We start from the raw sequence: 144,179 nt of genomic DNA, 5'->3' as shown, positions 1-144,179 counted from the left end.
CGACCTCGATGACGATGACGTCCAACTGGTGGCCCGGAAAGTGGCCGGTGATTCCGAGGTGCAGAACGTGGCTTGGGCGGTGGCGTGGCAGCCGCAGGACCAGGCGAGGCCGACGCAGAAGCAGAGGCTGGACCAGGCGAGGCCGACGCAGAAGCTGGACCAGCTGAAGCTGGACCAGGCAATGGTGTAGGCGCTGCAGGCCACAGCGTGGCAGCCCCAGGTGGTGGCTGGACAGGCTCCTCGGGCCCCCCAGCCGACGTGGCATGAGGCTGGACGGGCTCCTCGGGCCCTCCAGCTGGTGTGGCATGACCAGTAGGGGCAGAGACCACTGGCTGAACAGAAGGCTGAGCAGGTGGTGGAACAAATGACTGAGCTGAACACTGGGGAGATGGCTGAGCTGCACAGTGGGCTAAGGGCTGAGCTAACGGTAACACAGGAAATTGAACTATGGACTGCTGCTAACAGAGCTAATGACTGAGCTATAGACTGAAGCAGAGGATGTAGTGGTGGTTGTTGTAATGAAGTTTGTGGTGGTGGTGGATAAGCATTAAGCTGTACTAGTTCTCCTAAGCCTCCAAAACATGAGGCACCTGCTGGACACTAGCCGCTCCCACCTGAGGAGTAGGTATGGGTGCGGAGATGGGCTGTATCCTGGCTGACCTCACCCTGGAAACCGGCGTGGGTGCAGGGGTGGACTGGTTCACGGCCCCCCTCACCCTGGAAGCCGGGACAGGCACCGGCAATGGCTGGGCAGCTGCTGTTCCCACCCGAGGAGCTGGTACGGGTGTAGAAACGGACAGAGCCTCAGCCGGCCTGGAAACCAGAGCAGGGACCAACTGGACCTCAGCCTCCCTCACCTGAGGAACTGGTACGGGTGCAGGGTTACGCTGGGCCCAAGCTGCCCTGGCAGCAGAAACACGAGCAGGCAAAGGAGCAGGCTCAGAAAAAACAGTCTTAGAATGGGCAGGCTCAGGGTTAATATGTACCGGGTCAACAAAAACAGACCTATCAAAAATAAATTTTGCATCTTTCCCACCACATTTTACAGTCTTTGTTTTAGTAGAGTTTGAAAGTTTTGAAGTGTGTGACTTGTCCTTAATTAAACCCCCATCCCAGGGAGCTGAATGAAAGTAATTTTCCCAGTCAATGTCATCATCCAAAAGGGAGATTCCAACAGTGTCTGGGGTGAGTTTGTTCTTTTCAGTTATGGCTTCAGGTGAAATGGGTAAAAGGCAGTCATTATAACTCACCACTGGGAGTTGCTCAGCAGGTGAAAAGTGACGGCGGCATGAGCGTCGCTTCCTCTGAGGTGAGGAATATGACGGGGTGTACAGCTGAGCCTCTGATGTGCGGGACGGCAATGCAGAGGCTGGAGCGTGAGCATCAGAAGAAAAACGGAGCACTCCCACCGGAAGCGGCCCAGGCTTGGATGCGAGCGGGGCAACAGGCGGAGGCTTTTGGCAACTTCGGGGACCTCCAAAAGCCAGCCGAGTTCCACGGAATATGTGCTCAAAATCCGGAGCGTGTCACGGCTTCCAGCGGAGCTCCTCCTCCAGCTGGGCGATGGCTGCCTCCTGGCGCTCATACAGCTCACTGTCTGCTGGGTCCATGTAATGGTCGCATCATTCTGTCATGGTTGGCTGTGTGGCAGGCAGGCAAGCAGGAGTGGTGGACCCAAAATGCAGGACTCAGACTTGAGGGATGAACTCAAAATACTCAGCTTTATTTGCTGGCACGGGAAAACAAGCATACAAAGCAAGCTAAACTAAACTGGGAAACAACATAAACTCACGGGAAACACAGAGAAATCCACACAGCATGAGGGTGGACTGACGTTAACGACGCAACAACAAGAACTAACTGACAGGGACTAAAATACACTGGCAGGCACATGAGGAAACGAGGAACAGGTGGGCACACAGCTGGGACTCATTAGGCTAGTAAGGACAAGGAAGTAAAACAGAATACGCTAACATGAGACAAGACCTTCAAAGTAAAACAGGAACTCCACAGGCAGGATTCAGAGACAATACTAACACAGTACAGAGGAAACAAGAGGAACATGAGGGTAGAACTAAATCTAAGAGCTAGAAATCACAACTCAGAAGGACAAGAAATCTAGAAAAGCAAAAGAGAACCCAATAAACAATAGAATCAAAACACTGGGCCACAGGCCCAGGACCGTGACAGTGTTAAACTTTACTGTACTGTACTTTACATTAAACTTTACTGTAACACCTGGGAGAACAGCTACACTGACCATTTTATTGGAATGTAGACTGTTTTTAACTGTTTTTAACTCTTAGGAACTTTCAGTTTTAATGACTGGACAATTGAGCAATGCTAATAACCAACCAAAAGTTGTTTATTGAAACATCTGACTTTCACAAAGTTTATGTCAGCAGTGGAACACTTGAAAGGTTTTTGATATCAGCTCCAAACTTTTGGTTGAAACTGGTGAGTCTGGATTCAAAACAATGCTCGTAACAAATTCTTAGGTGATCTAAGAAACTTTTACCAAATCTTGCAAAGATCAAGAAGATTCCTGTTCTGAAGCCTCACATTCAGGCTTCTGCAGTTTCCCATACAGCCTCAGAGTCGACTTGCGCTCGGATGCCGGCTGTTTCCAGCACACACTCCTCTCCAGCGCTGTGTACACAGACAGGCTATTCATCTTTCCCTTCACCAACATCAATAAATGATGGCTGCTCTCTCTCTCTCTCTCTCTGTTTAAATATTCATCGGCAGCGCTGCTCGTCTCGCTCGCTAAACAGCCTCGCATGCTTGCCAGCCAGACGAACCACACACACATACACACAGAGATATACACACGCACACAATCCCTGAGGCGCATTAGCAATTCAATCCGTCGTCTTCAGCATCGTGTTAGGCAGCCACACACACACACAGACACACACACACGGATACGTTTAGAGACACACAATCACGGTTACACACTCATTATACACACACATACACACACAGAAAACCACACACAAAAAGCCGGAGAGTAAGCGGCAGCTTTGACAGAGCTGCATGAAAGTGTGTGCCTCTGATGGGGGAGGTGAGGGTGATGAAACCCAAAGCCGCTGGACGCCTCGTTTATCATCACTTAAAGGAACAGTCCGTCACGCTAGGAAGTTTCCCAGAATTATTAATTTTAAAAAATCTATTCATGTTTTAACTCTAAACTGAATTAGTGACACAACTGAAACTGCTGCTGGAGTCATTGTGTCCTTTGAGAGGAAAAGGTGTTTAAGGCTTTAATAAAAACACTATGATGTGTTTGAGCAGCACTTTGAAGCAACGAAAAAAATGAAGCTGAAGCTGGAGTGCTGAAGGCATACAACATATTTCCACCAACATTAACGCCCAAACACACACACACACACAGCTGGTTCATATTCACATCACTCTGTATTCATCCCCACCTCTTTTACTTGTTCGGTCTTTAAGACTTTTTTTCCCCCTCGCTAATTAAGCTCAGTTTGTTGCCATGGAGTTTCACAATAATGGAATATGTCTGTGTTCATTGTTGGCGGGTCAGTGAAAACCACATTTTAAAAAGCAGGAACGCACATGAAGGTTCCTTCACAAACCAGCTAGATCACTGATTAAATGCAAGAACTAATCAATATAAAATTAAACCAATACGAAATCATAGTAAGAAAGGACATAGCCATCATTACATCACTTGCTGGTTTGTGGACTTGGCTTAATGGCTATCACCATGTTAGTTGGAAGCCAGAAGTGACCTTATTTGGAAGAGAAAATGGAGTGCTAAGTTAACAGCTGTTGCTAGCAAACTTAGTTAGTACGCTGCATCCATAAACTAATAACATTTTATTTTCACTCACAAAAACTAGAGTACAGACTTCTTAGACAGTCTGTTAGTAAATTAACCTCACAGCATCCATATTTCTTGTAGAAATGGAGCCTTTTGGATATTCCAAAAGGCTCCTATTAGGACAAAATCAGTCCAGATGTTGAGTTCAGGGACTCTGGTTAGCTGAGGTGAAGCCTAGAAGATGGCTGGGGTTCAGGTGTAACCATTTTAATTACATTATTGTTTATATATTTAAATAAAAACTTGTCAGGTGCTGTAAGCTTCCCCTCCGCGAATCGCTACCTCATTGTGGTGGAGGGGTTTGTGTGTCCCAGGGATCCCAGGGGCTATGTTGTCTAAGGGTTTTGTCCCCTGGTAGGGTCTCTCATGGTAAATTGGTCCTGGGTGAGGGACCAGACAAAGAGCGATTCAGAAGACCCCTATGAAAAGACCATCGAGGAAACAGTTCACCCTGCCCGGGATAGGGGCCTTAGTCCATGGGGCCCAGCCGGGCACAGCCCAAAAAAGGGACATGGGCCCACCTCCTGCAGGCCCCCCACCCGCAGGAGGCACTGTAGGGGTCAGGCGCAATGTGAGCCGGGCGGCGGCCAGGAGCGGAGGTCCTGGCGGACCAATCCCCAGCTACCAAGACTGGCAATTGGGACATAGAATGTCACCTTTCTGGTGGGGAAGGCGCCTGAGCTAGTATGTGGTAGGTTGAGAGGTACCGGCTAGATATAGTCGGGCTCACCTTATGGCCTGGGTTCTGGAACCAGCCTCCTGGAGAGCGGCTGGACTCTGTCTCAGTCTGGAGTTGCCCTTGGTGAGAGGCAGCAGGCTGGGGTGGGTATCTTGGTATCCACTTGGCTTGCTGCTGGTATGTTGGGGTTTCTCCCAGTGGACAAGAGGGTTTGTTCCCTTCACCTTAGTGTCGGGGAACGGGTCCTGACCGTCGTCTGCGCTTATGCGCCGAGCGGCAGTTCAGAGTCCCCAGCCTTCTTGGAGTCCCTGGGTGGGGCACTGGAGGGTGCTCCTCCTGGGGACTCTATTGTCCTACTGGGAGACTTCAATGCTCACGTGGGCAATGACAGCGAGGCCTGGAAGGGCGTGATTGGGAGGAACGGCCTCCCGGATCTGAAACTGAGTGGTGTTTTGTTATTGGACTTCTGTGCAAACCACAGTTTAGCCATAACGAACACCATGTTCCAACATAAGTGCACTTGGCGATGATCGATTTTGTAATCGTATCACCAGACCTGAGGCCATATGTTTTTGGACACTGGGGTAAAGAGAGGGGATGAGCTGTCAACTGATCACCACCTGGTGGTGAGTTGGATCAGGTGGCAAGGGAGGACGCTGGACAGACCTAGCGCACCTAAACGTACAGTGAGGGTGTGCTGGGAACGTCTAGCAGAGGCCCCGGTCCACGAGATCTTCAACTCACACCTCCGGCAGAGCTTCAAGAGCATTCTGAAGGAGACTGAGGACATTGAGTCCGAATGGACCATGGTGAGGGGAGCCACCAAGTTGAAGAAGGAATCCTACTGGGCTTGGTTAGCCTGTGGGACTCCGGAGGCAGCTGATAGGTACCGACAGGCCAATCAGAATGCGGCACGGTCGGTGGCTGAAGCAAAAACTCGGGTGTGGGAGGAGTTCAGAGAGGCCATGGAAAAAGACTTTCGGACTGCCTCGAAGAGATTCTGGCAAACCGTCAGGCGACTCAGGAGGGGAAAGCAGTGTTCTACCTGCACGTTTTGCGTAATTATTTTTAAATCTCTGTATAACTGAAACCACGTAAGGTAGCGCAATCATTTTTTTTGCATATGAAACCAGAGGAGTTATACTTACATCTTATGCCATCAGCTTGCCCTAGGTCACGGTTTCCTTCCACATATAGCTTTGCAAAAATTGCATAAAAAGCACTTGCAGCAACAGAAACATAATATTCCAGAAACACACTTTGCCGATCTGATCAGCTGTTCGTAACACTTCCTACGTTGGAATAGACATCAGCGTGAACTATCGCATGTCCACCATTACCATTACCATAAAAGTTTGGTTATACTTTACGAGAACGGATGACAACAGGGCAACTTGCAATACTTGCAAAGTAGATATTTCATTTAAGGGAGGAAACACTACGAATATGCAAAAGCATTTGCTCACAAAACACGTGATAACCTTAAATGAATGTTGTGTTTTTAATTCTGCTCTGGACTCGTGAATCTCAACGCAGCAGCAGTGGTAGCGTTTGCACATCCTCTCCTGTTAATACGGCAGGTAAATAATCAACTAACAGTGCATACTATGTTAGCACGATCTGCCTTATTACAAAACCTGCCATTACTGTGCATTTAGGTGACCATGATGAGAGAGACAGACAGAGACAGTCTGGCTCAGATGCTGGCAGTTCTCGCTGCAGTCTACCGGTAGCGTCTCCTTTCAGGCCAGGATAGACTAATGTCACCGAGCAGTGACTAAGTTTGTGGTCAAAGGCTTGCACCCATTTGCCACAGCAGATGCCCCCGATTTTTGGTAAGTGAATGTGTTTAATTGTAGGCAGGGACATTACTGGATATTCTTGTGTAATTGCTACAGAATAATTTATGTTATACTTTGTTATTGCTACAGAAGAATATTTGTTTTATTATTTTACATTTACAATTTTTTTTTTTCCTGGGGACCCTGTGACACCCCATTGAAGAGCTGTAGGCTGTGGATCTCTTAACTCACTGTTGGGTTTGTAAGGCCACGTTACTCCTAAATTTCTATCTTGTTCAAAGAGAAGATATAAAACAAAGTTCTAAGCTAATCGATCTTAGTGTTCTCCTTTTTTAAAAAAAAGAATCGATAAGAGAATCAATAAAGAATCGAATTGTTAAACAGAATCGAAAACGGAATCGGAATCGTGAAAATCTTATCAATACCCATCCCTAAAGGGAAGCATGTATAATGTAAACAGAATTGGTGCTAGCACTGAACCCTGTGGAACACCATAGTTGACCTTAGTGTGTGAAGAGGACTCTCCATTTACATGCACTAATTGGAGTCTATTAGATAGATATGATACAAACCACTGCAGCACAGTACCTGTAATACCTACAGCATGTTCTAATCGCTCTAATAGAATATTATGGTCAACAGTATCAAACGCTGCACTGAGGTCTAGCAGGACAAGCACAGAAATGAGTCCACTGTCAGAGGACATAAGAAGATCATTTGTAACCTTCACTAAAGCTGTTTCTGTGCTGTGATGAGCTCTGAAACCTGACTGAAACTCTTCAAATAAGCCAGTGGTTCCCAAACTTTTTTTGCTAGGCCCCCCTTTGTTTTACAAGAAAAAACAAAATTTTATTTGTGCGCGCACGCGCGCACGCACGCACGCACAAACACATCCTCCAACCACACACCCATACAGGGAGTGCAGAATTATTAGGCAAATGAGTATTTTGTCCACATCATCCTCTTCATGCATGTTGTCTTACTCCAAGCTGTATAGGCTCGAAAGCCTACTACCAATTAAGCATATTAGGTGATGTGCATCTCTGTAATGAGAAGGGGTGTGGTCTAATGACATCAACACCCTATATCAGGTGTGCATAATTATTAGGCAACGTCCTTTCCTTTGGCAAAATGGGTCAAAAGAAGGACTTGACAGGCTCAGAAAAGTCAAAAATAGTGAGATATCTTGCAGAGGGATGCAGCAGTCTCAAAATTGCAAAGCTTCTGAAGCGTGATCATCGAACAATCAAGCGTTTCATTCAAAATAGTCAACAGGGTCGCAAGAAGCGTGTGGAAAAACCAAGGCGCAAAATAACTGCCCATGAACTGAGAAAAGTCAAACGTGCAGCTGCCAAGATGCCACTTGCCACCAGTTTGGCCATATTTCAGAGCTGCAACATCACTGGAGTGCCCAAAAGCACAAGGTGTGCAATACTCAGAGACATGGCCAAGGTAAGAAAGGCTGAAAGACGACCACCACTGAACAAGACACACAAGCTGAAACGTCAAGACTGGGCCAAGAAATATCTCAAGACTGGTTTTTCTAAGGTTTTATGGACTGATGAAATGAGAGTGAGTCTTGATGGGCCAGATGGATGGGCCCGTGGCTGGATTGGTAAAGGGCAGAGAGCTCCAGTCCGACTCAGACGCCAGCAAGGTGGAGGTGGAGTACTGGTTTGGGCTGGTATCATCAAAGATGAGCTTGTGGGGCCTTTTCGGGTTGAGGATGGAGTCAAACTCAACTCCCAGTCCTACTGCCAGTTTCTGGAAGACACCTTCTTCAAGCAGTGGTACAGGAAGAAGTCTGCATCCTTCAAGAAAAACATGATTTTCATGCAGGACAATGCTCCATCACACGCGTCCAAGTACTCCACCGCGTGGCTGGCAAGAAAGGGTATAAAAGAAGAAAAACTAATGACATGGCCTCCTTGTTCACCTGATCTGAACCCCATTGAGAACCTGTGGTCCATCATCAAATGTGAGATTTACAAGGAGGGAAAACAGTACACCTCTCTGAACAGTGTCTGGGAGGCTGTGGTTGCTGCTGCACGCAATGTTGATGGTGAACAGATCAAAACACTGACAGAATCCATGGATGGCAGGCTTTTGAGTGTCCTTGCAAAGAAAGGTGGCTATATTGGTCGCTGATTTGTTTTTGTTTTGTTTTTGCATGTCAGAAATGTATATTTGTGAATGTGGAGATGTTATATTGGTTTCACTGGTAAGAATAAATAATTGAAATGGGTATATATTTGTTTTTTGTTAAGTTGCCTAATAATTATGCACAGTAATAGTCACCTGCACACACAGATATCCCCCTAAAATAGCTAAAACTAAAAACAAACTAAAAACTACTTCCAAAAACATTCAGCTTTGATATTAATGAGTTTTTTGGGTTCATTGAGAACATGGTTGTTGTTCAATAATAAAATTATTCTTCAAAAATACAACTTGCCTAATAATTCTGCACTCCCTGTATTTTGCTCCATTGCGGTTTATTTCACACCTCAAGCTTTTAGTAAACAATTAAGCAAATACAAGTAAACTGCAATAAATTGCAGGTAGTAATATAATAAACTACTAACTCTTTTACGCTACGTCCACACCTACATGGGTATTTTTATAAAACGCAGCTGTTTTGTCCACACGTAAACGGCGTTTAGAATCACCGAAAACTGAGATTTTTTTAAAACTCCTTTTTTGCGTTTACATGTGGACGAGGAATACAGAGTTCGTCACGCAGCGTCAAAGGTATGTGCCTTTTTTCACGTCACACTGTGCGCACGTTATTCTTTACATGAGATGAATTGCAGAATGGCAGAGACAAAATACTGTGAATCTGACTATCTGCAGGTTTTACACGCTTACATACACACGCAGTTACTGTCCCTCCATTTAGAAAGGCAGAGGCGTCACGATGTAATTATTTTACGTGTAGTTGTTTTTTTTCTGTGTAATAATATTCAACATTGCTATCAATACATTTTTCAAAAATGCCTCTCTGTGCAAAATGGGTTTAAAATCATAAAAAGCTGTGGGATACTGTTTGTCCGTGAGTTGGACAGGGGGAACAAATCGTGGCAGGATCAGCCTGATGTTATTTGTATCCCACTGTAACTTTACTGTATAAAGAGCTAACATCTCCAAAATTTCAGGAGTAGTTAGTCAATACAACAAGTGTTTGTGAACTTAAAATCAAGAATGTGGGCTACTGTTTGTCCGTGATTTGGAGAGCCCAGCGCTGCTCCCGGCAAAGGGAAAACCAGTTATGCAGGGGAGACCTACCTTGGCGCTTGTGCAGGTGAAACCAAAGGGCAGATATGCTTCACCATATTTTCTAGTCTTTGGCTTAGAATGAAGTTGGTTTGGAAACATATTCAGCCATGCTTCATTTCCTGCTTTGCGTTTGTGTGGGAGCCCCATGCTAACAATGTCCAACCGTTTTTGTTTCATTTTTTTCTCTTTTCATACCGTGCGAAGTGAAAAAAAAAAAGTGAGTGCGAGAGCCCTCGGTGCGCCGCTTGCTGCTGAAGTCAAAGTAAACTTTATTGTCATCTCCACTACATACAGTCCAGTATATAGAGAGACGAGACGACGAGGCTCCAGTTACAGCAGTGCAAGTAAACAAACAATATATATAAGAAGAGTAAGAAAATAAATATACGCTTTAGGACCAGGGGTAAAGGGATCAATAACAATTTAAAATTTATAATTTACAGTTTGATGATTTAAAGTCTCACACACAACCCGTCGAAAGGGGAGGGGGGGGGGGGGGGCTGCTTCCAAATAGAGCACATTTCATTCATAATGTTGTAAATTATGTATTCATGATTTGAATCCTGGGTTGTGTGAAATCCCAGAAATACACCTTAGACAAAGTGAATCTGTGAACTAAGGTGTAGGTCTATTAGGTTATGTTGTGGTGATCCTCGGGTTGGGGAATGGGTGTTCATACTGGAGTGCAAAATTAAAACCAATGGAAGATGGACAAGAAAAGTTCAAAGCCATCAGGTGGGGGCACCAGAGGGAGTGTTAGCCCGGGGCACCAAACAGGCTAGGACCGCCACTGGGTCTCTTAGCTGTTTGACAACTACTCTTTCAAGGATTTTTGATATGAAAGGAAGGTTGGAGACTGGCCTAAAATTAGCTAAGACAGCTGCATCTAGAGATGGCTTTTTAAGTAAAGGTTAACAGGATAAGTGACCTCTGTAGAAGTAGTGTTAAATTAGCTGATCTGCTTTTTGTTGGTACAAGGCATAAAAGATAATAACAGTAGATGAATTACATCCTTAAACTTAGTTACAGCACTTTCAAAAAGACATCTTCTCTATGGCGTTATTTTTGTGCCACTATTCTGAGCGCACGTAAAAAAAATTGAGCGCACGTAAAAAACAAATTGCAGGTGCAAGTGTTGCATTTTGAGGAGAAATTTATTTTGAGCAAAGAAAAGCTAAATTTGAGTGAACAAAATTCATTGCTGCGTGCAAAAAATTTTCATGCGAGAATGGTACTGTGTGAACTTCAAATATCTGCTCGATTTATCAAGACATCACATATTTGCACAAGTGCTCTAAACTTTTTCGGAGATGCCTGTTACCCACCAGCTGACCGCATAGCTGGACTGGCCATTGGGCATACTGGACATTTGCCTGGTGGGCCTATGGTGATTTTTCATTTTTATGTTTGTTTGTTTGTCTTTGTAACGGTATAAACAATGAATGGTGGTGGATTAGCCAGTTGGTCATGATCAACTCTGTGTCAGGGTTCCTGGGTCGGTGACCCAGTGTTTTCAGTTGTGTTCATGTTCAGTTTATTTTGCCACTTCCATGTTCTCACTTCCTGCTTTTCCTGTGTCAGCTCGTCTCATGTCATTAGCCAGATTATGTTCAGCTGTGTACTCACCGGTCTCTCATTATCATCCTCATCAGTCTGTGCATTTTAGCCCTCTGTTCCTGCTCGTTCACTGTCGTGTCATTGATGTTATGTTGTCGTTTCCGCCTGCGTTCAGCCAGCCAGCCAGCCAGCCAGCCAGCCATTCAGTCTTTCAGTCAGTCAGTCGTCCAGCCAGCTAGCCAGCCATTTTCTACCTCTGTTCTGTTCATCCACTCCTTATAATAAACCTTCTTGCAGGTAGGTGAAGACTGGTGTCCTGCGTTTGGGTTCCTTCTTCCTCGCCTCCACACGACACTCCTGACACTCTGGGCTGGACCAATTACAATAAATCCGTATTGAGGGGAAAAGGAACGTGATTCGTCCCGTACTTCAGCTACAATGAAAAAGACACAAAGCTGGAGTTATTCTGTCTTTGGTGCACAGCTGCCTCTTCTTCTCTCATTCTCTCCCCACCCTCTACTGTTGCTACTTCAATCATGAAACTGATCAGTGATCAGCTGATCATCTCTCTTGTTTGTTTGTCGCCCACTTTGCGCCAGAAAGAGGAAATCAGTGGATGTTGCGCTAAACAACAGCAGCACGTTCAAGCTTGATAAGCTGTTGTTAGAATTTATTTAATATTACTTTCTAGTATCAGCTGATGTTTGTTGGAGCCACAGCTGTAAAAGCTGCTGCTCATGATATCGGTTTGGATATGTGGTGAGAGGGAAACATGAAGGTGATACAAATCATACATATATACCAACAAAACAGTGTACATCACTGTCACAACGGCGTTTGTTTTAGTTCAAAAGCTTTATGGTTTTTCCTGTAATACCTGGTGGTGTAGTCGGTGATTTTTTGTCAGTTCAGCTTTATATATTATGTTTAACCCGAGTGACCACCTGGTCAGCTGGTGGGTAACAGGCATCTCCGAAAACGTTAGAGCACTTATGCAAATATGTGATGTCTTGTTAAATCAAGCAGATATTTGAAGTTTACACAGCACCATTCTCGCATGAAACTATCTTAAAAGTTTATTTTGTTACCCAGAAAGAGTAATATTTCAAACTCCGCCACTCTGTGTTCTTCCGCCACTGCCTCGTTTAGTTTTGGACAAAATGGATTCTGGGATATTGCATTTCGTCATTTCGAGCTGATTGGAGACCAGAACAGCCAATCAGATTTCTTTTGCATCCAAGTCTGTGATTGGCTGGTTTTGTGGCACAAATATAACGGTGTAGAGAAAGAGTTGAGCGCGCACAGGCAGAAATGTTGAGAGCGCGAGCAACACATTGCGAGCGAGCGCAAGTGCAAAAACTCAGAGACAGGGGCTGCTATTGTGTGTGTGTGTGTGTGTGTGTGTGTGCATAATAGCAAACACTGAAATACATTTTTTGCACGCAACAATGAATTTTGTTCACTCAAATTTAGCTTTTCTTTGCTCAAAATAAATCTCTCCTCAAAATGCAACACTTGCACCTGCAATTTTTTTTTTTTTGCGTGCGCTCAGAATAGTGGCACAAAAATAACGCCATAATCTTCTGTGATGAAATGTACTCCCCACTGTTGTGTAATCCATTATTGTAAATTTAAATGTTTTTAGGAAATAACAGGACAAAAGAGGGTTTTCAGGAAACACTGTTAAATATTCAGGTTCTATGACATATGTTAGAACAAGATCTAGAGTGTGATTAAAGTGGTGGGTGGGTTCTTTTATATGTTGAGAGAAGCCAATTGAGTCTAATAATAGATTAAATACCGTGATGAAGCTGTCATTTTTAGTATCTACATGGATGTGAAAGTCACCCACAATAATTATTTTACCTGAGCTGAGCACTAAATCACATAAAAAGTCTGCAAAATCAGACAGAAATGCTGAGTAAGGTCCAGCTGGACAATAGATAACAACAAATCCAGGCATGCCTGGTCCAATCATGTGGCTAAAGGTCATATTAGGAAAAAGCTTTAGTTTTAGTATAGCCCTTGCTCTTGTTTAATCTGAGCCTCCCCTCACCCCTCTCCGAAAACCCCCCAAAACATCTGCTGCAGTAATACTAATCAATATAATACTAACGGTTATGTTTTTCAGCAGAATAAGCAGCTTTACTTTTGATAATATGTGTACAATTTGCTAACAGTACAGTTTTTATATGTAGTTCTTCACCCAGGAAGGAAGGAGTGAAGAAGAACTGCATCTGTCAGCAGTGTGGTCATCGTCTCTGTTAGTCTTTGTGTAAAAGTCATGGCTCACCATAAATGTGCAGATCTCTGTTGATCTAGACTAAAGTATCACCAACAAATTAATCTAATTAACGAGACTGACAACTTCCCAATTTATTGATCCACCAAATTAATATTTATCACAAGCAAGCCCACTAATTCATCACCCAATGCTCAACTACCATTCAACATCCAACAAAATGACATCAGTTTAATATACCAAGAGATTCACTGTCAACTGACCAACAAAATGAAGTAGTTAATTTATCACACAAAATATTTGACTCAGGAACTTTTATCTTGTAGTTTGTATGCGTTTAAAAGACTGGATATCTGTAGTTTTTGTTTTATTCTGACAAGTCTATTAGTATTCTCAGGGAGAAAACCACAGATGTGTGTGAGTGTTTGCTTTCTCCTTCCCACACCTTTGTATTGTGTTTTGTGAGTACACCTGTGAGGACATTGTTTTGTGAGGACATTGTGTCTGTTCCTTACTCTCACAGTGGTTTCAGACTGATCGATGGGCCTCACAAGGAGAGAAGACCAAATGCGTGTGTCTTTGAGAGAAAAGTGAATAATGTGTGAATGACTCATCTCTCTCTCTCTCTCTCTTTCTATCAGGATAAATAGGGTGTGGGCGATCGAAAGTGAAGACAGCTGAGTGAGGGAGGGCGTGCGAGGCCAGCAGACATAGAGGAGAGAAAACATTCAGGATGCATGAATGGCCTCGCTCTCTTTCATATAAGAGAAAGTAGTTTGTCCCAGTTTCTGAGAATCCAGTGAGTCACCTCGTTTGCACTTTCCGTGTCTTTGTGAGGAACATCGTTCTCTGACTATCACAGCTAAACGTTGAAGGCTGTTAATGTAAAGAATGCAGCTTTAAACTTCGCGGTCAACAACTATGCGGTAAAAACTTCACACGTGTTTACATTCTTTTCCGTCAGCAACACCACGAGGAGGTGTCTGATCATTCCAGATTTCCTGTCCAAGACAGGGCCTGACATCGAAAAACACGACAGCCACTGTTTGAAAGCCAGATTTTAAACCAGTTCAAATGCCAAAAAACACTCCAATATAGTGTAAAACCTAGTTTGAGCCAAAGTCAAAATAGTCTGAAACAAACAAATGAACAAAAAAAGTGCATAATGAGTCTCAAACCAAGTCTAACGCTAAGTCTGACAAAAAGTCTCAAAAATGAGTGTAAAACCATCCCAGAGCCATATTCCAAACGAATCTAATCCACAACTGAAGCCAAGGAAATGGTCAGAAAAGAAACTGGACATAAGGTCCCAAAGCTTCAGTATTAAACAGCCTAAAACCAAGAGGCCTGCACTACAAACCAAGTCTGGCACACCCGGGATATACAGTAGTTTCCCTCCGGTGATGGACTGGCATTTATACAGCGCTTTCCTAGACTTACTTATTGACATAGATTTAGCCATACAGTCATACAGCGCTTTATTCTAACATTTCAAGCAGTTATCTGTCTTACATCCATGGCCAGTTATGAATTACCATTTAGCCTAACCTTTAGACTGTTAGAAAAAGCCAGAGTACCCAGAGGGGGACCATGGAAACATACGTACACATACATAAGTCTTTCCACTGCAGGAACTCAGGCATTAAGTTGCATAAACTGTCACAGAACCATAATGTGTCCTTTCCTCTATTGTTTTCTATGATCCACTGGAATCATGCCCATATGGAAAAGATATATATATAAATCTTATAAAGTTTGTATCTGTCTTGTGTGAAACTTGTATGAAAAGCATACAAGAGTGAAAACAGATAAAAGATCCCTTGAAAAATTATATAAATGAAACTTGTGTGTTTTGGATACTTACTAAAACAATATATGAAAGTGGCCACTTTCATGAGTAAATCATATAAGCCTTATATGATTCACTACATGAAGTAGGTAAGTTTTTTCTATATCTTTTCCATATGGGTGGTCAAAAGTAATAATTTGCTAATGGCTTGAAAATTGACATCAATTCCTAAACAGTAAGTTGGTTGCTGTTTGTTGCAGCCCCCAGTATAGACAAGAACATTATTGACGGCCATGATAAGCTACTCGGCTTCTATTCTTACATCGTACTGACTGCTGGTTTTAAAAATAAAGTGTTCCAACATTCAGCATCCAGCCACATGTGACATTTTTTGAAGGTCATTTAGAGGTACAAACCCTGCAGGTGTTTGTTTTTTGCTGTACCAAAAATAGCACTGAAAGAGGTCCTATGGGACGGATTCTGCCACAACTAGACAATTGACTAATAATAGTCAATTAGTTCTGCGCTAACAGAAATGATAAATCACCTATAATGTTTAAGAGACTGCTAGCAATTTTAACCAGTAAGCAGTAACCATTAAAAAAAATAGCTAGACTCCTGGTCCTGCTAACCAAACAGTTACAGTCATGTGAAAAATAAATGTTTTGCAGGACCCTATGCAGTCCTATGAAAAAGTACAACTTCACTACTTCCATAGGAATGAGCAGCTAGAGCTGTGAATCAAATACTCTTAACTGATCATTAGCAAGTGTGAAAACTAGAGATGGAAATTGATAAGAATTTAGAGATTCCATTATCAATATCACTTATTAATTAGATTCCTTATTGATTCTCTTGTCAATTGTCATTGTGTTCTCATTAGCTACGCTTTGAGAGGCACCAAAATCACTAAGCAGCATATCAAAGACATTACATTTGTGCAAATTAATTACATGCTTTGTGGTCAAATGGTTGTGCATGTTGGAGTTACTTCGTTCTTTGTTATGATCCGCGTTGGGATCATTAGGGTGTTGTTTTTTGTGTGACCATTTCCCTATTTGTAGAGGGTTTCAAAAATTGTGCTTCTGATTTTCATGAAGAGATGCTTCCATGACTCATTGAGTCACACTACTGACTAGCCAATTGGTGGCCTGCAGTCAGCTGACATCACATTTTTGGATCACCTCAGATTGATCCAGGACAGACGAGCTCTACAGAGGGTTGTGCGATCAGCTGAGCGCACCATCCGCTCCGAGCTCCCTGACCTGCACTCAATCTACAGCAGGCGGTGCTGGACCAAGGCCAGGAAGATCGTGAAGGACCTCAGCGATCCCAACAACGGACTGTTCTCTCTGTTGAGGTCAGGAAAGCGATTCCGCTCCCTGAAGACCAACACAGAGAGACTGAGGAGGAGCTTCTTCCCGCAGGCGATACGGTCTCTCAATCACACCACCACACAGTACTGACCCACACATACAGTTCTTACACACACACTGGACATTCTGGACATTGTTTTCACTTCATCACTTAAATCACTTTAAGCATATTTGCACTGCACAAGACATAATGTGGATTGCACAACACTGGACACTATATTCTTCATTTCCGGTTAATACTTGTACAGCTGCTGTTATTGTGTATATATTTATTTATATTTCTTCATACATTCTTATATAGTTCTATATTGTGTATTTTGTTGTACAGTTATTTTATTTTCAACTTTAATTTATATATTTTATCTTATTCTTTCCCAGTTAAATTTACCCTTCATTCTAATTTGTGTTGTACAGTTATTTCCTTTTTAACCTTAATTTATATTTTATTCCTTCCTAGTAAAATTTACCCTTTTTAATTTTTCATATTTATTTCCCTTTTTAATTTTTCATATTTATTTCCTATCTTATTCATAGCCTTTTCCTTTTTTGTTTCTTTAGGTCACGAGCAGTTGTCCAAGCATTTCACTGCATATCGTACTGTGTATGACTGTGTACGTGACAAATAAAATTTGAATTTGAATTTGAATTTGATCCAAAAATGGCCAAGTAAGTACTAAAAAATATCTGGTACCAGGTACTATCACCTAATGGAAAAAAAATGGACGCCAGGTGAGCCGTGCCAAGCTAACCTGAGTCGGTAGTAGTGGAACAGGGCTATAAGAATTTAGGAATGAACACAAAGCCGACAGCACAAAGCAAAGTTTAAAATAAGCACAAAGAGACTTCAAAGCAATTGTCACAGAGATTCTGCTGTAAAAACATGAACAGATAGAAACAAAAGCTGCGGCTTGACTGCTCATCAATTTGTTACTAGTGATGTGTTGGTCGCGAACGGAACAAAACGCCCCAAACGCCCCTAATTTGACGCGTGCACATTCGCGTCTCAACGCGTGTCCACGAAAAATCCATAGTGCGTCAGCGTGAACCGGAAATGTGGGAGGAACGTGGGAGGAAGTGGGATGGGAAGCACGTCCAGACGAAGGCACCCCCCAACTCAGGATCCATGTTCCACAACTACAAGGGAACTTTTTCCATTGTTCTCCTTGCGGTTGTGGATGCAGAGCATCGCTTCCGCGTCATTGATGTTGGGGGGTACGGGAGGACCAGCGACGGTGGTATTCTGGCCAACTCCACCTTTGGTCAGGCTCTTCGGGCTGGGACTCTCCATCTGCCTCCTGACCAGCCTCTACCTGGTGGAGAACACCGTGGAGCCCAGCCCCATGTCTTTGTGGCTGATGAAGCGTTCCCGCTGCGGCGTGAGCTCATGAGACCTTTCCCTGGATGCCTCCTCCCTTTAGAGAAGAGGATCTTTAACTATCGCCTTTCCAGGGCCAGGATGATAGTGGAGGGTGCCTTCGGTATCCTCTCCTCACAGTGGAGGTTGTATCGGCGCGCTATGGAGCTCCGTCCTGAAATTGTGGAGAAGTGTGTGAAGGCAACTTGTGTTCTCCACAATTTTCTGCGCTGTGTGGACGAGAGAGGGGCACCTGCTGTGAGGGGTGAGGCATCTGCTGTGAGGGGTGTGGCACCTGCTGTGGTGGAGCCGTTGCAAGGCCTGGGTCGTATGGCAGAAAACAACTCCTCCAGAGAGGCTGTCCTGGTGAGGGAGAAATTCATGGCTCACTTCTCGGCAGAGGGAGCTGTGTCTCGGCAACCAAAGGAGTAGCCTGTTTGAAGTCCGAGTGACTTCCCCACAACGGCTCTTTTAAGAGCCACCCACAAACCTCTAAAGAGTGCTCCTGTCTTTTTAGATTTTTCATAATAAATGGAGCTCTACTCCAAAATAAACTAACCTCTTTTTACTCTCTTAAGTAACTTGTCTTCACTATGTTCCTATATACAGTGTGGTGCAAAAGTTTGGGCAACCTTATTAATAGTCATTAGTTTCCTGTATGAATCGCTGTTACAGTAAAAAATGTCACTTACATATATCATATAGGAGACACACACATTGATATAAACTAAATATTTATGTTATTTCTCTTTTTTTGTGTTGCCAATTTATGTACCTGCTTGATTTAGTTTAAACAGTTATTGCACACTTTCTGTAAATCCAGTGAACTTCATTTCACTTCTCAAATATCACTGTGTGTCTCCTATATGATGTATTTAACTGACAATTTTTATTGTGACAACCAACGATTTGTACAGGAAAATAATTACTCTTCACAATGTTGCCCAAACTTTTGCATCCCACTGTATTAGTATGTTTTGTTATTAGTGTAATATGAAATAAATTCTACTTGTGTCAAGTCGGGTGCCAATATTTGCTGTGTAGTAGAACAGAGACATTTGTCATTATAAATGTTTATTTGATAAAATATATAAATTCAGTAACAAAAACATTAAACATAAATATATGAAATTTAACTATTTACAGAGAGACAGGAATAAAAAGGACCCAGCTTGGAGTGGAAGAGCCTCAGGGAGAAGGAGGAGAAGAATAAGCACATTGTTTCTGCCCTGGAGAGCTTGCTGCCTCATCAGAAAACTACTGATCATTAGGGTCCAATGTTTCCAAATTTAACACAGCTGTGCTGTTTTCAAAAACTAATTTATAAATTTGAAATTTCACGAATTCTCGTGTCTGAGGCGGCATGCTCTCCAGAGCAGGAACAAGGCTGAGGAGGAAATGTTCTGTTGGAGACGGGCGTGGCCTCTTTAGGGACTCCAGGATAGTCAGCTCCACCGCTGATGGACCGTCCTGGGACCCGTCCCTCGCCCGCCTTCGAGCTGTCCTCCTCTGTGGGCCTGTAAAACACAGCACAAAACACCACAAAGTAATGAGAAGGCTGCTACTAGATTTTCATTTTCAAAATTGAAAAAAACCAGGATATGAACAGATTGGTTGTAGATATTTAGTAAAGGTGATCACAAGGGGATTCAAGCAAGTAAAAAGCTATCAGTGCTTGATGTTCATGCCTGTGGGTGCAGCAGCAGGAGCTGAGGGACCAGGGACTGGGGAGCCAGGAGAAGCAACAGGGGAGGACTCTGCTGCATGATTACTTGACTCTATCAAGACAATATTAAATGTTAACAGGTTGAAGACAATAGTCATAGAGAATATTATATTATTGTATACTTATTATTATATACAGTGGTCTCTCATTTATTGCAGCACATGAACAGTAGTCACAGTTCTCACAAGTTGATTCTCAAAGTGCAAACCTTTGTCGATTTTAAAACGTAAAAGTATTATGCCGCGCTTTTTCTCCATCTGCGGCGCCACTTTTGTGCGCCTTTTTCCCTCCCGGTGCAGGTGTCTATTTCCGAATGAGGGTCATAGTTAAGAGTGTTTTTGTGCTGTTTTTTTCTATTGGACGTGATGGTTATCAAAACCAAACATGGTAAGTTTGGCAAGCGCAGGAGACATGACACGGAGGAGATTTGTCATTTGGGCTGCAGAATGCAATGCGCATTGTTGAAAGCTGTACGGTGCAATAAAAAAAAATCAGCGAAAAGGCGAGGCAGTGATGGATGAACAGCGGGACTACTGTATACTGTTTATTAATAAACAAAATATATTCCTGTATGACAACACGCATAAATTAACTGCCTACATTAATTCATTGTAAACATACCTTCTGACTGACACACCCCTGCTGCCTCTTCGGGCTGTCCCTGGTCCTCGGGGGAGAAGTTCTCCACGGTCCACACCATATTGCCGCTAGTCTCCCGCAGGGTGAGGAAGGGGTCCAGAAACCCCATGACCACGAAGAACTTCCATCTCCTCCCCGATCCTGCTGCAGACCCACTCCTCTTCTCCTTCTCTGTCCTCTTCTCCTTATTATATGTGTCCCTGAGGCTCTTCCACTTTCTCCTGCAGATGTCCTCTGAATAAACGCATTATCTGGTTAGCGTACCACACTGTATATAGGAACATAGTGAAGACAAGTTACTTAAGAGAGTAAAAAGAGGTTAGTTTATTTTGGAGTAGAGCTCCATTTATTATGAAAAATCTAAAAAGACAGGAGCACTCTTTAGAGGTTTGTGGGTGGCTCTTAAAAGAGCCGTTGTGGGGAAGTCACTCGGACTTCAAACAGGCTACTCCTTTGGTTGCCGAGACACAGCTCCCTCTGCCGAGAAGTGAGCCATGAATTTCTCCCTCACCAGGACAGCCTCTCTGGAGGAGTTGTTTGCTGCCATACGACCCAGGCCTTGCAACGGCTCCACCACAGCAGGTGCCACACCCCTCACAGCAGATGCCTCACCCCTCACAGCAGGTGCCCCTCTCTCGTCCACACAGCGCAGAAAATTGTGGAGAACACAAGTTGCCTTCACACACTTCTCCACAATTTCAGGACGGAGCTCCATAGCGCGCCGATACAACCTCCACTGTGAGGAGAGGATACCGAAGGCACCCTCCACTATCATCCTGGCCCTGGAAAGGCGATAGTTAAAGATCCTCTTCTCTAAAGGGAGGAGGCATCCAGGGAAAGGTCTCATGAGCTCACGCCGCAGCGGGAACGCTTCATCAGCCACAAAGACATGGGGCTGGGCTCCACGGTGTTCTCCACCAGGTAGAGGCTGGTCAGGAGGCAGATGGAGAGTCCCAGCCCGAAGAGCCTGACCAAAGGTGGAGTTGGCCAGAATACCACCGTCGCTGGTCCTCCCGTACCCCCCAACATCAATGAAGCGGAAGCGATGTTCTGCACTGTACAACAGTGGGAAAATCGCGGGACAGTAGGCGGGCTTTCTAGCTTTTGCGCGGCTTCATCGGGTCAGTCTGAAAATTAAAAAGAAGAAGGAATGAACTTACCAGGTTGCCCGATCTCCTCACTTATGTGTCTCCAAGCTAGGTCCTTTTTATTCCTGTCTCGGTAGAAATAGTATCTAGCATCATAGAGCTCGGGATGATTTGCCACGGCACTGATTAGCTTTTCCTCCATACTGAATGAAGAATGAAGGGCTTTGGCTGGATCTGCCCCTTTGACCTAGGTCAGAGCCACGTCACCAGGCTCCTGATTGGTTGTCGCGGCGCGATTTGACGCTGGAGTTCAGATTTTTCCAACTCGAGCGGTAGACGCGTAACGCGCGTATGCACAAAATGCAACACAAAACCTCACGCGCGTGTTTTTCTTCGCGAGTCAAATGCTCCAAACGTGCTACACTGACGCGCGTTTCAGGCGTTTTGGCGACGCAAATCTGCTTCCGAATTTTCGCGGGAGCCGCAAACGCGGGTCATCGCGCCTTTCCATTGACTTTACATGTGAACCTGACGCTCTATTCGCGTCCATTGCGTTCGGTGTGAACACACCGTTAGAGTCGACTCTTTGAAGTGAACAACGTGAGCGTGTTTTTTCTCTCTCTTTCTCTCACTCTCTCTCTCTCTCTCGCACTTTTTTTCGCTTCACTCCGCACACGAGCCTTGTGCTTGCGCTGGGGAGAGGGGGGAAGGGCGGTAGTTACACTGGCCGTAGCACAGGAACAGAGCCGGAAGGACACAACAGATAACAGGCAACAATACATTTATTACATTTTAATGAAATTTGCAGACTGTTTCGGTGGAGTTTAATAAACTCAGCCGTCTGCTCCTTGCTATCTAAAATGTAACAGGACACCGTAGTATGTTCTCGAGCATCTCACATTTCTGATAATCATTTGACTGCTTGACGTTTATTCAGCTGTGTAAAAACTAGAAGTTTAATCTCAGCCAAACCGATTTACTCAGGAACAAATAAATACAAAAAAAAAAAAAAAAAAACGAACATTTTTAAGTTATCTAAGTGACTTCTATATCATGTTTAACCTGAGTAGCGAAAGACGGCGGCGGGTTTGAAAACGATTTGCCGGGAGTCCGGTGTTCTCACCGGCTCTAGTGAGCCTTGAACCCCGGCTAACTATCGAACTGGTGGGTAACAGACGTCTCCAAAAACATCTGAACGCTTTTGAAAATATGTGGTGTCTTGATAAACTGAGCAGATATTTGAAGTTTACACAGCTACATTCTCGCCTGAAAATATGTTAAACATTTATTTTGTGACTGAGAAAGAATAATAAGAATAATATTAAAACTAACTAGCAGCCGCCATTGTTGGAAACTGAGCAGGGCCGTGCTATGAATTCTGGGATAGGTTGGGCCACAAAGTATACACCCGACCCATCCTTCAAATCTGGGGAAATGAAGGGCACATTTGTCGGCCGCATTTGTCAGAGTCTTCGAATTTGGACAGTCTTCGTCATGTCGCTGTAACATAATCGGCCTACAAATGTGGGCACAGGAGGATGCAGTTCCTGAATTTGGACACAGCTACAATACCGGACACTGCTTCTTCTTCTTTGGGGTTTAACGGCAGCTGGCATCCTTGTACATGCAGTGCTGCCATCTTCTGTTTCAGTCCGTTATTACACTCTTAAATCCTACTACTTATTCCTGCGTCTTTTGGGATCTTGCAAAGCTTCAAACGATGAGTCAACTATTAAATTAGCCGTCGACGATTTTGATAGTCGACATAATCGTGACTAGTCGACTAATTGTGGCAGCCCTAATCTAGGGGCCACCGTATATATTTATAGATATTGGGTTGGCATTCTCTCAGCTTTAAAATCAATCTGGGTCCTTGGCTAGCTTTGCATTAGCATGCCCCTTTGCAGTTGTTTGCAAAGAGCGGAAGTTCAGTTAGCAGCATAATGCAGTTTTTCTATCATGGCCCCCGTTGCAATTTACAATCACACCATACCTCAACATCACTGAAATGCTGAAATTGGGACCTTAATAGAGCTGTTAATAAATGAATGCCAACAAACCTCAGTGAATGTAAGTAATGCTGTAAAGAAAAGTGAGCCAGTAGTGCTCAACAAAGATACAAGGGAATAATAAAGTTATACATAAAAAAGACTGCATCAAGTTATTGCTACTGACGGTGGTTCTACGAGCTACTGGATCATGAGGTGTACCTAATTTGCACCGGATTACAAAATCCGGTGCAAATTTTATTTTTTACATGACTGTAAAAATGAGTATATAAACTCAAGTCTTTGTAGTTTGCGCAGGATAATTCAGACAGTTAACTCATTTGTTTTCTTTCCTCATATTTATTGGACAGTAATAGATTGGTGACAAAAGCCAACAGGATGCTGAATACAAAATTACACACAAAGGTAACAAACAGCTTCCCAGACGTGAACCAACAATCTTAGCATGTCAACAGGAATGCCATTGTATTTACACCAGACTGCATTTACAAAGAAAAAAAATGATCTGTCAATTCTGTGCTCATAAATTAAAAAACAAACAAAACCCCCAAACAAACAAAGACTATTTACAGTTTACATATAACACACATTTAATACTGGTACAGTCTTGCCACAGAGTTAACTGTCTTTTCAATGTCCAGATATTAATTTACAATGTTTTTACATGTATGTTGGAATGCTTCTCAGTTTATTTCTGTCAGGATATGTCTCTTCAAATTTCCTGGTGTTTTGTCATTTCATGACTTCCCTTTGATCCTGGCACCCTTCCCAACCACTTTACCTGGCTCTTTCTTTAAGTCTCTTGGAACAGTGCCAACTTTCATTCCCAAGTCCCTGATATGAACTCTAACATTCGTCAAGTTCCTCTGCCAAGCAGGGTCCATCTTTATGTTCTTAGTGCATTCACCTTGGGTGACACAGGGATTAGCCTCTCTTTTTGGTGCTCCACTGTTGCTGCCCATTCTCTTTATTCCTTGACATTCCCATGTGGTGGCATCCACCCTGCCATCCGACTTTGCAGGGCCAGAGATCCCAGCATTCTTACTTCGCAGTCGCTGGGGTTCCCAAGCACTACAGTCAACTGCAGCAGCTGGGTTTGTAGAGTCCAAAACCCTGTTGCTTATGTTTCCTTGATTTTCCCGTTTCCACACATTAGCATCCACTGCACCATTTGAATGAGTGGGAGTGGAATTCCCAATGTTCTTATTCCGAAGTCGTGGTGTTTCTATTACTGCTGTGTCCAATTTGGCATCAGAATTCCCAGGATTTCGACTTCGTAGTCGCTGTGGTTCCCACATGCTAGTCCCAGCCATCACATCAGATTTGACCGAAGTGATTTGGACCATTTTATTGCCTTGCTGCGGTTGTTCCCACAGGTTTGAGTCCATCTTAGAGTCCGGATTAGCAGAACCCATGACCTGAGGATTCTTAGAACGCTGTCTTTGTGGTTCCCACAGGCCAGCATTCAATGTCATGTTTGGCTTAGTGGTTGAAGGACCCACAGCAATTCTAATTCCTTGCTTTTGTGGTTCCCATATGCTGGGATTTAGTTTAGTTTCTGCCTTTTCTGCGGGAGTAGAATATCCCAGGTTTTTAAATCCCTGACCTCTGGACTCAGTCTGGCTCAGCACCACATTTCCCACCTTAGGACCAGCATCTGGTCCATGTTGCTCTGGGGATAATGGTGGTGGAACACGCTGCAGCGGTCTTGGTGAATGTGGTGGAGATGGAGTTGGTGGTGGTGAAGCTTCCAGCGAGTCCCAGCGACTATCCACAAACTCCACTGAAGAGCCTAGCATGCCAGCCAGCTCGGGTGTGGCCTCCACCAGCTCCAGAGGGTCTTTGACATCTGGCCTGAAGGAGGCCAACTCCTGTTCATCAGGACCTGTCAGGAGCTGTGACAGGGATGCCTGCCGGTAAAACTCGTCCTCAGGGATGGACTGGACGTTGAGCTGTGGGAAGAGGCGGCGAAAGGACCGAGAAGTCATCCGAAGGCGACCCAAGACATCTGCAAGAAGGAGCCAGTTCCTGGGACTGGAGGAAACAAGAAGGGGAAATGTACAGATCAATTTCAAATGGTGTTTTAAAAGGCTCATACAGTGATAAGTTCGATGTCAACATATATATATATATATTTTAATTTTTTTAACACATTGAACAGGTTCCTATGATTTGAACAACTTGAGTGAGATTAGTGCTTGTAGCCCTAATTTTGTCCCTGTGCTTTTGGCCTCTTGGAGCAAAATAATAAGAATTCAGGGGTGCCAAAAGGTTGATCCTGTTCATCTGGACATAGTGTTTTCAGTGGGAGAAACTTTTTGTCACTCATCCATGTGACTTCTTCAGTCTCAGCTGACTGCAGGTTTCCCCAACCTTATAAACAATAAGCCGTTAAACATTTCATTCCCCACTCCCACTGAAAACGCTACGCCCCGATGAACAGAATCAACCTATTGGGATTTTCTTACCCGGAATGATTGAGCATGCATCAAGACAATTCAGGGGTATCTCGATACTTTTCCATGGTATGCTATCATGTCAAAACTTGAGGAAAAATTCTTGTTTTATTGGTAAAAATCTGGTCAAGTGCCTTGAATATGCCACTACAAAAAGTTGTCAAACTTGCAGCTCCCGCATTAGGCTTCCACTACATGTAACAGTTTTTAAGAACACATGTATCGTGTTTAACAAGTAAGCAAGTTGATTTTACTGTGTCGCTATTGTGCAATTTTTTACACTGACACAATGCAACCCAATGCATCCTGATTGGCCAGTAATCACTACAACTGAAACCACTAAAAGTGAAATGAATTCTACTGCAGTTCCACAGGGCCCTATCTTGAGTGTACCGCGCGTGAAACCAACAATCCAGTCGTGACATATTACTGAGTATTCTCTACTGCCGCATAGTGTACATTGAAAAAATAAGACTTCAGGTTTGAAGAGGTCTACATTGCCCATAATAAAACCCCTCACCCACTCATTGCTGCTCGAGCCCATAATTTAATATTGAACACTTTGGGCTGCTGTATAATGACTGCAGTGGTGCTTGACAGATTATATATTATATATTCAGCTGAGGCAAAATTTTAAATTTGGCTTCCACGGATGCCAAAGAGGGAAGAGGAAGGTGGGAGGAAAAAAGAAGGAGACAGCTCCTCTTTTATATATTCTGCTGTAGCAGCTGAAAACATCAATGGAGCTGTTATTGATTCACAATGTCTGTCAATGTGTGCGCGTGTCAAGGGCAGATTAACACACACACACACACACACACACACACACACACACACACACACACACACACACACACACACACACAGTGCCATGGACAAGGCCACATGTTGCTTTAAAGCCAGTTGCTGCCTGAATTTTAAACAGCTCGGTGAAATGTGTGTCGCTGCCCGGTGGCCTTGTATCCAGGAAGAGCCATTAATACAACATCAGACGGCAGAGAGGAAAAAGGAGAGTGAGCGAAGAAGAGAAAGAGAGAGGCGGAGAAAAGTGACAGGGGAGGAAGACGGAGTGGAAGCCAATTAGCTGCGTCGCCACAGCGATGCAATCCTCGTTAACGACCTCTCCGTCTGTCCTCCCTCTCCTCCGCCGAGGATCTTTTTTCTCTCCTTCTCACACCACCCTTCATCCATTCTCCCTCCTCCGCTGCTCCCTTCTTTCCTTTCCGAGCTGCTTTCCGCCGCCTTAATTGGTGTCTGAGTGTGTGCGAGTGTGAAAAGACGTGTTAGAACAACACTGAGGAGGAATGTGTGAGTGTGAAGAAGATAAAATGAGTGTGAATAAGAAACACAAAGTGTGTACACACGTGGGGTATTTGCTAGTCCCTCTTTCTTTAGTCACATCCATTTAGCACTATTTCCTGTAGCCCTTGGTCTTTTAGAATTAGTGCCTGTAGCCCTAATTTAGTCCCAGTGTGTTTGTCCTAGTTCTGTAGCCCCAATATTATTAATAAATTAGTCTTTGGTCTTTTTTTTTTTAATCTCAGGTTAGACTTACTTAACCCTGCTGCTTTAGTTTGAGTTTGTTAAGCCCAGTTCTCCTGTACTATGTAGTCCTTAAACCTAATATTTGGTGTTTCTTTTAGTCTTAGTCCTTTTGGTTATACACGGGTTAGTCCCCGTTCCTTTAACCTACATTTTTTTGTCCCTAGTCCTCTTAGCTTTCTACCTAATATACTTAGTTACGTTTCTGTTTTCTTTACCTCCTGTAGTCATTTTTTTGTCCTTTGGCCTTTAACTCTAACATTCAGTCCTGAATTTAGTTCTAGTTCAGTTTCTTATGGTACATGTTGTTTAAGCCCGTTCGATCCTTGTTTGTTTAACGCATACATTTTAAGTTCTCGTTCACCTCGCTTTGGCTTTTGTCTTAGATCCTTTGGTCCTTTTGGATTTAGCCCTGGTTCTTCTCATCCCAGCCTTCTTAGTCTTGGCCTGGATCTTTTAATCATAACCCTAACACACTTATGGCCCTTTTGTTTATCCTATTTCCTTTCCTTTAGATTTTATCTGTTTTGATTTTATATACTGTTTTGTTTGTTTGTTTGTTTGTTAAGTGGGTTTAGAGCTCTGGGTAGCTCCCCAGCTGGGTCTAGACTGGGTCTAGAGAGTATTTTAAATTCAGGGAATTTAAAATAGAAAGTAGCTCGTCCACAGAAGGACTGGTAGCTCCCCTTACGATAAGGGTTCAGATCGCGCGAACAGGTGTGAAATGTGTGTATTTAGTTAGTTTGTTTGTTTGCTTGTTTTAATCAATTTTAAATCATGCTTTTTATTTGTTTTTGTTTCTAATGTCTCTGTAAAGCACTTTGAATCACCTTGTTGTTGAATTGTGCTATACAAATAAATTTGCCTTGCCTTGCCTTGCCTTGCCTTTAGTTCTAATTCCTTGACCCAGGGGTCCTGTAGTACTTCTAGGCATTTCATTCTCTGTCAGTGCGCCCCAGGGCAGCTGTGGCTACAATGTAGCTTGCCATCACCAGTGTGTGAAAGTGTGTGTGAATGGGTGGATGACTAAATGTAGTGTAAAGCGCTTTGGGGTCCTTAGGGACAAAGTAAAGCGCTATACAAATACAGACCATTTACCATTCTAGTTCATTTACTTACTAATATTACTAATATTTAGTCTTTGTTGTGGTCACAGTACCAGTTCCATTGGGGCTATAACTTAATATTGTTGTTTTAGTTCAAAAGACTTTTGTAGAGCTAAATACAAGCCCTTTAGGATTCTTAGCCCCTTTTGTCACACAGTTTTTTTGACCTAGGTTTGCACTAATAAGTTTAGGCTTTTGAAAGCCCTTGTTCCTTATATTTGAGTTCCTCTGCTTATCCCTATACATGTTGTTTTAGTTAGAAAAGACTAGGCTATTTTATATAGACATCCTCCATGGTTACACATGCATATATATTTAGCATATATATATATATATATATTAGGGGTGCAACGATACACAAAATTCACGGTTCGGTTCGGTTCGATACTTTGGTGTCACGGTTCGATATTTTTTCGATACAAAAAAATGTTCATGCATTTTTTATTTGTCATTTATTAAAATTATAAATATATATTTTAACTCAAAAGTACAGTTTTTAAATTTAACCCTAACCCTTGTGCGTGTTTTTTATTTTGACAGCGAATGCGCACCTGCGGACCACTTATGTGCAGCCCTGGTTATTTAGCTCATCATATTGCAGCCACAGAAATTCTTTTGTCCATGAAACCATAAAGCTGCACTTTCCTTTTGCCTTATAGTCTGATTTGTCATAACTTCTCCGTTTTGTGGTAAGCTTTTCTTTGGCTGTCACTTCTTCACCCTGACCGGTCTTATTTGGCTCAGCAGAACTGAAATGCTTTTACACGCTCACTCACATAAGCTCAGCGATTCTCTGCGCGATCAACCTCTCACATGTTTAAGCTTGCTGCGGGAGATTTCACTTGTCATGTTTGCATAGTAAGCTAACGATTAATAAGACGATGTCAGAGGAATTGGTGCACAAATTATCATCACTCACAGATCAGTGCTGTCGCTCTCTATACACAGTTCGCACGATTGCAAAGTGAAAGCAAAAAAACAAGCGCAAATTCAAACGCGACTTCAATATGTCACATATTGACAGTGGCTCACCGATGCCAATGACATAATTACCCAGCTACATTTCTGAAAGAATGCAAAAGCACTGACATATATTTTTCCTACAATAGCCCGACAGGCAGGGAAGAGATAGATTTTGGTAGCCCGACTGAAAAAATCGCTAGCCCCAGGACGTCGGGCTAGCGATATTGCAAGCCCTGTATCTGATTGAGGAATCACTCATCTTTGGAAAAGAGAGTTTATTACAGAGAAATGTCTCTTTCCAAAATAAAAGCTATACTATCCGCTTCTTCTGGGCTATATTCTCAGCAGCATAAGGAGAATCATGTGCTAACAGCTGTCTAAATGACTCGGCTAAAGTTAGTAGCATGCTTGCTTTTTTTTGTCTGCTTCCACTTGTCTTTGCACTAGGATGATGTCGGCGTAAATGTGCAGTCATATTCGTTGTGTTCCCACTAGTGCTTTCAGGTTAATCTCGTTGAAATGACTTTAACGCCACAACACGGCAAATCTCCGTTAACGAGCTACCGCCGATCGCTCCGTGCATGGGGCTAGACGGCAAACACTTTAACGAGCTAACTGCGCTAACACACTAGTTCACACCAATGTAATTGAGCATTGCATGGCACATCCAACATACTGTTTTACTTTAGTCCATGACTCGCTTACCTTCAGGGTCATACGTCACATGAAAACCAAAATAATTCCAAACGCCAGATCTGAATGAGGGTGGGGGAGGTGCCCTGCGCTCTTCCTTCTGACTATGCTGTCTGTGTTGAGCGCTCAGTGGATCTGCGCTCGACAGTGCAGCCTAGGCGGAGTAGTCGAACACAGATTCACTGAGCGCTCAACACAGACAGCATCGTCAGAAGGAAAATTGATAAAATAAATTACAAATGTTGTATTGTTCGATACATATGCGTACCGAACCGAAAGCACTGTATCGAACGGTTCAATATCGATACGAATATCGTTGCACCCCTAATATATATATATATATTTTTTACATTTTTACATCTTTTGTCCCAGACACTAGTTTATTGAGGTCCAATTTATTTTATCCACCTAGTACCTACAGTAATAGTTAATCAGGAGCACCACTAATCCTAATCCCATTCTAATGCCTGTTAATTCTAATACAGTCGATCCAAGTTTCTGTTTCCGCTGTTCCGATGTGTTTAATCTACATCCTTGAGTCCAAGATCTTTTACGACAACAAAATCTGACATTTGTCCCTTTTCTCCATCTTTTAGGCCCATCAGGTTTTATCCTCTATATCCACCTCGCATTGTTCTAACAAGCTTTAGTCTTTCATGTCATTTACCTCTTTTCCAACAATGAGCTGCAGGTGCCCAATAAGGAAACATTTATTTCATTTCCACCAACAAGATCTGATGCCAGCACCAAAAAGCTGGCATGAGCATGACACCACAAAAGGCACACAGCTGCAACCCGCAGTTCCTTGTTCACATGGATATTTTCCCACCTTTATAAATTCAAATTCAAATTCAAATTTTATTTGTCACGTACACAGTCATACACAGTACGATATGCAGTGAAATGCTTGGACAACTGCTCGTGACCCAAAGAAAACAAAAAAAGGAAAGGCTATGAATAAGATAGGAAATAAATATGAAAAATTAAAAAGAAAAATTAAAAAGAAAAATTAAAAAGGGTAAATTTAACTAGGAAGGAATAAAATATAAATTAAGGTTAAAAATGAAATAACTGTACAACACAAATTAGAATGAAGGGTAGATTTAACTGGGAAGAATAAGATAAAATATATAAATTAAAGTTGAAAAATAAAATAACTGTACAACAAAATACACAATACACAATATAGAACTATATAAGAATGTATGAAGAAATCTAAATATAAATAAATATATACACAATAACAGCAGCTGTACAAGTATTAACCGGAAATGAAGAATATAGTGACCAGTGTTGTGCAAAAACAAAGTCCAGAAAGTCCAGTGTGTGTGTAGGAACCATATGTGTGGGTCAGTACTGTGTGGTGGTGTGATTGAGAGACCGTATCGCCTGCGGGAAGAAGCTCCTCCTCAGTCTCTCTGTGTTGGTCTTCAGGGAGCGGAATCGCTTTCCTGACCTCAACAGAGAGAACAGTCTGTTGTTGGGATGGCTGAGGTCCTTCACGATCTTCCTGGCCTTGGTCCAGCACCGCCTGCTGTAGATTGAGTGCAGGTCAGGGAGCTCGGAACGGATGGTGCGCTCAGCTGACCGCACAACCCTCTGTAGAGCTCGTCTGTCCTGCATGGTGCTGTTCCCGAACCAGGTTAAGATGTTTCCCGCCAGGATGCTCTCTATGGTGCACGAGTAAAAGTTCCTGAGCACCTTGGAGGGCAGTTGGAAGTCTCTCAAGCGTCTGAGGTGGTAGAGACGCTGTCGGGCCTTTTTCACCACGGTGTTGATGTGACAGGACCATGACAGGTCCTGCGTGATGTGAACTCCGAGGTATTTGAAGCTGTCCACTCTCTCCACTGGGCACTCGTTGATGACGGGGGTCTGGTAGTTCCTCTCCTGCTTAGTGCTGAAGTCCACTATCAGCTCCTTTGTCTTACTGACGTTTAGAAGGAGGTTGTTCCTCTGGCACCAGTTCTCCAGATTCCTAATCTCCTTCAGGTAGGCCGTCTCGTTGTTATCAGAGATCAGGCCCACCACGACGGTGTCGTCAGCAAACTTGATGATGGTGGTGGAGCTGGTAGTGGCCACACAGTCATATGTGTACAAAGAGTACAGCAGGGGGCTCAGAACACACCCCTGGGGTGCTCCAGTGCTGAGAGTGGTGGAGGCTGAGGCTTATATGTAATGTTTGTTTCTCAGAGCTGTCAAAATGCAGGTTGATGTCAAAGGCATCAAGCCAGAGCTGGCTCTGCATGGACAAGTATACTGTGCTGGTGGAAAAAGCTACCTAAACTCTTGCTCTATTAAATCTGTCCTCATTATTAGATTCTTAAGTTGATATTCTGAGCATACTTGCTCCTGTTTTTGACCTTTACGTTCTGGTTATGTAAGCTTCTAAGAGGGACATAAGGACGGTGGGTATTTTGGACTTACCCTTGGGAAAGTGACACCTGGATGTTGTAGCAGGGAAGCAACGGTCGGTCGGAGAGTTCAAACTCAAACACTTCCCTCCTAGCACGTTGCTCCTCCTCCTCCTCCTCTTCTTCATCTTCTTCCTCCTCCTCTGGTCCCGGTGGATCAGCAAGGATATTATATACACCTTCTTCACTGGATGGCTCTGCACAAACAAGAGTCCACAACAACACATAAAAATCATCATCGAAGGTCCTTTTCTGCACTAGTCCCAGTTTTAGTCTGGGTTTCTTTCCCTATTGTGAGTTGCTTTAACACCAATGGCCTCCTTGTAAATACTCTGGGAGCTAGCAGTTTGCCTTGGTCACCTGTGATTTCCATGGTTGATGCTGACTTGTCGGCAAACAGCTGTCTACTGCTCACTACCATGTGGTCTTAATTCTTTAATTGTAACTTTCCAAAGACCATTAATTCTCGAGCCCCAAACCTTCAGTTTAAGTTTCTTAGTACTATCCTAAACTTCAGTTCAATTGTTACTGGACAACGAGCTCCTTTCTTTAGTTGTAGTTAAACAACGAGCTGCTCTTGTATTTACACTTAATTCTCATTTAACTGTTAACTGAAATATCGATAAATGCAAATGTTTTCAGTACCAGTGTCTTAGAGTTGGAATCATTACACACAGGTTTAGTAGTTATGAGTGGTGTAATGGTAGTTTTTGTCATTGCAGTTGGGTTAGTGGTAATTATATATTCCTAATTAAATTCATGGCAGTGCCTTTACTCTTAACTGGTTAGAGGTTAGCTCTAACCGGTTTTGTTGTAGTTCCATCAGCTGTAATTGAGTTTGCTGTGGTTCTTTTAGTCCTGGCTGGTTTATCAAAGCTTCCTTTTGTCCTGATTTTTTCTGAGTCCCTGGATTTTTTTTTTTTTTTTAACAAAAGTTCAACTGCATTTCTTTTCATCTAACTTTTGTCTTCAGCTGCAGGCCATGCAATTCCTTTAATCCTAAATTATTTATCTTTCCCAGCCTTCCTGCCTTTCTCCTCTGACGATGTCATTGGTGTGTATGTGTGTGCACGTGTGTGTGTTTGTGTGTAAACTAACCGCAGACTGAGCTGCCGTAAAATTCCCAGTAGATTCCCGGATCGCCCTCCGACCTTCCCTGGAGGTCAGAGAGATAGTCTGCAGGGAGAGAACGGCAGAGTCAGTGGCTTTTGTGGCTGATCAAAGAGCCGACCAATCAGAGAGGATGAAGGCAGCGAGATGAAAACAATAGAGCCACACACAGACGCACACGCATAGACACGCACACACAGACTCGCACACACAGACCCACAGTGAAAGACGGGAAGAAGAAGATGAGTGTTTGTGTTCAGACGGTGCCGGCTCGTCGCCGCGGCGCTTGGCGCTGAGTAGACGGATGCTGGCAGGAGTGTGTGTGTGTGTGTGTCTGTGTGTGTAGCAGTAAGCTGTTCTGGGATTCAGCAGCCAAGCCTCATTAAACCCCTCTGGAGAGAGAGAGAGGGAAAAAAGGGAGATGGAGAGAGAGAACAAATAGAGGCAGGGAATGGTAATCAGACAGGCTGGCGAGCGCACACACTAACACACAGAAACACACACACTCAGGCTGCATCGCTTTCCTTTCTGTTTCCTCCTTGTTTACTCCACTGTTTTTCTCGCTCTCACGATATGTTTAATTCTTTGTTTTTCCCACTTTCTTTTGTTCATTTTTCTTCGGAGGACAAAGGACTTTTTATGTGTAAATTTTAATGACTTTTGTAAACACAGCGAAGCGCATCAGGACAGAAAATGGGAGCAAGTGGGACAGTCGGTGGTTTTATCCTGTTTTGTGGATCTGAGTGTTGACAGCTGGCAGCCTGAATGCTTCACGAGGTCCCTTCAAAAAGGCAAGCCTTTCAGAAATGTAGATTCTTGACTGTGACCAGAAAAAAGCAAGGAAATACAACATATATGGTGTTCTGAGTGCACCTTATCGATTCATCTACAGTAGTTCCTGTTTCAGGACACCACTCTGTGGCTCTGTTATGTCTCTCAGCAAAGAAATTCTGACTTGATAATCGTTTATAGGGAACCTTACAGGAAAAGCACTGGTGGAGCAAGATGAAGCTATTTCTTACTAATAACTACATCCCCACAGTGAAGCATGGTGGTGGTAGCATCATGCTGAAGGAATGGTTTTTGGTGACCGGGGCTGAGAAAAGATGAATTTAGAAATATACAGAGAGATCCTGAAAACCTTTTCAGGAGGGCAAACGATCTCAGGGTTTAGGTGTACATTTTAAGACAAAAACAAACTGAAGAATACTGCCTGGCTTTACGAAAAATTCATCACAATCTTGGACACGAACTCAGCCAGAGTCCAGACCTGAGCATGTGAAAACGTCTGTGTAGTGATGCTCCATATTCATAACTGGCACAGTATGCAAGACCTGAAACTGTCACTGCCACCTAAAACTTTTAGTCAACTAATGGCTCTGAAAACTTAAGTCCATCTGACCAGATAAGAAAGTGACAGATGTCAAAACATTATCATCAGCAGCACTTGATTTATGTGTAAAAAACAGCAACAGTTAACAGACAGCACACACAAATGTTCTTCCTTCTCCTTATTGTCCTACCCTCCAGAAAGGTTTCCATGGCAGCGCTGTGGGTCATGTTGATTGGTGCTCGTCCTGAGTAGGAGGTCAGAGTAGGGTCAGCGCCACAGGCCAACAGGAAGCGCACCACCTCCACGTGGTCGTTTTCCACAGCGTCATGAAGTGGCCTGATGAGAAAAGAAGAAAGAGAGACTGAATCTGTCCTCATCACTTGAAGGACTTTTTTTAATCTGTTTCAGCAGCAGCTGTTGCTACCTGACTTTAAATTACTTTATTTTATGCTTAACAGTTTCTAATATTAATGTGCTCACTGGAAGAAGACACATAATCCATTATATTCACATAACCTTATTTCATTTAGATAAGGTAGATAATAAGATGTGAATCTGGACTGGATTTGAGTTCTTGGACTAGCTCAAACATAATAAGGCATCTAAAACACTTCTGACTCTGTATTCACATGGACAAACAATAAAAGCAATTTCTAAATTTATAAAGGTTATTCATTTCTCAAATTTGGTTCAAATGTGATTAAGCCTGCAAAACTTTTACGTTTGCTGCAAGTCCATCTGATTTTTCATGACCTCAGTTTCAGCTTTGTCCCCATTTACACATCTTTCATGAATTACCAATAGTGGATAGGATTCAAATATCCAGGAAACCTGTGCAAGAACTCATACTTACACTTTAATTTTATATTTTAATCGAACAAATGCAGAAATCTCCTTTGATGCACGGTACCTGGTTCCATCTTGAGCACTGCAGTTGACATTGGCTCCATGCTCCACCAAGTGGCGTACAATGCCCAGCCAGCCACGGGCACAGGCCTCATGTAGGGCACAGTACCCAGCATTGTCTCTATGGTTGACATCACAGATTCGCCGCTCGAGACAATACAAGACCACCTCCTGCAAATGTGGAAACAAATTGAGACCACAGTAAATTTTCCCTCCTGTCACAAACCCATCACAGAATATGAACAACTTTTCATCTTGCATTCATTCTAATGTTGTAATCCTTCTGCAATAGTCCAGTGTGCACAATTTTGGCTATACACGCAAGATGTTGTGTCAGGCTGCAGTCACACAAGCCTTGAGACCTCTGTGAATACATCCCCTATGATACCCTGGAAACCACAGGTCACAAGGGGGAAAAAAGTGTATTTTCTTGCCAGTTGTTGTGTGGTTGCTCAGGGCCGATGGTAGTCACCACATGAAATTTGTTTTAAAAAGGATGCTGCATCAAAAACTTTCTAGTAGACTGCCATAGTCCTCTGCAGTTTGCATGGAAAATGGTGATTTGTCTACAAAGACACAAAGTTTAATACAAACCATAAATGGGGACTAGTCACCTTCAAAGTAAAGGTTGTACTTTTTAAATTGTGCTGGTTGCAGTTGTAAGGCTCAACCTTACCTTGAAGGTGAATGTTTGCCATTTCTGTTTTGCTTTGCACTTTATCAGGTCTCACTATTATTTGGCAAGTAGCTGGTAAGTATTTGCAGACTGCAGCAATCTGCCAGTGAACAAAGCAATTTCAAAGAGGTTTTTAGTTCAGCATCAAATACCACCTTATGACTAATTTTACCTAGTTACTGCCAGTAAGTACTTGCCAACCATTCAGGAAATACAGATTTTCTCTTAGTGACCAGTGGGTTTCTGGCTGTTTTCTAGGTCTGTGTGACTTAGCCAAACGTGGCCACCAGTAGCAACTCTTTTTACTCTTTTTACTTTTACTGTCTTTAAAAGATGTCCCCAAGTTAACAGTGCAAATGATAACTACAAATTGTACAACAAATGTAGAAACGTCTCAACATTCAGATCCATCTTCCCTGAATGTGACTTCAGTTCATCATGGGAATATTAATTCTGTTAGCTGCACCATATGTTATCAATCCACAAACATCGTGCACTGTTGCTGGAACCAATCAGCAAATGACCACAAGAAGTTACTGAAATCCAGGAGAGAAAAAAAACAGAATGCCTAATATTATTTCCAAAATAAAGAAAAGAGTTTATTAATAAAATACATATAAAATTGACTTATTGTGAATATCATTTCCACTCTTTACTCATGCTGACTCTCCCCCCCCCTTACACATCCCACTTGACCTTCTTTAGGTCCACAGGACTAACTATATATCACCACAAACACACAAAAAAGTGATCAGATAAACAATGTTTTGTTGGGTTAATGTGGTACGCTGGAGCCACTATCAGGGACAAACAGAGACTGCAGCGTGTTGTGCGCTCTGCTGAGAAGGTGATTGGCTGCAGACTCCCATCTTTGCAGGACCTGTACACCTCCAGGACACTGGGGCGTGCAGCTCGGATCTCAGCTGACCCTTCTCACCCTGGTCACAGTCTGTTTGACCTGCTCCCCTCAGGCAGGAGGCTCCGGTCCATTCGCACCAGAACCTCTCGCCATAAGAACAGTTTCTTCCCCTCTGCTGTTGGACACATGAACAATAACCATATGACTGTCCCCGCCACTAACACATGACCCTACGCTGTGTTCACTGCATCATTCCATGTTTGGCACTGATCACCACCTGCACTCATGTATATATCTTTCAACGTAGCACTCTTAATTCTTACTCTCATGTATATATCTCATGTATATCTCATGCACATATCTTTCCACGTAGCACTTTTAATTCTTATCCCTACTTTTATTTTTTCCATGTCTATTTAAGTGTTATTTATGACACCATGTTTGCACTGAAGCACCGCAGCAATTTCCTAATGTTGTAAACCTGCTCAACATTTGGCAATAAACCCCATTCTGATTCTGATTCTGATTCTAATATTTATTTGTCTCTATGTAGATGATACAGTCATCTATACAAACAATAAAACCAACCACCTCAATCAAATTGTCCTTAGCTCTAAAAAATATATAGTAGCCCTTAAAGTCACACTTTTGTTTCACGGGGCTTTATTATTCCCACACTATATGGAAAACATACCAACATGGAAACATCATGTTACAAGCAAAGAGCAGTTCCACCTTAAGAATATAATTAAAGCCTCACTGTTTCTGTTCTTCTATACGTGTGCACGGAAACCTGTGTGTTAATGTGTGTGTGTATGCGATGATGGATGATGGCTTCATATGCAAACTGAGCTCATTAGCTTCACCGCTGCACCTCAATGAGAGAGAGAGAGAGAGCGAGAAGCTAGGCGACACCTGTGAGCCCTGACAGGAGCCGTCACACAGAGCATGAAATATTCGCACCATGTGAATGTGTGTATGAGACCCTGAAAACCCCCCAAAACAAAACAAAAATCCCAAACTAATTTTCAAGCCCATTGAGTGAATTTGAGTGAAATAACAAAAAAAAAAGTGCTGTGATGTTTGTAACATAATGTCACAAATTCAAGTTGATGTTACCTGAGATGACAGCCAGGGAAGCGGGACAGTAATATCAGCCTGCTTCCAACAATAGTTTACAGCATATATTTACTAGCAGGTGGATATTTTTATCAGGCTTTTCTGATTTTTTAATGTTAAAATTATTAAAAACAACAATAAAAATAAAAACCTTCATTAATCATCAGTTCAGCATCATTTAGAGGTAATTTTGGTAGTTGGCTGGTTTTCTTGGCATTCTGATGGTGAAGGAAAACCAAGAAGTCAAGGGAACAGGACCAAAGCTAAATATGGTCCAATATAATATTACACTGTCTGATACACTGTAGATAACTTTAAGAAAACCAATTATCATGACGTTAATCAGAAAAAAAAGGCTTTAGTTTGCTAGGGAACATACATAGACCGGACTCTCAAGCAATGGAAAATGTCATGGTGTTTGATGAGTTCACATTTAGCCTGTTGCAGAGGTATGGGTGCATAAAGGTACGACGAGAGGTGGATGAAGTGAAGCATCCATCACGCCTGTTGCCTAATTTACAAATCTAAGTGGGCAACAATATTATCTGTTGCATCAGTTGGTCAGGTCGAGGTTCAGTGATATTATGTGCACAAAAAATGACGTCAGCTGACTATCGGACTGAATAATCAACAGTTTTTTCCCCTGATGGTGCGGGCATCTTCCCAGAAAACAATGGCAGGATTCATCGGGCTCACACTGAGTGTTTCAGGGAGCATGTGACATCATTTTATATTTTATTTATTTTTTTACACATGATTTGGCCGGCACAGAGTTCAGTCCTTAACCCTACTGAGAATCTTTGGGATGTGCTGTAGAAGTCTTTATACAACAGTCTTACTCATCATCTGTTCATGTGTTCACAATCCTGGTGAAAAATTATGCAAAACTGGACGGAAGCTTATTGAAACGATGCCATGATGCACTTGTGTTGTCATCAAAGCTAAACATGGTCCAATATAATATTACACTGTCTGATTTTTTTTTTCTTGGTCATGCAGTGTTTTAAAATGGTTCTGCATCTGATGAGTATTTTCATTTCCAATTATCATTCAAGAACACAGAGGAGCCTTTCCATTTTTTTGTACAATCAGCAAAAAAAAAGAAAAGAAAAGAAAAACCCATTCACTTTACAGCAAAATTTCACATTTGAGAACAGAACATGAAAGCATCAGTTTTTTGCTTTGATTATGAACTGCAGTCATCTTGATCAACTGTTGCTGCTCTGAAATGCGGCAAAGAAAAGCTGAGACTCTTTACACACTTTTTCACTATTTCTGCACTTGCAATAACGAGACCAGTGCCTGATTTTTATCTCTTTTAACTGTTCCTTTCGGATCCAATTATTGCTTCGGTAATTTGAAAATATTGTTGCTGTAGATCGGTACACACGTGCGTTTCAGTTTGTGTTTAGATGAAGGTGAGACTTCATTTTTATGAAAAATGAATCAAACCAGGGAAAAAGAGGAATGAATGAGTAGTGAGCCGAGGGCTAATTCAATTAGAGAGAGAGGGGATGTGAAAGGATGGGAAGCAAGTCTCTCTCTAATCTTTTTCATCTGGAAGCGGGGGATTAAAGTTCAAGGAAGGCGAGAGGAGGAGTGTGTGAATTAATGATCTCCGCTAAGAAAAAGAGTGAGTGAGGCAGAACAATGCTCAGCGGAGGAGGATGAATGGATGAATGTGTGAAAACGTCCAAGTGTATTTCGGTGTACATGTCTGATGTTCATAATGCCAAACTAAAATCTAAAAAACAAAAAGATTTTCTTTTAGCCTGACATCAAAGATTAAAAAAAAAAACATTTATTTTTAAAGCATTTTGATGCAACAATCCAGAAGCCATGAATTCAGTGATGTTTTGTTCTTGTTCTTAGAGTTTATAATCAGAACTGAATTTACTGATGAAAATGACATTTAAAAAAACCACTGAAGACAGTTGGATACAAATATAACAAAGAATAACTGGACTGGAAAACTAGACTTACATGTCAGAGAGGAAAACTGGACTCAGATTTTCATGTAAGAGAGGCAGCAGTTTAAGCAAAGATGCCAATTCTTCAGACAACAGTGACAGCAAGGCATTTCCAAATCAGCCAACAGACCTAATCTCTCCAGCATGTCCTGGGTCTCCTACCAGTTGAACATCTCACCAAGGAGGCATCTACAGCTGGCTGTGATGAGCTTTCTTGTGGTCACTACTCACAGCTCATGTTTATGTTTGAGGGCAAATCAACCAGTAAATCTACAGCATCTTCACCAATCTGTCTGTCAATGTCTTGCTCGAATCTTCCCTCAATTATGAACTTCTGAACAGCGTTATCAGCTTTACTTCATGTGAAACTTGCTGTCATCCTGGAGTGGGCTTCATCCTTTTCCAGCTGAGAACCTCAGAATTGAATGTGCTAATTATCATTCCAGCCACTTCACACTCGGCTGCACACCACCTCAGTGTGAGCTAGAGGTCATGGCTCAGTAAATCCAACAAAACCACACAATCTGCAAAAGCAGAGACAAAAGTCTAAGACCACCAACCACTGCGGCTGTACAGGACCCAAATATCCTGTGACAACAAGCCCGATACCACATACCCTTGAATCCCTCCCCACGGGACACCTCAAGGCACATGGCTGAATAGCTTCTCCAAGTCCACAACGAGGATGAAAACTGCATCTTTCCACCTAAAGTTGAGGATTGACCAATAGGTGAAATCTCACCTTGAGTATGCCCTGATGTTGACCTTCTCAGAGAAACTGAGGAGTGGGATCCTGCTGAAGGAGAACATCCTCCGGTCGCCTTTCTTAAGAAGAGAAACCTCTACCCCAGTCAGTCCAATAAACAGCTGTTGAATTACTTCAGAGATTTTAACGACAGAAATGTGTGAGTCATCCTCCCCAGACTGCTTCCTCTGTGGATGACGTGTCAGTGGGTTTCAGGGGATCCTCAAATTATTCCTTTCCAACCATATCCACAGCTGAGGACAGCAGCACTGCACCCCCTCCACATAAACAGGAAACTACACATGAACAGGAAACAAATTCTCCAGAGTTGCCTGATGGGTTGCCAGAATCAATGCTGACCAGAAGTGTTGTTCAATGGTTTCATCAAACTTCAGTTTTTGCTTCAACCTCTGCCAAAACCCCGCTCAAAGAGGAAAACTGGACTAAGATGGTAAAGGCACCAGTTGTACCTCTTTACTCTTAACTATCCTTTACGTGCTTTTTACACTGCAAGACACACAACATGCAGTTTACTTGCCACATGCACATGTGCACACTGATGGAGGGAAACTGGACTAAAATAGCTCTCAAGGGGAAAATGGACTACATTGTCCTCGAGGGAAACAAGACAAAAATGGCCCCGATAAATAAATGGACTAAAATGTTACAAACTGAACTAAAGTCAATCAAATTTGCACGTATAACCAACAGTTGTGACTGCCTAATTTAAAACTGTTACCCACCTCTCCGCACACCTGTGCGTGTGTGTGTGTCTGCATTTTATTACCTCGTATCCCAGCCGGGCGGCTCGCTGTAGCAGCGTCTCTCCGGCGTTTTTGTTCACAATGAGCCGGCGCACCTCTGGAGGGACGGGGCGGGCGTTGTGGTTGTGTTGTGGGGAAGGAGGTCGATGACTGGGCGAGCGAGATGAGTCTGACAGAGCGACCTGTGTGTGTGTTTGGAGGAAAAAAGGTGACATTTAAAGTGATTAACATGTGCTTGAGTTTTTTTTTTATACCCACAAAACAATTAAACACACACAAAAACATGTGCTCACTTTCTTTCTACATCTGTCATTGCCACCCCCCCCCCCTCGAAAGCACACATGCACAGCCCTACTTTTTCAGGCTCGGTTGAAAATAGCACTGTCACCACCTCTGCTCCCGCGACTCTGTTTTCGTGTGATTTGTGTGTGTGTGCGTGTTTTCCTTTGTGAGTATGTGTGTGAAGCCTGAGGCTGATGACAGAAAGCTCAGGAGGAGATGGAGGAGGAGAAGGAGGAAGAGGAGGAGGGAGTGATGGTTTGTCTTAAAGTAAAAGACAGAGCAAAGGAGGAACAAATTAGGATTCTCTCTCCCTCTCCTCGCTGTTGGCATGCCTCTCTCGCCCCTCTCCCCACTGTTCCCCTTCATGTGTTTCCTCTTTATCTTGTTTCCTCAGGCGTGTTGTTGTGCGTTGTTGCCACTCAGGATCACACTTTGACTCTAACGCACAACAAAGAAAAGCTTTAGCAGGATTAGTAACGTCTTTTTTCTTGTGTGGGGTTCCACGTGGTGTCATTTTAGGTCCTCATGTGTTCTTGATGATCAGTTCTCTGCACAACGTTTTGGACTTGGAGAACTTGCTGCAGCTCCTGTGTGAATTTTTTCACATCATCTCATAAAATTAGATAATTTTTGGAGCTCAGGGTTCTGGCTTCACATTTGGTTAATATGTTATTAGTTTTAAGGTGGTATTTACAAGGTTTTTTGGACCACTGTTATATAGATTTTAACTTGGTTTTCAACTGGTTTTGAAAGGGTTTTAATCTGGTTTTGGACTAAATATTGGAACTGGTTTTGAGCTTATTTTACTACTTTTAGACTTTCGAACATGTACAGTATTCAGTGTTGGGGAGTAACGGAATACATGTACCACCGTTACATATTTAAAATACAAAATATGAGTAAGTGTATTCCGTTACAGTTACCGTTTAAAAAGGTGGTATTCAGAATACAGTTACTTTGTTGAAATAAATGGATTACACGGCGGTATTTTCCTGTTTCATATTGTCGCGGGTCAGGACTGTTTGGGTTTTGTTTGACAGCCATGTTCTGTTGTTCCAGGCGGCAGCGTTACGGTTGCCATGGTTACAGGGTGACGCACGCTCTCTCTGCGACTGTGTGTTTCCTGGGTGAGAGAGCGCCTTTTTGTTGTTGTTGTTGTGCTAAGCTAATAGGCAGAATCCTACAGGCATAGCCCTAAAGAATGTAGCCTCATGGGCAGTGTAGTCCGTGCTGCAGGGAGAATGGACTGCCATACACGTTATGGGTCTGTGAGCGCGAGGAGGGAGAAAAAGGAGAGTGGAAAACTACGAGTTGTCATCGAGCAGAAACGGGAGCTGGAAGCATGTAAATATAATAATAACCACTGCAGCCAAGAAGAGTGCCTGACGAGCCCAGTTGTAAGTAAGCTATTAAGACTCGACTGCACACTGTGTTTGTGTTTTCCTCCAAAACAATAAGTTCGTTGGAGCAGTCTTTCAATGTCTCTGTCTGTCTCTCGCAAGCAGAGTTGACCCAGACAACAAAGTAAAGGTATTTTTTGGCTACAAGCCCGACACGGAACCGACATATTAGCCAGAGGTCCCTTTACCATGGTTCAGACCTTCAGTAATAGTAATAAATCACACAGCAATAGTACATTCATGTAGTTGTAAACAGCATGATAATATATTAAGTAATCCAAAGTATTCAGAATACGTTACTCTCATTGAGTAACGTAACAGAATACGTTACAAAATACATTTTGGGGCATGTATTCTGTAATCTGTAGTGGAATACATTTTAAAAGTAACCTTCCCAACACTGACAGTATTGGACTGATTTTAAACAAATTGTGATTTCGACCTTGGACTGGTTTCTGGGTTTAGAATAGATTTGCAGTTGTTTTGGAATTGTTCCAGAGTGTATAGTGGACTGGCTGCAAATTTGATCTTGGAACTGGTTTCAAACTGGTTTTAGACACGGTCTGGACTAATTTTCGAAAACAAACATTGAGTTTAGTTTTGGACTGATTCTGATTATGACTTTGGACCAGGCTTTAGACGGCAGTGGATTTGGTCTTTGGCTCAAGATGTATTTGAGATGTATTTTGGGGTTGGTTGTGGATTTTATCTTGGAATTGGATTTTGACCTACTTTTGAAGTCTTTGATGTCTTTTAAGCTTGTTTTAGACTGGTTGTACATACTACCATCTACCAACTTTAGCTTATTTGGCTTACTGTACTGTAATCATTTTGCTAAAAGAACATGCAACATCTGGCATTTTTGGTGTACTTTTTGAATCTTCTACACACCCACCAGCTAATTAATTACCCAGGTCACTGGATTGGACCCCAATTTGCATCCAGATGCCTTAATTGACCATGGCACAGATTCAACAAGGTGCTGGAAACATTCCTCAGAGATTTTGGTCCATGTTGACATGATAGCATTAAACAGTTGCTGCAGATTTTTCAACTCCACACCCATGATGGAAATTTCCCATTCCACCACAAAGCTGATCTTTTGGATTAATGGTGTTTAAACAATTCCCCACCAGTAAGGGGCCCAATATGTGCCAAGAAATGACTCCGCAACACATGCTGTTTAACATAAGCACAGTCAGATCCAATCAGCTGGATATTTTCTTCTTCTCCATCTTTAGACTGCTCCTAAGGGATCATCTGCCTCCCTCTCAGTCTTCCTCTAGCCTCTTCTTTTGTTGCACCAATCTTCTGCCTCTGTCCTCTTTCACTACATCCATGAATCTTCTCTGAGTTTTTCCTCTTTTCTTCCTGCCTGGCAGCTCCATCTCCATCCTTTGCTCTATCCACTATCCCTCCTCTGGATATGTCCAAACCATCTCAGCCTTGCTTCTCTGTCTCCAGAATGCTCAACCTCAGCAGCTCAACCGCAGATGTACTCATTTCTAATCTTGTCCAGTCTCTAATCTTGTCAATTAAAATCTAAACATCTTCAGCTCAGCCTCCTGTCTTTTCGCCAGTGCCATCATCAACAAAACAAACATCACAGCAATTCTTACTACCATCTTGTAAACATTCCCTTTCAGTCTTGCTGCTGTCCTGTCACAAATCCCCCTGCACACCTGTCTCCACCCACTCCACCCTCCCTGCACTCTCTTCTTCAGCTCTCTTATGCACTGTCTTTTACTTTGGATGGTTGACCCCAGGAATTTAAACTCATCAACTTTCACTACTTCTAATGTCTACTCTGACTATAGATCACAGTGTCATCTTCAAACATCACAGTCCATGAAGAGGAGTCTTCATGGACTGACCACATCTATCAGCCTGTCCATCATGCAAACAACAAGGAGGTCAGAATTGGACGATTTGGCGAAAAATCAAGATGACTTCTCTCTTTTGTATCGGCAGAGTAAACTGGATATAGCGGCAAACTGGGAAATCAGATCTAAACTAACAACGCAATTACTACTACTGCACAACACTACACAACTATCAGCCAACCAGAGGATACTGGGTCCTGCAAAGAGTTAATTATTTCGACATTAAGGTTCAAGGCTGTGAGTTCAACAAGTGTTCATCGCTCAGCAGCTCTTTGGCAGAACTGCCAGATTAATGAAAAACAAAACCAAGACCAACAAACACTAAACATTCACAATATTGGCAGAAGCAATTTGATAATGGTCCTAATATATTTACATTAAAATTAACTGGTCACTTTAATAAATGAGGACATTTTCTTGATCTTTTTCCAGTGATGAAAAGTATTTTCTGTTGTATTTAAGCAGAAACAAACCTAAATATACACAAATATATTCTGTACTTTTAATCAAATCAGAAGCAGGTAGAGCTGGATGAAAATGCAGCGCTGAGCTGCTGACGCCACCGCAACAGCCTCCACCGCTTAGCAGCCAGACGGTGTGTGCGTGTTAATGTTTTTATGTGTGTCAGGGTGTTTGTGTGAGTGTGTAATGTGCGTGTGCAGGCGTCTGTCAAACGAAGCCGCTCGCCGCCACGCATCGGCAAACAGGATGCGAGCTTTGCCCTGGAGGTGTGTGTGTGTGTGTTTTCTAGCGCAGCAGACTCCAACAAGGAGGAGGAGGGCTGAGCGAGAAGAGAGAGAAAGTGTGTGCGTGTGTGAGCGTGTGTTTGTGTCCTCGCTGCCCGGAGGAAATCTCCGGTGCAGCAGCTGTCAAAACGACACAATCCTCCGCCCGCACACACACACAGTATGAACACACACACGCACACCAGCAGTACATGCGGAGAATATTATTCTTCCTTCATAACCTTCAGTCACTCCATCCCTCCCTCCTTCCTTCGCTCGCTCTCTCCTTCAGTTTAATCTGCAGCGAATTGAATTACACGCGCATGCACACACACATACACGCAGACAGTAAAAACACACATACGTCCCTGCTGAGTTTTCCCAGTGAGCTCCAATCAGGACGATAATTGCAGCGATTAACAGAGACGGAAAAGAGACGAGAGGGAGGACAAACAACAAGACCGAAAAATAGAGTGTTGGAAAACCGTCTTGGCCCTTTTTGCAGAAATTATGCTTTTACTTGGACTTGTTGCCATCTTGTTTTAGTCATGTGCGACTCGTTTAGGTTTTGTCATTATACCAAGACAGTTTTATGGGTATCTTGAACTGGTTACTGGTTTTATGGGCATTTTAGCTTAGACTTCTCTTGAGGATTAGGATATCTCACACTTATCTCATAGACTTTGACTTCTAGCCATCGTATTTCAAACCTATAGGAACCATTTTGTCCAGAGAGACTGGTGGGTGTTGTGACCTGGACTTGTTTTACCAAATATAAAACAACGGTTCCAGATGCCCTTTTCTTTTCGGTCCACAGACGAGCACCTGATTTAGACACTTAGATTTTACCTTCAGCTGTGGTGTATTACTACAGATATAAAACGATATCAAGGAGTTAAACAAGCGCTCCCTCTTGACATCATCCCTCTGGGTGAGTGTGTGGGCGTTTGAGTCATTCTGAGTCACATCATTTGCATGTGTTACCATTTCTGCATTTAAGTAAACAAAAAACCCAAAAACAAACTCAATTTCACCACATTTGTGTGCATTTGAAGGGTGGCGGTTTAAATCTAAGGTGGCCTGCCTGTCTCATTATTTTCATGTGTGATGGCAAAATAAAATGAATCACACTTTTCTATTTTCATATTTTGAGAGGAAATGAGTCAGAGGTCTTGTCCTCTATTGTTTTGATGTGGCCAGTATTCCCCTTGCTAATACGCAGTGGAAGAAATAGAGCACATAAACTAAGCATATACACAGATGACCTCTTGCACTTTCTCTCAGATGCTCACAGTTCTATTCAAGGTGTCCTTCAAAAATCCATTCGTTCTAAATAAATAATAAATAAATCACATTTTATAAAGAGAAAAAAACGGACCTTCCCGTTTCTTTCTTCTTCATCACTTCCACCCTCGTCTTGTCCCTCCGCCTTTGCTGCTTCTCCTCCGGTGTGTTTCGTCTTGCAGGGACGCTTGCCTTTCGGCTTGTCTGGGTCATCATCATGGCAGCGGAATGGATGGGGGTCAGGTGATGAAGAGAAAGAGGGAGGAAGAGAAGGCAAGGAAGGAAGGAAATTTGACACCTTGCGGCTCTCCTTCAACTTCTGATGCTTGTCCTGAAGGTGGAAGGACGTGAAGGTGGCAAAAGATGTGGGAGCCGGTTGCCGAGGTACAGAGCTGGATGGTTGCCGGGGTAGATGGGTAGGAGATGAGGGATGGGGGGCCATGTGGAAAACTGAAAGAAAAAACAAAAGACAAATCAGGGATGAATTGTTTCTGGTCAAAACATAAATTCTGGCAGAAATGATTCAAAATTACAAATGATATTAATAATAATTTTTTTAAAAAGTCATCAGGTATCAACTTGTTTATCGTGGTGGAAATACTTGAACAACGACTAAAAGCATTATGTTAGGTATAAAATCACTGTTTTGGCTGTGAACAGAACGCATGTCCTGCAGGTATCTGGTCACTAATTAAAGTTACATTAAAATGCTGACGGTCACAGTGATTCCAATTTATCCAGAGATAAGAATGACTTTTTATCACAATCCATCTAACAGATATCTCAGTCTTGAATCAGAGGTTGTTAATTCTATTTTAGTTTTTATAAAACTAAATCCTGAAGTGCAATTTATATGATGCTAGGAGAAAATATTATGGATTCAGTAATCTCTAGAAACAAATTTGTAGGTGAAAGTACAACATCCTCTTCTCTCCAGGGGAACATCCTAGGCATAGCGATATAACCTCCAGCGTGTCCTGGGTCTTCCTCAGGGCCTCCTCCCGGTTGGACATGGCTGGGATATCTCACCCAGGAGGCACCCTTGTCAGATGTCCAAACTACCTCAATAGGCTCCTTTCGCTGTGGAAGAGTAGCGGCTCTATTCTGAGCTGCTCTCAAATGACTGAACTCTTCATCCTATCTCTAAGGGAGATGCTAGCCACCACAACCTGACTTTGGATAAGCCCAGATAATAGATGGATGGATGAGGGTTAAAGAGACAGGATGGCTTGTTTCTGACAGAGAATATATTGAAGACCTAGAGTTGTTGTGAAAAAGTGTTTGGCCCCTTTCTGATCTCCTATTTTTTATGTTTGTAACACTTATTTTTTTTCAGATCATTAAACAAATTTAAATATTAGACAACGATAACACGAGCAAACACAAAATTCACTTTCTAAACGAAGGTGTTTATTATTAAGGGGCAAAAAAATCCAAAACTACACAGCTCTGTGTGAAAAAGTGATTGCCCCCTAAACCTAATAACTGGTTAGGCCACCCTTAGCAGCAGTGTTGGTCAAGTTACTTGAAAAAAGTAATCAGTAACTAATTACTTTTTAAAAACACGATTTACAACCTGAATAGGTAATAAAGCGATAGATTTTTCAGCCCAATTCTACTTTTCTACATAATCCATCATACAAAATGTAATCAAATGGAAAAGTCTCTTTTTAAAACTTGTTTTATTAGTTTCAATCTTTTAACTTTATGCATCAAGCAAAAATTTAATTATATGCAACATTCTCTGACTGGAAGAAATTTGTTTAATATTTAAACCTATTTTCTGCACATTCCAGCACATAAAATAATTGTTTTTGTGTGTTTACACTCACTCTTTCAAATAGATGCAAGTAAAACACAGCAGAAACTAAATAAAATCAAAGACTAGCGGTCCTTTTGCTCTATTTTCACCTGTAAAGCAGTAGTAGGGTAGGCAGAGGTTTACCCTGGTGCAGGTGGGCCGCAGCGGTCAGTGGAAGAATCCGCGAGTTTTTCTGTGAGTTTCCCATTACGTGGCAGCGCACTCGGTGCTTGCTTGGAAGTTTAGGGGTTTTTATTGCTGTAAAAAGAAGTTTTCTTCCCACGCACGATGGACGCTAATGTTTTTGTCACTTTTTATGGAATCAAACTCAAAGTAAGGTCAGTACTTCCACGCTTTAAACGCTGCACGCTCATACTCTCTCCCACAATCGATATGTGATCCATTGTTGATCTGCACACAGCTGTTGTCACTAACGTCGCACTCGCTTACGTCACTGTCGTGAGACATTCTCGCAAAAAAATCACGGTTTTAGTAAGGCAGTAACGCAGCGTTCCTACGGGAAAGTAACGGTAATCGAATTACCATTGTTGCAATAGTAATCCCTTACTTTACTCGTTACTTGAAAAAAGTAATCAGATTACAGTAACGCGTTACTGCCCATCTCTGCTTAGCAGTGACAACTGCAATTCAAGTGTTTGTCATAACTGAGTCTTTTACAGCACTGTGGAGAATTTTTGACCTACTCATCTTGGCAGAATTATTGTAATTCAGTCAAAGTGGAGCGTTTTGGGGCATGAACCAGCTTTTTAAGGTCATGCAACAGCATTTCAATCAGATTCAGGTCAGGACTTTGACTAGGCCACTCCAAATTCTTCAGTTTGTTCTTCTTAAGCCATTCAGAGATGGACTGAAGTGCACTTCATCTTGAGGTCATGAACAGATGCCTGGACATTCTTCTTAGGATGTTTTTGTAGACAGCAAAATTCCTGGTTCCATGAACCATGAATGTTGTTTCTTATGGAAGAGCCATGAACAGTGACTTTAACTGAGGCCTGCAATTCTTTGGATGTTGTTCTGGGGTCTTTGTGACCTCTTGGATGAGTCCTCACTGCACTCTTGGGGTAATTTTGGTTGGCCAGCCACTCCAGGGAAGGTTCACCACTATTCCATGCTTTCGCCATTTGTGGATAATGGCTCTCGCTGTGGTTCACTGGAATCCCACAGTTTTAGAAATGGCTTTAGAAATATTTTCCAGACTAATAGATCACAATTACTTTTCTCATTTGTTCCGGAATTTCCTTGGATTATGCTTGATGTCTAGCTTTTGAGGAGCTTTTGGTCTACTCCACTTCGTCAAACAGGTCCTATTTAAGTTATTTCTTGATTGAGAACAGGTGTGGCAGTAAACAGGCCTAAGTATGGCTAGAAAAACGAAACTTCCAAAGATGTGATACACCACAGTTAATTTATTTTAGAACAATATGTCGTGTTCTAAGATTTCTCAGGGATTTGATGGAGATTTAGGCTGGATGGACATCAAGGATGATGATATCCCTTAGAAGTGCTGAGTTAGAGTTATGAATGAAAATGAGGACAGTTTAAAACACAGATCACACCAGATATGATAGAAAAATTAGTTCCATGGCTTTGTGTTAATGGTATTTTTTTATCCAAGTTGCCAGCTGTCAACGTATGTCCAACCTAAATGTGGACGTCACTTAAAAATTATATTCTGTTAATCGGAGTCAATACATTTTCAGGGTGACCTTAAAAATGGCCAATTTGTGCGACAAACTTAAACTTTTCTTGCAGCTTGTGATCATTCTCCTGTTTGTGCAAAGACTCTATTCATCGCCCAAAATGAGCCGCCGTCTGTCCTTCAGCCGGGGACGGGTTAGATAATAAGAGACAGAGCAAGAGAGAGCGTGAGAGAGGAACAAAGAAACACACAGCTTCCTCGCTTGAGTGGAGCAGCGAGCAAGCAGGCGTGCGAGCGAGCGAACGAGGTAGCAAATAGTGGGGGAGGGGAGGAAAGAGAGAGTGCTTGCAATGTTTTCCATTGCAGACGCCTGGAGGAAACACTCACACAGAAAAACACACACATGCTGTGCCGTCTCACACGCTCACGCACACACACACAACCGCTAATGTGTAAATGCCACTGCACGCGCATGCACACAGACACACACAGCCAGAGGTTGTTTCTGAGAGCCGGCGGGGAGTCACGCCGCTTCCATCTGCTGAATTATTTATCAGCCTGGACACACATAAACTCACACACACACAGAGACACACACACACACACACACACACACACTTTATTCACCTACGTACTCATTCTCTGTGAATAGGATTAACATATACAGCACATAATGAGGGCGCACGTGAATGTGTGAAGCTACTAAACAGGAATTTATCATTTACTGGAAGCTAGTTTGCGCAGACACACAAAATTAGAGACACGTGTAAAGACCCACACACATACAGGGCTAATACTGAGTGTGTGTGTCTGTGCGAATCCCTCTGGATTTGTCGCAGTAAAACAGCTCCTCATTTTAATCATCAAACTGCAGCATTCATTGTTTTCTCAAGCATGACATGATCATTATCTGGAATCACTGGCCACGCCCCTCTTGCAAACACCTGGTGCTTTCAGGTGCGACTGTGCATATCGATCGATCGTAGAAGAAAATTCTACAGTGTTCCCCAAGTTCCATTATCTCAGTTGTAAAGATCAGTGAACTGAATAAAACTAGGATTGAACATAGTCTTTCTAGAACAGAATGGAGATGGCTATCTTTCAATATAGTTCAAAGTACACAGTAAATAGTAATTTTCCTTCAAATGCCCACGACCACACTCACTAGGAGAGGTTGCCTATAAATAATGTCACAACTGGTGACATTATCCCCAGGTCTAAAAAGTCATGAAATTGACCAACAAAGGTTTTTCTTGAGCTAGTGAAGAAGAAGAGCCTTACGAATAGAATTCAACAGGAGCGTTTCTTCACTTTGTATCTTCCTCACTTGGCTTCAGGTTACAATGAGAACTTTTTAGAGTTGGAGCTTTTAATCTTTTTGCTCCTTTTGACACAATGAAGTAGTGACTCTGCTCCAATTTCCCTCCCATTATCTGAACTCTCCAATGTATCTCATGGTGTTTTCATACCTTTGGTATTTAATCTGTTTTCCCCCTTGGCGCGGTTTGTTTGTGCAGGTGTGAACATAGTAATCGCACTGGGTCCAAAACAGCAGCACTGAGACCCTTTGAACGAGAGAGTTACAAATTAACTGTTACCAGTTATGTTGCAAGTTTTTTTTTTTTTGGCCCCTTTGACTGGCTTTATTGGATAAATACAGTGAATATAGACTGGAAAGCGGAGGGGAAGAGAGAGGGGATGACATGCAGCAAAGGGCCACGGGCCAGACCCGAACCCGGGCTGGCTGCTTTCAACCATGCGGAACATGGTCGCTCGTTCATCCGACTGAGCCAAACTGGCACCCTAGTATGTTGTAAGTTTGAGCTAAAAAACTTACTTGTATGCTTTGCATTCTGGAATACTGAATTGCACTATGATGTACAAAGTTGTGTACGGACCAGCAACTAGCTGTGAGATGAACATGAATTCTCAGTGTTCTCGGATACTTCAGAAGACTTCAATGTGTTCCTGTATTTACTTTTGTTGCTCCCAACCCAGACATCTCGGTAATAAGCGGACTGAACATTCTCACGTATTTTATTGTCATGTATTTTGGTTAACTTGGAGTTCACTCTGATTTTTCTCTGTGTGAAAATAACCCAAACCACATGGAAAAGCTACAAGGTTACAAACTCACCAACTGATTCAGACCAAAGTAATCAAACTATAGGTATGAAAACACCCTCAAAGAGTGATCCCAGATAAGGGTAGGGTGTCTGGTTGTCTGGTCTGGTACAACTCCCCTGTGGCTGTGAATGCAGCACTGGTCAATCTCATGGTCCACATTATCATCCTCTATAAACAAGATTTTACTTGGGGCAGCAACTCTCCTGCATCATAGAAGAACTTATCTGCTCTTTTCCTGCAGAGAATTATGGACTCAGACTAGAAATGTTGACACTCATATTAGTTGCTTCATACTCTGCTGCAGACGTCCCAGCGTGTGTCAAAAGTATGTTCTGAGGCCTACAGAACCAGACCATCTGCAAAAATCAGATGCTATTCTGAACTTCCCAAAATGGACACTCTCCACTTCCCAGCTATGCCTGAGATCCTGTCCATGAATAACAGAAATGGCAACAAGGGACATCCTCTATGGAGTTTAACACCCACCAAGACATGCTAGATTTTATGTCAAGGCTTGCTTATACTGAGGTATGACCACAGGTAACTGTGACTCATGAAACCTGTAGTTATACAGTTAAGAGTACCTCTTACTTCACCTCAGGGAACCTGGAAAAAAATATTCTCCACATTTATAAGACACATGCAGACTTGATAGTCAAACTCCCATGATCCCATGGGTAAAGAGCTTTCCCACTGTTCCAAGGTGGAATTTTTTGGAGAAGGAAAAGAGGGTCCAAGCTTCCTTTTCAGCTTTCTCCAACAGGCTGAACAGTGTGTTACCATGACAATTGAATCACATATGAGGGAACCCTTTTGCAAATGAGAACCACTATCTCTCCCAGCTACCTCATAGGTACTGTTCCAGATGTTCATGTATCCCTGAAAAGGTGTGTCAGTGAAGACTGCCCAACAATTTCTAGAGCTTTTAGGGGGAAACTTTTGCAACTTTTGCCCAGATATTCAGCAAGTTTTCAGTCTCTGCTTCCTTTGGTAAACTTGACCAACAACAGTGTTGTTGCAGGAAGGAAGGAGCTTTTCAAAGTACCCCTTCCACCACATGGCAGTATTCACAATGTGCACCAGTAACTCCCCAACCAAAAATCCCAAGCCCTGCTTTCCCTTCCTGAGTTTCTGAATGGTTTACTGGAACCTCTTTGAGGCCAACAAAAAGTCCTTCTGTATAGCCTCTGTTTTTGTCACGGCAGCAGTCTTTCTCGACCCCAGGTATTGGTGGTTTTTCAGGAGTCCCCTGGCCCAACAAAATTTGAAAGTACTCTTTCTACAGCCTGATGGCTTCTATTACCACCAACAACCATTAGTGGTTTCTTAGGTTACCACCAAGATTCACACCAATGACTGTCCTACAGGCTGCTTCTTAAATTGAGTATCATGGCCCAGTCAGATTCCATGTTACCCCATACATGCAGGAGGAGTTCTTATATGGCTTCAGTCTTGTATAGAATGAGGCCTTTTTCATAAAAACAATGTTACTTTATTTTGAGTTTAATGACAGAAAGACATGTCAATAAAGTTGGGAAGTGCCTGAAAAATCATTGGTGCTATAAATAAACAGTTGGAGGGCATTGTTATTAAGTTAACTGACTACATATCATTAACACGACTGGGTATAAAAAGAGCATCCATGAGAGGCAGATTTCACCAGTCTGTAAAAAATTGCAGTTATTAATAGTTTATCAATGTAAAATTGAAAAGAGTTGAAGATCTCTCATATAACATACACAATATCATCAAAAGATTCACTGAATTTGGAGGAATCTCTGTGTGTGAGGAAAAAGGCTTAAAATCAGTAATGAATGCTTCTGATCTCTGGGCTGTGAGGAAGCACTGCATTAAAAACAAAGATAATTCTGTCATAAAAACCACCTTATAGACTCAGGAATGCATCCAGAAATAGATAAAAAGAGTTTACCATGCTATCCACCATTGCAGGTTAAAGCTATATCATGCAAAGAAGCTTTATGTGAACATTATACAGAAATGGGCAAAAGCTCATTTAAAATTGAGGCAAAATGGAAAACTGTTCTGTTATCAGACACATTGAAATTGTTTTTTTTTTTTTTTTTTTTTTTAAAAACATGGAACACACAGCATCCTCTGGACTAAAAGAAGGGGGACCATCTGGCTTGTTATCAGTGCTCAGTTCAAAAGCCTGCGTCTCTGATGGTATGGTGGCATATTAGGCCATCAGTGCTAAATGCAATAAACAGGTTTAGAGCAACATACAGTGGGGCAAAAAAGTATTTAGTCAGCCACCGATTGTGCAAGTTCCCCCACTTAAAATGATGACAGAGGTCAGTAATTTGCACCAGAGGTACACTTCAACTGTGAGAGACAGAATGTGAAAAAAAAATCCATGAATCCACATGGTAGGATTTGTAAAGAATTTATTCGTAAATTAGGGTGGAAAATAAGTATTTGGTCAATAACAAAAATACAACTCAATACTTGGTAACATAACCTTTGTTGGCAATAACAGAGGTCAAACGTTTACTATAGGTCTTTACCAGGTTTGCACACACAGTAGCTGGTATTTTGGCCCATTCCTCCATGCAGATCTTCTCGAGAGCAGTGATGTTTTGGGGCTGTCGCCGAGCAACACGGACTTTCAACTCCCGCCACAGATTTTCTATGGGGTTGAGGTCTGGAGACTGGCTAGGCCACTCCAGGACTTTCAAATGCTTCTTACGGAGCCACTCCTTTGTTGCCCAGGCGGTGTGTTTTGGATCATTGTCATGTTGGAAGACCCAGCCTCGTTTCATCTTCAAAGTTCTCACTGATGGAAGGAGGTTTTGGCTCAAAATCTCATGATACATGGCCCCATTCATTCTGTCCTTGACACGGATCAGTCGTCCTGTCCCCTTGGCAGAAAAACAGCCCCATAGCATGATGTTTCCACCCCCATGCTTCACAGTAGGTATGGTGTTCTTGGGATGCAACTCAGTATTCTTCTTCCTCCAAACACGACGAGTTGAGTTTATACCAAAAAGTTCTACTTTGGTTTCATCTGACCACATGACATTCTCCCAATCCTCTGCTGTATCATCCATGTGCTCTCTGGCAAACTTCAGACGGGCCTGGACATGCACTGGCTTCAGCAGCGGAACACGTCTGGCACTGCGGGATTTGATTCCCTGCCGTTGTAGTGTGTTACTGATGGTGACCTTTGTTACTTTGGTCCCAGCTCTCTGCAGGTCATTCACCAGGTCCCCCCGTGTGGTTCTGGGATCTTTGCTCACTGTTCTCATGATCATTTTGACCCCACGGGATGAGATCTTGCGTGGAGCCCCAGATCGAGGGAGATTATCAGTGGTCTTGTATGTCTTCCATTTTCTGATGATTGCTCCCACAGTTGATTTTTTCACACCAAGCTGCTTGCCTATTGTAGATTCACTCTTCCCAGTCTGGTGCAGGTCTACAATACTTTTCCTGGTGTCCTTCGAAAGCTCTTTGGTCTTGGCCATGGTGGAGTTTGGAGTCTGACTGTTTGAGGCTGTGGACAGGTGTCTTTTATACAGATGATGAGTTCAAACAGGTGCCATTCATACAGGTAACGAGTGGGGGACAGAAAAGCTTCTTACAGAAGACGTTACAGGTCTGTGAGAGCCAGAGATTTTCCTTGTTTGAGGTGACCAAATACTTATTTTCCACCCTAATTTACGAATAAATTCTTTACAAATCCTACCATGTGAATTCATGGATTTTTTTTTCACATTCTGTCTCTCACAGTTGAAGTGTACCTCTGGTGCAAATTACTGACCTCTGTCATCATTTTAAGTGGGGAACTTGCACAATGAGTGGCTGACTAAATACTTTTTTGCCCCACTGTATGTTCCCATCTAGACAATGTCTTTATCAAAGAAGGCCTTGCATATATCTTCAAAGTGCTTTAAGTCATTGGTAAAGTTAATCTTCTGGACAACAAAAACTGACATAACTTCAGTATTTACAGATTCATTCATACAGAGAAACAATCAGTGTGAGCAAAATCCTTGCAGTGCATGCTTTGGTAAATGTAACTGCTCAGAGCTCCCAGCAAACTCCACGACAGCAGAAAAGTAACCATAAGCAGCCAATGGCTGTTCAAATTAAACACCTAAATTATTTCATAAATCTGGTGTACCACAGGGTGCTCCATTTGGTCCATTCCTATTTTGATGTAAATGGATCACATTTAAATCAATGCTTTTAATTGTATCATCTTGACAAATCAAGTTCCAACAGCATTCAAATGTGCTGCATTTGGGTTTATTTAAATTAATTACGTGTTGGTCTGCAATAATTCCAACTTGTTTCTCCTAAAAAGTAATAGCTTTACAGACCTTGTTATCAGCATCATTAGCATGTAGTAAATTTGCAGATTTTAGGCAAGCGCATGAAATCAGCAGAGACTTTGTAAGTCAGATGCACCAATACCACCACCACCACCACCACTAATGGCAGGTTTGGATTTAATTGGATTTGTTTGGTTTGAGTTAAAGTGAATTTGACATCCTGAAGAGAACAAGCACAGACTGTGAGCGCCACTCCGAGCAGCCTTCAACAAACAGAGCAAGGAGACAAGGAGGAGGAGGCTGCTAACACATTCCCTATGTATTACTGCGAGTGTGACAGCTCCATCTGGGAGATGTTAGACGGCTATTAGCACGCCACGAGGCCGCACGGGTTCATACACACACAGATTTACACACACGCTCACATACACATACGTCGTTGGTGTAATTCCACTCGTGTGCTCCGGCAATCACAGAGAGAGGAAAAAGAGCTGTGAGGGAGAGACGAGAGGGGGTGGAGGAGAAAATGGAGAGGTGGAGGACTGATGACAGCAGAGAGACGCAGAGAGAGATTTCATCAGCACGAGCAGCAACAGCAGCAGAGCTTTCTGCTCTGAACCCACAGCTCTGCCTTCAGAATAAAAGTTGTTAGAGGTCTGCCGCTGACACATAAATGTGTGCCTCATGCAGCGTGGGTTAGAAGTGTGGTTTAATAAGTGAAACAAGTCCAAATCATCATGAAACTTGACATGGGCTGTCAGCTTATAGACATGTTTCTATTCGTGTCTAAACACATTTTATTCTTTAGTTTCCAGTTTCACAGTACATTAAATTTTTTTATTGTTCTTTAGTCGGATCATGAATACACGTAGAATCATCTGAGGCAAAGCGTCAAGTTTAAAGAGCAAAATTTGAGGGTTTACCTCTCGTGCCATCCCTCCTCATAAATGTGGGCTCACACCAGCCTTCGCTGATGTCTGACCTCGCCCTGAGGGATGGGACATCTGTTCTGAACTTCCTGTTGGCCTCTGCTGATCTCTGACCAGTTGGAAGCCATTGGTTGAACTCCCCGGGTAGGCGGGGCTTGTTGAGCCGAAGGCCATTCAACTCGATGCAGACCTTCAGCTTCTTCACGTCTTCCAGAGATGACTCTGTAATCAAGACCAGTGAGTCAGTAGGAGAAGACTCCAGCATCCCAACACAAAAAGATAAAATCACAGACATGAAGACTTTCTGAATTCTTACCGTTTGTGAATTTGGCTTTCTTGCTCAGATTTTCCGTCCCCTCCTCCACCTCCATCTCCTCCTCTCTGTCCTCCTCCCTCCCTCTCTTCAGCCGGCTGTTTATGATGCTGCTCTGATGGAAAGGCTCAAGGCTGAAGATACGCCGCCGACTTATCTCCATATTCAGATTCGAACCTGTGAGGCCTGGGCTGGACATAAGGGTGGAGGTGTTTCCCTGAAACAGGCCTCTGGATGGGGGGAAAAACCTTTGTTGTTGTTCTGTCTGTGAGCCAAAACAAGTGTTCTCTGTCTTTTTCTCCTGACCAGTTCCTCTTTCATGTTCATTCTTTTTCTCTTTCTCCATAAAGCCATCATTCTTCTCCTTGGGGATGGGAAGGTTGTCGGAGTTGCAACAAAGTGGCAAGACAGGGAGGTGGTTGTGAGGGCAGGGAGAGTGTAAACCTGCATGAAAAACAAAAAAAAACAAACAAAAAATGTACATCTTAGTTTAACACCACTATTCATGTACAGGGCCTGAATCTTAAAATGACTGAGGGAAGACACTAACTACTCAAAACACATTGGCATAATTTGTAATAGTTTGAAGACACTGATTTCAATAAGTGATTTAATGAAGAAGAAGAAGAATACACAGAAAAGACAGACAGCTAAGATTTTTGGTGGCGCTCCATAAGCCAAATGAAAATAGTTGCATTGAGTGCCAACAGACCTTGCATTATTAGTTACAACCAAAGACAACGACAGTTTAGAGCTATGCATTCAGGTTGGTCAACTGGAGACAACTGTTGTCAGTCGGTTAGTATTATTTCCAGTTGTTTCTGGGGTGTTTTTTGCCATTTTACTTTGGAAAGTTTATGGCCTGCCTCTTACGAAATGTGACTTGGTAAATAATTGATCTAAAAAAAACTCAACTGAGACCATGCATTAAAAATTGGAAGTTAGACTTAGGCGATATTACAGTATATGTGTTCTTGTTGCTCTTAACTGAACCAAAACCTACACAGCTGTGTGCCCTCATCATTTAACAGCATATGTTATCCCAACTTCCTTTATTTATAGTCTGCAAGCAGAGGAGTCCTTCATCTTGCAGCTTAATTTCAGGGGTTTATCCAGCTGCTTTCTTATAATTTTATTTGAAGCATTTTTAATCTTCCCCTGGACACCACCACCACTGACCCAGATGGCATCCAGGACCTTTTGAAAAACCAAGGAAAAATGATGCCCTAACCTCATCTTAACCCTCAAGTGTCCTGATTTACCTTTTGCTTGTTTTTTGTCCCCATAAGGAAGCTGAGTCCTCACAAAGTGAGCAATACAAACACAGCTGTGTTCTGTTTTTCCGCTGAGAGGATCAAAGACAGGCGCCTTATACTCTCCCTCATCTTTTATGTCTCTCGCTCACTCTTTCCATCTTCATCTTCACATTTTCTCTTCTTCTCCTCATTCCTTTCTTTCTCTCTTCTGTCATCTTTTTTATTCTTCTTTCATCCTTTCTTTAATCATCCCGCCTCCCTATCTTTCTCCCTCCATATATTCCCATGCTCTCTCTTCTCTGAATCATCTGACTTGCCCTGCTTCCCGTTGCTTCCAGGCACATTATGCGCTATGGCAACGGGCCATCAAAGCAATCGTCATGGAAACGTTGTTGTCTGGCTGCGTGCACTAAAGACCGCCGCTTAGCACGCACACAGAGAATAAAACTGCCCTGAGAACAGCAGCAGCAGATTTGAGCAACTCTTGATTTTCCCGAAAACTTTTTAAGTTGCTGATTTGAATTTTGTCAAAAAAAATACTTTCAATGTTTCTGAGATCCTTTGATTAGTTTAGGATCTCATTAAAAATCTTTTTTTGCAGCAGAGGTCAGCAATAATCTGACATAAAATCCCCTCCCAAAAAGTTGCCATATGTAAGGCAACACTATAATTCAAATGGAAAATGTTTGCATTCAAGGAAATGATTATTGCACAGTCACAAAGTCAGATATATTTATAAAGGAGGCTTCTCCTAATCCTAAAATGTAATCCCACATTGCCTATAAAGCCATAAAAGCACAACTGTATCACCTTTCTGACAAAGCCAGCAAAACTGAAAATGCAGTAAGGCAGTAAAAGCACAACAGTGTATAGATGTTCACCGGTCTTTTATTTATTTGCTCTGTAGAAGCATGAGCCTGAACTTGTGTGACAGATCGAGAGATACTGGCTGGATATAGTGGGGGTCACCTCAACATGTTACACTGGTTCTGAAACCAATCTCCTAGAGAGGGAATGGAGAGGGGATTTCCAAGGCTGAGAAGCAGCTACAAAGGGCAGGTTCACCTTTATTCCCTATGCGGGTCAGGGAACAAGCTCTGACTATTGTTTCACTTGTGTGTCAAGCAACAGTTAGGAGTACCTGAACCTTTACACAGTTCTTGGGTTGGGTGCTGGAGAGCGCACAATAGGTGATAATGGTGAAACCTGGAGGGGTTAGATTTGGAGAAACAGCCTGCCTGATCTGAACATGAGTGGTCTTCTGTGCTAACTACAGATGTGCAAAACAAACACGGTGTTCATGCACACTGTCATGATCCTGGGTCGTTGACCCAGCGTTTTGTGTTTCCTTTTGGTTTCATCTTGTGTTTGGTGTTTATTCTGATTCTGTATTAATTCTTTGGGTTGGTTGTCGTGTTTATTATCCCTACCTGTGTTTCCCCTCTGTGCTCCATTCAGGTCCCTGCGTTTTTGTTGTAAAACAGTCTGTGTGTTTCCGGTTTTACTTTGTAGGTCTGCTTCTCATCATGTCCATTAGTGTCAGCTGTGTCCACCCCTGCATGTCATCTCCTCATTACCTAGTGTGTATTTATAGTGTGTGTTGGCTTCTGTTCATCGTCGGATCATCTGTGTTTCTCAGTGTAACTGCGTCTCTCTGCATTTTCAGCCCCCGTTTCATGCTTAGGTTTGTCATTTAGTTTTCCCAGTCTAGGTTTTTTCAGTCATTCGTCTTTTCTCACTGCCTGTTCGGTCGCTCCACTTCTGTAAATAAAACATCACTCTCATCACCAGTCCACTGCCTGCATTTTGGGTCCTTTTTCTCCTACACCACACGGCTCACCCCGCCAGCCGTGACACATACGAGTGTTATTCAATACACATGGCACCAAGACACCTTTGGCTGCACATCAATAGTCAATACTGTAATAGAATAATTGGCTTTGCATGGCTGGGCCCCTCGGATGAAGACAGGAGAAGAGCTGACAGCCGATTGCAACCTGGTGATGCTTTGCATCAAGTAACAACGGTGGAGGAGGATGCTGGAGAGGCCTGGTGTGCCCAGTTGTGTAGGAAGGATACATTGTACGTGTCTAGCAGAAGTCGTGGTCCAGAAGATCTTCAAATCCCACCAGAACATCAAAGACCAGCAACACCGAGGAATCTACAGCACTGGTCAGGTCAACCACAATAGTCAGAGCCTGCACCAGCGCAGTGTGTAGTTACAAAGACACACTTTAGGATATGTTGTAGGGTTTCAGAGGGGCGTGTGGTTACAACGTATCTACAGTGTAGCTTTAACACAGAACTAAAAATTGTAATTTTACACTGCAAACAAAATAAACTGCTATATACCCAAGAATGACTCAATCTGAAGCAAAAAAACCAAACTGACAGCAGGTTAAACATAAGAATCCAGCCATGAGTAACACAACTGAACCTTAAAATGTCTAAGATTTCAGCCTGTGGAGCTGTGACTGCAAGAAATGCAAGTTAAAAATGACTTAAAGTGAATCATCACAGTCAGACTTGTTTGGTTAGTTTGAAAAACTCATTGAAACGAGCCAAAACCGACCACCTAAAAACACCTACTGAATGATCCTGAAATAGCGTGTTGGAACTTTTTTTGTTTTTAGCAGCGTGAACCGAGCGTGAAACAAAACAAATTGGGACTCTGCGCTTAAAACTTTTACTTTTAAAAATGTGGAAGAGAAACCGCTGATGGTTTGCGTGTGCGACTGAACGGGCACGCTTGGCTTTCTAGAGAAAATGAGGGCAGCGGTTCGCTCAGTTTAAAAGGAGAGAAGTGCACCCAGAGTTCAAATGTGTGCGTGTATGTGAGATACACACACACACAAACAGACACACACACACAGATGGAGAGAGAGCACAAAAAGGAGAGAAAGAGACAAAGAAATTGAGCGACTTCAAGCGAGTGAGATCAACTGGAAAAAAAAAGGCGTGTGTTTTCATGTCTTTGTGGGTCTGTGATGTGTGCATGTGTCTGTGTGCGTGTGCATGTGTGTGCGTCATCCTGCAGAACTCTCAGGAAATCCTCTTACCTCTTGGAGCCTCGGCAGCGGCTGCAGTGGGAGTTCTTCCTCCTCCCCCTCCTCGCCTCCCTTCACTCTGCTGGCAGCGTTCCCAACCCGCCTCATCTGTCTTCTTCTCCCCCTCCTCCTCCTCTTTTTCTTCTTCTTCTCCCTGCTGGCCTTCTGCCAGCTCCTTCTCCACTTCTTCTTCATCTCCTTCTCCTCCTCCTCCTCCTCTGTCTCCCTCTTTCTCTTTCAGCTCCAGCTCGGAGAAGCGAAGCATGGCACGCTGAGAAAAACAGAAAAGCACATATGAGAGTTTGCGTCGGTCGAGCCTGAAACACGACTAAGTGTCAACATGTTGCTTTAGCCTGGAGGCGTTTGGACCCTCTTGACCTTCATTACACATCTTAAATGTATTATTTCCCCAGAAACCAACCAGCACTCCTAAAGCTGGATGGATCAGTACATTAATTAGTCCACTTATTCTAATTGATTTAGCCAACAGACAGCAGCTTATTCAATGAAACAAACAAACACACAAAAAAACAAAAAACAAGTGAGCTCAATAAAAAATGAAGGATAGAGGACCAGTTAAAAATTTTGAGATTGATCAAGCAGCAAAGTCTGGAGATAAAAATGTTAAATGTCCACATTTATGAAATAAACTTGTTTACAGCTTGATACAACGACTGTGTTGGTCTCTGTAGCTAATGTTCTCCTTTCCAAAGACTGTACTCAAAGTTTGCATTCTTAGGGACGTGGCCTCTTTGACTGACAGGTGGGTGGCGACACAGGTGGCTCTAGCTGCTCAGCTATCTGGAGTCCTTGAATTGGACCTCTGGACTATCTAACCAATGATGTGGCCGCTGTGTGGTTAACTGTACTAACAGAGAAGAACACTGAGCTCCAGTTTTTGATTTTACCTCACACTAATTTGAAGGTATCTGTGTTTGTGTGTTTGTGTGATGCTTCCATACGGACTGTAGATGCAGCTTGCAAAGCAAACCACCTGATATGAGGAGAAAAATTACAACTTGACCTTCTCGTCCAAAGATGGTCATTTCTGGCTTCAGAAAACCAACAGGACAACAAAGTAAACATATAGTAGGGTTGATGCTTTAAAAAGTAGACTCATAAAGAATCTTTTACATGGAGTTTATCCAGTACATACTGAGTTGATACCTGAGTTTTTAGAACCCTGGGCTTTTAATGTAAAGCATCATCCACACACGGTGAAGCAACATGGCAACCAGAGATGTAAGAAAGTCCATGACATTTACTGACTTTTTGTGATAATGAAGAAAACATTTGCTGGCGTTGGATTGGTCTAGAGTTAAACTGTTCATTAAGTTACACAATTAAAGCGACTACCAATAAGTGCTAAGGATACCGCCAATATATGACTGGGTAGTAAATACTAGAGGGTTACCTAGGCAACCAGACTGAAACCCTGTGTGGACGGGGGTTTAGGCCCATCAAAACTGGAGTCATGCAGCGTTACTGTTTTGTTTCCATGTGAATATACAAAACCAAACAACCAGTACAGCACAGGTTTGATCTGTTTTCCTTGTTTTCAGTAATACATATCATTAAATGTAAACATTTCAGGAGTTTCAAATGAGGTAACTAAGGATAAAAGTGATCCCTATGAACCCAAAGCTGTGGTACTTTCAATATTGACCAGCTAACAAGCACTCGGTGCTGCTCCCAGGCAGACTTCCATGAGCTAGCCAATCAGAAGAAAGTGAACTTTTAATGAGGGCTTTAAGACACAGGACCCTAATACGGAGTGTGAACTGAGGAGATATATAAAGGGCTAGTATATAATACATGCAGATTATTCTGTACTGTCATTCAGAGTCCATCTTGGCATAGAAATATACGCAAGTAATTTTCAGGTAACATAATGAGCCCGCTAGAGGTTAGAGGTTTGTTTATTTGACAAATCTTAATCTTTTTAGATTTTGGGTCACCTTCCAGCTCTCAGGAAGAAGAGCTTCTGCTTTTGAACTGGATCCTGTTTACATTTGGTATTTGACCTCTTTCAGTCAATATTTGTAGGATTGGTCCCTAAAAAAGAATCAGCATTTGGTCGCCATCACCTTCCCTTCTTGACCTCTAACTCCGGACTTTCAGTGATCCTCACAGGCGGCGGCAGCTGTCAGCCAGAGGTACTCACCTCTGTTTCTCTGTGGCAGCTGGAGCCTCGAGAAGCTTCATGATTTCACTGCCTCAGAACACAAACACACCACAAATCCTAAACACTCAGAAGTCGCTCTGTGACCCCCCGACTCTGCTGCTTTGAAAGATAAAAAATACTCCCTGCTGGCATTGCAACAGACAAACGCAGAGAAATATGTGAAGCTGCTCCAAACAAACAGTGAACAGGTGCTGCTGGGATGAAGTCCAGAAAACAGCATCATATTTTGGAGAATCTTTCTTTCCTTCAAACGATCAACCAAAGGCAGCAAATTTAATGCATTTCTGTAAAATAACTGCATATGCTGTTAGTGACCAATCATTTATGACCAATTAAAGTACACTCACACTTTGATTCCTTTCAGGAAGCTTCAAACACAACAAAGTCCCTCAGTTCTTCTCCTCACAATCTGTCAGATTGTTTTTTTCAGTTCAACCGGGATCACAGTTTGCTTGAAACTTTTAGCATTTACACCTCAACTCCTTTCAGCATGTTCATCTCTTTTCATTTTTTTTTAACTTTATCTAACCTCTTTCACCTCTAACGCTTTCAAACTCAGCGCAATGATTTTGAATTTAAGGATTTTAAAATCAGTTCATTCATTCATTTGAACTATGGATTAACAGTTCTGTTTAATAAAATCATAGTTCAGGGTTGGTATTTATGTATATGTCTGTCTCCACTTGGGCTTGTTTAACGTCACCTGTACGTAACTTAATGGTCACCAAAATTTTTGTCCCTGCGTATTGTGTGACAGAATTTTATTTGAGTCACCGCAAAATACAGAATAAGGACTTTGAAAAAACACTGAAATCCTGGCAAAAATACCTACTTGGCTTGATTCGATGCAGCTTGACTCAGTTTTGGTCGTTTTCTATTTCAATGCAGTCACACAAGTACTGTTCTCTTAGCAACCACCAAACCCAGACTCATCCATTAGATTTCTAGACCATTTGATTTGTCACGCTAGAGAACACTTTTCCAATGCTCTAGAGTCCAGTGGGAGTGTGTTTTACACCACTGCATCCACTTGGAAACCCATTCCATGAAGGTCTCTGCCATTGTTCTTGAGCGAATCTGAAGGTCACATGAAGTTTGGAGGTCTGTAGCAACTGACTCTTCAGAAAGTTGGCAAGCTCTGCACTCTATGTGCTTCAGCATCTGCTGAGCCTGCTGTGTGAGTACTTAACTCCAAATGTTATTTTCTTTACATGATCAGATTTTCTTATTTACTGATTATTACATAAACCTCCGTAATGTAAAGTTTTTATTGCCTTTAAAGAGTTATTAATGGCATTAATAGTTGTTGTTTTTTTCTGTGCTTAACAGCAATTTGTCATTTGAGATTCTTTTAAAGACAGTTTCATGGCCATTTTAATAATAAAAAAAGACCTCGGCTTATTTTATTACTTAAATTCTAACCATTGGCAAGCGTTCTTGCAGTGCTCATCTCAAAAATCGCTTTATACTCCTTAAGTATTTTACCATCGCCTGCCTCTCCCCATTCACTGTTACCGATGTCTTTTCAGATGCTCTTGTTTAGGATATTCTGTAGCCACCAGCACGTGATATTTTCTTTCAGAATTTAAATATTTGCCACTCCTGTTCTGCTCTGTTACCTGAACTAAGATACCAGAAACAAATCAAGAAACCTCCAATCATGTCTGAAAGACATTTTGTTATGATCCTAAAGAAGAAGATGCATGTTTACAGCTTACATCCCAAGATGCACCACACTCATTTCTGAAAGCTGGTTTTACAGGCTTGTTATGCCCTTACTAACCATTGGTGCCTGCTCCCCTGATCCGCTGCCTGACATCCTGGTATTAGTCACTCACCTCACTCTGCCCTGACCGCAAACCCATTTTAAAAATTAATGGCCCGTGAAACGATCTACAAATCCATCCAACGCTGCCGCCCAGAGCTGAGAGCACCCAGGGGCGTAGGAGCAAAAATGTGAGTTAATTTGAGCCGGTACCCTCCTTCAGGAGCCACGATTGACTGAGCAAACAGCTTTGTACAGGGAATAAACAGATGGACAGGAATCACCCAGAAAACACATGAAAACATGGAGCCCAACATGAAGAATCAGTGCAACAATAAACCTGCATGTGCAACAGTAATGGCTAAATGTAATATTGTGTAATTAGTTTATCTGGTGCCTGGGCTTCAAGTGTCACCTGAAAAAAAAAAGTAAAAAAAAAAAAAAGTTAATAGAATTTTACTGAAAACACAAGACCCTGAAGTTGTTGTTTATCCTTGTGGAGCTGTTGGTTTAATGCTAAACTCAACACTGTAATTGATGAAGAATGGAACAAAAAGTGACACAAAATGAATAAAAATAAGTTAAAAATGACCATAAAGAAATAAAAAAAGACCAGAAAATGGCACAAAATGAAATAAACAGAAAATGATCAGAAAGCGATGCAAAATGATCACAAAGAGATAAAAAAAACAAGAAATTGAAAGGCAAAATGACTGTAAATAGATATAAAATGACAACAAAGATGAAGAGAGATAAAACACAGAGATAAAAAAGGACCACAAAAAGGCAAAAAATGACCATAAAACAAAGAGACGTCAAATGATGACAAATTTAGGCAAATTGACCACAAAAAACTTATGCAAAAGAAAGGCAGAATTACCATAAGGACATATAAAATGACAACAAAGATGAAAAAGTACTACAAAGATACAGAAAATGAACAGAAAGAGATAAAAAGGACCACAAAAAGAAAATGACCATAAGACGGTATAACGGCCATAACAGAAAGAGTTAGAAAGTAGCCACAAAGAAAAGATGGAAAAATGACTGTAACAAGATACAAAGTGGCTACAAGCAGATGATAAAAAAAGACATTCAAGAGATCCAGAAAGATGAAAAAGATAGAAGATGGAAAATGTCCATAAAAAGATACAAAACAACCACAAAAGATACAAATGTCTAGAAAGAGATCTAAAACAACAACGAATAGATTTAACAGAAGTGTGGTGCTTTTTGGGCTCAACCTTTCGTCTCACTATCTATTTGCCTGAATGTGGATATATATCTGAAAACTAACATATTAATTATAGAAATATTAATCACGTTATTTTAGACAGCTAATATTTTATTTTGCGTCCCAAATAATTCAATAGCGTTACATCAGCTGTAATGTAAAGTATAGGCTTTCTAAAGCTGCCTGTCTGGAAATGTACTTCATTATTCATTTAGCAGCTTCCATCAGTAAATAAAAAAAAAAAATAACAAAAACTTTAAAGAAGTGAAAGCTAATCTGGGACTGCAGGATGAAGATGAGGACTTCTTAGGAAAAAACCCCAAAACAAAACAATGAATTCATCCTCTTCCATCTACTGAGAGGAGGATGAAGAGGAGGAGGTGAAGGAGGAACAAAGAAAGCAAAAATGATGTTCAGAGAGAAAGATGAAGAGAAAAAATAGAAAAAGCCAAGATAAACATATAAAAATAGAGACAGAAAGGAAGAAAAAACGCAAAAGAGACTTCTTCCTTCCTTCCTTCCTTCCACTGTTTCCTTCACAGTTTGGTGAAAAACCATCAGGTTAACAGTCGCCTGGAGCCACAGAGCCGCTGAGTTATCCTAACTCGACCTCAGCTCGACCCCAAATATCAGCAGGCAGAAAAGAAAAAGAGAGGAGGAGAAGGCAGCCACTCTCCTCCTAAATACCTCCTCATACCCGACCACTCTTCACTGCAGATTCAAACAAACCTCCTCTCCCGATTTACGGTTAAAATCCCATATTATGTCTGCTAAGTCTGTTGTTGACATTCTAGGTTGTTTTTCTTTGTATGGTTGGATTAGATCTGAACACTCTATGATCAGGGTTAACAATAAAAAAACAGAAGCATTAACAGTAGACTCTGGCCCTGTGAGCGCAGCTGAAAGTGCTGATTTCTTTAAATGCAGACCAAAAATCCACCAGCTGAGGCTAACTTTAAGGTTGTGGCTTATAATTGCTTTTTAAAGCAACATTTTACTGTTTCTGTTTTACTTACCTCCTCTTTTACTGCCACATCATTGAATTAATTCAAATTCAAAATATTTTTCACTCATTAGCCCCCTCATATAAGCCCATATTTACATTCAGTTTTTGTACATTGGGTCCTGTATAAACAAGGTTTAAGTGACTTGACTGTGCATGAAAGCAAAAGAAACAACCAACAATGAAAATGAACTTTAGAATCAGTCGGAGGGTTTTAGTTGTTCAGACACCTGCAAACGGTGATTCTATCTGAATGTTCATGTCCTTAACTGTCCACCACTTCCACAATAATTTAAAACTGCTGACGCTATGCTGTGGTTGTTTTGTTTTTGTTTTTTTCTTATTGAACAATCAGTTGATAAATCAAAACCGTAATTTAAAGACCAGCGCTCTGCAGCATATGCTGAGATTCACTCCTCCTACGTAGAAGCCATAACAATCACAGCATTCTCTTTTTACTCCTCCTGCAACTTCCAAAGATAATTTGTAGGTGGGAAGCTAGTGAGGGACCGCATCCTCAGAGAAAACCAATTCCTGCTTCCTCCTACAAATATCTCCTTGGCTGCGCATCAGCAGGCAAAACTGACACATATGTTCATGTTTAATTTCTTAATAAAACCGAGAAACACCACAACAGTTGAGTTAAAAGCTGCATTCCAACCATATTTTAGCCAAAATGGCAAAGGAACTTAGCCACATATGAATGTTCATAAAAACCTATGATAAAGCTTTTTGATGCATGCTCAATCATCCAGCTAAGGAAATCTCAATTTTTTAGGCTATCATAATGTTATAACTGCACAAGAAATTACTGAAATGACCTTCTTTCAGGCACAACTTATTATTTGGTAAATATTCTCAGTCTCCTGTGCATTTCCCTGCTCCAGGACTTTATTAGATAATGTCATTTTTTAAAAAGCAACCCTGGTTTAAAATACTTTTTCCATGTTTACAAGAAGCTTCCCACTGTGGAATTGGACCACAGTGAATGGGGAGTCTGTTTCCTTTCAGTGAGTGTGACTTAAATTACCTTAATGAACAGTAAGCTGAAAAATCAATATCAGAAAACAAACTCAAAGAGGCAGCAGTGGTGTAATCATAGCACACCAGACCACCAGAGAAAATCTGATTTGCTCTCTCGGTCTCACCATACCATCATTGAATAACGAAGGGATGAGGACATGATGCCTTACCTGAAGTGCTCTCTGTTCTCTGCTCAGCTTGCTCGAGTCAGCGTAAAGCTCTGTGGTCACACATTTGAATCGGTCTCCCACGTAGCCAGATGAATTGGCAATGCGTTTGGTGAGGCCAGAGACACGGGATTTGCTGTGACCATCCTCTTCATCTGCCAAGGGATCCACGCAGTCTTGCATGTTGAACTCCTTCTCATTTCCACAGCTAATAGTAGAGGAAAGGTCTTTGTTAACTAACAGCTCCAGCATCGGATCCACTGGCATCGTGTTCAGACCATCACTGGTTGGTGAAAGGTGTTGACAGGTTGGGCCCTGGATAAAACTATTTCCATATGTGGGAACCCTGAGGTTGCTGCTTGCACCGGCTGTTTGGTAATTTCCAGAAGGCTGGCTCTTAGAGAGGGATCTTCCATAACTCTGACTACTAAACTTTCCAAATGCAGGAGCTCTGGGATTAGCATTTGATTGTACTGCATTGCAGTTTTCACCATGAGGGCTGTTGCTCCTGTAGCTTGTAGGCATAGAGTTAACATTTTCACGAGTTGGGCTGCTGAAAAGCTTCGGTTCAAAAGTTGGTGCCCTCACAGTCAGATTTCTGCAGCATGGCCCAACAAAATTTCTAAAATTTGGACTGTTTGCATTTCCGTTACATGATGAGGGGCCTCTTGGGTTGCTGTTGGCATATAGTTGGGCTCTTCCAGGTGATGGCCTGGAATTAAAACTTCTGCATGCTGGAACCTGAGGACTGAAGTCTCTACTACTCTGTCCCATACTGCTGTAAACGGGACTTTCTGATTGAGTGCTGCCATGGTGAGCTGAGCTCTTTGGGTTCATTGTACAGACTACTCCCATGCTGTTGTTGGAACTAGTACAATCACTAGAACTATTTTCTCTGCTTCCAGGAACCAAAGAGCTTACGTTTCTGCAAGGGCTTTGCTGAGGTTGAATATTTTTACTGCTTGAAACTTCTGATCTAACCTCACTTGTAACACTTTTCCCACCACCAGTAGCATTCAACGTTTGATTCCCAGAACCAGCAGAGGCTCCAGTTTTACATTTTCTAGAAAACTGCTGTGGAGACGTTCGGGCACATCGCATTGTCTCCTCCTCTGGGATATCTGGGAATGGACTAATTGCTTCTTCCTCCTCCTCCTCTGGGATTTCCACTGTGCTATCCTGACCAGTAGGAGGAGGTGAGGAAGAGGTGTGATGAGAAGTGTGGGATAGTGAACCTAGTCTCTGCTCTGTACCTTGAGTTGAAAGGATGCCTTTTGGAGGCCCTGGCTCTGTTTCTTTGATTTGTACATGTTTGGAGAAATCTTCTGTTCTGGTAGACGTGGAGCCACAATTACTGGTGGAAAAATCATCTTCTGCCTCATCATGCACCAGGTCAATGCAAACTATATCATCTCTTATGGCAGACAGGCCTTTACCTGAGGCCTTGGACTTGTCTTTCTCATTGTCACGTGTGCGAGAGCTGTCAACATCTGGCTTTTCTAAAGTCCAGAGTTTATCCTGGCTCTTGGACCTGATCTCCAGCTGTTCTTTGCTTGTAAGACTTGAATAATTTGATACTGTAGTTGAGGTAATCTCTTGGGAATTTGGATATGAATGAACTCCATATGGGAGGCCGTGTCTTGGTGGAATGTTAGATGAGTAAAAGCTGCTGCTACCGAGTAATAGTGGATGCGGGTACACATGTCCTTTACTTGCTATTGACAGTCGCTGCATGGATATATTTTCTGCAACTGAGTACGGGACATAGCGATTAGTATAACCTAAACCAGGAGGAAGATAGGAATCACTATACATCTGGCTGGAGCCATTTCCATTTTCTAAACGAAATGGCTGCTGATGCTTAGTCTGGCTCTCTTTAACCTCTGGCTTAGCAGAAGTTAAGATTTGTTTTCCAGAGTGAGTTTCCCCTTTGCTGTTTGGAGGGACTTTGTCAGAGTCAGTAGGTGGGACTTGTGGCCACCCAACTTTGGCATTTAAAGAAGGAGATGCTGCAGAAGGTTGCCCTCCTGAGACAGTACTGGAAATACTGGCTAACTCAACTCTCTTAGAGCCAGGTGAGCCAGAAGGGTGCTGTTGGTGAACAGTATTGTCCACACTTCGGTTTTTCATAGACTGAGAGCCTCTGCTGTGGTCAGAGATGACAGCAGAGGAAGGACCTGGAGTAGCCCAGCTGGGGCCTGCAGTGCTGATCATTTCGGGATGATCTGAAGTCTTAGCTGATGTGCTAACAGGACGGGTTAAACTCTCTTTGAGCTGTTGGTCTTGACTAGTTAACAGCTTGTAATGAGATGGTGGCACATACCCCAACTTGGACAGGGCCTCTAATCTGGTTGGGAATCCACTTGGAAAACCTTCCATCTCTTTAGCAGACAAATCCAAAGGTTTTTCTCTGGGGTTTTTGGCAGCCTTATGAGGTCCTACTCTGTCGAGTGATGTCTTTGCAGGTGATATACACTTTTCTTTATTACTGCAGTCAGAGGTGACATCTTTGGTTTTACTGCTGCCTGAGTGTATAGGGGAGGAGTGCTCAGAGCTCATGTAAAAAGGGTGACACACTGAAATTGAGGTTGAGGATAAGGAAGTGCTTCTGCTAAGGGACTTTTGGAGTTCTGCAGAACTGTTGCTGAGATGGTGGGGTGTTGGAAGTGAGGAAGAAGGAAGGGTAACTGGGGATGACTCTAAGGCATCAGTACCAGCTGAGCTGGAAACATGGGTGCTACTGTTTCCACCAGTAGTTTTGCTGAGAGTATTTTTGGTAGAAGTGGTCTGAGTGGACTTTCCACCACTGCTGCTGCTACTCTCATGTTGTCGCTCTGTATGGTGAACAGCGTGAGCTTGGGTTTCCTGATGAATCTGAGGACTGGTGCTGAAGGCAGAGGGTTCTTGATGTACCTGAGAACCAATGCCCTGCAATGTCTTGTCCTGGCAGTGGGGTAATGGTGAAAGTACTGTAGAAGCTGGGGTGGCTGTAGAAATCCTTATTGGAGGGCCTAGTGGAGAAGAGATATGGGCCGGTAAATAAGGAGGCAGGTAGAAAAGTCTCTCCTCTCCAGGCGTGCTGTTCCCAAGCCTGGAGGCACACAAAGATTGATATGCCAGCTGTTGGTGGATGAAGGGTGGCTGCTGAGACAGGAATGAGGCCTTGTATGCCATGTCCAGGAAGGGGTACATTGTAGCATCGGTATAGGGGCTGATCCAAGGTAGTCTAAGAAAGCTACTGGTACCATTCAAACCCAGCTCTGGCTGTTTGTCACTGGATCCTACTCTGCGGTCCAAGCCCAAGCCATCACCTGCTGCAGCAGGAACAAGTAAAGGTTTCTGCAGTCCTGGTGCTGGGCTTTTATACAGTCCAACATATCCATTTGCAGATTTCTGGCCTTCAAGCAGGGATACATCTGGTTTATACAGGAGATCATAGCCAAGTGGCAGTGAGGTACCAGGCTCCTGGGGTTTTTCAGAAGACAGAGGATGGATGCCAGGATAAAAAATTCCTCCATGGGGGCGAAGGTTTTCCCCCACCAGAGCATTGCGGTCAATACTAAGGGCAGCTAACGGGTTCATCCTGCGAGCTGCACTGGCATCCACCTGTAACAGAGAGTAAGAGAAAATAATGAATAACTGTATTCTTTTGTAAAATCCTCAAGAACTGTTTTCTACAATAATCATTAATTCTGACTAACAGAAAGTCAGAAAAACTTTCATGCACAAAAAAGGCAACAACCTTTCTGATTCTCAGATTGATACAGAAAATGCTAAGAATAATAGCAAATCTTTATATTTGAGTCAGGAAACAGTTTTTGAAATTTTATCTTATAATATTTTGCGATCCATTTCTTCATACGACATTTTGCAATGTGATGCAGCACACTGTGAAGCATTAAGTTGATACAATATTTTGTGATGAAATTTTGTGATCCAACTTTTCATGATATGACATTTTGCAATATGAGATTCCGCAGTGCATTTAATGGTTATATTTTATGATATGACATTTTGTGACATGAAATTACATATATGACTTTTGCTGAGCTCTTTAGACTAAGTATCCCACACTGTCAGCTGGATGTTAGTGGGCTCTGCAGTGCAGGCGATTCTCCCTTTAGTACAGTACATACTCTGAAATATATGGTTAAGCACCACATGGTTAAATTCGCACTTCAAGGACAAACGGGAATGAAGAGAGGAAAAAAGAATTTTGTCTATTTAGGGGATCTCAACTGCAAGACATAAAGCCTGTGATTTCATTTTCCTGTCATGGAGAAAAATAAGAGCACTCTTTCCTTTTATTTATTTATTTTAGTATTCCTGGATGACATACGACGCCCGGAGCTACTCTTTCACTCTCTCTCTCGGCAGATCCAGGAAACAGAGAGATGAAAAAAAGAGAGGAGGCAGGGGGTGAGAGAGAAGAGCCAGAGAGAGAGGGGGAAAAGAGGAAATGCTATAAACAAAGAGAGGGCAAGAGACAAAGGGAAAGCATGGCAGAAAAAGAGAGAGAGTCAGGGAGCGCAATATTGAAAGAAAAAAAGCAGCCTAATTGAATTTCCTGTCACACGGCGTGGTGAACCATCTCTGATTGGCTATCAGCCGCAGGGCCATTAGGAAATTATCCAGACAGCTGGGTTGCCGCCTGAGATGAGAAGGAGGAGGCAGAGATCCTTCACTCGCTCTGTTTTTTAAGGCACCGAGAAAGGAGAATGGTAGAGACTGAAAAGTGTAGCTAAAGGAAAATCAGGGTTAGAAAGCAGCTCGGAACAAAAATTAAACCAGATAAATCAGGCATTTATTTATTATAGTTAGACGACAACAGATCTATTTCCAAATTGCCATTAATTTCAAAAATCCTTGTGAAAGTTGTTGCTCATCTTCTCCTTCAGCTGATTGAGGGAAACAGTTTCTTTGATAGATTCCAATCTCGAACCGATGAAGCCACAACATTGAAACAGCGTACCTGAAAATCACTAATGATATATTTACTTTTATCTGAGGGCATAAGAATATAATATTCCATTTTAGTTGCTTAGTTCCATTTTAGGCTCATTTGAAGCAATTTAATGTAATCTGTAACAGATTACAGAATTGGGTTGGCAAGAATGTCACAGTTCTAAATGGTTTTCATTTTTATCTGACCAATTTCATTCAATAATTTGGATATTTTAGTTATTTTAGATATTTGGCATTTTAATTTTCTCCTGGCTTGATTAATATAGCTCACTATAGCTCATGTCTTTCTCAAGCCTTTCTCTTCAGTTGGCCAAGAAATGATGCAAAAATTAGGTGGTGCTTGGGCATAACCTCTATTCTTGCTTCTCTTTGGCTTCCACTAAAATTTAAAATAAAAAATAAATTTAAAATAATCCATCTTAAAATTCTATTATTAACATAAAAAGCTCTATATGCCCAGGCTCCTGCTTATATGGCTGAGCTCTCAAGTCACCTGACCAGGGTCTTTTAACTGTCCCAGGTTCTTATTTTAAATCCAGAGGTGAACACTAGGGCTGGGCGATATGGCCTACAATCCAAATTGCGGTATAATTTGAAGCATGTGCGGTAACGATATATATTGCGATAAATTCTGTATACCAGCGGTCCCCAACCCCCGGGCCTCGGACCGGTACGGTCCGTGAGTCGTTTGGTACCGGGCCGTGAGAGTTGAGGCTCAGGTGTGAAATGTATAGTTTTCAGGGTTTTTATCGGTTTTCAGCGTTATTTTGTTATCGATTTTATCGTTAACTCGGTTTTCCTGGGTCTTTTCACGTGTGTTATGAATAAATCTTCTTTTATTTGGTACCGGTACTAGTTTTATTTTGTTGTATTTATCCGCAACACCTTAAAGGCCGGTCCGTGAAAATATTGTCGGGCATAAACCGGTCCGTGGCGCAAAAAAGGTTGGGGACTGCTGCTGTATACCATATTTTCTGCACTAAATGGCGCACTTAAAATCCTTCAATTTTCTCAAAAATTGACAGTGTGCCTTATAATCTGGTGTGCCTTATGTATGAATTCTGGTTGTGCTTACTGACCTGAAATTTTATGTGTGTGATTTTATGTGGTACACGGCACTCAAAAATCTGTCAAAAATGTTTTACTACGACTTTGGTAAGCTACGACACTGCACCGCTTGATGGATTGTTGGAGCATTACAGCTACCGTAGTCAGGAGCCTCGCGCAGTGTTGCCAACTTAGCGACTTTGTCGCTATATTTAAAACGTACAGCTCTGCTATCACTTCCAATATAAATGAAGACAGAAAACTAAACAGCAGTGACTTTTTTAGGGTTACTGATGTTGGGCTAGCTGGTATATAATGATGTGCTACGTGATTGCTAGCAACACAGCTATGTTAGCATAACATAAACACAGTGACGCTGGAGGATGAATGTTAACTTTTTTCCACTCAATGAAAGTTAACGGGAGAGTTCCTGATGATTAGGGACAAATGCAATTACATGGCAAGATGCTGTAAACTAACTAAACTTCAGTCAGGAGAACAACTGAGTAAATCCATCCACAATATGAGGCTAGTATTAATATACTGCAACAACATGGGAATAGAGCAGCTGCGAGAGAATTCAACATTAATGAATCAATGGTATGAAAGTGGAGGAAGCGCAGTTTTTGGCTTTCCTCATATTCCAAAACGTGCTTCGTCTCTTCGCTATTACTGTCGCCAGGCATAATTTGCAGATAATATTTTTCTGCTTAACATCCAACTGCTTAGACCCAAACCAGGTGCATATGACCGGCGTCGCACCGGTCTTCTTTATGAGCACCGTCTCCTCCTCTTCATGCTTGCAGCCGCTGTGATGCTTTCGGTCAAAACAGGTGCAGCTTGATGACACCATCAACATGTGCTATTGTGGTAGAGCAGTATAGTCAAAATCTCTATCGTTGGCCAAATTCATATTGTTTCTACCGTATACCGTTTATACCGCCCACCCCTAGTGAACACACTTGAGGTTGTAGTGCCCAAACTTTGGACCATTCTGCCAATAAGGTTTGCTGTTTTTTCTAAACGCACTCTAAACGGCACCTATTTGCTTGTTGCTGTGTTGTGCTACAGTGTTGAGATGTACGCAGACACCAACAGATATATACCAACAAACAACAACAAAGCAACGCCACAATTAAGGAATCTTGATTCACATGTCCAAATTTAGAAGCAAACAAGCTACCCCAGGGCATGCAGCCTGATTATTTAATATCATATGTCCTTCCTCATTTAGGAAGGACATATGATTTAATTAAATCAAATTGCTGATTTAATTCTCTTCAGTGTTGCCCCTCACCTAGAAGCTTTTATGGTATAAATCCTAGTTCAGATCTTTCTCTGAGAGAGTTACTGCATTCACAAGATTTTCAAAACTTGTAACCTCAAATTTAAAGTTGAGGTCAAAGTCACCGATATTTTTAGTAGCTGCATCTATGGCATCAATTTAAAAATTATACTTGACTTATTGTGGTCACAAAGCTGGCCATCCCCATTGCCCACCGGTGTGGTGAAGACAATATGCAATCAGCCTTTCAGGTGTGAGGGAAAATATGCAATTTTTGGTTTTGTTAATTATATCTAAAATCACCAACCGTTGTTCTTGTTTTTTGATGTTTTACTTTGGTAATTGTGGTCACTTCCTTGAAAATTCAGCTCAACAAATAATTAGCTTCTAAAGAGTAACTGCCAAACAGTTACTCTGAAACCACTGAGGTCATGGCTTAGACTGCTATTTCATGTCACGAAAAACTCTTGGAAATATTGGCTACAGTAGCTGTCTAGGGGAACAACAATCGACCGGTCGATCTTTGTTGCTTATCCAACATTTTCATTTATGTTTCCCGACTCCTGTATCGTAAATACCAAACTCAGACTTTCTCTAAAAATCTTACATTAAGTTGAAAAAGTTTCATCATCATTTCAACTTCATTCTGCATGGAGTGATTATAACTTAAGTTCAGTCTCTAGGTAAAGCTCTGACAGCTCAGAGGAAAATAAACTTGAAATTGAACTTTAACCTTACCATGCTGCGGGCCTGCCTTCCGCTGGTTTCTGCTTCAGACGGAGCCGTCTGCCTCGAGGACGCCGCTCAGCCCACCATGTCTGCAGATGGAGAGAAAAACCACATGAGAACAGGTCAGACTGAAACCACATGAGGTTTCTGCAAAGAAAAAGGTCTCACTGTGTAACACAAATCATTTCCTTTGACATTTTCACTACATTTCTTTCTTTCTTTTTAACCAGAGCAGGGATACTTCAGAAAACAGACTCTGTTTGATTTGTTGTACACACTTTTACACACACTACACACAAATTTTAACCTTTGTGTTTTAATTAAGCTGATGAACTAAAAGATCAGTGAATTCATAGAATTGCATTAAATATAAAAACTCCAGAGATTGTCATGGGCATTTAATGTGTGAATAGCAAGAAATATCATCTGTAGTGCTGTGCAATTTGTTCACATGCCTGAAAAACACGAGTTCAAACAGGCAGGAGTTGTTGCCTTCTTTTCAAGTAAGAACTTCACATAAAGTTTGGAAGCATTCCAGCTACTGTCGTACAAAAGCAAACCTAATGAAGGTCTGAGAAGACGATACTTTGATAAAGTGAGCACAGGTGTTTGGAGGGTTGTGAAAAAAGTCAGTAGCATTTCACTTGTATGGGAAGCTTAAAATGTACTGGAACATCTGGTTTAACTATGCATTTTTCTTTCTATTCACATCAGACTTTTGTCCATGTCCATGTCAGATTTCACTGAAAGTTCTTCAGTATTAAAACTTTAAATGAGGTCAATCAGTTACACTCATACACAAGTTGACCTGAAGAAGATCTGAGAACCAAAATGTTGAGTAAAACACCAGGTGGTGAGCTGTTGACAGCTCAGCACCTCTCTTTACCCACGTATCCAAGAAATATGGCTGCAGGTGTGATGATATGATTACAAAATCAGTCATCGATCCGATGTGGGTACAGGTGCCAATTGGACTTATGAATACCTTCATTATGGATAAGCTGTGGTTAGAACAGAAGTTCAATAACAGAACACCAATAGGGGTACAGATCAGACAGGCCGTTCCTTTCATTCACAACCCTCAAGGTATAACCATCAATGCCCATGTGAGAGTTGAAGTCCCCCAGCAGAACAATAGAGTCCGTAGATGAAGCACTCTCCAGCACTCCACCCAGTGACTCTAAGAAGGCTGGGTACGTTGAACTGTTGTTTGGTGCATAGGCATAAACAACAGTCAGGACCCGCTCCCTTACTGAAGGCAGACCTGGGGACCACAACAACATAGTTGTTGGGGAAAGAGGGGAAAACCTCTGTCAGAGACGTGACTTTCTGATAAAAAGACAAATGTTCCAAATTCTACAATAATGTCAATAGATTTTTTTTATGCATCTGAGCTACAGTGCTGTGCAGAGTGTTGAGACAGCCTTCAATCCTCCAAGTTTTTTATTGGCTGTTTTTTTCACTTCTTTTCAGTCCAGTCCTTGTACCTGGCCATTTTCAGAGGGGTGTTTTTTGTTTGTTTACCCACTTAACACTGACCTATGAATCATTCAAGCAAAAAAAAGTGTGTCAACACATAACACACACATCTTAAATTGTGTCTCTGGGTTAGTAGCAGCATGTCACAAAAGCACATAATTTCTTCCAATTTCTTGAATGGCTGAAACATTGAATCTTGTTAGAAGCTGAATTCTGTAAAATGCCAAAAACAACAGTCTGATAGAGATAAAATAGCGTTTCTGCACTAACAAGTTGATTCCCAAAGAACTATTAGTTCAGGGGTGGCCAACTCCAGGCCTCGAGGGCCGGTGTCCTGCAGGTTTTAGATATCACCCTGGGTCAACACACCTGAATCACATGATTAGTTCGTTACCAGGCCTCTGAAGAACTTCCAGACATGTTGAGGAGGTAATTTAGCCATTTAAATCAGCTGTGTTGGATCAAGGACACATCTAAAACCTGCAGGACACTGGCCCTTGAGGCCTGGAGTTTGACACCTGTGTATTAGCTGAAAGCTTGTTATCTCAGCATGGTGTGCAGCGAGTACTTACAAAAATTTGAGGGAAGAATGGTTTCAGTGGAAGGAAAGAAGCCATTCTTAAGAAAGGGAAATTGGAAGAAAGGGCTGAGGTATGCCAAATTATACAAGAACTGGATTTAAAATCAGTGTGTGATGTATGCGACACACACACACACAGACACACACACACCGTTTTTGCTCACGATCACGTTTTTATTTATAATAACAATGCACCGTGACAGCTTGTCCCGGTCCAGCCCGCCTCCCGCTCGACTTTGCTGTCACTATATAGACACACAGAAGGAAAACACTCATGACACAATCGCCACCACCTGTGGCTCACCTGCCTCCCGGTACCACCCCCCTGAGCTCACCGCTCCACCCCTCTCCTGCAGCTACGCCAGGGACCACACCTCCGCCACACACCCCCACCACCCGACTGAGGCTGGGGAGCCGTCCGGCCAAACCTACCCCCCGCGAGCGAGAGAGGAAATCTTCCACACCCATCTGCGCCCTGGCCTATGAACCACCTTGAACTTAAAGGGCTGTAAAGCCAGATACCACCGGGTGATCCGGGCGTTGGCATCCTTCATGCGGTGGAGCCACTGCAGCGGGGCATGGTCCGAGCAGGGGGTGAATGAGCGCCCCAGGAGGTAATAGCGAAGGGAGTCGACTGCCCACCATATAGCCAAGCACTCCTCCACAGTGCTGTACCGCCTCTCCCGCTCGGACAGCTTCCAGCTAATGTAGAGCACGGGCCGGTCGACCCCCCGCACCTACTGGGACAAAACGGCCCCCAGCCCTCTGTTCGAGGCATCAGTCTGCAGAACAAAAAGGAGGGAAAAGTCAGGAGTGTGGAGCAGCGGCTCTCCACAGAGAGCTTTCTTCACCTGCACAAACACTGCCTGGCACGGCCCCGTCCACTGGACCAGATCCAGAGCACCCTTGCGGGTGAGATCAGTCAAGGGGCTGGTCAGCTCCGCAAACCCCGGCACGAAACGGCGGTAGTAACCCGCCAGCCCCAGGAATCGTCTCACCTCCTTTTTCGTCTTGGGGCGCGGGCAGGATGCTAGAGCCGCCGTTTTCTCTACCTGTGCCCGCCCCCCAAGTGGCACCTCAAATACTGAACCACCCTCCGTCCAACCGCACACTTCTTCGGGTTGGCCGTGAGCCCCACCTGCCTCAGGGACTCCAGTACCGCGGCCACCCGCTGCACATGCTCCGCCCAGGTGTCACTATGGATGATCACGTCATCCAAGTAGGCGGCAGCATACGCAGCGTGTGGACGCAGCACCCGGTCCATGAGGCGCTGAAAGGTGGCTGGGGCTCCAAACAAGCCGAATGGAAGCATGATGAACTGGTACAAACCGTATGGAGTGGAGAAGGCCATTTTCTCCTTGGACTCTGCAGACAAGGGAATCTGCCAGTAGCCCTTGGTTAAATCCAGTGTCGTGAAAAAATGGGCCCTGCCTAACCGGTGCATGGGATAAGCATTAAACAGTGACACCTCATTCACTTTGCAATAGTCGACACAGAACCGTATAGACCCATCATTCTTCACCATGAGAACGATGGGGCTACACCAGGCACTGTGTGACTCTTCTATTACTCCCATCTTCAGCATTTCGGCCAATTCCCTCTGAACGATTTGCCTTTTGTGTTCAGGGAGCCTTTAGGGCCGTGAACGCACCGTCACGCCAGGCTGTGTTTCAAAATGACGCTCAATGAGAGACGTTCGGCTGGGCAGGGGGGAGAACACGTCCGCAAAGTGCTGTTGCAACGCGGCAACATCCACTCTCTGGGCCTGTGTGAGATGGTCATCAAAATGGAGGGAGGCGGGAATGATAGAATTTGGCACCTCCAGCCCCAACTCATCTCTCCCCTTAACCAGGCTCACCAGATAAGCAGACTCAGCCTCCCTCCATGCTTTCAGGAGGTTGAGGTGATAAATCTGCGTGGCCCCTCCCCTGTCCAACCGTGCGACCTCATAGTCAACGTCCCCCACTCGCCGTGTGACCACAAAGGGACCTTGCCATTTGGCGAGTAACTTTGAGCTAGAAGAAGGGAGTAATACAAGCACTCTGTCTCCCGGTGAAAATTGCCTGAGTCTAGCCCCTCTGTTATACAGGCGCTGCTGATGCTGCTGAGCCTGGAGCAAATTCTCTCGTGATAACCTCCCCAAAGTGTGGAGTTTCGCTCTCAGGTCCAACACGTACTTAATCTCGTTTTTTGCGGGGCTCAGACCATCCTCCCAGCTTTCTTTAATTAGGTCGAGCACCCCACGTGGCTTCCTGTCGAACAGCAGTTCAAAGGGAGAAAATCCCGTGGAGGCCTAAGGCACCTCCTGCACTGCATACAGTGGGGCAAAAAAGTATTTAGTCAGCCACCGATTGTGCAAGTTCCCCCACTTAAAATGATGACAGAGGTCAGTAATTTGCACCAGAGGTACACTTCAACTGTGAGAGACAGAATGTGAAAAAAAAATCCATGAATTCACATGGTAGGATTTGTAAAGAATTTATTCGTAAATTAGGGTGGAAAATAAGTATTTGGTCACCTCAAACAAGGAAAATCTCTGGCTCTCACAGACCTGTAACGTCTTCTGTAAGAAGCTTTTCTGTCCCCCACTTGTTACCTGTATGAATGGCACCTGTTTGAACTCATCATCTGTATAAAAGACACCTATCCACAGCCTCAAACAGTCAGACTCCAAACTCCGCCATGGCCAAGACCAAAGAGCTTTCGAAGGACACCAGGAAAAGTATTGTAGACCTGCACCAGACTGGGAAGAGTGAATCTACAATAGGCAAGCAGCTTGGTGTGAAAAAATCAACTGTGGGAGCAATCATCAGAAAATGGAAGACATACAAGACCACTGATAATCTCCCTCGATCTGGGGCTCCACGCAAGATCTCATCCCGTGGGGTCAAAATGATCATGAGAACGGTGAGCAAAGATCCCAGAACCACACGGGGGGACCTGGTGAATGACCTGCAGAGAGCTGGGACCAAAGTAACAAAGGTCACCATCAGTAACACACTACAACGGCAGGGAATCAAATCCCGCAGTGCCAGACGTGTTCCGCTGCTGAAGCCAGTGCATGTCCAGGCCCGTCTGAAGTTTGCCAGAGAGCACATGGATGATACAGCAGAGGATTGGGAGAATGTCATGTGGTCAGATGAAACCAAAGTAGAACTTTTTGGTATGAACTCAACTCATCGTGTTTGGAGGAAGAAGAATACTGAGTTGCATCCCAAGAACACCATACCTACTGTGAAGCATGGGGGTGGAAACATCATGCTATGGGGCTGTTTTTCTGCCAAGGGGACAGGACGACTGATCCGTGTTAAGGACAGAATGAATGGGGCCATGTATCATGAGATTTTGAGCCAAAACCTCCTTCCATCAGTGAGAACTTTGAAGATGAAACGAGGCTGGGTCTTCCAACATGACAATGATCCAAAACACACCGCCCGGGCAACAAAGGAGTGGCTCCGTAAGAAGCATTTGAAAGTCCTGGAGTGGCCTAGCCAGTCTCCAGACCTCAACCCCATAGAAAATCTGTGGCGGGAGTTGAAAGTCCGTGTTGCTCGGCGACAGCCCCAAAACATCACTGCTCTCGAGAAGATCTGCATGGAGGAATGGGCCAAAATACCAGCTACTGTGTGTGCAAACCTGGTAAAGACCTATAGTAAACGTTTGACCTCTGTTATTGCCAACAAAGGTTATGTTACAAAGTATTGAGTTGTATTTTTGTTATTGACCAAATACTTATTTTCCACCCTAATTTACAAATAAATTCTTTACAAATCCTACCATGTGAATTCATGGATTTTTTTTTCACATTCTGTCTCTCACAGTTGAAGTGTACCTCTGGTGCAAATTACTGACCTCTGTCATCATTTTAGGTGGGGGAACTTGCACAATCGGTGGCTGACTAAATACTTTTTTGCCCCACTGTATAACAGAGGGTCTAACCAACGATCCCAATTGCGTTCATCCTCGTGAATGAACTTTCGAATTATGGACTTTAAAGTCTTATTCAGTCGCTCCACCAGCCCGTCAGTCTGAGGGTGGTAGACGCTGGTCCGAATAGATTTAATGCCCAACAAGTCATACAGTTCACACAGTGTGCGAGACATGAACGACGTGCCCTGGTCAGTCAGTATCTCTTTCGGGATACCGACTTGGGAGATGACCTGAAACAGGGCCTGCGCCACGCTCTTCACAGAGATGGTTCGCAGTGGCACTGCTTCCAGGTATTTCATTGCATAATCCACCAGAACTAGTACAAAGCGATAACCGCGTGCACTCCGGGGAAATGGCCCGATGAGGTCCATGCCAAAACAGGACCTACATTAGAGGGAGCAGGCGCAAAGGCGCTTTTGGAATGGCCAGCTGATTAACAAGTTGGCATTCCGGGCAGGACACACATCAGTGGCGCACATCCGCACGGATGCCGGGCCAATAAAATCGGGCCATTATTCGCTTCAGAGTTTTGTCATATCCCATATGCCCTGCCATGGGGTTATAATGAGCCGCCGGGAAATAATTTTCCAGGTGGCCACGTGGCACCAACAACTGGGTGTGCGTCTCCTCCGTGCGAGCGTCACGACTCACTCGATATAACCTATCTTTCAATAACACGAAACGTGGGTAGGTCCGCGCAGCTTCAGGGCGCACCACGTGACCATCAATCTCAATCACTTGGTGGAAGGCTGAGCATAAGGTGTCGTCTCGAGACTGTTCCAGTGGGAAATCTCCCATGGGGGTAATTTCCAGAGCTGGCAGGTCCTCCCTTGAAGGGCCCGCCGTCTCCCCCTCGGCCGGCTCCCAGGCTGGCGGCAGGCCCAGGGCTGCCGTTTGAGCCTCCCCTGACAGCAGTGGGATCAGCCGTGGGGCCCACTTCGCTCGCGGCCACCGGCACGCCTCCGCCGTCGCACGGAACGCCTCCAAAAAGACCTGGGGATCGTCACCGCCCCCCATCCTGTGCATCGCCACCGACAGAGGCGGCGACGTTGGCGACGCAGCAGCCCCGACCAGTTGCTCCAGGACCTTGGTCTGGTGGTCTGAATGTTCCTGGAGCTTCATCAGATGTTCCCGCTGGGCCACGGCCTGGTCCCGGCACATCGTCGTCAAATCTGCCAGCATCTGCGCCAACAACTGCACAGGCTGAGCGGGCGACGCATCGCAGGAGTCAGACATCCCACACTGGGATAGATATCACCCTGGGTCAACACACCTGAATCACATGATTAGTTCGTTACCAGGCCTCTGAAGAACTTCCAGACATGTTGAGGAGGTAATTTAGCCAATTAAATCAGCTGTGTTGGATCAAGGACACATCTAAAACCTGCAGGACACTGGCCCTTGAGGCCTGGAGTTTGACACCTGTGTATTAGCTGAAAGCTTGGGATATCTCAGCATGGTGTGCAGCGAGTACTTACAAAAATTTGAGGGAAGAATGGTTTCAGTGGAAGGAAAGAAGCCATTCTTAAGAAAGGGAAATTGGGAGAAAGGGCTGAGGTATGCCAAATTATACAAGAACGGGATTTAAAATCAGTGTGTGATGTATGCGACACACACACACACACACACACACACCGTTTTTGCTCACGATCACGTTTTTATTTATAATAACAATGCGCCGTGACAGCTTGTCCCGGTCCAGCCTGCCTCCCGCTCGACTCTGCCGTCACTATATAGACACACAGAAGGAAAACACTCATGACACAATCGCCACCACCTGTGGCTCACTGCTCCACCCCTCCCCTGCAGCTACGCCAGGGACCACACCTCCGTCACACAGTGGTAACAGGTCTGATAGAGTGATTTTTTTCAGGATCAAATCATCATCAGTATGTACAGAAGAGGTCCAACAGTGTCTACAGCCATCTGTAAAACATGGTGAAGGCTCTGTCATGGTTTGGGGCTGCATTTCAGCCAGTGGTGTTCAGGAGCTTTGTTAAAATTGCTGAATTATGAACACAGAAAAGTACAGTGAGATTTTCAACCACAGTGCAATTTAATTTGGAAAGCATCTGATTAGCAATAGCTTCATTCATTTTTCAGCATGACAATAATCCCAAACACACTGTTAATGAAGTAAAAAACATACCTAGATAGAAAAACATACAATGGAACCCTATCAGTCATGGATTGGCGTCCCCAGAGCCCAGACCTCAACATTGTTGAAACAGTGTGGGATCATGCTGACAGAGAACAGAACAAAAGGCAGAAACATCCAAAGAAGAGCTTTTATTGTCCTTCAAGAAGCCTGGAGAACTATTCCTGAAGACTACTGAAAGAAATTATAAGAGTTCAGGTTGTGCTGAAGAGTGAAGGTGTAAAGGTGTCAAGGTTGCAAAACAGCTGCAAGCTGTGTTAATGCAGCTGAAGTGTTGCACAAAAGTCTGCTGAATAATGTGAGCCCACCTGCACCTTATGATTTTACTTTCACTCATAAAAGGTTAAAAAATGTAACGAGTTAGAGAAAGTCAGTGTAGTCTGGTGCACGGTTTGGGCTTCATTTCAGTTGCGCTGACAGTGAAGCACACACACTCGCAGACACACACACCGTTCTCTGTCTGCAGCCACATAACGAGGCTCGACATCTGTGTGTGCGCGCCCGTGTTTTATCGCCCAGCCGGAGGACTGATAAGGCACGTCGCCTCTTTTCCCGAGGAACTCATAATCCAGCGGAGAGAGAAAACGTATCAGCACTGCTCGGCAGACACGCACAGAGCTGCCTGACGAGCTGCCACACACACACTCGCACACACACACACAGAGTAATTGATGGCTGTTAGGGAGCTGGGATTTCAATAACGGCTCTTATCTCCAGACCGCTGAAGGACAGCTGTGTGTGTGTGTCTGTGTGTGCACACGTGCGTTTGAGTGTGTATGTTCAAGTCTTTGTATGCTTGTGTCCACACATTGCAGTACAAAAACCGTCAAAGTGAGGACATCGTGGCTGCTTCAGACTTGGCATTAGCATTCATGTTAGCCTGGGAAAGCATTACGTCAAGTGTTACCAACACAGCTGGATCTGCTCACTGGGAAATTTATTGGCACAATTTGAGCCAAATTCTCAGAAGAGGAAGAAAGTTTTCTTTCATGTTTTTTAGATCTGTATTTTGAGTTTGTGCATAAAAACATAAGAGTCTGATTTACTTTTCACAGTATAAAAAAGCTGTTTTTAACAAAAATACTAATTGTTTTTCTTTGTCATCTCTTATCTATGTATTATTTTCCATATCTCAATTGGGACAGCAGCATTGTGACGTCTTTAAGCCTTCTCAGGCAAGAGATGATCTTCAATAATTTCACTGGACATCCAAATTAGCCAGCATCCCCTCTCTGTAAGGTCGTAGTGTCACATGAATTTCTTGTAACCATTTACTGAAGATCAGGCTACGTCACAGACTCTAAAGTAAAATAAACTGTATAATATCTTCCAATAAAACTCTGTGACTAGTCTATAAATGTTGAAATACTAAAACATCAAAACGCACAGTAAACTCACATAGGCTACAATAAGCCAACTAACAAGTTTTCATATTTTTTTCTGGTAAACATATTAAAAATCGTTTTTTTTCATGTGCCAGACCAGATCGTTTCTTATCCAAATTATTCTAGAATTTCTTCAGGACTTTGTCCTCATAATCATGTGAAATGCAAAATATAAAATCTACAATCAACACTTTAGAAGCTCAAACTTTAACTAGCTGTAGCAGTGCTGTTAGCATTATGCTGGTAGATCGGTTGGCACACATGTCAAACTCAAGGCTCTGCAAACAAACCTGGGTCTTTGTAGATTTTAATTCAACCCACAAATGAACTTAGATTTGGACTATTTTTACACTCAAAGACAAGACTATGATCAATGACACTTTACCTTTTCATTGAAATGTCTAACAATATAATAGAATTGTATCCCTTTTAGCTTTTCCACGATGAATTTTCTTATTCTTCATAGTGCTGGTAAAAGCTAGAAGTGATAATGAAGTTATTTTTTATTCATTCTTTAGAGATTTTATGTAGACAGAAGGTCATATAGCACATAAGTCCAGGATAATTACTAAAGCATATAAATAAATTACATAAATATCAGGCAAGCGTTGAGATTAGATGCTAAAAACATGCAATGTTATAAACGTCTGTGTGGAACCTCTTCAAACAATAAACCAAAAATTTATTCCAGTTTAAACTGGACAGGTAAAGCTAGCAGGTCACAGGACCGCCACTGCTATATCTTTGCTACATCTCTGCTACATCTTTACTCAAAAGGGTGGATTAAGTATGACTGAAACTGACTGATCTATTCACTTCTTTGTTGCTATATATGTGACAATGCATCAGCAGCAGGAGGGTCTGTTAGGCTTTGCTAGTATTTCACCTCTGCTACATTAACAGATTTTTTGTTTGAACAAAATTTTCATTGGGGTCAGGTGAGTGGGACAGACTGAAAAATGCCAGTGTTAGGAAGCTTTTTATTACACTTCCGGTAACATAAAGTGTTGTTTTTAACCTGATCAACATTATTTCTCTTCTCCAGTTTCTGTCTGCTCCACTCTGTGTGTGCGGTGGTGCAAACACAGGGAGAGCAGGAAAAGAAGAAACAGATGACCTTCATTCTACGCTGTCAGAAAATATCACGTTCCACCCTCCAAAGTCTTGGCAGTCAGCAGACAGAAAGTAATCATTATAAGTAATCATTATTGTCTGCTGCTAGGTCCAGGTCCAGGTCTAGATCACAGGGGCAGCAGAGTCAACAAAGATGCTCCTCCTCCAGCGCTCCTGGGAGGGCACTAAGGCATTCCCAAGCCAGCTGAGAGGTATAATATCTCACGTGTGAGTTTTCATTCTAGTTGAACATACTCGAAACCCCTCACATAGGAGGCAACCTAATTAAATGCTTCAGCCACCTCAGCTGGCTGCTTTTGATGTGGAGGTGCAGCAACTCCACAGCATCTCAAAAGGAGAGCCAGATAGCCTTCAATGACAAATCCCATTTCTACATCCTATATCTGTGATCTTATTATTTCAGTCATCATGAAAAGCTACATCACAGGTGTGGGTGACTTAGACAATGATGACTTAGACCTAAGGGGGTCTGCAGATACCTGAATCCAAGTTATGTACACTGGATTGTGAATGGAAAAGGTTGGATTTGTATGTCCTTACATTTAAGCCCTTAAATGCCTAGTGTGTTGTATTTGATGCATTTTTTGATGCCTTTTTTAATGCATTTTTGAGACTTTACATCATCAGTGTGATTTTTCCCTTCGAAACCCAAACCTAATTACACACATACATTAGAAAAATGCATTTTTAAGGAAAAAAAATTGCTAGATTTAGTAAATAAGATACAAATTAAAAGTAATTTATGGAAATTAAAACGTAATTATCTTTTTAACAAATTTCTCAGATGGTTCAATAAACTCTCAATATTACAAAAAAAAAGATTTTTCCACAATTATTTCATATTTCAGGCTTTAAGGGTTAAGAGTGACACAGTACAAGAAAAACAAGGCTTTTATGTTGTTGTGAATTAGCTATTCTAGCTGATTGTCAGACTAAGATGTTACACCTGGAATCTTCAAGAGCCCTGTTTGCTTTTGTGAGAAAATCTGACGAACACCAAAATTACTTTGCATTTCTCAGCCACATAATTTTCTCTTAGATGTTAAAATCTCAAAGATAATGGAAACTGCAAGCCCTTCTTAGAAATATTATGTAATATTAATATTTTTGGAGCTATTTTTTAAAGAAAGTCTCGAGAAAATACAGCATATGACAACAAAATGCATATTTGACATTTATGTATGACTTTTTCAGAGTGGCTTCGTCCTTTATTCCTCTTCTTCCTTTATAAGTTACTTTTTCAAACTAAGCACATTTAAATTGTTGCTCAGATGAACTTAAACTACTCAGACATTTTTAGTTATGACATGAGTGTATCTTTCCTCTTTCAGCTGCCTTCAGTTATATGTTTTGAAACATCTCTAAAATCTCTCTCTCCTCTCATTCCCTCACAGATGTAGATGTTACAGTTGCGAACGTCAGCTCCAGATTGCTGTGTTTGCAGCCAGCTGCACGTGGAGCTCCTCTCTCAAACTCCTGATGATCCAGCTGTGCTGCTGGCCACCGAGGCCAATCTGAGCTGCAATTTTCTGGACGCGTTCATTACCTTTGTGCTCTCCGCTCAGCTTTGTTTTAATTTTACGAGACGAGAGACTGAGATGAAACTTTAATGACCCCTGCAGGGAAAACGCTGTTTATTTAACCTGGATTTATCTGGACTGCCCTGCTGATCGCTGGGAAATCTCTCTGGTAATGAGAAAGGAGGAAATAAAGTCCCTTTAAAAGGTACTAAAATCATCTTTAACCCTCCTGTTTTAACCTCAAACTGAAGGCGATAGCGAAACATAAGGATTGATTTTCATTAATCGATTCTACCAGGATCTAAAGATCACATTCATCTTTTTAGATTTCGATGCCTGGTGCAAAGCAGTATAAAATAGCTTTTTTTGACCTAAGGATTGCAAGAAATACAGAAGAGAGAGTGGAAAAAGGCATGGCTACTGCATAACAGAAGGCCACATGGGATCAAATGAAGGCCATGTCCAAACTAATACGTTTTTGTTTGAAAACACATCTTTTTCTCTCTGTTTTGGCCTTCCATCCACACTGCGATGGCGTTTTTGGTCAAGGAAAACTGAGCTTTTTTAAAACGCTCTCCAAAGTGAATAAATTTGAAAATGCTGTTTTCGCGTCGCAGTGTGGACAGCGAAAACGGAGGCTTTCGAAGACGATGTCGCAATTTAGTCATGTGATGCAGTCATGTGACCAATTCAACTAAGATGGCAATGGCATTGTACAGCAGTTGTTTTGTTTGGTCTCAATTTTGACAGCCTTATTAAAAATTAATATCAGTTTGTACATGATCCAGATAGCTTTTCTTCAAAGACGACGGAATGTTTACTCAGAGCTGTTGTTCAGCAACTTTGTACTTTTGTGTTACTCGCAGCAACAACTCCACCTCATTGTCGGTCCGTTTAAAAAAAACTTGGTATTTTTCCCATCTTGCCACGACATTTCAAAGAACTGGAAAATAAATAAACAGCAGACGGAAATGACACAGGTCGAATCGTCTTACGTTTCACGCATCCGCAGTACTGCAACGTAAACGTTTTCAGTGTGCATGAAAACGATTGAAAACGATAGTGTGGACACGGAGCGTTTTTAGACAAAAACACTGCTTTCAAATTTATCCGGATTAGTGTAGAAGTAGCCAAAAATCTACTTTGCCCAAGATTTAAATGAGTAGCTGCAAAGAGAATGAGTCTGCCCCCAAAACTGGATTTCTTTGATTGAAGTCTTTTTCAGAAACACAGTGGGAGGTCTGGAAATATTAGGACAGAATGAAGACCAGAAAAAAAACAGCTGAAAGCCCAGGAAAATCTTTGGGAGATTCAGCAAAATATGTGACTTCAATTAAGGTTCCCCAATTGTTTTAAAAACTGATTACTGGTGTATGTGACTTCAGATAGTGACGCTCGATTATGGTAACAATAAAAAAAAAAAAAATCATGACAGTTATTTTGGTCAATATTGCGATCACAGTTACTTTAAGACTTTTAAAAAAGAATAAGCCTCGTCTTTTGTAATTTAGTAAATTTCCTCGATCTTTAATTATAATTATGCTGGATTGACTAACTAAACAAAGAAATACATAAATAATTGTGAGCTGACCTAAAGCTCACAATGGGGAAGAGAAGCTGACTTTCACATTCTCTTCCTTTACATTTTCCCTAATGTGTGTAATGCATTATTGCAAAACAGAATGTGGCAGAATAATCTCAACCAGCTTATTTTAATAAGCAAATGAAGACAGAATTACAGAATTAAATTTAGCTGATTGCACAGCTCTACCACACAAGGCCTGAAAAATAAAACTATAGAAATCAAAACCACAAAGATAATCAGTTAATGAACGAAACACAAATAAAAATGACTAAAATAAATTTTCAGATGAGTTTAAACTTTGAAAAACTCTCTCACAGCAATTATGGCTGTAATCCGAGTACAGACGGTTGGATATATTACATAAGTGATATTTTTACACTCTGGGAACCTTGTGGGTTTTACATGATTTAGGAAGAAGTACTGAAGTGTCGCAGCAAACTCAGAGCGTGAGTCATTGCAGGAACACAACAAGAGATAATTCACTGGGCTGAGAGAAATATTCTGAGAACGTGACACTGAAGAAAATCAGACAGAGATATAAAGAAGCGCTGACTCATTTAATAATAAACAGCATGTGATTTCTACCACTAGGGGTCTCCAAAGCAAACAATACAACATATCTCACTGGTGTAAGATAAAACACAGGATTATGAGTTTATTGTTCTCAAAGCCTTTGCCAAAGAAATCTGGTGCAGGCTTAACATCACGGTTTGTTCAATCTAAATAGCCAAATCTGATGATAGTTAACGTATTGCCAGTTTACCTTATGATGACCTGACAACTAGCAAAGATACTGTAGCTAATGTAACCCAGTGAATTTATTTGTGGGTAACTGGACAAATTTTCCAACTGGCCACCCACCATCCAATAAATGGTGATTCCAAATATATCTCTGAAGGTGGTTTGGGTGTTTGTTGTCTTTGGGGTTAAACTGGACAAAACTAGCAAGCTGAGAGCCCCCGAACATAGGAAGTTATTAAAGGTTTGCTTGTTTTTTTTAATACTGATACACCATCATTTTCTTTCTACAATACTGTACAAAAATCTCTAGCCACCCCTCATTTCTTTTTATTTTGCTTGAAAAATTGGAAATAGGTGCAGTGATTTGTTGAAATACCTGCAAACATACATGGAAATACATCCCATAAGGCAAAAACAGTTCTTGAACAATTTTAACAAGCTTAAAATCAATATTTGGTATGACCACCTTTATTCTTCAACACAGCCTTAACTATTTTAGGTTAGCCTTCTTGTCATTTCTTTAAGCAGTTTTCAGGAATTGTTCTCCTGGCTTCTTGAAGGAGAACAAAGCCAGACCAAAGCTCTTCTTTGGATGCTGGCTGCCTTTGGTTCTGTTCTCTATCAAGATGATCCCACACTGCTTCAACAACGTTTAGGTCTGGGCTCTGGGGAGGCCAATCCATGACTGATTGTTTTCCCTTGTGTGCTTTTTCGACCCAGGTATGATTTTACTGCCTTGCAGTGGGTTTCAGATCACAGTAATGCTCAGAAATGCCAGTGGTGTTGTCACTCAGATCCCCAACACCAGTGGCATTTCAATCTTGTTTTTTCATTAAGTGGCTTAACAACAACAGCAACAACAACAATAAAAAAAGACTTTCCTCTGAAAATGGTCAGTTACAACCCGCAGCCTGAAAATGAGTGAAAAAGCAGCCAATGTCCAAAGAAAGAGCTTCAAAAAGCCTGAAGAACTTACAGCTGCTAGGTCTGGTTGCTTGGAAGCAAAATATAAAGTCATGAGATGTGTCTCAATCATTTTGCACTGTGCTGCATGTTTGGAAATGTTTTGACTTAATCATAGACTGTGGACAAGCAAGTTGACACACTCCATCAAACGATGGCGCTTCTTTTAAACCACTCACATTAATCCAGTCTAATCTTGTGGCAAACACCGAGGTCAGGTAAAAAATTCCATCGTCACTTAATTTAAGACTAATATTGGCCAATACTGTAGTAAATGTCAGTAAATAACCACGGCTGAGGTATTGGTATTATAACTGGCAAAAATTGAGCCTGTCCACCCAGTTTGACTCTGTGAAAAACATATGAGCTGAAGATTTGATCAGCAATCAGAAATTAACCCCACTCCCCTCAATCGCAATCATGGAATTATTTTGGTTTTCGAAAGGACCAACCCAGCAAATTATAGAACAAAAAAATGCCTTGGTTAAACATCTCTGTATAGACAAAAGTTAGCTATTAAATGATCCACATTCAAAAACACACTTCAAATGGTCCATTCCTAACATTGCTAATTTCAATTTTCAGCACCAATCGACTGGACAGAACACTCTAAAGACATCTTTGCTGGTGTTTACTGCAAGAGAGACTCGAATCAGGGCAGGCCCAACTCAAACTGCTACTGCCTGCTTTAATGGTGCTTTTCAGGTTTATGCTTTCAAACTGACCAGAAATCGTACTTTTAAATTAGCAAAACAAAAATAGAAAAATCACCTAAAATAAACATCTGCAAACAAATCATTAGATAGATCAATGCACTCTCATAACTTGGTTGTCTAATTAACCTACTATGTGGGGAAGTGCACTACTGTTTCCACAGGTCAAAATAACCACACTAAAAATAACCCACTGATGCACACTTAGGTACTCTCTAAGCGTGCATCACCTCGGGAACTGTTCCATCAAGTGACTTTAATTCCACCATAAAGTAGGGAGCACAAGCAGGGCTGGACTGGGACAAAAAAATCAGCCCGGGCATTTTGACTAGAGACTGGCGCACCAGGTATTATAGGAAAAACCATAAAGCCTTTGAATGAAAACAAACGCTGTTGTGACAGTGATGTACACCGTCTTGCTGGTATTTATGTATTAATCCAATAAACTTAAACCTACACCATCCTTCCTATTCTGATATTCTAAACAGTACTTAGCCGAAACCCAAAGACTGCTTGGTCTTTGGGTTAACCTCCAAAACCATCTATAACATATGGTGGAAACCTGAAATTAAGACAGAGAAGACATGATCATTACTGAATATTAAAAATAATAAATGACAGATTTAGTGATATTTTCATAAACTATTTATTTACCACATCAATGGCAGCGCAAATATCTTTTCTAACATGGCAACCTTTAAAAAGTGAAAGGAGACAGAAAGACAGGTGAGAAAGAATAAAACTTACACACAGTATTGGTACAGTATCTAGAAAATGTGGGAAAATACTGGCATCATATACAGCACTTTCGTCTGAAGAAATTATGATGGGACCCCGAAAAAAGATTACAATAATCTAATGTACAATAATGGATTTCTATACATTTTACATCAAATGAAAACATTGGTTGTACGATTCAGATAATTGTTTAATAAAAGCGAGACATTTTAAATTAGAATAAGAAAGAAAAGTACTTCTTTGTGCCCCCCTTTCCCTGTTAATGCTCTACCTGGCCCCCTGGCAAAACTTTGCTAGACCCGCCCCTGCACAGTTACCAGCTGTCAGCTACCTAAAAAAGGATCCTGGTGTTATTTGTCTCTCAGAAACAGTTCATAACTTCCCTTCAACTCATTCATGTTAACTAAAAGGTAAACCTGTTTCTCCATCACCTGTTCAGCTCTGATGATTCATCTCCTGGTTTCATCTTCATGTTTCCCTCTCATCACATATCCAAACCGATATCATGACCAGCAGCTTTTACAGCTGTGGCTCCAGCAAACACCAGCTGATACTAGAAAGTAATATTAATTAAATTCTAACAACAGCTTATCAAGCTTAAACGTGCTGCTGTTGTTTAGCGCGACATCCGCTGGTTTTCTCTTTCTGGCGCAAAGTGAGCGATAAACAAACAGGAGACAGGACTTGCGACAGAAAAGCCGATCAGCTGATCATTGATCAGTTTCATGATTGAAGTAGAAACAGGAGAGGGAGGGGGGAGAATAAGAGAAGAAGAGGCAGCTGTGCGGCGTAAAGACGCAGAATAACTCCAGCTTTGTGTCTTTTTTTTTCTAGCTGAAGTCTGGGACAAATCGCGTTCCTTTTCACCTCAATACGAAACGCGTAATATTTTCTCTGAATACGAGACGATTCCGTTCTCTAATAACCTTATGAATAAAATAAAGCACCCGCCCAGAAACTTCGTCATGCTAGCTAGTACGCAGTACGAGTTTTTGTAACTGACTGTAAAAAGTCAGCACAACGAAAATAAACTCCACCTAAACTTGGTTTATATCTGACCCAGATAGACTGCAGGTCATAACTTCTCACCTGAAGTTCAGTTCACCTGATACTCGGCCGGCGGCCGCCTCGGGTCTCTTCTCCTCCTGCCTCACCTTTCCCACCTTTCCAAGTGGTGGAGACCAGCCACTTGCTAATGTTACTGAATCTGTGGAAGCTCTGGCATAGCCACCACGAAGCAACTGAGTTATTTTTACACATCTGCCAGCATCTGGCCAATCCACCGCCTTTCATTGTTTATACCATTACATAAAAAAAAACAAAAAAACATCGGCCCATAAAAACAAAAAATCACCATCGGCCCCCCGGGCAAATGCCCGGTATGCCCGATGGCCAGTCCACCTATGAGCACAAGGTTCTTTGCAGACCTTGTGTGTACGATTTTTTTAGAGTATAAACTCATTCTCAGAGTCTCTGTACTGAAGTCCACCTTCTGCGCGTGTCCGTCAGGACCTCAAAGAATGTTCTGTGGTGTCTGCAGGTGTCCACATGCAGGTCTTCAACTGAGTCTAACCCAGGGGTGGGCAATTCCAGGCCTGGGTCACCACACCTGAATTAGTTCGTTACCAGGCCTCTGGAGAACTTCAGGACATGTTGAGGAGCTAATTTAGCCATTTAAATCAGCTGTGTTGGTTCAAGGACACATCTAAAACCTGGAGTTGCTCACCCCTGGTCTAACCCCTGCTTAAGCCTGGTGGCTGGCATGAGTAACCCAGAAAGTAGACTGGGTGTGGATGAGGTTTCGTTCTGTCCTTTACATCAATTATACCAAGAACACTTCGTAAGCAGTGCACATATGTTCTTTTATTCTGGAAATTGACTGGATTCTTTGTGCTGGTCCTGTGTTCGCCCTCTTTTGCTTTGTGCAGCAAAGGTGTTATTTTTACCTGGGATAAAAATTGTTTGTCACAATATGTGCATGCTCTCCACTCCATGTCACTTAAAACAGTAAAAGGTCTACTTTTTATTTACAGAGAGACAGCATCAGATAATCTGGTTAAATTCCAGTACAAAAGCCGCTTTGCAGACTCTCCACTTTTGAAAGGCTCCTGATGAGACTCAATGCCATACAGAGGACAAACCAAAGGTATGACTTCAGAGGTACATACCCGGGATTCATGATGAGGAGTGCGTCAGATGTAATTGCAAGCTTTGCCGCAGTGATCAGCAGCTGCGCCAGAACTAAAGTGTGAAACAGCCGCACTCGAGTATTCCCGGGTTGTGCTCCTGTGCACTCTTACCAAAATCAAAACTGCTTGACATGGATGACGCTGCAGGTCGTGCGAATGCTGAAGTGGTCCAGAACAAGGAGGGAGGCGACACCGGAGTTCACTAAGAACAGAAGAACTGCCAACAAAACCCCCCAAAAACCCCATCAAATATCAAAAGAATGTAGGAGGAGAACGCACAGATTTCATTGTTTTTAACACAGAGAACACACTGTAGTTCTCTGTCGCTGGCTGATGCACAAGCAAGAGTCGTCCACAGACCTGTGGCATCATATTTTTGATGCTGACCCCACCTGACAGCAGAAGCTTTTGGCCAGTAGACTGCCAGTTTGTGTCTGCACTCAGGCTGTCAACGAGCTTCCAACGCTGAACCATAATTTCCCCATTATGTACGACTTTTACTTCTGCATAGAGCCCAGGTGTATCCTTCCCACATGGCCAACGACCTTGCCATTGCGAGCATTTATAGTTGTGGTGGTGAGCAAGTGCTGCTCTGCAATTTAGGTGCTAAAACACAAGGCTGGTCGTGAACTTTCACTCTTCTAGTTGATCCATTCTCTTCCACTCAATTTGAAAAAAGACAGCAGAAGAAGAAGTAGCTGGAAGTGTACGAGGAAACAACGGCAGGCAACTGTCTCCGCGCAATGTGTATCTACATTTCTGGGGAGGTGCATGTCAGGTTAGGGCGAAGATACGTTACGACGTATCTGCAGCATAGGTTTACTGAACATGTTCCAAAAGTAACAAGGAAACTACACCAATGAGAGGCAACGAAATGAACAGCATTGTTATGTGACACAAAAACATGGACGGCACACATCTGCAATGATGGTATCACACAAGTGATTTCATGAGAAACTTTAATGTGGAACGCTCTGAAAAGGTTATAACAAGTTATAACAAGGTCACAAGAAAAGCAGCAAATTCTTACATTTAGAAAACTCTAAAAGCTGTCCTGAAATAAAACACAAACACACTAGGTCAGGAGATAGCGCTCTCTGCGCTTGTGAATGTGACAAAAAGTGCAATAAAAGTCATAAAAAAAATGTCGGAGATGAGCAGGAAAATTCTCAAACTGCAGGAAAAAATTATATCAGCAATGTAAAGAATATTTTCTTCAGTCTGAGGAATAATTTAGTGTTTTAAAGTGAATTAAAAGCAGGACATTATGAAGACGTCAGTGTCTGTTTATTGGTGCAAAGTTATATACAGACATGTTAATCATCAGTGGAACATTAGAGGATTAACAGAAGAGTTTAAGTGTAAACTTAGCTCTGTTTTATTTCAAAAATAACTCTAAAACTTACCGTGTTCTTCTCCTGAGCTGTAAAATCCAGTTTTTCTTACTTCCGACTGAACATCCATCCGCTCCAAGCAGGTGAGATTAAAACGACAAAAAAAAAAAAAAAACCCATCAAGGTAAATAAATCCACGAATCCATCCTCCACATCGATCCGCCGCGTGCGGGCGCAGGACGGGGTCGTGTGCGCGCACGTGCACGCTCATGGACACGCTGTCACACACTCAGCGGGATTCGGTTTCCTCCCAGAATTAAATTAAAAATAAAAGAAGATAAAAAAAAAACGCTCCAAAGTCATTACAAAGAGCACGAGCGCGTCGTGTGCGCACGCGCACGCACAGGTCACAAACAAGGTGTCCCGTGCTGCGCAGAACTCCGCTGGAAAAACGCCAAATTTAACCCCGAACAGCAGACACGTACACACACACACACACACACAAACACGCAGACAACCGCGCACACCTGGGCACGCACCCACCGTCCTGCACACGTGCCGTCCGGTACCGGACTGAGCCCTGAGTGCGTATGTATGTGTGTGTTTGTGTGTCCCTCCGCGGAGTCCCGGCTGGGAGCGACAGCAGCAGCGGATCAGATCCAAACACTTTGAGCCCCAAAACAAAAAACAAAAAAACAAACAAACAAAAAAAAAGGAGAAAAATATCCCTCCGGGCGCCTCGCGCGCAGCTCGCAGGTTATTCCACCTTTCTTTTCTTTCTTTGCCGTCCCGTCGTCCGTGCGTCTGCTGGGTTTATCCCGCTCTTCCTCCACCTCCTCCTCCTCCTCTCCACCCGCCGCTCTCTTTTCGTTTTTCCTCCACGCGAACACGGACTCCCTCTCTTTCTTTTTTTTCTCTTTCTCTACGTCTTTCTCCGCCGCGCTCGCGCTCCACTGTCAAATTTCAGTCAATTAACAAATCTCGGTTCCGGTGGGAGATTCCAAAATAAAACCAAACCGTGTCGTTTGTGCCATTTTCATGTGAAAGTAACCGAGGTGGGAAAAAGTGTTTATTCATGAGGCAGTATTTTTTCTTTTATTGCTGTGGATGAAAAAAAAACAACAACAACAACAACAACAACAACAACAACAAATAAAAGCCACTGCAACCTAAATATAAAAACTTTAGTATATTAATTATTACAATTCTTAAAAAAAATCCAGCACAGGACTCTCAAATATCTGTTATCCATAAGGCACTTTCTATTCCATATGTATCACAAAATGAACAGAGAGGCATAAACATATAAATACAATAAATAAGAATAAGCATGATCAATAAAAACAAACTAAAAGAAAATAATAGAGGAGTGAAAATGACAAAAAAAATATTAAAGCCTTAAGCCTGACTGAAATTTGATGAGGTGATCAGAAGAGAAGCCAATAACAAGGAGAACCATCCACAGAAGAGTGAAACTTATTTTTAAACACTTGATTAAAATCAAAGGTAATAAACCCCACAAGCAACAAAAGTAAACAACATTTCAGACGAGAAACTAGATGACAAACAAGAGTGTTCTGAGTTTAAAGGAGTGGTTTGAAACCCTGCACCTGATGTGATCCAGTGTTCTGCTTTTAGCAGGCTGAAGCAGAAGAGTTAAAAACAGATTCACCTGTATCACTTTCTGATATATATGGCCCTGCAGATCCTTTCTAGATAAAACCTGTGTTTCCCTCCTCAGTGCACATTGTAAATATAACTTTAGGATGTTACATAATATGCAGTGAAAGTTCTTCCATTGATTGATTTCAAACAGTCCACTACCCCACTTTCCTTTGCCTAATGGCTTACAGGGGTTTGGTCCACTTGACTTTTATATTTTTTTTAAAAAAAGTTTTAAACATCAAACTAAAGATAGAATTTTACTGTTGAACTGTTGAAAGTGTATTTTGTTAGCTTCAGTTAAAGCTTTGAAAAGCGGGAGGTGTGCCAGATGAACTGATCATAATTTGATGAATAAAAAGAAAATCAGCTGGTTTGTGTTGGTTTTTAATTATTATTATTTTTAATTTCTCAGTGAAGTTTCTGATTTTCCCGTGAAGCCCCTGAGTTATTGCTGGTCCTCTCCTGCCTCTTTTAAATATCCTGGGAACATCTCTGCTGAGGGTTGGCTTCACTATTCAGTTTTCTTGTGTTTGTTTAGTACCATCTGCAGTTGTGGTATTACTGCAGGCACAAATCTATCTAAGAAAAACATTCTGTGACAGCTGGTATGGACTCCCACCCTTCTGTGAACTGAAATTGAAATGGTTAAGAAAATGTAAGCTGGGTCATAAGGCAACAAAGAACCAGTCTAATAATGAAAATAGCGCTTATTGTGATCACACTTTAAGTTACTGTGGATACGTTGCACTGATGTATCTATCTATGCAGGGGCGGTCCTGGCCTGTTTGGTGCCCCAGGCGAACACTCCCTCTGGCCCCCAGTGTCTACTGTTTACTATCATAGCCAAGTGGCTAACAGTGATGGGAATAACGGCGTTACAAATAACAGCATTACTAATGGCGTTACTTTTTTCAGTAACAAGTAATCTAAATAATTACTATTCCTATTGTTACAACGCTGTTACAGTTACTAACAAGAAAATGCGGTCGCGTTACTATTTTTAAACAAACAGACGGTTGAAGCTGTCTTCAGTTTACCGCACTTTATATCAGTTGCACGGAAGCTGTCTACGTAAGTAATCTGGGCGCTACAGCTTTAGGCATGTGCACGCTCCCGCGGACGGTAATCACGATCACTTTCTGGCACAACACCTGGAGCTGAGGGGCAAAACAATCGCATGAGTGCTGCTGTTTGACTGAGGAAGAATATAGTAGTCGTGGTAAGCCAATCACATGACCACTTAAAGACAAAGCAACAAGGTGACATATACCAGTTTTTAAATTGTGTTGATAGGCCACGTAAAACTAGAGTCGTGATAAACAATATATACCCAAAGTTTTTTCCTCAATAGTTTTGTCACGTTTACAGTGCAAGGACAGCGCTAGCAAGCACTCTCTGCTTATGAGCAAAAAAACTCAAAACAAAGCAAAACAAAAAACAGATCTTTTGGATCTGGAAAAATGTACAATGTCGACCAATCAAAAAATGATATGGCAACATGACATTTGGTTGTTTAGGAGGAGGGGGAAGTTTTAGGAGTGACGGCGAGAGAGAGAGAGAGAGAGAGAGAGAGAGAGAGAGAGAGAAAAGAAAGACAGCAGAAAAAGAGAGAGAGCGAGTTTTGAGATGTGAGAGATTTGTGATGTTTAGCGTGTTTGGAGCGTGTAGTTAATGTGTTGTCTTGTGTAGTTAGTGTGTAGTGTTGTGGATAGTTTTGTGTTGTGTGTCAGAACAATGAGGTGACTGCTGGTAGAAACAGGAGTGATACACCTGCTGCTGTCAGACCTGCAGGTATCAGGCTGTGATGTTCTCCTTTATAGTGGACAAAAAGTTTTTTTTGGAGTGGCACAAATAATTTGTGTGGCATCTTATTGAATGTAGAACAGCTGATGATTATGTAAATAGTTTGAAGTGGTTATTTAAAAAAGGGCAAAAGGTAAATGGATGCAAAAAACTTTGTTGTTTGCAAAACTTCTACAGCATAATTTTTTACAGGTAAAATGTAGAGGTCAAATCAAAAGTAGTCAAAAATGGCCAATTATACCCTGGACCCCAGAGGGTTAAACATTTATTTAAGTAACGCAGTAATCTTTTGCTTGTTTCTCCTCTTCTTTTCTCTTTTTTTTCTATACTGAGGCCCCAATGGCTTTGACCTTTTCTTGTCCATTTTCCATCAGTAATTTTGCACTCCAGTATCAACAGCCAACCCCACAACATAAACTAAGAGACTAATAGATCTACACCATGTACATTTTTTTCTGGGATTTCACAAAACCCAGGAAAAATAATTAATACATAATGGGCTTGGATTGACAACATTGTGAATGAAGTGTGCACTATTTGGAAGCAGCCCCTCCCCTTTCGACAGGTTTTGTGTGACACTTCAGCCCAGCAGCAGCAGCAAGCAGGCGCACCGAGGGCCCTCGCGCTCACTTTTCACGTCTATGTGTGTGAAAGAATTTAGAAAACACATCGGTGTAAATTATGAGTCTACATCATAATGTCTTCAGTTTTTGTGTTTGTTGTAGGGTTGTCAACGTTAACGCGTTAACGCCTTCATCACAATTAATTATGCGATTAAAATTTTTAACGCAATCAACCCATCTGGAGTGCAGAATGGACAAACTTTGAACAAACTGCCCAAAATGCATTGACAGAGACATTTCAGGGATTTTGAGTCATTCTGCGCTCCAAATGGATTAATTGCGTTAAAATTTTTAATCGCACTAATCAGTTGATAACTGCATTGACAGCCCTAGTTTGTTGGTTGGGTTTTATTTTGTTTTATTTTGCACGCTGGCCATAGATGTCAGCCAGAGAATCCCCCGCCGCCCGCCCCTCTCCTCACTGTGTGGCAAGCAGCAGGCGCACCTTACAAACGGAGAGCGCCTTTTCTCCCAGCAAATTGGCAATAGAAAACTGATCGGTGCCCATTCAACCACCAAAATGCGCTGGCATGATGTGGGGGCAGCATGGGTGCGACCAACTTTTTTTTGCCAATGCCATGATGCCGCCCCCACCACGATGCCGCTCTGGGCAACCGCCCATTTCGTCTATATCAAAAACCACTGATGGATCTATGATCTGCTAATTTAATTCAGTTTTATTTATAGAGAACCAATTTAAACCACAGTGAGTTCAGTATGCTTTATACTGCAATATCAGAGAAAAAAACCCAACAATTAGATGACTCCCTTTGAACAGCACTTGGCAAAAGTGGGGAGAATGAAATCCTTTTTAACAGGAAGAAACCTGAATGAGAGCCAGGATCAGTGTCATGAGATTCAGCCTAACCTTTCCTAATCCAATCTTTAATGCAGACAGTGTCAAACTGTGAGCTGGTTCTACAAGACAGCTGAAAGCTGAAGAAGCTTTACTCTTAGAAATTCAGGAACCTGAAGTAAGCCAGCAGTCTGAGTGAAGTGCTCTGTCGGGATATCCCAAGGTCTTTAACATGAGAAATTATTATTACACAACATTCAAGGAAGAGCCTATTTCAAGAAAAAAAAATGAACGCCCAGTTTATCATGAACACGCAAAAGAAACAGTGCTTTTATTTTGACAGCCTCACACCTTTACTTCCGTTGTTATCGTGGCGCAAGGACTCTGGCTTCATGCAGATCTATACTCAGTGAAACACTTCACATTTCTGTTTACTTTGTTTTAATATAACTTAGAGCTGTTTTGTTTATTTGCATTTTTGCCGTTGTTTTTGCTGTTTCAGAAAAAACCCAACACCATCAGGAACTCCCCTGAAGCTGGTGTGAGTACCACAGCTGCTCCAACACTGAGTGATAATACTACAACGTTTACTACGACTCTCTAAATCTCTAAAGTACGTGCGCTTAATGCTGGTACTCCTGGGTGATTGGAGTAATACTGTGTGACCAGAAAGACTAGTGTTGCATCTGCCATCTAAAAACTACTTCTACTACTGCTATAGCTGCAGTACTTATTAAACTCACTATATGCACTTCTCCTTTTGATGCTAATACTACTTTTAGTTCAACATTTTTACTGCAAACACTTCTAAAAACACTCTGCTTGTGCTATTGGACCTCTGTTCAGTTGAGCTGCACACCTTCTTTTGTAAAACCACAGCGCCCCCAAGTGGATTCACAGAGTGTTGCAGTATATTACAGGACTGTAACGAGCCAAAAGTCCTGAAACGTCATCCAGGGTTAAAACTTAAAAATAAATAAATAAAATCATTTTACTTTAAATGCTTGTTTGTTTTTGTTTTTGTAGGTCAGGAGTTAAAGCAGCTCATCTGCTAAAGGTTGGTGATTCAATCCCTGGCTGCTCCACTCTGCATGTCAAATATCCTTGGGCAAGATACTAACCCCTAGTTACTCTGTTTGTGAATGTTGGACAGAAAGCATAGAAAAGTGTCCTTGTTTGAATGGGGGGGGGGGGGGGGGGGGGGGGGATAAAGCATGTTGTGTAAAGTGCTTTGAGTGCTCAGAGTAGAAAGTGCCATAAAAGAATCAGTCCACTTACCATTATTTTCTGTTTAGTTAGTTTGAAAGTCATGTTTTCTTACATTAGTTGAATTTTATTGTTTGTTTCGGTTTGTTAAAAAACAAAACAAAAAAACCTCAGGGTTAGTTTACTTTGGGCAGGAGCACTGGGGAGGCCCTATAGTATCTGTTCCATTTCTTTTTCTTCTTCTTCTTATTGCAGCAAATTAATCACTGTTTTGAATAGTGAACATCCTTAAAAACTGCTGAAATTTTGCACGTGTCAAGTCGGTTTTTTTACACATATGTTATGCAAAAAGGATCTACAGCACTACCAACACATATTTTGAGGAAAGGAAAAATCAAAAAATGTCCATCTTTGACCCAAATCCTACAGGAAGTTGACCATTTTGACCTGAAAATGACATTTCAAGACCAATTTCATTTTTTTATTTTCATAATTCCTCACAAATATTTTCACAGCTCATATTCATATTTGGCGGTTCTCAACTACATGATAAATTGAATGAGATGTCTGTGATGCCACAGTGATATACTGGGTGTTCTCCAATGCCATCTAGTAGTTGAAGAAAGCAACAAGCAACTCTTTCAAAAGCAGCCACATGACTTCAGGAAACACCTTGACTTCTGTACACAGTTTTAGTGTAAAAACACCTCATAATAACTGTCATCATAGTTGATAACATGTAATAGTTTGGGCTTGTTAACTATGAACTCCTCTGTATACCAAAGTATTCTAGAGTCAGATGTGAGGCCATCTGTCTGACAGCTAAAGCTTGGCAAACACGAGGCTGTGCAGCAGGACAGTGATCACAAGAACAACAGCAAATCTAAAACGGTTCAAACGAAGGGCAGAATCAAGATGCTGCAGTCGCCAGCTGCCCAATCAATCAGACCTCAATCCAACTGAAATACCCATAATACCACAATGCAGTGAAGCAACATTAATAAAGTTGTAACAATGGTATAAGAGACTGATTAAGTCACACAGAAAACAATTAGTTTAACTTATTACGGCTAAAGGTGGTTAGTAGTAGAGGTTTGCTTTCCAAGAGCCTCTTTAGCTTGTGGCACCATGTTAGCATTAGCCAACTCCTTCCAACAAGTTACATGGACACACTGTGAACTGTTGACTACCCTGATCCAGCTGAAGTCTTAGGACAGTTAAGTTCAGTGCTAGTTTTTACTGAGCTTTCACGACCCTTTTTTTGCTTAAACTGGTGGTTTGAGCCACACAAGTAAGAAAAATAAGTTTTCCTTAAAAGTTCCATGAAGTCCTGCTGCTCTTAGCATTCAGTCAGGTTGTTTGTGGGAATTGTTACGTGAAGCATCAAATTGGCAACTACTCAGATGTGTTTCACAGTTTTCACATTTTTAGGCTAAGGGTAAAGAATTTGTCTCTGCATTTGTTAATAAAGTAAAAAAGAGATAAAATGAATTACTTCAAATATTTCCAACCTGGGTGTGCTCAGAGTTAGGGATGCAGAATTTTTGGTTACAGTTGGTAAAATAAAAGCGGGAAGTAACATGTGTACATGGATGATTTTGTCAAAGTGACATCAGATTTTAGCAGTGTTGGGTGTTATGCCTTCCAGAGTAACGTCTTACTGCAATCACATTATGTCTCATGCAGTAACTGTGGTGCTCAGGGGGTCAGTGCCAGGGAGAGAGGTGAGGCCAGGTGACGATCTGGTTAATGAGGCATCCCTTTTCTTATAGTGAAGACGGAGACTGGAGCAGGAGGTGTCTGTGCTGAGACCAGCTGTGAATGGAGAGACACTACCTGTGAGAAGTGGCAATAAAAGTCATAAACGTGACAGTGTGTTGGGTCCAGTTTTACAGCTTTTGAAGAGAGAGAGAACCGTCCGCCTCCTCAGGACATCCTGTCCCTCATCTTTGAAGGGGCCCACAGACAACTTTAAATTACTGTACTAATGTTAAAAAAAACTATTCATTCCAAGGTGAATGAATAGTTTTCTACGTACCGTATAATGGACTCTTGGTTTATGTTTATAAAAAGCTCAGACTGTTACTAGACAACCCCAATCCCCACCTAGAAACTTCAGTTAAGGAGGTGATTAAATGGATGAAAATGAGACATTGGGCAATAAAAGTAGTGTAAGTGTGTATTTAGTTAGACAACATATGACATTCATATGACAGTCTGCCCGTGTAACTGGACCAAGGCTGTACAGGCAAAACTAAGTCTCCATCTGAGGATTTAGGAGGATTCAGTTGCATGATGACATCTCTCACCTCTGGGTTAAAAAGCAGACGCAAGTTTTCTCACCTCATGTCAGCGATGACACCTGCTGATTCATGCATGAAAAAAACAAAGTGAAGAGTGTTTGGCTTTAAATTTTCAGCCACTTTGAATTAATTACACTAAAGAAACCCCCAAAACAATAAAACAAAATCTAGAATTTAGTAAAAAACATGACCACATACAGATTAAAAATGAAGATTAAATGAGTTCAGTGCCAACGCTAACCAGTTTAGAACAGATTGCATCTGTCAGTAGCCTCCTTCAGAGCTGAGGGGGAAAGAGGATGTGGTTTCACAATGTTTCTTGTGAAGTCACACTCGGCTCTCTGTCAGATGTTTTTTTTTTCTTTTTTTAAAATGCCAACTGTGTATAAAAAAGCGACCCTCAGTTCACTCACAAAGATGTTTGCTGACTTTTAGCACTCAGTGATTATCATAGTCTATCTATGAAATGCTGCTTTTCCTGGTTGGAACGCTTCACAATCAAATGATAGTATTAGAAGAACCACCTCCTTATTTTACTAAAACGATTTTTTTAATGTTTTAATATTATTACCGTTATCAGTATCACTATTATTAATACTTCTACTAGCATGCCAAGTAAAACTCCCGTTAGGATCCTGTTTGAGCATTTCAGTAAATATTTCACTTGCACAAAATTACTTTTAAAGTCCTTTATGGTGCACTGTGTTTATGCTGTATACTCATTTTTAGAGCTGCATTTGCATATTTCAAATAGTTACATTTAAATGTGATAAGTTAAAAAAAACTGAGATCATTTTAAGAAGATTTTTATCAGCTTTAGTCAAAGAAATGCTGTGAAAACAAAGTGCTCTGCAGCTTTATTCTATGGTGTTGAAGTCATTGTATATTTTCATCAGTGTGACCACAGTGTTGATTCACAGCTCTCTGAAATAAGAACACAAAAGCATTACTGCAGTCAAAGGCTGAAAAATCCCACCTGGTAACTATTAAACCGTCTATCACCTGACCGCACCGCAGCTTTTGTAACTCACACTCATAGAGTGCAGCTCAAAGGTGGCACAACAATGTCTGCTGTTCGTCACATGAAAACCTCTCCATCTTTGCTGCTGTGATGTTTTCTTTTTCCATCCAGTTTGCAGTAAACGTGTAATAATGCCAAACTCATGGACTCGGTTTATATGCAGATGACAATGCTGTTGATATTTGGGTTTTAACAAGGATACAATAAATGAAACACACATTTTTAACATTGCATCCTTTACCCGATATATCCATTATCTCTGCACAGCCTTTGTATATGGAAAGTAGAATATAATGCTGTAAAAACATGCAGTCTTTCCGTCTCAGCAAAAATATCACACAACTGCTGGAATGCTTGAAGTCTGTGAGGGCTTACATGTTAATTTTCTTTTAGGTGATTTTATTTTTGTCAACAGAACAGGCAGTTCATCCTCCCACCACTTGACCACAATGCTGCTCTCATCGAAACATCAAAGCACCTTCCTTCACAGTTTAACTGAAGAAATCCCTCTCTGGAAAAAAGAAAACCTTTTCATCTTAGCAATAGAGAACAATTTATTTGATCTCATCATTTTATTGTTATAATGTTGTTGTATACATGCAGTCAGTTTATGCACAGATGACACTACACTGCTCTTTAACTGGTTGTTGATATTTTTCATAATTTGATTTAAAATAAATCCTGACTCTAAGCTAACATGAGAGTGTGAAAGCTTAAGTGAAAACTTATTTATCCAGAGATGAGCTTTTTACTCCCACCGCCTGACCACAGCACAATCAGTATTAAATACCCTCCTACAGCAAATAAAGTCATCATAAATAAAGGAACCACTGTAGAAAAGAACCCGGGCTCCAACAACTGAGAAGTCTAAAATTAGTCACATCTTCAGTCATTTCTGCTTAGCTGGTAATGCATCACCATGCAGCACTAGTATAATAGAAACATAAAACTTTTGACCCTGTTTAGTATAGCATACAAACTTCCCATTTATGAAATGCAGAAGTGTCTACACAGACATGTGTTTCACAGCAAAGAAACACATCTTCAGCATGAACATCATGGTAATTTCGGGCTTTTATTGACTTAAATGACTGAAAAGATTTAAGTGAGCGTATGCATAGGTTTGAAATTGTGTACACCGAGGCCCAGATTTCCAGTAATGCAAATTAAAATTAACATTAACACTAGGCCTGCCACGATTAGTCGACTAGACACGATTACACCGACGACTAATTCAATAGTCGACGATCAGAGGTGGGTCGAGTATCCAAAAATTGTACTCAAGTAAGAGTAGCATTACTTTAAAATATCATTACTCAAGTAAAAATGAAAAGTAGACGTTTTTGGAGACGTCTGTTACCCACCAGCTCGATAGTTAGCCGCGGTTCAAGGCTCACTAGAGCCGGTGAGAACAGTGAACTCCCAGCATATCGTTATCAGATCCCCGCGGTCTTTCGCTACTCAGGTTAAACATGATATCTAAGTCACTTAGATAACTTTAATAAAAAAATGTATTGTTTGGCTTTTTTCAGTGATTTATTTGTTCCTGAGTAAATCAGGTTGACTGAGATTAAAGTTTTAGTTTTCACACAGCTGAGTAAATGTCAAACAGAAAACGGATTAAACAGAAGTGTGAGATGGTAGATAATTTACTCCAGTGTCCTGTAATATTTTAGATAGCAAGGAGCAGACGGCTGAGTTTATTAAACTCCACTGAGACAATCTGCAAATTTCATTCAAAGTTTAATAAACTATCATCTTGTCTTTATTTTTAGTTACCTTAAACACTAAGCTAATGATAGTTATATAAGAGCACATGCATGCTGGTGCAATAAGCTGTACATTTTATGGCCAATGGACAATGGATCTGATAAGTCGACTAATTGCAAGAATAATCGGTGACTAGTCGACTATCAAAATAATCGTTTGTTTCAGCCCTAATTAACAGTGAAAAAGACGGTGGCAGAAGCAATGCAAAGATTATGACAAGCCACAGTTACACACCAAGTGCTCAATTCTCAGAGTTATCGGCCAGTAGGAGCGTTCTGTAGCTACAGCCTCTGTACCCGTTCACATGGGGAGCAAAATAACAATGTCCAAGTAATCGATGGAGGGAAGGCTTCTAAGAAAATAATCTGCAGGTGATCCATACAAAGCACGACTAGCATCAATCAATATAGCCAATTAAGACCAAGGAGCACCAGGTATGTGACTCTTACCAGTGAAAGCTAGGGAAGTCAGGTGACCTGAGACATGGATGTGTACGGCAACAGGTAAGCAAGTGAGGGTGCTTAGATAGCCTAACAACATGACCAAATAATACCACTGGGTACCAACCAGCAATTACCAATGCAATATTAAACAAAACATTCATACTGCTACTGAGTTCAAAACTCTGGGTGTTTGTTCTTAGCAAAGCTGAACAACATTTTTGAGAGGTGGGGGTGCAATTTTTAACAATTTTTGAACAAAGTTGAACATCAGAAAAGCAAATTAAATTCTCAAAGTATAAAATATTCAATTTACTAAAGAGGAAAATATATTGGTTTCCTATATAGGACTTTTGAAGTTTGATCGTAAAGAATTTTGTTAGATTTTAATGTTGTAGTACTCACTTGGGACCAGCAGGAGATAGAAAATAGTTTATATAAAAGAATATGATAGTATTCAGGCACATGAATAGTCTTTCCTAGTGAAGTCAATGACGAAATTGCAGAAAGGTAACTATTACATTTATTACAAGTGTATTACCCATCTTTTTAATGTGTCTCTTGAAGTTCAGCATAGGATCTAAAGCAGCACTTAAATATTTAACTTGATCAACATAGTTTATTTTATAATTGTTTACGTGGATGTTTTGGAAAGACCTGTGCTGATGTCCTCTTGTATGTGTGTGAATCAAGGATAAGCCAAGATGAAACCTTTTCTACAATATGAGTTTCCTGGCTACTTATTCACCATCACACGTTAAGAAGACTGTGTCATCGGCATACAAGCTAATTTCTTCACACACCATTGGAAGGTGTTTAATACTCAGTACAAGGCAATCCAATTGTACAGACTCAGTGCCATCAGCTAAATATGATTGAAAAATATGATATACTGCCTAGACACACACAGCCCCTGCTCCCCAAAGGATGGAGTGGCTCCCACATTAAGATGGTAGAATCTGGAAAACATGGACACAGACAGCCACACCGCAGCTGAACAAATGGCTGAGAGGGAAGCACTCCTCTGTAAAGCCAATGAAGTGGCCAACCAATCTCTCAAAACTGAAGTTTCCCAGTTTTGAAAGAAAATCATTTCATATCACCATCATTGATACCTCAAAGGGGGGATGCTAAAGTGCACCAAGAACTAAATTAAATACCCATGGAAGAAATGAGGGCCCAGACCTGCAAATTTTAAGCCACTGGCTTGACTCATGCATAATTCACGCCACCAGCCCAGGCAAACCTGGGGAAAAGAGCATTTTCGTTTTAGGGGCCAAGCCATTAGTCCAAAATCTGTAGGGAAGGGGTGGAACAACTTGCTTGAGACAGGAAATCCGTTTGACTCCAAGAGTTCCAACAACATTTCATTCCACTGGGATTACTGAAAACCATAGCATGTGCAGCCAAAGAGGAAAAGTCAAGATCAGCCTCATCTCTTTTGTCTGGATGTGGAGGAGGCCCAGCTGGAGGAGAGTGAATGGAGGGAAAATGTAGAGGAGAGAGAATAAAGACGAGGGAAACAGTTAGTAAGCTAACCCACTCATAGCTTAATAATAGATGTTTCTCTCTGCATAGGAATGTGTAACAAAGTGGATAAATAGTCTCAATATGATAAATAACTAAACATGTTAAATGTTAAAGTTATCACAGTAGAGAGACTCAGCAAACATGGTTTATTTGGAAGGATTAGAAAAGAATTAACGGTTCACAGACTGCAGAATTTCCTTTATTATTATTATTTATTTATATCCGCATTATTTATATATTTTTTTTTTTATCTTGGAAGCGTGGCAAGGAGAAAGCCTCTGCTCTCTAAAAGGAGCACAGTAGTAGGGTGTAGGTTTGCAAAGTTGCATCTGAACAAACCACCTGCATGTTTTCGCCTCATCTCTTCTCATATAGGTGAACAAGGACACCTCTGGTTGTTCCACTCAGCAGATACTAGGGGTTTCTTGTGAGTTTTGCACTGGTGGGAGGTGGGAAAGGATTAACGTAGTCATAATATCTGAAAACAGGAAATTGGTTTTCTACAGAGGAGCAACAATGAAAACTTTTTTTGTAGTTTATCACTTGTGGTCGTTTTCAGAAAGTGTGATTAAAGTTCTGATTCGTTTTTAAGTCAAGTCTGACCAACAAACACCCACACAGCCCCCAAGAAGCAGAACTTTATGAAACTATTTTTTGAAAAAAAAAACACCAAACGGATTTGGTTTCTCTTCATTGGTGTTGTTACGTTTAATGTGTTAACACTAAACTTGACAGTACATGTAATTATAGTACGTTAAAGTACACTTTCTACTCCAAAACAAGAAAACACTGAATGTAAGAAAAACAAAGGAAAAGCAACCTGACAGTCACAGTGTTGTTTTAAAACACTTCTAACACTGGAGGGAACTTCCATTTGAGGCTACAACTTCTGAATGCCTAAACTGAAGACGAACGCGTCAATCAAACAAAAAATCTTCACAGTTACTGGAATACATGTTCATTCCTCAACAGTGTAGTTTCACAGATCAAATGAATAATAACACACATGTAGAAATGTATTTTAAATGTTCTGAAGCAAACAAAGCACCATTCTGAAAAAGGTTTGGAAGCTGGGTCTGTCACGGCTGAGCAGCTGGTGTGTTTGCAGTGTGGACCTAAACACACCGGCTGCTCAGCCATGAAAGTGAAAAATGTAAATAACAACAGGATGCAATGATTTGCAAAGACCTCAAAGTCAATCTATTGTTAACAATACTCTAAAAATAACACAAGCAGAGATGCTCAGACCTCCCACCTCTCCTGGCCACCTAGCTCTTTTGGGTTCAGGAGCCTCAGCACACCTCGAAGGTGTCCAAGAGCAATCCTTGTTAGATGCTCAAACGACCTCAGACAGCTCAGTGCAATGTGGAGGAGCAGCATCTCTACTCCGAGTCATTCACTGACTGTATCTTGAAGGGAAACCCTGTAACCCTCTGAAGGAAGCCTATTTGGGTCTTGTCAACCTCTTGGTTACCAACTGGAGCTTGTGAGGGTAGAAATGTAAAACTTAACATTTTTTTAAATTGGTTTTACAATTCCCACACTTACATAAAGAGCCCTAAATGAATGATCTCCAGGCTGTTCATCTCAACTTCTTGTTAAACACTCAGCTGCTTGCAGTCTTCAGTACCAGGCTCAAAATGGATTAATCCATTTTGAGCCCCTCACAGACTAAATGGGGGGACAGAGGCTTTGGAGCTGGGACTCTTTTGTTATGATTGTTTTTGAGTTCACTTTTTTTCTATTCTGAACATGCAGTTTTGTTTGTTTGGTGCAATTAGCTCAGTTTTTTAAATTATATTTTATAGATATTTTCATAATTTTTACTTTTTTCCAGCTTGCTGTTTCATGATGCCTGTTAAAGCCAATCTTTAAATAAACTTGACTTGCTTAAGCTTTGAATGTGTTCAGAATAGCATAAACAACCAGACAGCTAAAAAACCTGTTAAACAGATGCAAACAGAGACAGAACAAATAAATATTTAAAGGTTTTAACAACAGCTTTGAATTCTGGCATATCCACCTTAAATCCTAAACCACCTTAAAGCAGGTTTGGCTAAAGGTTGTCACATCTTTGGGTCCATCTGAGCTCAGAAGCAGAGCAGATTGTTTCTGACTGAAATTAATCTCACTGCATTTCTGATGTTTGGCAAGTTTGTGGATTTTCTTTACAGGAAGAAAGAAATCCTCCCACAAGCAGAGGAGCAGCAAGATCTCAGTCATCAGACTGACCTCTGTCCACAAAACCTGAATCCACCAGGTATCATCCACCTGTCCAGGTGTGTCCATCAGCTTTGAGGCAGTGACAGCTGAGGAACCTTCAGTTTGTAGTAAATGCACTCTGTAGCAGGAGCAGCAGATGTAGGGGGGAGCTTGATCTCCTCGTACTGAAACACAACAGCAGCACTGAGTACAGGACAAAGTAGCACTGAAGGAGAACAATGAGCATGAGCTGCAGGGTCACCTGTACACTTTGAGTTACCTGTGGAGCCTCCAGCCTCTCACTGGTCCCAGCTGGAGGGAGGTTTGCCTGATATTTGCTGATTCTCCTCTTCAGAGACAACGATACACAACTCAGACCTGCCAACAGACCGTCAGAGGAGTCACTTCACCTTCACACTCACATCAGCACTCATCACATACAACACATTTCTCCACTGTGCAGAGAAACCTTTCAACATCTGGCACAGCAGAAGCACAGCTGAAACATCTGGGAGAACACAAAGAGAGGAAGTTGAGTTTTTAAACTGTGACTGGAAGCTGCTGCAGGTCTGAACTACACTCTGATCAGAAACAAGTATGAGCTCTAATTCACAGTAACACTGATCTCTTTCTACACAAACAACAAACTGCTGCTCTGCTTGGAAGGTGAAACTCTAAAAGAAGATGAGCTTATATCTCACACTCTAAATAAAAGACAAGAAAAACATTCAAAAGTTAAACTTTCAGCCTTCAGGAAGTCCAGTTAGCTCCTCCTCCCCAAAATGTGACACCTGATAAGTCTGTAAAAGCTCCTTCCTCTGACTCTCTCTCAGCCAGCAGGCTCTGCAGGGCCTCAGTGTCCCCACACACATTATTACTTCTTTCATTCATTGTTATTAAAGCATTTAAACCTTATTTTTTGATTTTTATTAAATCTCTGCAGCTCCACCTTTAATATGAACATGTGGTCATGCATTTAAGAACAATAAGAAAAGCATAATAAGTATTTCACTAGCTGGGCCCACGACTGCATTTTAGGTTTGACAGCGTTTTACTAGGTAAAGCAGGTGAATTGCTTGGACATGAATTGAGCTGCGGTTCGGCGAACACCTCGAAGGGGACGGGCGACGGCTCCCGGGCCTGACAGGTTCCCAATGTAATAAATAAAAGTGAAGAAGTTAAAGAATTGAAAAGAAGAAGGAGGGTGGGAGACGTAAACGAGAATGACAGCTTGCAGAACTGGGGGAACCTATGAGAACCGGAAGAAGCGTGTTTGGAGGCGTGGTCCCTCTCCTGAAATTCTGATACACTCCATTACAACAGGTCTTTAATTTAGGCCCCACAAAACTACCACTAAAGAACAATTTTAGATGATTGTGGTTTATATTAGTTTGTACTAATCATCAGAGCTGCAGCTGTGAAATACTGATACTACTGTAATTTTTTCACTAATTAATCTTTTTTACTTAAAACATCGGCATCCATACATCAAGGACACTACTGATTATGAGTGATGACAATAATAGTCTAGCTAAATCTTTTGCAGATCTTTAACTTCAGCTCAAACATGTTTCAAAAAATAGCTTCATTACTTCTCTGAAACGTGATCTGATGGTTACACGTCTGCACCTCTAAATGCACCACGATGTTGCACGCTGTGGAGGTGTGCTGATATTAATAGAAGAGCAGAGAGACCACAAAGATTTAGAGAAAGAAACAGACTCACAGATTACCACAAGAACGAGTGCAGCATTCAGGCTCAGAGAGATGAAAACGACACGATCACTCTGCAATGCATTCTTGTTAGATTGCTGGTCTGGGCGGTTACTGTCGGTGACTGTGACAGATGTTGCAGACACAGCTGGAGAGAGAGACAGATTGCCAAAGAAATTGTATGAAGAAACTCATAAAGAAGCAAACTGAGCTGACATCTGAGGCTTTTTCAGATGATTAGTTTAAGATGTTTGTGATCTGCATTTTAAAAGTTTGAGATTAAGTTGTGAACTGGCCCAGCCATCAACACCTTTTAACAAATTGGTTCCTTTGAAGCCTCAAAGTGTGGACGATTGTCGGGCTGTGTGTTACACAAAGGTACAAAGTCACTGTAAGAAGCTGCCTTGAGTTTCAGTGACGACCTCTCAGACACTGACTAAAGGAACAAAATTGACCTGGTTGTAAGAACACAGAGTTCTGCATAACATTTGAAGCCTCTTTATTTTCAAAGGTCTAGACCGATCTGACACTTAAAACAGTCGGGGTGGCTGTAGCTCAGCAGGTCACCTGCTAATTATAAGGTTGGTTCGATCCCTGAAACTGAAACACAGAATGTAACTAGGAAAACACGAGGAAGACACTTGTTTTTAGGAACTACATGATGTTGTCTTTCAGTCTCAGACATGCTTGTTAGTCTCACAGTTGTTCTTGTGTAAGATTTTTTTTTCAGGTTTACAAGACAGAGCATGATCCCAGGAAATAAGATCCTGGCCTTAACGGGTCAAAAATGGACAATTTGTTGTTATCCAGACACACTGATTCTATTTAAAGACGTCTTCCTTTAGCTGAAAGATGTATGTAGCCAATGTATGTGAAACTTCAGGTGTGAAATTTAGCTTTGGACATATTTGTGCTTTTGTAGTTTTCAGCATTACAGTAAAAAACCCCAAAACTTTTACTAACCTGAGACGAGGCTGAAAGTCTCCACAAACTGAATGCTGCCATCTCTCTTGATGCCACAGAAGTAAAGCCTGCAGTCCTCTGCTGTCAAGTTTTTAATCACAAGTTTGTTTCCCAGGATTGAAAATTTGGTTTCAAAACCAGGAGTGCAGTAGGTAGAGCCTGCTGAAGAAAAACTGCGACCGATACCTGCTCTGAACTGACTGTGGATCTCCATGTACCAGTGTGGGTCTGATGTCTGATTGGAGCAGGTTAGAGTGACATTGGTCCCCAGCTCTCCTCTGACCTCGGTCACGTTCTCGGCCTGTGCACAGAGCAGAAGCACCAACAGGATCATCCACAGGAGAACCATGATCAGCTTCAGCATCCACAACAAGACGGAGTCGTCTGAAAGCAGCTCAGCCCTGATGGACTCTGACACAGAAGTGCTCTACACTTCCTACTTCAGGCGGTGATTATGCCGTGTGCAACGCCTTAAGACAAACCACAAATACCAAGTAACTCTCACAGGAAGTGAAACTTGTGGGAAGGACAAAACACAAGGGGAATAAAATGTCATTCCAATACAGCACATTTTAATTGAAATCCTAACAAAAAACAATAACAATTATATCAAAGTAAATAAGAAACTTGCTATTGAATTAAACTGAAAAACAGAAAAGACACAGGGGTATAGCAGAGGCTAAACACCAGCAAACCATGCAACAACACACACGCACACACACATACATACACACATACATACATATATTTATATATATATAAATTCTTTGCCAACATTAAGCATAATGCTAACATATTAAGAAACACAAAATAATTGAATAATCCATCAAACCAGTTGCAATCAAAGCTGAACTCTAATATTGGGAATATCTATTGAAACACACAAAGCAACACACACATAAATAAATGCATGAATGAATAAACAACTAAATAAATAATTTTATATACAAAACACAAAGCAATTACAAACCCTAGAACAAAACCCAGAGACCCTAACCCTCGGTCCGGCATGCTTCACAAACAAATGTTTTTTTGGTTTTTTTGCTCATGCGGGCTGCTTGGCACAGTTCCTGTGATACCACCGTGGGCAAATGTCACAGCCAATCTGAATTACACAAAAAAACACAAGTATTGTGTTGAAATGGTTAAATAAATATGTAAAAGGTTGCAAAATACTCGTATCATAAAGCAGTCCACCATGCCTTACAACTACAGTAAGCCGTGTGAAGTGTTTACATGGTCTGTGAATTACATTTTGTTATGCGATTTATTTTTTTCACCTTTTTTCAGCTGACACTAAGAGAGAAACTTAAAACATAAGCATTTAGCTAGTGAGTGTCACCGTCGAGGTTCCCACAGTAATGGGTTACAGCACAAGTCAGTCAGGTCATCTTGAACAACAAATAATTTACTTTTAATAATCATTAACTCTGTTTGCATGACTAAATAATAAGACTATAGCAATACTATATAAATATTCCAAACACGTTCAAGCTAAACGTTTGTAGTTTATCATTTAATTTATATTTGTAATGATAACTGTCACGGTCCTGGGTCGGGCCGACCCAGTATTTTGAGTTTCTTATGTTTTGGTTTATTTTGCATTATGGATTAGTTATTCTCTGGTGATACTGTTTTGATTACAATTATATTCTGATTCTTTAGTTATCTGATGATGATGTTGATGATGATTATTTCTGGTTTAGGTTTTGTTATCTTGCCCTTATGTTTGGTTTAGGTTGCCTGTGCTTAGTCTTCTCTGCCCGTATGTCCCTCTGTTTGTCCATGACGTCATTATGCCTGTTTACGAGTCTGTCTCTGTCTGGCGTGTGCTTCCTGTTTTATTTTGTAGGTCTGTGCCCTTTGTCAGTGCGTTCAGCTTTGTGCTCTCCCTGTCTCGTCAGTGTAATCAACGTCAGCCGTGTCTCCCAGCTGTTTCCTCTTTGCTCCGTTCACCTCTTGTATTTAGTGTCTGTGTCTTCCCCTACTCGGTGTCGCATCGTTAACGTCTGTTCACCCTCACTTCCTCCGTGTGCTCCGTCTGCCAGCCAGCCTTCCTGCCTACTCATTCCGTTCTTCCAGTTTAGTTAGTGTTTTTCTGTTCTGCTTCTTACCAGCAATAAAGCTGTGTGTTTTGAATTACTTCCGCCTCAGTGAGTCCTGCATTTTGGGTCCTCTCTTCCTGCCTGCCCGCACTCAGACATGACAATAACTGTATTCTCAAGAAGCTAGTCTCTCGTCTCAGGGTTGCAATGCTTGAAGCTGAGTTACTGAACTCTACTGGTACATCATCCAAGATGACCTCTGCAAACTGTGAATAAAATATGTAACAATGCAGTCATTATTTGAAGTAACATTTGGTTTTCCAAAAATTGCATTCATATTAAGTGTTGAGACACTGGAGGAGACGGAGTGGAGACTACAACCAAAAGAAAGCGGTTTTATTGAGGCTGGTAAACATGAACAAAACTCCAGCAAAGACGGAACAGGAGCGACAACTAAACTGGGAAACTAATTATGAAAACTGTTCTGAAACTATGACAATTCTGAACCAATTAAGATGACTATCACGACTATGATGACTACAATGACTGTTCTGATGAGACGTGAAGGTAAAATACACAGATGACCTGACAGCAAACAAAGGATGACAGAGGTCTTAAATACAGGCACGAGGTGATCGGGGAAAGTGGAAACACATGGGCAAACAGCTAACTGAAATGAACAAAATGACATCACAGGAGAAGAGTAAAATTAAACCCTTTGAACAAAGAAGCACAAGGTTTTCAAAATAGAACAGCAAACATGACAACACGGCATGACATAAACTAACAAGGGAGGCTCAACAACAAGAGACACATATCACGCTGACTCGGAGGACAAGAACTGGCTTACACAAGGGGACATAGATGAAAACCTAAAGTAAAATAACACTCTATTACTTCTGAACTTAGAATACCAACACAAGACTCAACATATTATCTATATAATTAGAAAGCTGGGTCACAGACACAGCCCCTGACAGAGCTATATGCTGAATGTTCACACATCATCTTAACTGACATACGTATATACAGTCACTGTACGCTTTATCAGTTACACCTGAAAATCTGCTTGTTAACACAAATACCCAATCATGTTCCAATCACGTGCAGACGTGCATTGCTATGTAGACAAAATGACCTTCTAAGGTTCTCACTGAGCATCAGAATGGGGGAAAAAGTAGATTGAATTGACTTTGTTGTTGATGCCAGACGGGCTGGTCTGAGCATTTGTGGAACTAATGATCTACTGAGATTTTCACAGAAATATCTCATAACAGAATGATCCCAAAGACATAAAACATTCAAAGAGTGGGAGCTGTTTGGGAAACCTCTCTTGATGATACATACCAGAGAATGCCCAGAGTGCTACAACTGATAGGAGGACTACATAAACACAACATAACTAACCATTTACAACCAGGGACGGCAAAAGAGCATCTCTCACCAAGAAGTGAGGCAGTTCACAAGGAAAATGGAAGTCCAGTATGTTGCTATGAAGAGTTACCTCTTAAAGTGGCTGTGAGTATAGCTTATATAATGGATGACATTAATTTAAAAAATAAAAAAACAAAACATATATATTTTTTTATATAAATCGAGTCATGATTTGGCACATCCAATTTGCTATTTTCATGGTCCAAGGATGAAGCAGTGTGTCGCATACCCATCTTGAAGGATTAAGCCGTCTGTGTCTCATGAAAAACATGAGAGAGATATTGTCATGGCTGTGTGAAGGCAGGCAGGAAATGGTGGACCCAAAAGCAGGATTCACGGAGGCAGATGTAAAGTCAAAACACACGGCTTTATTGTTGTAGCAACCGAACTAACTAAACTGAGAATAGAAAACAAAACAAACCAAACAGGTGAGCTAGCAAGGTTTTCAAATTTGCTTTATGAACAATAAAAACAAAAAAAAGTGGTGAAACAATACAAAAACATCACATTCACCAGGGAAGACACAAAGGACGACTGTTTGCCTTTCCTGGACTGCGCTGTGCACATTGAAGAGAATGGCAGCCTCGACATCGAAGTTTACTGGAAGCCCACACACACGGACCAGTACCTCCTCTTTGACTCCCATCACCCTCTGGAACACAAACTTGGAGTAATTAGGACCCTACACCACCGGGCAGAACATGTTCCCTGTAAGCCTGAAGGGAAAAAGAAGGAACACACACATGTAAAGGAAGCACTTAAAACATGCGGTTATCCTAATTGGGCGTTCATAAAGTCAGCAAAGATGCACAGAAAAGAAGATCAGACACCAGCGAGGGAGGAAAAGACAGACAGACGCAACAACATTGTCATCCCCTATGTAGCCGGTGTATCAGAGAAACTCTTTATTCTTAATATTCATGGCTGGAAACTTCTCTGTTTCAGCAAACCATAGATGCATTAACATTTATAGGTCTTGACAACAGAACATTTCTATAAACATGTATCATTGTTAATATTTCAAGTAGTTATGCCTTTTGTGGAGCTTTTAATCCAATTATATTAAAGCAAAGCTATTATCCTCATTTACCCATGTGAAGATCCATCACCTTATTATTATTATTATTGTATTTCACTTCTGTTATTGGTGAGATATTTTAGCTGGTTTTCATGTAAAATGACCATGAGTCATTGCTATACTGATGCAGTGTGAGCTGTCGTATACAAGGCTCCTTTATGATATGATTCCTAAAATTATAACAAACATACCAAAAATATTTTGACTTTTATTTGTAGTATCCCAGCACCAACAGTGCCTGCAAGTGGAACAAAGTTATTGTCCCATTAAGTGCAACATCTTTTACATTGCTCTCTCTGTCCTGCTCGTTGTGTCCTTGGCCAAGACACTTTACCCTACTTGCCTACTGGTGTTGGCCAGAGGGGCCGATGGCGCGATATGGCAGCCTCGCTTCTGTCAGTCTGCCCCAGGGCAGCTGTGGCTACAACTGTAGCTTGCCTCCACCAGTGTGTGAATGTTAGAGTGAATGAATAGTGGAATTGTAAAGCGCTTTGGGTGCCTAGAAAAGCGCTATATAAATCCAATCCATTATTTGTGTATCTTATTGAAATGCTTGAAATGAAAAATAAATGGTATTCTTCCATATTACTGAGCTCATGTGTGGCAGACTCTTGAATTCTTGCCTGTTCAAATAGATAAGGAGCTTGATGAACATATTCAAAACAACAATACAAATGTACTCTGTACAGGAACATTTTATTGGAAACATTTTTACAAGAAACCTGTTCTTGCCACTAACATGGCTAAAACTCATAGCTGTATAAGCTGCCCTGTAACAAGAATGACTCCACTTTTAAAACAAACTTATAGATCTCATCCAGTCCTGTTACATATCAGTGACTTTAAAGATCATGAACACTGGCTATTGAGGTATCACATATTCCTTCAGTGTCATCTATGGTATAGACATAAAACAAGTGAACATGCATGCATACAAATAAAAATGCATAATTTCTTGCAGAAACAGGACATTTTTTCAGGTATTAATATTAATATTATATCTGAGAACATGAATATTTGGCATGACAAAAGGATGATTGAATAATCACAGCCCTTAATCCACTGCACTGAACTGCACAGTGATTATTTATGATCTAAGTAATCAGTAACTGTGCTCAAAACAGACTGAATCCTTTAGGCAGCTTGAATCAGTTTGGTGGATGAATAACACGTATGCTTAGAAACAATATCGTTAGCTTCATAGCATAAGTGCCTAAGTCATTTTTTGGTCAAATTGAGATTTTTGCCTAACTTTACTCCCCTACCACTGCTGCATCATCCTGTCCGTCTGTTTTCCGAAAACACAAAAAAATGACTTAGGCACTTATGCTATGAAGCTAACGATATGACATTAGGAAAATACTGGAATTTGTAAAAATATTTTCACTAACTTTAAATCGAACCTTTGTAATCAACAGCAAATACCAAACTTTGATACCTCAACCTACCTTTACTAACAATTGCATATACTGTAAAGCACAATATTTTCAGACATGAACAATACTAAAGTATAAAATTGCACAGATTCCTTTTATAATACAGTGCTATACAACAGCATTACTTTTAAGTTATAACAAAGTTCAGTTTTAGCCCTGACCTAATTAGAAAATAACATCTGGATGAATTAGTCTTACTACTAATTAGTTACAAAAGTATTTGACTGTGCTGAACTCTCACATCACACATGGTGCATTAAAGAAAGTTTAAAAGAGCAGTGTAATTAAATTTGATAGCTCTTTAAGTATTCTTTCTTCATGCTTCCGCTGAAGGTTTCTGTCTTACAGCTGGAAAGCTTGGATCTGGTGAAAATAGCTCTGGATATGGTAGTAAACACCCGTTCGTACCCATTCATATTGTTTTGTGACTGTATCATGTAAAACTCAAAAAGATAAAAGATACTGAAATATTAGCCAAAACTCGACTTCTAACAGAGACGACAAACTTCTCTTTAATTAAAAAAAGTATTTTGTATAAGTTCAAAATACAGAGGAACACATATTCCTGACATCTCTTTAAAGTTCTGCTCTAGTGTGCATGAACAGTTCACATGTAGCGCATTGCTGTGAGAGTCTAAACAATGTCCATTAGCCAGACATGCTTCCAAGAACTGCATTAAATTCTGAACGAAAATCTGGGAAGTTTTCATAGCTGTTAGCTCGCTGCAGAACATTCCCACACGTGTGTCCGACTGGTCTTCATATCATATCATATCTTGAAATTCCACATAAATGCTGTTTGTTACTATAAGGTCAGCTCCGGTGCAGAAACGCATACATTTCTGAAGTTTAATGTTATCCAGCTCTCTGATGAATCTTTTGAGATGATTTTTCACTTCCTTTTGTTGTGGAGTCAAATCCACAGCCAATTTCAGCAGCTGGCACACTTTTTCTTGAAGTTGGTTGCAGTTCAGAGAATAACTTGGTCAGAATCTGTGGCAAGATCTGAAAACTGCTGTTCACAAACGCTGTCCATCTAATCTGACTGAGCTGGAGCTGTTTTGCAAAGAAGGATTTCAGTCTCTAGATGTGCAAAGCTGGTAGAGACAGACCCTAAAAGACTGGCAGCTGTAATTGCAGCAAAAGGTGGTTCTACAAAGTATTGACTCAGGGGGCTGAATAATTACGCACACCCCACTTTTCAGTTTGTATTTGTAAAAAATGTTTGGAATCATGTATGATTTTCGTTCCACTTCTCACATGTACACCACTTTGTATTGGTGTTTCACGTGGAATTCCAATAAAATTGATTCATGTTTGTGGCTGTAATGTGACAAAATGTGGAAAAGTTCAAGGGGGCCGAATACTTTTGCAAGAAACTGTAAAACTGCTGTTCAGTCTAATGAAATTCTGAGGTTTCCACAGTTTTGTGTGTTTCATAGCAAAGAAAATTAAATCTCTATGGTTGTAAAGGACGAGAGATCATGTGTGTTATTTATTCCACTTGAGTTACTTTTGAGTCCCTAGTAAAGTTCCTCTTTTGACAGACTTGCCTCTCAGTTCTTAAGCATTTTGAGATTGGTTTGTTGATCAAAAGGTTTCTATTCTGAGTTCAACAATTTCTTCACAGGAAAATCCTGAACTACCACTGACCTCAAGAGAAAAACCTCCAAACAAAAGACTTAAACATATCTCAAAGTAATCTCTGTAAACAAGTTAAAAAATGGACACCCCAGTCATATTTTTTCACCACACTTTATGTGTTCTATGCCATTACTTAAAGATACCACTAGGGGGCGCATATGCTCAGGAGGAACTTAAACCATCTTAGAGGCAAACCTGCTGAATCAATCCTGCAGTCTAAGCTGTAAACAAACCCACAGTGATACCTTTATTGTAAAACTTCAACAGGACTAGAATGAGTACTTTTATACTACAGTCTAGACTGCAAATATTACTTATTCTCTCTAAAATAGCAGTAAAACTTCAACTAAGTGGCACTAGGTAAAATGTACTTCTGCAAAGGTGCATCAACAATCGCCAAACCCTCTAAAAAGTCCTGCTAAAACTATAACTGTACTGGCAGAGCTGCCAAAATACTCAACTACCCACAATCCTGGTTATGATTGTTTCTGTTACTTCCTTAAGTTTACTGAGGTGTTAATAGTTTTTAATTAAACTGGTACTAACCTACTTCTTTATTTACAGTTCTGCAACTCAATCTATAAATAAATAAATATCTAAATGTATATAATGTAATGTGGAGATCAAGAAAGAGTGAGAGATCATGGGTGACATTTCCAGTATTAACACATTGTGTCAGCACTTTGTCAAAATTAACAAAGAGGCGACAGTGACAAGATTAAACTTCTTATAAGTATGTAAGAAGTGTCAACTCAGAAACTTTGGTGACCGATCACTTACGTGTGCATTTAGTAAACTCAGAGACGGACCTCCAGCCAAAGTAGTCATGATATAAAAACTAAAATTTGCTGCAACTCTTCAGTTTTTGCTGTTTGTTTGCAGGAATTTTCCAGTTTGTGTTTTGAGGTTCAAAAAGAAACGACTGAAGAATGGAGGCGACGTTAAGTTTGGATCCTCTCCTGATAATCATGTTGTTGTTGTTGCTTTTGTTCTGATCAATGTAACCACATCTAAAAGAAACTTGAAAAACTCATTTTTCCTTAGTAAGATTTCATTACATTCAAATAAATATTTAATTAATTTCATAATTAATTTCATCCGAATACTTCATTAATCTCAGAGGAAATTATGTGGTCAGTAACTGTAAAGGTCAAGTATAAACATAAAATATTACAAAATATTAAAAAAAAATTACAGGAAGCTCTAATATATAAATATTCTGATATATTACAGTAAATAAAAATATAAATAAAGTTGATGTTGAGGTTATAATTTCAGGACCATGACAACACATGCAGGTTTCACCATGATCTCATGAGCTGTGCCTTGACAGGTTTTTAATGGCGGGCCTTCACAAAATCAGCTGCTGGCAGTTTTTCTTTTTTAAGTAAACAAATCCAGCAAAAGTAAATTGTGGTGATGTTGTTAACACTAAAGGTCACAGAGTAGAGAAATAAACTTTTGCCGGTTGGGCATCTCTGGTTCACTTTATGCCCTGCAGGTATATGACTGCACCTGTGGGTGGGGCAAAACATACAATATATGAAGACAAGAAACTGGCATTCTACAGAGGAGCAGAACATTGTGAAACTCTTCTTTAAAGAACATCAGACAGGTTTGTTTTCTCTGCATTGGTGTTCTCACATGTTTAATGTGTTTATACTAAATGTTACAGAGAAGTACATCAAACCACATTTTCTGATTAAAGCAAACACAACATTAAAAGAACAAAGTAAAGAAACAGTTGCAGTGTTGCTATAAAAACACTGGTGAGAGTAGAAATATATGACAACGTCTGAATTCCTAAACCAAAAATGAATGAAAGAATAAACCTAAAAATGTGCACAAACAATGGATTACATGTTCTTTAAAGGTTAGTGAAGTCCTGCTGCTGGTATATAAATGTGGGAATGTGAGGTTTTGCTTCACCTGACCTTCCCTGAAACAAACATTGTCTGAATGGAAACATAGTCTATGTTCTTAAACCTGTAGATGTGGTTTGGTATTCATGGGTCCGTCAAATCTGATCAAGGTTATTTAAATGCTGCAAAAGAAGAATGGATTGGAATAAAAAAAATACATATCCTAACCTTAATTACTGCGGGAGAATAATGAATGATGCTCATAGTGAGTAAAAAGTAAACTGAGTGCATTTTTTGGACAGAGATACACTTTTAATGTGTATGTATAATATAATACAGATACATACATTCTCAGGTGGTACACACTGTAAAAAGTTTGAGAAACACTGATAAGTGTGTGTGTGCTTTTGGAAAACATTTAAAGCTGCAGTACAGAATCTTTGAAACAAGCTTACAACATTTTTAGAATATAAACAGAGCATCTGCTTCTCTTTACAGCTCCTCACTCCACCAGGGCTGTTTGGCACTTTCTGATAGTGTGCAAATGTGATGTACGTACTGCGGCAGTCATACAGACAACTGGACGGTCCAAAAGTTGGCCGACCTATTACTGGCTGAGGTTTTAGTAGAGTTGTGGCTGAACCACATAAAAATATATCATTAATTTTAATCTCCGCAATCAATGATAATGTTATGTTGGAATGTTGTTAAAGAGGGTCAAAAATGTTTCAACCCAGTTTGTTTTGCAGATTCTGTGTAGCAGCTTTAATATAGGGAGAACACAACTTCCAGATTGTGTAAAATCAGGTTTTTTCTCTTTGTCAGTTTAACAGTTTCTGTTGTGCCTGTCACTGTTCCCTGTCTGTTTTCTTACCTGATTCTTCCTGACCTTGCCCTTTCTCCTCACGTTCCCCTCTTTCCTCTCTCCCTCTTGGGACTGACAATCATACACAAGTAGATTCAATTAGATGAAAAATTACATTAATATGAAAAAAATTCTATTAAGATCACTAACAAAAAGTCCTCTCTCAGTGTACTTTCAACCAAAAGGCAAATAACCAAACCACATGAACATCTAATAAAAGATATAAACATTGAAACACTGATCCAACATTATTCTTGATTGACGGATCATTTGATTTTACACTTTTACCTGAATGTGGCTGCTTTTTTTTTTTTTTTTTTTTTTTTTTAAACTTCCTTATATCCATTATGAACCTGGCTGTCTCTCTGCACACACACACACACACTCACCAAGGTCAGACTCTCTGTGTTATTAGCATAGCTCTTCTTTTTTCTGATACATTGTACTGGTCAAGTTAAACATATTTATTTGTATTTATTTTATTTATATTCAACATGCCAATATTGAGAAATTCAGCACAATCAAACCTTAGTGAATCCACATATAAGTCATAGTAACTGGCACATATTTATGTTTAATATGTTGGGTTATAGTTTGATCAGTGTCAGTATTTTGAAGAGTTTGTACAACTGTGTTAACCATCAGTAAAACCACATATAAATCATTGTTATGAAGTGAGTGAACTTACTCTTATTTTACAGTAACAGCTTGCAGTCTGCTTCCTGAGTCCAAGCAGCAGTTAAACATGACACTGAGCCCTTTTTAAACTTGAACAGGGTGTCAGATCTGTGTCTGAGCTGTTACAGCTCACTGAAAATGTGCAAACACATGTAAAACTGCTGTGAAGTCTAATGAAATTCTGAGGTTTCCACAGTTTTGTGTGTTTCATAGCAAAGAAAATGAAGTCTGAAGGTTGTAAAGGATGAGAGATCATGTGTGGTATTTATTCCACTTGTGTTACTTTTGGGTCCCTAATAAAGTTCCTCTTTTGAGAGACATGCTTCTCAGTTCCTTGACTCTTTGATGAAAAGGTTTATATCTTGTGTTCAGCAATTTCTTCACAGGAAAGTCCTGGACTACCATTGACTACAAGACTAAAACCTCCAAACAAAAGACTTAAAAGTACCTCAAAGTAATCTCTCTGAGAAAATATTTGAATCATGTAGGATTGTGGAGAAGACAATATCATTTTGTACCTCCTGGCATCTGTTGTTGCAGGCTTTATCTGAAAACAGGTAAATTTCATCATCATTACTATGGTCTGTGTGGTTTTTCAGTTGTTTTCTTTCTTTCATTTGACATCCAGTGATGCAAACTTTGTGGTTGGAGCTTGCTGCAGAAACAGGAACCAGAGGTCTGAATACTGTAACCTTCCAATGCCACAAACATACATGACACAGTCAGCTTTAAACACTTCACAGTTCTCGAGACATTTCTGGGCTTTTCTTTGACAGCAGAAGTATAAACACAACGTACAGTCCTGGTAAAAAGAAAGTAAACTACACATCAGAAGAAAAAGATAATCTGGTCATTAACAGTTATTAAAATGAGGTAAATAAAACCTCAGGTATACAACAACACATTTTATACTGTGTCATTAATTATTTACTCAAGCAAATACAAAAGCAGTATGTTGACAAACCAAGTACACACTGTTACTGCTTCCATTGGAATTAAGAGGATGTGTAGCAGCCAGGTGCTGCTGATCAAATATACTCCATTAACTGTTCATCATAAAGTATGAGTGCCTTTATAAAAGCAGAATTTTTGGCAGTTTGTTGGTGTGGAGCATTCATGTGGGTGTTAACACAAAACAGCTAACTTCTCAGCAAATTCACCCCAATGTCAGACGTTGGAATGTTTAGAGAAACTGCAAAAAAACCCAAGAGCTACACCTCAGAGACTACAGGCTGTAAATATTAAAACTAATGACAGTGCAATTACTTTGGAAAGGGGTGCCAGGACAAAGCCTCTGCTCTCTAAAACAAACGTGCAAGACAGTTTAACTTTGCAAATTTAGATGTCTAATGGTGTTGATTTGTGTTCTTTTTGCAGTCACAGGACTTGGACACCTTGCAGGGATTGAGTTGAACTTGAACTTGGCCGTCACCCTGTGCAGTGGTGGACCCAAGAACATGTGACAGATGTGAAAGGATCTGGATAAGCCATGGAAAATATTACGGACTGATACATTGTTTTACTTGTATTACTGACTGTTACAGAACGCTGCCTGCTACATTGTTCAGCATTACTGTTTAGTTGTGGGTCAGTGATGGTCTGAGGAGGCATATCTATGGAGGGACACGCAGACCTCTAACAGATAGGGAATACCATTAGACCTTGGCTGCCATTAGATATCGGGATGAAATTCTTGGACCCACCGTCAGAGTCGACAGTGCAGCAGTGGTCCCTGGTTTCAGCCTGTTGCATCACAATTTCCCCTGTGAGAGTATGGAGGCAGTTCCTGGAGGATGAAGGACTTTCTACCACTGACTGGTCCAGCCGTGCATCTCTGTCATTCTCTCTGCCTTTCTTTCATTTCTCTCTCTGTCTCTTAGTTATCTATGATATTCAGAAGAACGATATGTGTCTCGACACGCCCCCATTTGGACACTCCCCCTTTGCATGACACAGGCCTTAGGGATTAAGTGTCGAATGTCATGTGGACGGTTTTCACCAGTGAGTCTGGCCTGCATCACTGGTTATGAGAAATGGAACACCTGTGGGACCATCTGACACTGCCCGGTTGGACCGGACCTCAGCCTGTCCATGAGCTCAGTGATGCCCTGGTACAGATATGGGGAGAGATCCCCTCGACCATCTGTCGCCTCATTAGGAGCTCAGCCGACACTGTCAGACACATATCACAGATTTTGAGGTCATGGTGAAAACTATGTGCTCTGTCCATGCTCCTGAAATGATTCCACTTTAATTATAGTAACATTTCACTGTTTATCTGAGTGTAATAAAATATATTTAAAAAAAAGAGTTATAAAACTTTATTAATTAAACTCCATTCTCCATTACTGAAACTCCATGTTTGTGTTTTTGACTATGAAACCAAGTCAAAAACATCAACATGATAAAATAGGCAGAATATTCAGGATAATGTCCAACATCAACATCATCATCCCTCCACTCTTTCCATCTGTTTTAGCCATTTGAACGCAATCATACAGAAGCCACGAGACTCCTGTAGTTTCAAGTCGTCTCTGAGTTCATCAAGCAAATTTAGAATTTAGTGATTGTAATCTGTATGTTTTTATCTGACATTACAATTAAATTAATATCAGCTGAGACACAGTAGCAATTTTTGTATGGGCAACATTGGTGGTTGCCTAGGGCAGAATCATGGTGGGGCGGCGCATTTTTGAGAGTTGCCAGGGCACCAATTGGTTTTCCTATTGGGAGTAAAAGCGCCCTCCGTTTGCAAGGTGTGCCTGCTGCTTGCCAAACAGGGAGGAGAGGGGCGGGGTGGCGGGGGATTCTCTGGCTGGATGGAGTGGTATCTAATAACCAGTTCACAAAACAAAACAAAATAAAAACAAACCAACAAACTAGGGCTGCCAACGTTAACAGCGTCATCATGATTAACAATTAGCAATTAAATATTTTTTAAGGCAATTAATCCATTTGGAGCACAGAGTGACTCAAAATCCCTGAAATGTCTCTCTCATGTCATGGTGCCCTATTCGCCCAGGGCACCAAACAGGCCAGGACCGGGCCTGTAGAGACAGGAAGCGTACGCGAATGGATGCTGTCATCCATCCATCCATTCGCTTCCACTTATCCTTTTCAGGGGCGCAGGAGCCTATCCCAGGTGTCATAGGGGGAGAGGCGGGGTACACCCTGGACAGGTCGCCAGTCTGTCGCAGGGCTAACAGAGAGACAGACAACCAACCAGACAAAAACTCATTCACTCCATTCACACCTATGGGCAATTTAGATGAATGTTTTTGTCCTTAAGGAAGAAACTCCCAATCTCTAAATTCTGATCTCTCACATTCAATCTTATCACTGCTCTTGATCTTTGTAAATATTGACATACATTTTTAAAAACCTTTTTAACCCAGTTTGTGTAAAAGTTTAAAAATGTGTTTAAGACATAAATATGACTTAAAATAATAGTTAGAAATAAGAGATAAAAAATTAATGGAAAATACAGTTCACTTCATGTTTTTAAACAAGTTCAAAAATGGGTATGTTGTGTGTGTTGTAATGTCTTTAACTATTTGATTCAGTGGTTATCTCACTACACTTTATAGACTCAAAGACACCACAAGGTGGCGCATAGTGCTCAGGAGGAATGTAAACGCTGTTAGAGGCAATTCTGTTGAATCAATCTTGCAGTTGAAATTGTGAAACAAGTTGGTGATCTGCGCCTCCTTATATTACCACACAGGTGGGTTACTAGTCCTCAAAATGACTGATAGGTAACACAGTAGAAACAATAAGACATGTGTGAGCATGTCAAAGTAAAGTATAACTTTGGAAACTGAGTAATGGAGGACAAGATGGCGCCGCCTGTGTTTGGCTTTGCCGCTTGTGCCGCTAGTACAGCTCACTGGTATAGTTTTATACTGGCCGCTATTGTCACTTGCAATATTATTTTTACCGTCCTGTGTTTCGATTTTGTCTCTGCCACCAATACTTATGATCGGGGCATGATGTTGTATATCAAAGATTGAATGGAGAGCTACTGTGACAGCTGGGACAGTTACAGGAAATTTTTCCCTCCACCCTTTGTGTGTTCCTCACCTGACTGCATGTCACCGTACATATCGGTGGGATTTAACACGAAGAAAAGAAGAAGTAGGGGAACCAGGGCCGGTGTCCAGGTGCGACTGAGAAGGTACCGAAGATTAGCTTCTTGGATGTCGGAAGAATCCCGGTGCCTATGACCAATTCATCTACTGTCACCTGGTGCCGACGCTACACTTCAGTTCCCAGCTCGGAATCTATGGTCTGATGGCTCCATGTTCACTTGGCGTCCCTCCTTCGACCGCCGTTTTGATGGCAGAGGTGATGTACCACTATGGATATTAGCTTCTGCTAGCCCTGAAGTCCCCGCCCGGCGTAACAGGTGTAGAGGTGCGCACAGGTGTTTATTTCGAGTGCCACTGCAGTCAGCTGTTGACTGCGCCAACCAAAAGTCTTCAATCAGGTTTGCCCTGCTCAACACTCGCTTAATCACAAACAAATCGTTTATTTTAAACGATCTTTTTATAAAGGAATCTCTCAACTTCTTGTGTTTAACTGAGACGTGGCAACAAAACATGGATTATATACGTCTGTGAAGGTTCTCAGTCATCCAGGTCATCGTAGTCAAAGGAGCTTGCAAAGAAAAGCGTCTGGACTTCTTTAAGTTACTTGAAGACGTTTCACCTCTCATCCGAGAAGCTTCTTCAGTTCTAAGGTCAAATGGTGGAGAGTCCCAGATATAAACCTAGTGGGAGTATCCCCCCACAGAGGGACAAAAGGACCCCCTGATGATCCTCTAATCGCCTGAGCCAAGGTGTGAAACTGGGTGTGGGTCCCAATCAGCCAGAGTTTCGGGTGTGGAGTAATTAGGACCCTACACCACCGGGCAGAACATGTTCCCTCTAAGCCTGAAGGAAAAAAGAAGGAACACACACATGTAAAGGAAGCACTCAAAACGTGCAGCTATCCTAAATGGGCGTTCTTAAAGTCAGCAAAGAGGCACAGAAAAGAAGACCAGACACCAGCGAGGGAGGATAAGAAAGACAGACGCAACAACATTGTCATCCCCTATGTAGCCGGTGTATCAGAAAAACTCAGGAGAGTTTTCTCCAAGCACGACATCCCGGTGCATTTCAGACCCAGCAACACGCTCAGACAAAAACTGGTTCACCCGAAAGACAAAACGCCAAAACACAGACTTAACAATGTGGTGTATGCTGTACAGTGCAGCGAGGAATGCCCAGACCTCTACATTGGAGAGACCAAACAGCCACTTCACAAGCGCATGGCACAACACAGAAGAGCCACCTCCACAGGACAAGACTCAGCAGTCCATCTGCATCTTAAGGATAAAGGACACTCTTTCGAGGATGCCAATGTTCATATTTTGGACAGAGAGGACAGATGGTTTGAAAGAGGAGTGAAAGAAGCCATCTATGTCCACTGTGAGCGACCATCTTTGAACAGAGGCGGTGGTTTACGACACCAACTGTCTGCCATTTATAATCCAGTTTTGAGATCCCTTCCCAGACGCCTTAACGCCCACTCACATCCTGGGCCATCTGACCTCAGGAATTTGCATGATAAGGTGGGGCCAGGTTTCACAATGAACTCACCCGAAACTCTGGCTGATTGTGACCCACACCCAGTTTCACACCTTGGCTCAGGCGATTAGAGGATCATCAGGGGGTCCTTTTGTCCCTCTGTGGGGGGTTACTCCCACTAGGTTTATATCTGGGACTCTCCACCATTTGACCTTAGAACTGAAGAAGCTTCTCGGATGAGAGGTGAAACGTCTTCAAGTAACTTAAAGAAGTCCAGACGCTTTTCTTTGCAAGTTCCTTTGACAATGGATTATATACATCTGAAGGAAATTTGTTCGACTGGCTGCTCCGTCATCGGAACTCCACGTCTTTCGGGACGTGGCGGAGGTCTCGCTGTTGTGCACCAAGACAGATTCACATGCAGACTGATGAACTCGGATTCATTTACCTCATTTGAACTTCAGATGATCAAAGTCGGCTCTTTGCACACCTTTTATTGTATTTTAATCTACCGACCTCCTGGCCCTGCCGGAGTCTTTTTAACTGAATTTAACGACCTCCTATCATCCATTATTAAATTAGAGAAGGTGGTAATGTTGGTAGATTTTAACTTTCATATTGATGATGCATCCTGTAATATGGCTGCTGACTTCATGACTATCACAGAGTCTTTTAATTTTATGCAGCATGTTTCTGGCCCTACACCTGTAAAGGGTCACACATTGGACCTTGTTTTCTCCTTGGGTTTAAATATAAATAACATTCGTGTGGAAAATGTCCATGTGAGTGACCATAGCTGCATATATTTTAACTTGTCGTTTTATTTGGATCCCTCGGCTCCCAAAATAACGATTGAAAGGCGAATCATAAACCTGAACGCCGGCAAAAGGTTCTCTGTCATGTTTGACGGTGAAATGACTTACAATGATTTGGACTCTCTTGTCTCATCCTTTAATAACCGGTGTACTTCTATTTTAGACACAGTGGCACCTCTGAAAAAAAGTACTGTCCTACGTTTGAAATCTCATCCTTGGTTAAATGAAAACATTCGTAATTTCAGGAGATATTGTCGCAAGCTAGAACGTTTGTGGAAGGCTTCCAAACTTGAGGTTTATAAGTTACACCTTAAAGAATCTATCCTCTTGCTAAATGACATGTGGAAAAATGCCAGAACAGAGTATTTTTCACACCTCATAGCTTCAAAAAAGAAAGATCCTAAATTCTTGTTTAAAACAATTAAGAGTATTGTTTCTCCTGATGCTCCTTGTGCACCAGTTCACTCAACGTCCGACTGCAATGAGTTTATGAACTATTTCAGAAATAAGGTCATTGCAATCAGGTCTAATATCTCTCCATCATCTTCTCAATATCAAACTTTTAACTTGCTCTCCTCTGATACTTGGTCGTCTTTTACTCCTGTTACATTACAAGACATCAGAGGCCTGTTTTGTCATATAAAACAGACTTCAAGCCCCCTTGATGTCCTTCCATCTTCATTTTTCACTAGTGTGTTTGATTCAATTGGCCCCTGTATTGTGGAAATGATAAATACTTCTCTTCATATTGGCTCAGTCCCCAGCTTCTTTAAACAAGCTATTGTTGAGCCAATATTAAAGAAACCCCAGCTGGATCCATCTCTTCCTAACAGTTATAGGCCAATATCCAAATTGCCTTTTATATCGAAAATTTTAGAAAAAGTAGTACTAGAACAACTTAACTATTTCCTGGATAAAAATGCTGTTATGGACACTTTCCAGTCTGGTTTTCGTAAATTGCATTCCACTGAAACGGCCTTACTTAGAGTATCTAGTGATATCTTGATGGCAGCAGACTCTGGAGAATACACAGTGCTGGTCCTGCTGGATCTCAGCTCTGCTTTTGACACTGTAGATCACAGTATCATGATAAACAGACTCGAGAACTTGTTTGGGATTACTGGTGTTGTTTTAAAATGGTTTATATCATATCTGTCTGAGAGATCTTTTACTGTTTGTATGAATCATGTCACATCAGAATCAACAGTTTTGCCGTGTGGGGTACCTCAGGGATCTGTCCTGGGTCCAATTCTCTTTTTACTTTATGTATTTCCCCTAGGCCAAATTATTAAGCGCTATAAATATATCTCCTATCATCTCTATGCTGACGACATCCAACTATACAGTTCCTTCAAAATGTCTGAGTTTTATAAATTGTCTAATTTAAGTAATTGCCTGACAGAAATCAACAAATGGTTATATGACAATTTTCTCCAACTAAACTCTGATAAAACAGAAACTCTAATTATTGCTCCAGACCACATGGTCCCAGAAATTAGACAGCACATCAGCTTCTTAGACCCTTATGTAAAATCAAGCCTTAGAAATCTCGGTGTCATATTTGACAGCTCGATGTCGCTCGAGCAGCATTCTAAGCAGCTGGTCCGAAACTGTTTTTATCATTTACGGAATATTTCTAAACTCAGACTAATGGTATCAAAGCTTGAACTTGAGATGATTATTCATGCTTTTATTTCTTCTCGTTTAGACTACTGTAACGGCCTTTTTACTTGTTTTAACAAATCAGCCTTAAATCGTCTTCAGACTGTGCAGAATGCTGCAGCACGTCTCTTAACAGGCACCAAGAGAAGATCGCATATCACTCCAGTCTTGGCCTCCCTTCACTGGTTGCCTGTAAATTTTAGGTTTCATTTTAAAATTTTAGTTCTAACCTTTAGGGCCCTGCATGGTCAGGCTCCTCAATATTTATCTGACCTGCTGAAACCACATACATCTTCTCGGGCTTTAAGGTCATTAGATCAGAGACTGCTGGTGGTACCGCACACTCGTTTTAAAACTCGTGGTGATCGGGCCTTTCAGACTGTGGCACCACGGTTGTGGAATTCTCTCCCACTGTCTCTTCGCTGCACAGACTCCATTGATTCTTTTAAGAAACAGCTGAAGACATTTTTATTTAGAAAAGCATTTCATTAATTTCTTCTTATGCTGTTTTTATAGTTTTATTGTTTTACATTGTTTTATTTACTGTTATATTGTTTTTATATTCCCATTTTCTGTGTTGTAAAGCACTTTGTGATTTTTATCTGTGAAAAGCGCTATATAAATAAATTTTACTTACTTAATGTTGAAGTACTTAAAATCAAATCATGGTGCATGGTTATGCTAGGCTAACAGACTCGGTGCTAATGTGTAAAGTGAGCTTCAAGTACAGTAGTGATGCTAATGAAGGACAAATGTATTTGTGACAGTAAAGTTCATCAGGCTCATTAATCTTTTAAGTTGATGTAAAATGTAATGGGTTTTGTATTTGATGATGCAAGTGATATGTGTGTGTAACCTGAGCAAATACGGTTTACCATGGCCGGGTGAACCAATGTTCAGATATTGTTACAATGGTCATGTGATTCACTCACTGAGATTATTCAAGCACTTCCTGGCAATGTATGAACGTATCTCATACCTTACAATGAGTTGCTGGTTATAAGGCGAAGTGATCAATGACTTTGTGTTTCCTTGTTGAAGAAACAGAGTAAATCCTGCAGTTGAAGCTTTAAAACACGCTCATGATCTGTGCGTCTTTATTTTAATGCACAGTTGCAGGATTGAACTCCCTGATGCCTGCCGGGCCAGGGGAGCAACATTTGCACAGCACGTTGGTAAATGTGGTCAGTTGGAACATTTAACCAATTAAATTCTACTGTTTGTGGTCTCACTGTTGTCACAGCTGAATCCAGCAGGTATCATCTACCTGTCCAGGTGTGTCCATCAGCTTTGAGGCAGTGTAGAGGGAGGGAGGTGAGCTTAAAGGTAAACGCTCACTATAGCAGCAGAACAGCACTCACCACATACAACACATTTCTCCACTGTGCAGAGAACTCTTTCAACATCTGGCACAACACCTGGACAGCAGAACCACAGCTGAAACATCTGGCTGAAAATAAAGAAAGGAAGCAGAGTTTTTAAATTGTGACTGGAAGCTGCTGCAGGTCTGAACTACACTCTGATCAGAAACAAGTATGAGCTCTAATTTACAGTAACACTGATCTCTTTCCACACAAACAACAAACTGCTGCTCTGCTTTGGAAGGTGAAACTCTAAAAGAACATGAGCTTATATCTCACACTCTAAATAAAAGACAAGAAAAACATTCAAAGCTGAAACTTTCAGCCTTCAGGAAGTCCAGTTAGCTCCTCCTCCTCCAAAATGTGACACCTGATAAGTCTATAAAAGCTCCTTCCTCTGACTCTCTCTTGTCAGCAGGCTCTGCAGCGCCTCATTTTCCCCACACACATTATTACTTCTTTCATTCATTGTTATTAAAATATTTAAAACTTGTTTTAATTATTGAGATTTCTACAGTTTATTTCTACAGGAGCGAAACTCCACACTTTGGGGAGGTTGTCACGGGAAAATTTGCTCCAGGCTCAGCAGCGTCAGCAACGCCTGTATAACAGAGGGGCTAGACTCAGGCAATTTTCACCGGGAGACAAAGTGCTTGTATTACTCCCTTCTTCCAGCTCAAAGTTGCTCACCAGGTGGCAAGGACCCTTTGTGGTCATATGAGTTGGGGACATTGACTATGAGGTCACTCGGTCAGACAGGGTCGGAGCGCCGCATATTTATCACCTCAATCTCCTTAAAGCGTGGAGAGGCTGCAACTGCTTCTCTGGTGAGCCTGGTTAAGGAGAGAGATGACTTGGGGCCGGAGGTCCCAAATTCCATCATCCCCGCCTTCCTCCCTCCCTTGACCATCTCACACGGGCCCAGAGAGCGGATGTTGTTACAACAGCGGTTTGCAGATGTGTTCTCCCCCCTGCCCGGCTGAACGTATGTCATTGAGCATAATTTTGAAATGCAGCCTGGTGTGACGGTGCGTTCACGGCCCTATAGGCTCCCTGAACATAAAAGGCAAATTGTTCAGAGAGAATTGGCTGAAATGGTGAAAATGGGAGTGATAGAAGAGTCGCACAGCATCTGGTGTAGCCCCATCATTCTTGTGGTGAAGAAGGATGGGTCTATACGGTTCTGTGTCAACTATCGCAAGGTGAATGAAGTGTCATCTTTGATGCTTATCCCATGCCCCGGGTAGATGAGCTCCTGGATCGGTTGGGCACGGCCCGTTTTTTTTTCACGACACTGGATTTGATCAAGGGCTGCTGGCAGATTCCCTTGTCTGCCGAGTCCAAGGAAAAAAACGACCTTCTCCACTCCGTACGGTTTGTACCAATTCGTTGTGCTTCCGTTCAGCTTGTTCGGAGCCCCTGCCACCTTTCAGCGCCTCATGGACCGAGTGCTGCGTCCACATGCTGCATATGCTGCCGCTTACTTGGATGACGTGATCATCCACAGCGACACCTGGGCGGAGCATGTGCAGCGGGTGGCCGCAAGGTACAATATCTGGGGTACCACTTGGGGGGCGGGCAGGTGCGCCCACAGGTGGAGAAGACGGCAGCTATCCCCAAGACTAAAAAGGAGGTGACACGGTTTCTGGGGCTGGCAGGTTACTACCGCCGTTTCGTGCCAGGGTTTGCGGAGTTGACCGGGCCTTTCACCAATCTCACCCGGAAGGGTGCTCCAGATCTGGTCCAGTGGACGGGGCCGTGCCAGGTGGTGTTTGTGCAGGTAAAAAAAAAAAAAAAATCTCTCTGTGGGGAGCTGCTGCTTCACACTCCTGACTTTTCCCTCCCTTTTGTTCTGCAGACTGACGCCTCGAACAGAGGGCTGGGGGCTGTTTTGTCCCAGCAGGTACAGGGGGCCGACCGTCCCGTTCTTTACATCAGCCAGAAGCTGACAGAGCGTGAAAGACGGTACAGCACTGTGGAGAAGGAGTGCCTGGCTATCCAGTGGGCGATCGACTCCCTTCGCTATTACCTCCTGGGGTGCTCATTCACCCTCTGCTCAGACCATGCCCCGCTGCAGTGGCTCCACCGCATGAAGGATGCCAACGCCCGGATCACCCGGTGGTATCTGGCTTTACAGCCCTTTAAGTTCAAGGTTCAAGGTAGTCCATAGGCCGGGGGCGCAGATGGCTGTGGCCGATTTCCTCTCTCGCTCGCGGGTTGGGGGGGGGGTAGGTTCGGCCTCAGTCGGGCAGTGTGGGTGTGTGGCGGAGGTGTGGTCCTAGGCGCAGCTGCGGGGGAGGAGTGGTGCAGTGAGCTCAACGGGGCAGTGCTGGAGAGGCAGGTGACACAGCTGATGGAGTTTGGGCTGATGATGGTTTCCTTCCCCTTTTTAGTGAGACGGTAGTAGAGCGGAGGCGAAGCGGGGATCAGCTGGGATGGGAGCTGTCCAGACGGCGGACAAACTCAAAATAAAAGTGACAGCTGGCAATCACGAACTGTGTGTGTGTGGGTGTGTGTGTACGTGGGTGAAGTGCATTCAACATTGACTTTACCTTAAACATGTTTCAAAAAATATTTTTCAAATTGCTCTGAAACTTGATCCGATGGTTACATCTGTGCACCTCTAAATGCACCACTATGCAAACTAACAGACTCACAGATTACCACAAGAACCAGTGCAGCATTCAGGCTCAGAGAGATGACAAAGACAGGATCACTCTGCATCACTCTGTGGTTACCGTCAGTAACTGTGACAGATGTTAGAGTTACATCTGGAAGACGAAAATGGACACAGACTGACAAATACATGAAACTGTGTTTAAAGAAACATGTCTCACATGTCTGAGGATTTTTCAGCCGAGTAGTGTAAAAATTTGTGATCTGCACTTTAAGAAAAATTTGAAAATAAAGTTTTAACTGGCCCAGCCGTGAACACTTTAACAAATTGGTTCATTTGAAGCCTCAAAGTGTGGATGATTGTTGGGCTGTGTGTTTCGCAAAGGTACAAAGTTACTGTAAGAAGCTGCCTTCAGTGTCAGTGACACAGAGAGTACACAGAGGTCTGTATAACACTTGAAGTCTGTTTATTTTCAAAGTCTAGATCAATCTAACCCTAACCTATTTGACACTAAGGTAGAGCAGGTCACCTGCTAATCGTAAGGTTGGTTCGATCCCTCAAACTGAAACAGAATGTAACTAGGAACACACAAGGAAGGTACATGTTTTTAGAAACTACATGATGTTGTCTTTCAGTCTCAGACATGAATGTTAGTGTTACAGGGCCCTCTATGCTGGGCGCGCTGGTGCACTGTGTTTATGCTATATACTCATTTTTAGAGCTGGATTTGCACATTTAAATAGTTACATTTAAATGTTTAAATAGTTACATTTAAATGTGATAAGTTTAAAAAACTGAGATCATTTTAAGAAGATTTTTGTTAGCTTTAGTCAAACAAACGCAGCACTATTCACATTTCCTAAACCCTCATCGCCCATCTTTACCAAGGATGTGGTCCCTGCTAGTGAAAGAGCAGACATTGTTGTGCCACCTTTGAGCTGCACTGTATGAGGGTGAGTTACAAAAGCTGCAGTGTGGTCAGGTGATAGATGGTTTAATAGTTACCAGGTCGGATTTTTCAGCCTTTGACTGCAGTAATGCTTTTGTTGCGCTTTTTTTCTCATTTCAGAGAGCTGTGAATCAGCACTGTGGTCACACGAATGAAAATATACAATGACTTCAACACCATAGAATAAAGCTGCGGAGCACTTTGTTTTCACAGCGGTTTTGGGGAAGGCCTTGAAGGGGACTGGCGATGGCTCTCGGGCCGGGCAGAACCCCATGTACTAACGAGAAATAAATGGAGGAAAGGAAGAGAGGAACGGAGAAGAGGAGAAGAGAGGAAAGAAAAGGGGGGGCATGAAAATGAGAATAGCAGGTATTGGAGAAGGGGTTTTTTTATAGCCTGAGGCCAGGAGGAGTGGTCCCGCTCCTGAAATTCAGATTTTAGGGGTAAGCGGTGTAGGGTCATGGCAGTTGACTGATGCTGGAGACCTTTGATGAGTAGTGATATTTGGGATGACGTAATGGTTGGGCATGGTGAACCTGTGAGCAGTTTGGCAAAGAAATTGATACCTCTGAGGTATGTCTTTATGGTGGGAATTTTGATGCTCAGCTTGAAACTGTTGCGATGTCGAATGACGGGAAGGGCAGGTTGAAGTTATGATGGAATGAACGGACCGTGTTTCGAGCGGTCCAATAGGAGGACAATGTGCTTGCTGCAGGGCTATTTATAGTCACTTCTTGGGAGATGCTGATGAGTTCTGCGATGCTGGGGTTTAGATCTTGAACTTCGTGGCTGAAAATGGAGGAACTAGGGTCGGAGCTGCTTCTTCTTGGGGTGCCAAGGCTCTGAATGTCTTCGGCCGTAATATCCCCCAAAGCTGGCAGAAAGGGCGGCATCTGTGAAGAGCTGAACGCCATCGGGGTGGGACAGCTGATCGTCATAGAAGAAGGTGATGCCGTTCCAGTTAACAAGTTAGCAAGAAGCAGAGACTGAGTCGAGGAGTGATGGTTTAGATGCAGAGAGTGAAAGCAAGTGAGAGATAAAGGAGCGGTCTTGAGGGATTATGCGTAGAGCAAAGTTTAAGTGTCCCAACAGGGAGAATAACTGCCATTTGGAGCAAGTGGGAGCAAGGAGAAAGTTTTGGAGGAGAAGGGTGATGCGACTGAGCTTTTCGATGGGCAGGGAGGCCTGGAAACGTTCAGTGTCGAGGGTTATCCCGAGGAACCCCGGAGATGTTGTGCCTCTTCGGAGAGTGAATCGAAGAGCTTGGGGCTGCTTTTGCAACCGAAGGTCAGTCTGATGGTGAAATAATAAGCACCCCTCCAGGTGGCAGAAGTTGGGGTGAATCGGCAAGATCTTAAAGGCACTTGTGATGCCGGCTTTAGAAAGCCATTGCGTCTCTGCCGGCGAGTTTAATGAGAGAAATGGCATGGTTCACTGTTGAGTATTTGAGAGAGTAGTTGTCGCTGGGAATGAGGCTATTTATGCTTGAAATCTGACTGCAGTGGGGAGCAGAAAGATCGATGATGATGATGCACTTTTGGCCTGAATATTTCCTGGTGGCGATGCCCAGAGGGTTGATGCAAAAGAGGGAAAAGGGAGGTTCGGGGAAAGGTCCGATCATGAAACCCTCCCTGACTTCCTTGGCAAGCAGGTTGTCGACGGTTTCTGGGTCTTTGAGTGCTGACTGCAGGTTTTTTTAAGTGCAAGAAACCGATTGCTGGGCAACGATCCCTGGGTGGAAGCCTTCTGAGAAACCTTTTACTGAGAAGTTGACAAAGTCTGGGTTAGAGTGATTTTTTAAGGCATCTTTTAGTGCTGGAAAGTGGATGGGTGTAGAGGCTGATGGAGCTAGTCATGGCTTGGTGGGGTTGTGGGGGCATGCGGGGCGGGAATGGCTGCCTTTTTCTTCTGGATGTGGTACTGATAGAATCCGGTGCCGCCAAATCGTAACGCAAGGTCGAGAATAATGGTCAGATAGGAGTCAAACTCTTGTCTTCGGGAGGAAAAAAGCGGTGCAGAGGACGTCTCTGTATAACGAGAAAGCTAGAGCAAACTCGACCAGAGTGAGCTCGTTCGACCGAGAAGGGGCCACACCACGTATAACAATGGAACCGTCGTGGCCATCAATCACCCTAGGAAGAGCAGGTTGCGTGAGAGGAGGAAGAATGAGCTCAGCTAAATCTACATATTTACTGGTGATGATTTGTTGGCGAAGGTTAGCAGATACAGAAGAAGACATAGCTTGAAGAAATGGAGCCTGGGTGAAAAGGTTAGGCCAGGTGCAGCTCTGCACTTCACCAATGGGAGGAGAAAAGGCTGCTGGGTAGGAGGGAGGAACAGTCGGATGGCTGGTTGTAGGAATGTCAGCTGAAATACGGTGGGAAGGAGCGGAGATGAGAGGACCTGGCAACGCTGTGCCGAGGTTAGCTGTGATGCTTAACAGAGGAGGAATGAATGGCTGACAACCTAGCATCCCGGTGCTGAGGTTACCTGTAGTGTTTAGCAGAGGAGGAAAAGGTGGCTGAAAACCTGGCATCCCGGTGCCGAGGTTGGTGGCTGAGTTTAGCAATGGAGGAATATGTGGCTGAGGGCCTGGCAACTCAGTGCCAGGCCCAAAGAATCCTTGGGAGACCTCACTGGAGCGTAAGAACGGCGGCGCGACCTCGGAGTTGAACGCTGAGATCGATCGTGTTTCCGAGAAGCTCCACGGGTCTGGAGACGCGCCTCAGGGTGATTTGGAGTAGAGCTCTGCCGAGAACTTTTATTGGGAGGGGATCGTCCTCTAGTAGCAGATCGGAGGTTGTCGTTTTGCGGGGAAGGGGAGCGGAGGTGCTGTATTGTTAAAAATGGAGTGGAGAGAGGAGTTGCGAGGAATGCGAATGGCGTGGTGAGGACGGCTGCTGGAAGGTGCACCGGATGGGTCGGCTGTAATAGGGCACTCCGTGGCGGCTCCACTAGGAAGATCAGTTTGCAGATCCCGAACTGCCAGGGGAAAATCAGGTGGAGAAAGAGTGAGGTCTTGGTCCGATGGGCTGAGCAACGGGGAATCCATGGTGATGAGCCGAAGGGTGAGTAGTAATCAAGCTCTTAAAAATTTTTGAGGCGTCTGACGACGAGGAGTGTTCGCATGAAAATAAGAATAGCAAGTATTGGAGAATCCATTATCTCTGCACAGCTCTCATCGAAACATCAAAGCACATTCCTCCACAGTTTAACTGAAGAAATCGCTCTCTGGAAAAAACA

At 42.0% G+C, this 144,179-nt stretch overlaps 2 protein-coding genes across 3 annotated transcripts; both read right to left on the bottom strand.

Annotated features, from left to right (window-relative positions):
* Nucleotides 1-23,712: 23,712 nt before the first annotated feature.
* LOC120746144 (BCL-6 corepressor-like) lies at nt 23,713-99,728 on the bottom strand. Its single transcript, XM_040051440.1, has 13 exons — nt 98,961-99,728; nt 78,449-78,528; nt 70,417-74,019; nt 63,049-63,307; nt 58,737-59,177; nt 58,415-58,642; nt 47,706-48,061; nt 42,061-42,219; nt 35,909-36,075; nt 35,189-35,334; nt 33,654-33,731; nt 32,569-32,752; nt 23,713-25,418 (listed from the first exon to the last, which is right to left on the bottom strand). Exons 2-13 carry the CDS (start codon nt 78,449-78,451, stop codon nt 24,122-24,124), a joined length of 6,921 nt encoding a protein of 2,306 aa, XP_039907374.1. The 5' UTR covers nt 78,452-78,528; nt 98,961-99,728; the 3' UTR covers nt 23,713-24,121.
* Nucleotides 99,729-113,081: 13,353 nt separating this feature from the next.
* On the bottom strand, nt 113,082-117,842 carry LOC120746053. 2 transcript variants are annotated; one of them, XM_040051261.1, is made up of 4 exons: nt 116,924-117,842; nt 115,974-116,108; nt 114,528-114,625; nt 113,082-114,432 (listed from the first exon to the last, which is right to left on the bottom strand). In XM_040051261.1, exons 1-4 carry the CDS (start codon nt 117,285-117,287, stop codon nt 114,334-114,336), a joined length of 696 nt encoding a protein of 231 aa, XP_039907195.1. In that variant the 5' UTR covers nt 117,288-117,842; the 3' UTR covers nt 113,082-114,333. The 2 variants fall into 2 exon arrangements, with proteins under 2 accessions (XP_039907195.1, XP_039907194.1); XM_040051260.1 differs by having other exon boundaries at nt 113,082-114,625.
* Nucleotides 117,843-144,179: the final 26,337 nt, after the last annotated feature.

The sequence above is a fragment of the Simochromis diagramma genome, unplaced genomic scaffold (assembly GCF_900408965.1).
Source record: "Simochromis diagramma unplaced genomic scaffold, fSimDia1.1 OVJJ01000107.1, whole genome shotgun sequence".
In the NCBI taxonomy this organism is placed as follows: Eukaryota; Metazoa; Chordata; class Actinopteri; order Cichliformes; family Cichlidae; genus Simochromis; species Simochromis diagramma.
Note: the sequence above shows the minus strand (reverse complement) of the source record. Positions and strands in the feature narration are given on the sequence as shown.

Bases quoted from the DNA above. Each gene is read 5' to 3' on its own strand.
- LOC120746144 (XM_040051440.1), bottom strand. The intron at 58,643-58,736 runs GTAAGAATTCAG...TCTTGATTACAG, and splicing joins GAAAGCCAAATTCACAAACG to AGTCATCTCTGGAAGACGTG. The intron at 35,335-35,908 runs GTACCGTGCATC...TTTTCTCATCAG, and splicing joins AGTGCTCAAGATGGAACCAG to GCCACTTCATGACGCTGTGG.
- LOC120746053 (XM_040051260.1), bottom strand. From the start codon at position 117,287: ATGCTGAAGCTGATCATGGTTCTCCTGTGGATGATCCTGTTGGTGCTT. The intron at 116,109-116,923 runs GTTAGTAAAAGT...CTCTCTCTCCAG, and splicing joins GACTTTCAGCCTCGTCTCAG to CTGTGTCTGCAACATCTGTC. The intron at 114,626-115,973 runs GTGAGTCTGTTT...GTCTGTTGGCAG, and splicing joins ACTCGTTCTTGTGGTAATCT to GTCTGAGTTGTGTATCGTTG.